The sequence below is a fragment of the Sebastes umbrosus genome, chromosome 10, assembly GCF_015220745.1.
Source record: "Sebastes umbrosus isolate fSebUmb1 chromosome 10, fSebUmb1.pri, whole genome shotgun sequence".
NCBI classification, from domain to species: domain Eukaryota; kingdom Metazoa; phylum Chordata; class Actinopteri; order Perciformes; family Sebastidae; genus Sebastes; species Sebastes umbrosus.
In genome coordinates this window covers 21,608,637-21,732,618 of record NC_051278.1, presented here as the reverse complement: position 1 = coordinate 21,732,618, position 123,982 = coordinate 21,608,637, and the positions used below count along the sequence as shown (strand labels likewise).

The 123,982-nt window shown below is 39.7% G+C and overlaps 3 protein-coding genes across 8 annotated transcripts; 2 read left to right on the top strand and 1 right to left on the bottom strand.

Annotated features, from left to right (window-relative positions):
- Positions 1-3,235: 3,235 nt before the first annotated feature.
- On the top strand, positions 3,236-25,223 carry nkx1.2la (NK1 transcription factor related 2-like,a). The gene is made up of 3 exons (XM_037781878.1): positions 3,236-3,630; positions 21,679-21,884; positions 24,020-25,223. Exons 1-3 carry the CDS (start codon positions 3,608-3,610, stop codon positions 24,637-24,639), a joined length of 849 nt encoding a protein of 282 aa, XP_037637806.1. The 5' UTR covers positions 3,236-3,607; the 3' UTR covers positions 24,640-25,223.
- Positions 25,224-42,020: 16,797 nt separating this feature from the next.
- Positions 42,021-66,869, top strand: LOC119495944 (carbohydrate sulfotransferase 15-like). Of its 5 annotated transcripts, none has more exons than XM_037782886.1 (9): positions 42,021-42,555; positions 57,768-57,794; positions 57,917-58,406; positions 60,744-61,062; positions 62,372-62,512; positions 63,498-63,654; positions 63,812-63,968; positions 66,170-66,313; positions 66,428-66,607. In XM_037782886.1, exons 3-9 carry the CDS (start codon positions 57,918-57,920, stop codon positions 66,458-66,460), a joined length of 1,440 nt encoding a protein of 479 aa, XP_037638814.1. In that variant the 5' UTR covers positions 42,021-42,555; positions 57,768-57,794; position 57,917; the 3' UTR covers positions 66,461-66,607. The 5 variants fall into 5 exon arrangements, with proteins under 5 accessions (XP_037638814.1, XP_037638811.1, XP_037638810.1 ...); XM_037782882.1 differs by having other exon boundaries at positions 42,030-42,555; positions 66,170-66,317; positions 66,428-66,869; XM_037782884.1 differs by lacking the exon at positions 42,021-42,555 and adding an exon at positions 46,420-47,203 and having other exon boundaries at positions 66,170-66,317; positions 66,428-66,869.
- Positions 66,870-85,708: 18,839 nt separating this feature from the next.
- On the bottom strand, positions 85,709-96,467 carry LOC119496053 (G-protein coupled receptor 26-like). 2 transcript variants are annotated; one of them, XR_005208624.1, is made up of 4 exons: positions 95,102-96,467; positions 93,736-93,849; positions 91,941-92,538; positions 85,709-85,728 (listed from the first exon to the last, which is right to left on the bottom strand). XR_005208624.1 is itself a non-coding variant. In XM_037783095.1 (3 exons), exons 1-3 carry the CDS (start codon positions 95,815-95,817, stop codon positions 92,271-92,273), a joined length of 1,098 nt encoding a protein of 365 aa, XP_037639023.1. In that variant the 5' UTR covers positions 95,818-96,467; the 3' UTR covers positions 91,924-92,270. The 2 variants fall into 2 exon arrangements, 1 of the variants encoding a protein (XP_037639023.1); XM_037783095.1 differs by lacking the exon at positions 85,709-85,728 and having other exon boundaries at positions 91,924-92,538.
- Positions 96,468-123,982: the final 27,515 nt, after the last annotated feature.

The window sequence follows — 123,982 nt, the reverse complement described above, 5'->3', positions numbered from 1 at the left end:
TTTCTCTGTGTGTTTACTGTTGCCGTGGATGGGTTTACACTATAGTTAATTGAATGCCCGGTGCCGTGTGCGGCGGTAGCGGACGGCATCATTCATACAAGGGAGAGAGAGTCAGCAGGGCCCCCATGTTCCTTCGTGTCTGTTTACATCATGTACACGAACAATACTGGAACAATAAGGCCCCAAACTGAGCCGTTTCCCCCCCAAATTCCCATTTGGACAATGGCCTCAATTCACAATGACAAAGAGATTGATGTCAGTCCATCCCAAATCCCCCCTGAGCATCAGGTAATCTAACACAGAGATGGAACGGCAGATTTCTCTACTTCAAGAACTCCCCAATAATCCACCAAGATTCCCTTTCACTGAGCGAAGTGGTTCCACCATTTACTTGAAAGGGGCTGTGTAATGGTACTAATAATAGTTTCTCTATGTTGGGAGAATAAAACTGAACAAGCAGGTTGCTTTTAAACTCCTGACTTTGTAAAATGATCTCAGCCGATCAGCTGCTCTGCCCCTGCAGGGTTTGTACACACACTGGAGGTAATTGAGAGAGCAGAGCAGTGCTGGGAAGACACAGCAAGGCGTAAACAGGTTTGGGTAAGGCAGCGCATAACTATTTACGCAGCGAACCGAAGCTTTTGCATCTGGCCTTGAGCAAATAAAAAAATCACAAATTGCATTCAAGTGCAATGCACATGCAGAAACACAATAAATTTGCAGCTAGGGGTATTACATCCCCTTCCTGAAATGTCATTCTGTTGCACGGTGCTCCAGTAAAAAGCCGTCTAGATGGCTATCTGGCAGAAGGACAGGAAATTTGAGGAGCCATAACCAAACCAATAAGCTCAGCGCTGATTATTCAACACCCTGGCCTAGAGGCAGCTGTCAGGGTAGTCGAACACTCCCCATGGCTTTGAACCTGAGCAGAGCCTTCGTGGGAGAAGATAGATGAAGCCGGGTGGAGAGCTGCATGGCTCTGACTTCAGCATGGCAGCTGTGTGTGTGTGTGTGTGTGTGTGTGTGTGTGTGTGTGTGTGTGTGTGTGTGTGTGTGCGTGTGTGTGTGCGTGTGTGTGTGTGTCCCTGTGTGCACAGATCTTAGACAACAATATGGCAGTTAACCTTCCTTCATCTACCAGCGGAAATGACCACAATGCTAATGTTTAACAAAGACAGGTGACAGGGAGTGTGTTTATATCCTTTGATAACCTCTTCCTGACCTTTCTATCACAGGCTCATCTTCTAATAGTCCTTGTCGGGGGGGGGGGGGGCGGTCACTAATCATTTCACAGACTGTTGCACAACACCTTTAACCAGCTCCAAAGGAACAAACTGTGCTGCCAATAACGCTTGTACTTAATAAAGGCATCCAGTGACACACTTACACAGTGATAAACACAAACACAAGTGCACAAGCCACAACATGTTTTAGCAATATTTGAGCTTGGACGATTTTATGACCGTGATTAACACTGAGCATGTAAAGGCTAAATCCAGTGACCAAAACAATAAAGCCCATTGTAAAAATATCATGTAATTTGTGGGTAAACAAACTCCAGCCAGGCCAACACACTCTGTAGCACCTCATTACAGCGCAGAGCCAGCAGATGGCACCATTCCTCTGTTATTATGTGCAGAGGTGGTGATAAGTTCAATGTTCAGTCCAGAAGTCTCATTTAAATACTCATTTACCCCCACGAACTGCACAGCCAGATTTTCATTATATCACAGTGACCACCCTCAGTAGTGTTAGTGCGAGTGAGAGTTTTTGTGTGTTAAAATAAAAGGTTATTATGTGGTATTTTGATGTGTTGCATTGCTGCACTAAGATGTCACAAGCATGGAAATATAATTGAATTAACCTCATACTGTTTATGAGATAATTACTTCTATTATTTATTAATCACACATGGAGACCGACCAGAAAACCTCCTCTGATGAATGTTCAGGGTGAGATCTCTGAGCTCACTGCTCCCTCTTCTGACACAGTGAAGTAGTAGCTCACTCCTCTGTGTAAATAATGTGACAGATGTGATGTAAAAGAAATGTGTTAAAATAATGGGATGAATATTTAGGTGTTTAGAGTATTTATTTAGGCCTGTTAAAGTCTGAAATTGCTAATATGACATTAAGCTATGGAGTCAGATCAGTCTCAATATTAATGAATGCACACAGGAGGATTCACAAATGTATTTTGTTATTTATATATAAATTAATCTCCACAAAAATATTTTTGACAAGCAGTTTGTAAATGCAGGTTCAACAGTTTGAATATAAATGTAACAATATCCAAATATGTTTTTGATTAAAATTGCAAATACTTTTAAATAATTTGTGGATTTCTATTACCTGTATTTAAAACAAGAAATATTTGTGTGTGCATCATACAATATTTGTGAACTTTTGATTATTATTATTATTATTATTATTATTATTATTATTATTATTATAATTATATTTTTGTATGTGGATTTATATTTACATTTATATACAATGATAACTATTTTTGTGTGCATTGAAAAATATTTTTGTGGGGCATTTATATTTATATATAAATCACAAAATACATTTGTGAATCTTTCTGTGTGCATTCATTAATATTGAGACTAATCTGACTCCATATTAAACAGCACACAATATGTGATGAAACTGAATAGTAAATGATGATTTCTACAATGAAACAAAAGCAAGAACCAAAATAGAGGTTCAGAGTTTAACCAAATTATATGCCACCATATATACAAATACCATAGCAAACAGCAGCCAATTTAACCATTAGCATATCTAATTAGGCTACTTTACATACTGTCATTTTCTGCAGTAGATGTGTTGATAAAATATTCAGGGTTTCTGCTCACTTAAAGCCAGGGGTGGAAATAAGGAATTGCATTTAGCCTATTGTCATTACTGTAACAAAGTTATTGTTTGTGCACTTATACTTATTTTGAGTGGGCACATTTTTTAAATCAGTAATTTTACTTGTACTATTTTTTTATGTCGAGTATAGTGCTTTACTACATTTCCAATCATATCCGTTACAAAGTAAAAACAAAAGTAAAGTCCTGATGAACTGCATTATAATGAAAAAATGCATAATTCATTAGCCTATAGTTTAAGTTTAGCAGCATTATTGTAGCTCGGCATAGTTAAATAAAAAGGTTGCATCTATCCTAATGAATCACTGATTTAATGCTCCACCCCACAAACAAGTCAAGTGACTTAAATCAAACACACCCAAGGCATTGAGTGACAGGTACCAGGTGCATGCTGGATCTGGCTAACATAAGCTACATGCAAAATGCAAACATGTAGTTCCTCCAGGTGACTTCTGAGTCACTGAGGAACTTTGACCTTCAGTGAGGTGTGTGAGGCCTTTCTGCTGGCACCTAAAAGTATCTTTTTAGCACCGATATCTGAAAAAATCCAAATGATACCCAACCCTAGTGACTGCAGAGCCTCCTTTCAGCTCAAAATGTGGAGTGCATTGGTACAGAGTTGAGCCAAGTGGACAGAGACACTGAGTGAACCGGTTACATGAATGAAGGAGGAGAGAAGTTGAACCTGGAGCAGATTGAGGAAGACTTTGCGGTGCTCAAGACTCAAGGATGATGTTCAGACTCACCAACTGGTGAGTTGACCTGCAATAACACACTCACCGAGATGGTTGTAACTCTCCAGAGGAGAAGCAGTGTGTCTGTGTGCATGTGTGTGGCCTACAAGTTGTGTAAAAACTGTGCAGCTCTCTTGCTTTAATGTGAGTGTTTGTGGCTGCAGCAGCTGTGGAGTTTATATTGTTATACATGTCTCTGTTGTCTGCTTTGGTGATGATTTGTTCTGCTGTTTTCTATAAGAAGTGTCATCTTATTTAATGCATGTGGCTTAATAATAATGCTTGTTGCACCCACCGTGGTTATGGAAAGCCAGGGTTGAAACACTGAGGAGTTGAAGAGTGGATTGATGATAGGTGTGTGCAGAGCAGGAAGCCAGGAGAGGTGACGAGCTGATTGGCTAGCAGGTGAGCAGGTAGACTGGGACCAGGTTGACTGTAGGACAGGATAAGAGGGAGAGACACACAGAGAGAAGCTGGGGACATGGAAGACAAGAGGAGTGGGGAACACAAAGGAGGAGAAGACACAAGAGACACTATAAGCTGGAGCACGACCACAACACATTTGTGTGCACTGGCTGCAAAGTGTAAAGGAATTTATCATTTGTTTGGGCTCTGTGCAGTGACGCGTATACGTTGACATGTGAATGCGCTATATTTTGTAGCCTAAATGTGTTCTTTACTTTAATAGGTTTATCATATATCATCATCATCATATAGACCTCAACTCCATTTCCATTTTTGAAAATATAACAGTAACATTTACTCAGAGTGCATTTTAACTGACCTACTTTTTTACTTTTATCCAAGTACATTTTTTACCAAAGTAATTTCACTTGTATTTGAGTATGAATTATTTAAAGTAACAGTACTTTTACTTGAGTATAATATTCTAGTACACTTTCTCTCACTCTCATTCTAGTACTCTTAAAAATATATTTTTGATTTACACCAAGGTTATGCCAGGTGCTTGCTGCCTTCTTTTTTTTCAGTAGTGATATATTATAGCTAAAAAAGTGAAATATATGTATGCTTATTTTTATTTTATTAGTTTTTAATGAGGAAATATAGTTTTAGTTTCTCTTAAATTATATAGTTTTGATTTAGTCTCAGTTTACTAACAATATTTTTCACTGCTTATTTTAGTTTCAGTTTTAGTTTACTATAATAACCCTGATTTACACAACAAGAGATATTGAGATAAACATCTTGGACATTTCCTCCAGCCCAATTTATTGAATTTTTAAAATAAAATGATTTTCAATGCGGTGAGCAGTACTGACTGAATTAAACACTCACACCTACTTTGCATTGAGGCAGAAATCTCAGTGATAGACCAAACAAAACCAAAACCACGTTGCACCGCCATGTTTCCACAGTAGCCCAGAACGGCTTGGACTGGAGTCAATGACGTTACTCACTCCCGTCGCCGCCGCTCTCTCTCTCTTGCTTCACCACTCACTTCCCTCATACACACACACACACTCTACACACTGACTCTGCTTCAATTGATCTACGCTACTCTTACAACAACTGGCTCTAGAGAGGGCCATTTGCGTTCTCGCGTCGGCCACCATAGGTTGCAATCTCAACCTCGCCGCCAGATACCGCCAGATCCTATACACACTGTTCCTTTTAAAGTATCTGGACTGAATTGTCCTTTGTGGTCCTCATGCGTATGTTTATAAATGTTTTAAACTGATGCTGATGGTTTTAATGAAACCAACAAAACATCTGTGCTGGAAAGTATGATTCAACATTCTGTAATGTTGCATTAACTGAGACAAACGGGACCAAGCAGGGAATCAATTTTGCTTTGTTTTTTTTTCTACACAAACCAAAATAAAATGATTCCCTCTAGACATTAAACAGGAAACTACTGGTGGAAACTGGTTACAGCCAATTTAGCCCTACCAACCCATCCTTTTAATTAAGGGCATGGCCTGTAATTGATGAATAACTTAATGTTTGCCATAAATGCATTAATAATGGAACGGGGATGGGAGGAAAATGGAGCGAACCCCCCTGAGAGTGCTCTCTGCGTCCCAGAGGTCTTATCAGTTGCCCTCCTTGTCCCTTATACGGCCCTATTTGCTGCTGACTGTCAGCCAGCCAGATAGATAGAGGTCTAATAGAGAGGCCTGTGCTCTGTTAAGTGATTGAGCTGTAAATACAGATTGACCTGAACTAAGGCTCTCATCATCTGTAAACTCATTCAACACTCTGCGTCCTCTCTCCCTCGATGTCTGGTGAATCATTTCCATCACGGAGAGGAGGGGGGGAGTCTCTGATCATGAGATAGAGAGAGGGAAGAGAGTGAGCCACACAGCTCATATAGTGTATATAGATGAATGTGTGTGTATAAATGTGTATGCGAGAGGGTGCTGGAGCGTCAAACGACAGCCCCCCGAGATGATCTCTCCATCAGCCCCACAGAGAGCGGAGATTGTCCCAGAGAGAATTTATGGAAATAGTCATAAAACGTGAAGACTTCAGTAATGGGATATGTCGATAAAACCCACGGCGGCACAATCTACGGCAGTTTACTGAGGAGATGAGTGGCCCGGCTGTTAGACAACTCAAATCTAATTTTCTCAATAAAGGCCTGTAAGTCAACAACCCTAAAGCTTCCATAAATCATAATACAGGACAGATTCATCAAAGACCCTATTTATTGCTATGGCAGAGTGCCACTGCAGCATTAATCCTATCACTACGTGTGTGCTCTAATGGCAAAATTAGCCGTTTTCCTCGTGCGTATACCGTCTCGTACAGAGTTGTTCTAGCTCTGCAGTTATTCAAGACTTCAGGTTTTGATTTGGAAATAATATCAATTTTTAACTTGAATTATGGTGATTTAAAAGAAAGGCGTGTGTCATTGTAATTATTGTTTTTTAGGGAGAATATAGGATAACACAAGTCAGGAAAATTATTTTATATTGGATGTCGGGCCGATACTGACTGAAATAACTGGATTGGGTATCGGTAACAATGGGGCCGATCTATTCAATTCTATGTTTATATCCTATATACAATATATACTGAGATTTTAATTCCTGTTGAAGTTTTGACAAATTTTTTGCTGCATTGAAAAAGTTTATACTTGAATTATAATTCCTGTTAATTTTGAAGAAGTCATTGGTGTACGTTTTATTATTTTAATAATAAATTACAATTCTTCAGTAAAGATATACCTTTGTATTTATTTGTCACATTTAGTTTTCCAAAGTTGGGAAAGCGATGTTTACCCAAAGCCCAGGTATGGCTATTGGTATCAGGACTGAAATAGTCGGATTGATGCATCCATATCATAAATAGTGATGGGCACTGGTGTTTTGGTTGTATCTTTAATTGAGATTCTGTAATTAGGGAATGGATAGTCTTGTTACATTTTCAGACAATTAAGAATCACAATTAAACCACAATTATAATAACAAATGGCCTCATTCCTCAGAGGTTGGCTCTTGCGTATTTAGTAAGTCATCTTGTCCCTATTTTTTGTCTTCAGAAACGAGCATTAAGAATTATTAACTGCACATCAAACTCGCTCATTAATTAACAATCCCACAATAATTTAACTTGAAATAACTACAAACTCCTCCAATGTGACAACCATCTCAATAACAGTTTGGTTTAATTTACCAAGGTTCAGTGATATGGAACGCTCTGCCATCTCATATTTTATATATATAATTTATATTTTATACATTCATATTTTAAAGTTTGCACCAGAACAATTTAAGAAAGCCGTTAAAGGTTTGTTTTTATCTCCCCAATGTTTTCCTTATGGGTTATCTCTGTAAATTACTTACTAATAATGAGTTTTTGTTGATAATATAATAATGAGATTCTATTTCATCACTTTGTCTACTTGCATATATGGATGTCTGCTAGTGTGTGTATAATTTTATCTTTTTTTCTTCTTCTTTACCGTCCTTTTAAATATTTTATTCTCTTTTTATAATTGATAAACACTGGAAAGTGCCCTGATCAAGACCCTCTGAGGGTTTTTTTTGCACCTCTCCATCACATTTGTTGTTGTTTATATAATATCGACTTGTACCTTTTTATCTGTGTAAATAAATCAAATCTAAGTAATCTAAAATATAAGTATAATGTAGGGAAAAATGTGTTGCTGATGATACAGAATCTGAGCTGCGTCAGTCAAACACAGTGAAATCAAAAGTATTTGGGCAGTGACTTTTTCTTGGCTTTATTCCCTGTTCTGTACTGCGAGTGTGAAATCAATGAGGTTAAAGTGATGGCAATTCGTTTTAATTTCAGGGTAGTCGTATGTTATTAAGAGCACTTAATGACCACAGCCTCCCACCGGCAGATGATCCCCTAGTTGGTTCAATGTGCCAGAATTATAATAAAAGTAATTTTGAGTATTTAGTGAAGAATTCTTAATGTGCATTGACGTCTAAAAATCTGTAAACTCTTTAACCTTTCTTGATGGCTATAGACAGAATGTATTATCTCTATTTCTGGATTTAATGTTGTATTAATCATAACTGAATGAACAGTGACTCTATAGGTCATTATAAAAGGTACAGATGTGGATAAAAACAAAAAAACAAACTGAAAATGAGTGTCACAGCTGTAAGAATGTGCCATTTGGTGTCACTGTTATGATCTGTATTTACCTGATAGACGCAAAATATCCCCCCATCAGAGTCGGTCCTTTGACTGCTGGATGCCCCACATGGGCAGTGAAGCCTGCAGAGCCAGACAGCCAGGACGGACGCCTTATGAAAGCCAGCGACTCCTCCTCCCCCCAGGGGAAGGAGAGGACCCACGCCGTTTTACTAGCACAGAAGGGCAATAAGTGCTAAAGGAAAACAATTACACCCCAATCATTTCCGATTCTTTGGCAGTCATGGGCCAAAACAGTCTTGAGGATGAAGGTTACAGAGCAGCAGAGGGCAACTATAAACACGGACCAATGTGTTCAAGAGGCAAATAGAAATATCAGGCACTAATGAACAAAAGTCATGCTTAAAATCTTTGTTAGGGAACAAAAATGGCTCAAAATGATAAAAAAAAATAGCTGATGTGATTTTGCTTTTAGAAAGGTGAATGTATGCATGTATATGACATGGGAGTCTGTTTCCTCCCTAAGTTGTTGTCTGCAGGTTTGGGTTTAAAACTGATTCCTTGAAGGATTAGTTGATCAAAATAACCAGCCAAATAAAACTATCCGCAGAGCTAAATACAAATACAGATGAGCGAAAAAAAATATTTTTCTTCCCATATTAGGCTGAACTGACCCTTTAAACAACTCAAAACCGAGTATGTCTGGACCGTGTATGGTCAATCTGTGAATTCGTGGCTAAAATATTATACAAATAGTCAGTGGTCATGTCTATAATGTTAAATCCAGCATTACGTGTCCACCAGGTCGGCAAGGACACTTGGGGACGCGAATGCATCTGATTGGTCGCTGGTTTTTCTGCTTGCTGTTTCAAACAGGAAACAACTTGGCGGCCTGCTCGTAAACTTTCTGTTATTCTGTCCAAAAGTCCACTAAAATCTACTTCTGAAAACATTTTAATATGTGAAATAGGCGATGCCACTGCTGAATCTCGTTTCATTTTAGAACTAGATCGCCTAGTTTGACAGCTTGGTCCAAGTTTCGTGAGCTGGAAGCGTTGTGCTGGACGGGCTTATTTGCATAGAGGACTGTTCCCGCCTTTTTATTTTGAAAGAGCAACAGCCAATGAGGAAACTCCAACACCCGGCCGACAGATTGTGTAACTTTATCACTCACTCAGTCACTCTGTGACAGACTTTTGTGTTTGTAGGGCTGGCTCTCTATTGTCCAGCCAAAAATATTAGGAGGTTAAAGGGGACATATCATGGTCATTTCCTGGTTCATGTTTGTATTTTGGGTTTCTACTAGAACATGTTTACATGCTTTAATGTTCAAAAAACATTATTTTTCTCACACTGTCTGTCTGACTATACCTGTAGTCACCCTCTGGCTGAAACGCTCCGTTTAACGCCTGTCTCTTTAAGACCCCCTCCCGAAAAAGTCCAGTCTGCTGTGATTGGCTTGCGAGATAAATATGGTGCACCTTTGCAAAGGTATAGTTCTCAAGCTGTGGGTGATATATTCTAAAGAGCCATGCATGTGACATATAGGAAGGGGAGCCATGTCTGAATGGCTTGTTGAATCACATGTTTTCTGATTTAGCCCACAAAAAAACTGACTGGGTCGTCTTATTTCACAGTTTGTGGGCTGGTGGGCACTCCAGATACCCAAATGTATGTGCACAAGTACTGTAAAAGTGAGTTTTTCATGATATATCCAATTTAATATAGGAATCAGCTTCACTGCTATCAACATGTGCCGGTAACATTTATAAAATATACTGTATAGTTGTAGCTAATTACAAAAAACACAAGGTTTATAAAGAGCATGTTGGGTATCAGTCGCTGCATCCTCTGTCCAAGGCTGAAACTACATCCCCGTTTATTGCGCAGGGTTAAAGTACAACACAGCTGAGCTGTCGCCTCAACATATTTAGGTCTTTATTTGAGTCCGTGGTCGCGCTCGGTGTCAGAAGTGAAGCGGCTCTGGGGAGGCCTGAGCCTGGATCAACAGTAATCCTCCTCCCATGGAGGTCACCGTCTAGTTATAGGAGGCAAAGGTTCCCCTCCGCTGTTTTCAGCCCAGCCTTCCATTAGCAATCTGTTAGCCACAGTCCATTGAGAGGGAGGACCGGAGCACGAGCTCCTGGGAGCACACAAACATACACACACATGCTCACGGCACAGACCTTGTTTGATGAAAAAGAACAATTAAGGGAGAAATGAGGGAGAATCATCAGGGGAAATGGCCGATGAAGACTTTATTGATTAGAGCAGCTCCACTGATCCAGCTCTCACTGTAGCAATTATCAGCTAGCTAGTGGGGTGTGTGTGGGGGGGGGCTCATGGTGCAGGGCCCCATCTGAAGACCACGACGTGAGGAAGCATTTTGGGACTATATTTGACAACAACAACACCGAAACTTAAACAGAAGAATGCCCCTAACTTTTCCATAAAATTATTTTTTTTAGTTTAATTTAGTAATCTTTTTAATACCATTTCTTTAATCATACAAAACAGGTGCAGAATGCTAATGAGTAGAGGCAAGAGGCAAGTAATAGGGACAAAATAGTAATGAATGCGCCTCTGGGCTCAGGAGAAAGGAGTTTTAAAACTGCTTCCTTGAAGGGTTAGTTCACCCAAATAAAACCCAAACTATCTGCACAGCTAAATACCAATACAGATGAGCAAGAAATTGTCCTTTGACCCTTAAAAAAATGCATTTTAGGAGGTTAATAAGTATCAGGATTTAGGTTGAGTCTGCTGGATGGAGACCCAGCTCATTATCATAAATAATTCCCGGTCCCTTTGTTTAACCACAATTACCAAAACCCTTGACTTGCATATTGTGCACATGCAGCAGGGGACCTGCATGTCATCCTCTTTTTGTCTCTCTCTTACAAACCAACAAACTTAACACCAATGATTAATTCAAATCCCTTGTGAATAAAGCAATAAAGTCTTATGGGGGCACATCTGAGTCTACATACCTACCAGGGAGGCCAGTCTGATCATTTCCATTTGTTTGTTTGCTCAGCTAAGACAGCTTTGTATTTGTATTTAAATCAGACTGTCGTCTCTCCTTAGACCAAAGACGTTGTCAGGCAATTGATGTGTTTGTTAACTTATCAGTGCAGTTGTTTAGATTGCAGACACTCACATGCATTGGTGGCTTGAAACGCCGTCCTCTCTTAGCATAAATGCAGCATGTAGTTTAATTTGAACTCCAACAAGACAAGACGTCAGAATCTCTTCATGAGGGGGGAATAGGTTACATGTTATTGTGTCGTCATCGTGCACTGAAAAGCAAGCGAATGTGCCAGATTAGATTATGGATCTTAAGATGGATCTTCATCCCCGTGGCCCGAGATACCAAGTTCAAAGGTCAGATGAGGTGACCTTGGGAGAGCCATCATCTAATTAGCGGTGAAGGGCCAAAGATTTAATCAAAAATGTGACCCGGTGCCCTGCGAGCGGCATGAAGGTATTCACACACACATTAAACTGACCCCAAAACAAGGTAGTAAAATAAAATTAAAATAATGGGGATTTTATTGTTATAAACAGAAATATATAAAAACACCAATTATGATAAAAGTAGAAGTGTTTGTAAAATCTAAATAAAGTCAGGAAAAAAAATAGATGTTAAGTAGTTCTGATGTCACACGGTCTGACGCTGTGCCCAGAGCCCGTTGGACTTTTTGTTAAGACTTCGTTTTGGTTTCTAGGGTTTTGGGGTTTTCTGTTATAGTCTTCATTTCATTTGTTTAGTGTTTCCTGTTTTATTTTGATATACTCGCCGTGTTTGTCACGTTTGGTTTTACTTCCTGCCTTTCTGTTTTCCTGCCTTAGTGATTGTCTGCCCCGCCCTGATTTGTTCCACCTGTGTCCGATCATCCTGCTCTCCTTGTGTATTTAGTCAGTGCATGTTAGTTAGCATGTGTTTCCCCTGTTTCATTGTCACTTTGTCATTGCTCCTCGTGTGTTGTGTTTCACTCCTGAGAGAGTTTTTGTAGTTCAAGTTTTCTCCTTGAGACTTTACTTTGTAGCTTGGCATTTTGTAACCTGTTTGCCAAACCAGCTGCATTTTTGCGCCCGTACTTTTTTTTTTCATTATTAAATCATTGAACTCCTCATCCTTACCTGCGTTTGGGTCATCTACTGTATGTTCATGTTAAAAAGAGAGTTTCTGGCTCTACTCAATGCTAACTCTGCCTTCACATGAGCACCTCTTCCGTTCCTCAAAAGGGAAAGCCATATGTTAATATAGTTTAATTAGGACTGTCACAGTTAACGCAACAACGCGTATAAAAGAACAGCCTCAGTTAAGGATGTGTCCTACAAAAATATATATTGCAACTGTGTAGAAACACCTAACTTAAATAAATATATCTCCAAAAATGCTTTCTCTACTGAACTAGAAACAAATAGCATAATTAAACCTAAAACTACCAACTCTATGCTAATAATTGAGCAAACCTGCAAAAAGAAATGTTGCTCAGTAGTAAAAGGAGCACCTCTGTTGGGCTTTCATGTCATCATTTCAGGCTGGTGAGGAATGAAAAGAAACCAGTCCTCCCAGTATATAACATCTACCACCACAGAGCCACTGTGCTCTCACTCTGCAGCTCACTAACTACAGCCTCACAGTTTCACAACCTAGTGGGACCATTTGGCAAGGGCACAGAAACAAAAAAGAGATAATGGTCAATGGAGAAATATAAAGGGACAAACACAATCTGTTTCTGCACTAGATGGAGATGAATGGGGCATAATCCATTGCCTTCCATCACACCTACCCAGCCTGCACCGGGGCTGCTCCCCGCTTAACCGCAATGATGATTAATCCTACACCCACTATTTATACTTCCTAATTGTAATTAGCACGAATTATCAATTACAGTTAGTGCCTAATTGCCCTTCATAAAGACAGCTCCCCAGGTTTAAACGGGTCCATTTAAATAATGTAACTAATAGCTCTTGCCTTTGCGTCGCGGATACATCTTCATTGTTCCACGCGTGAACCGTGATGGTTGCTCGTAATTTAACAGGGCAATCGAGGGAAGGAGTGCAGGTGGCACTGCGGGACTAATTATTGTTAATGAATTATGACGTGACCTTCTCAGAACAATGGCTAATCAATGCTCACGTTGAGTGACAGTGCGCTCTGTGCAGATGCCGTTGCTAGCAGGCCTCAGCCCACAGCTTTCTGTCTGTTTTCTCTTGGTCTCTCACAGTATCTACACTTTCCTTTACATTCACCTCCCTGTGGTCACCCTTTTTTTGTGTGTGTACAGAAGACAAGCCGGTAAAAAATATCTGTGTAATTTACAGACGGAACAATCTGAAGGTCTAGCCAGGTCATTAGGCCAAGACAGCTTAGCTTTGCACCCAGTCCTTGTGCCCTGGGAACGCAAAATGCTGCCGTGTCACCGGATTTGTATTTCACAAAGATTAATCCGTACTATTAGTATTAATGGTCTTCATCACATCAGTGCTCTGCTCTCTGTTCTACAATCAAAAGTGAGCCCAAGCTTAAGGAATGGAAATGAGATCAAATGCCCCGGTGCTTGGTCCATCACCCACAGCTATCTCACAACTGAGGATCATGATTTTCATTGATTTCTGAATCCGTGTATACCTGCAGAGCCGCATGAATGCCTGAGGAAACTAATGCTTATTGTGTGTGTGTCATTAATGAGACACTATTCAGCACAAATCGCTGTTTTTCTTTTGCACAGAGTCTACACAACAATGATATGGAAACAGATAATGACTTGCTTTGGCCCCTGTTTTTTTTAGTTGCATTAACACAAGACTGAATTTTAAGTTTTTATGGGGCACAATTGTGGTTTTCTGAGCATAAAAAAAACAGATTCTACGTAGTTCCATGTGTTAAAGAGGACATATCAAGCTAATTTTCAGGTTCATACTTGTATTTTGGGTTTCTACTAGAACATGTTTTCACGCTTTAATATTCAAAAAGCACATTATTTTAATCATACTGTCTGTCTGAATATACCTGTACTCACTCTCTGTCTGAAACGCTCCGTTTTATCGCCTGTCTCTTTAAGACCCCCTCCTGAAAAGTCCAGTCTGCTCTGATTTGCTTGAGAGAAAAAATATGGTGCACTTTTGCAAATGTAGTTTTGAAGCCATGGGTGGTATATCGAAGAGTATAGAAACAAAGAGATGAAACTCCAGTGTTTTTTTTTTTTTACAACAACTGCTGCTGCAATTTTGACTGAAACTGAAAATGCTTGAAAACCAATATTTTATTGTTCAACACAGGCCATTTCGGTAGAATATGACCATAGAATAAAAATAATTTTATTTTACTTTTGTATGGCACTTTGTAGGCAGACGTTTTCCGGTAGTCGCCTTCAGTCCAAAATATGGAAGCATAGCTCTGCTGCTGGGCGCTGATGTTTCAGTGGAACAAACAATTGACTTTCACTTCTTGGAAATATTGGGTATATTCTCATGACATATCATGAAAAACTAACTTTCTTAGTGCTTGTGAACATACATTTGGGTATCTAAAGTGCCTACCAACCCACAAGGAGGTAATGTAGTATATCAAGTGACCGTGAATGAAAATGCGTTGAATGAAAAGATTATTGAATAATAACGGGTATAATAAGCGAGAAAGTACACTACTGGCGGGCTGTCTGGCAGTGGAGGTGGGTGGCTCCAACAAACACCAGACTTTCCCCCAGGAGACCGTCATTTGTGTACCGTGTGAAACGTTGTCATTTATTGCCAAACATTTAAGCCAAACCATGATGTTTTTTCCACTAAACCTAACCCAGTAGTTTTGTTGCGTTTTAAAATATGTTTACCTCATAACGTATTTTGGTTCTGCAATTTAGTTGTATGGGAACGTAATTTTGTGGGAGACAGGGTTGGCTTAAAGAGACAGCCGCTAAAACGGAGCTTTTCAGACAGAGAGTGAATACAGGTATATTCAGACGGACAGTATGAGAAAAATAATGTGTTTTTTTTATCATTAAAGCATGTAAACAAGTTCTGGTAGAAACCCCAAATACAAGTATGAACCTTGAAATGAGCACAATATGTCCCCTTTAAAGAACATCAGAACAATCACATACAAATTAAGATCTTTTTTTGTACATGTAAATCCAGCTATAAGGAGGGTTTTCACATGAAAACAAATTGGAACAAGTCTTAAAGAAATGCAATAAACTATGAGCTACACATCTCCGGTCAGTATGTGTTGGAAAGTTTGCACACTTTGCCGACATGACCACACTGTGCCGGTTGTTAGTTGACAAACATCAACGTGTGAACTGACCTTTACCTTGTTGTGACTGACAGTGTCCCTCAGCATAATTTACCCCCACCCCACATCGCCCTCCATCTCCTCTGTGATGCAGTTGACCCCTTTACAAATCACCCCCAACTTTACACATCTGCTGCCTGTCAGCATCTGCCAGGCGCACTCACCCGTCCCGCCCATAATGAAAAACTCTCATTACTCGCCTCCACCCAACAGGTATACAGGCCGTTAGGACAATTACTGGGCAATGCCACTGACCTTGTTGTTAGAGAGAGTCAAACAAACACAGAGGTCTAACTGAAAGGAGGCCTGGCAGCAAAAACCCCCGTAGGTCGTGCAGTGCAGAAGAGGAGACTTCGAGCTTCATGCCCGTTGAGGAAGATTATACTGTATTGATCTACAGTGGCACACAGCAGTGCCAACTCGGTGCAGATAAAGTAGAAACATGGGTAGTAGCTCAAAGGTAGTGTTGCATGTTCAGTCAAATGGCCAAATCTTGCTTACAATTTTCCAAATAATGCCATAGGTTATGAGCTTTATTTCATGTCAGCATAGTATGAAATTAAACGCAAAGACTAAAGCTGTGTATGATTTGTATTGCATCAGTTATCATTTAGTACACTTTGTTTTTTGTCAAAGGCACATAGAGTGGTGCAGGAATGAGTCCTAAAACCTGGAAATGAGTTAGCATTTTAGCACTTCCTGTTCTCTCGCCTGGAAGTCGATGTTTTTTTTTAATGGGTTTTTAGTTAGATAACACAATCTTAAGATATTTTAACGTTTTGTTCTACAACATAAAATACATCAATAAATTAATTTTTGAAGCTTTTACATGTTTTCAAAAATGCGGTTGGCTAAATGAAACTACTAAACGTCATCACGACGACTCGTCCGCCTTTAGCTGAGTGGTGGTGACGTGACGTCATGCGACCGTGGTGTAGTTTGTTTATAGCCTAACGTTAGCTTTTTACTTCTGGCAATTGTATATACGCTTCAAAAATCATATAAGTGATGCTCATTTGTGGAGATTATTTTGCTGAACAAAATGTGTAAGTATCATAAACGTTTGTTTGCCGCCGATCTTATTTTCTGCAATAATCCAAAACCCAATGGTGAAATCCCATTGGCTATTTGTCGAGGGAACCAGGGTGATGCTAACTTCCTGGTTGGCCTACAAAAATACGTCATCCCTGCACAACTCAGTCTTGATCAGTTGCATCCAAGTTTTGCAAATCAGCTGCCAAAAACCAGCTACTGTATGTTGTTACCAACCGCAGATAGTACTATAAATAGTAAGCAAATGTGGATACTGTGAAAAGGATGATGTTGATTTGATAGATTAAGAATAATAATCAAAGATGTTTCTTCAAGTTGATACTCATATCATACTGAAATGAATGGAGACAGACAGGAAGGTAGAAAATCTAGCTAGTTTGGTACGCTGTTGGAGCTGAACAGTAATGGAAAGTGTACAGTTACGGGCCAAAACAGGCAAAAGCATTAATACATTGTTCAGTGATTTTACTATATCTTTTGTTTGTATTGTTTTTTTTTTCAAAAGGATAAACATACATACATACATAGCCAGTAAATGTTGTCACACACTAAAATATCAAAATATAACAGCAAACTACACCTAAGACATTACAAGGATAGGAAACAAGGATAAAGGAAATATAGCCTTTAGAGGTAGAGTGTTACATATAGTATATAGTCTACGTGACATACTGTATGTACCGAATAGTACATCATATTATATAAACTAAATAATACCGCAAATTATACATGTCATATAGAACATCACATTCATTTTTGTAATGTTTTAAATAGGGCTGTCAATCGATCAAGACTCGTGGGTACCCATAGAACCCATTTTCATTCACATATCTTGAGGTCAGAGGTCAGGGGACCCCTTTGAAAATGGCCATGCAAGTTTTTCCTCTACAAAATTTAGTGTAAGTTTGGAGTGTTATTTAGCCTCCTTCACGACAAGCTAGTATGACATGGTTGATACCAATGGATTCCTCGGATTTTCTAGTTTCATATGATGCCAGTATCTTCACTCTAGCATTAAAACTGAGCACACTACAACCTAAAATGCACAACTTGTGTTAATGCGTTAAAGAAATTAGTGGCGTAAATCGTATTTGCGTTAGCGCGTTATTATTGTGTTGACTTTGACAGCCCTAGTTTTAATTTAATTGGAAATGTTGGAACAGTTCAACACATCAGGTTACCGTGACAAAAGGGCCCCATATTTTCAGGTAAATATCTTGCTTATCCATCAGCTTATAACATAATTTTTCTGGTGGGCATTCAGACCACTTCCCACTGGCAACACGGCTAATAAGCAAAGCACTGGTCCTTGTACCAGTAAAGAAGTCATCACTGTATTGATGAAGGTGATAATCTTCGACCATAGAAGATCTATCATGGGGCATGAATACAACTGAGAGTGCCACAATAGTATCACATCTCCACACAAGTCTTCTGACTTCCAGCCTTGCCATTCTACTTGGGGTCCAATACATTTTATTGATAATTTTATAATTAATCAGATGTGGCTGCATTTCCCTAGACACAAACCATGATCCAATAATGTCACCATTTATCTCTTCCCCTGTGTCCCTCTCCTAGCATCTCTTAAAAGGCAACTTTGGTATTTTTTAACCTAGACCCTATTTTCTCATGTTTTTGTGTCTAAGTGACTCTGAATCTGTAAATCTGAGCCTGTCAGTGTCAAAAACAAACACTTTTACTGGACGTAAACTGACGGTACCAGGTTGCCCCAAATGATTACATTACAACTCGTTTAGCGGCTGGTGGCTGCAGCGTTCTCCCTCAATACTGGACCAATTTCGAAAAGTGTTGTCCCCATTAGTCACTTTGACACAAATACATGGGAAAATAGGGTCCAGGTTGAAAAATACCGAAGTTATCCTTTAAGGCTTTCAAATTTGGGCGGTTGGGACTCCCTCAAAAGGTCATAAAAGCATGATGTTTTCCTTTTTAAAGTGCCCATCTTGTTCTTGTCTTGTATCCCGGATGTTTCTGTATCTTAGAAACCACAACTACAAACTACAAAGTTCAGGAATCTGGCACGGAAGATCAAACAGATCAAACCATGTAATGATTCACCAAACACTTGCTGACCCTTTGTTTGAGTCCCACTTTACAGGAGAGTTGGGGAGACAGTGGAGGACTTTAGAGAAAACAATAGACACTATTCAGTCTGCGAGTAGAGCCTCAGCTCATAACGCTGCTCCTGCCATTAGACAAATTATCTGACGTTTAGCAGACTGGGGGCAGCCTCCCTGTGAAGTGATGACTTTATTGACCCTCGAGGGGGGTCTTGGATGGAAGTGTGTCTCTTTGGCTCCCTGCGGTGGAGCGCTCCTCTCTGAAGTCTCGCTCACGGCCCGTACAGACTCGGAGCGGAGACAGCTGCTTGTTCCCGCTCTCTGCGGTCTACCTGAGGGCCTCTTTGTCCCCGGGGCTTGTCCCTTTTGTCCCGCCGACCCACACAAACAGATGCCCAGCCACCGGGCTTTCTCGTAGGAAGTTGTAAACCTCCAGTGCGCAGTGGGCCCCATTCATATGGAGGGACTACAGTAATGGCCGTGCAAGTGGCATACACATGCAAATGCGGACACGCAGACACCCTGTAGGGGCGGCTTTAACAAATGTTTGACTATGTAACTACTGCAGACCGTGCCAGTGCACCAGACTATGACTGGGTAGCAATGAAACCTCCATGTAGCAGAGTAATCACCCCGAAACTGTATAAGTAACACAGGAAATTGTGTAGGGGAGGAATTTGAGCGAGTGTGTAAACATGATCCCCCATGTCACTAACACCAGACAGAGCAACAGAAAGAGAAATGGCATCTGTCTCAACCACACACACTGTAGACCTCACAGGCTTAGATGGTAAAATATGTAAAATCACAGCTATCCTTAGAAAAAAGTACATTTTTACCACCAATTTGAACCTAATCCTACAAAAACACAAATCACTATAATTAAATTAAAGGAAAAACATTCACTGTAAATGCAAGTAGGTCGTTTAGTGGAATCAAAGGAAGCTCCTGTGCTGTTGCAGCTACTGGTTTGGCCTTCCAGTATCCAAAATGACTGTCTGTAGCCATCAGCTTTTATCTGTATTGGACACCTGCTGGGAATATTGATCCTGCGCTGGTTTCACCATTTTAGCCATCACCAGGCATCAAGCTTTAAACAACCCTATGTCACTTGATATTGAATACTAATAGCAGAGACCAGGGAGCCGACTGATAGTGAGTATAAAATCTATCACCTCAGGTGAGAAGACAATCCGCCGTATTCATTGTATGCCTGCAATTTAGCTCTGAATGCTTATAAGAAGCATCTAAAATCTAGTGATTCATCATGGATCCTTTTAGTCTGTCCAAAACACACATCTTATTTAGATTTCTCTAATAAGTAAGTTACTGTCATTTGGTATGGATTGTCACAAATAATGCAAGCAGGAAAATAAACCGTTTTCTGTTATTAAAGCTGCAGTAGGCAGAATGTTTTTGGCATCATTGGGCAAAAAATCCATAATAACCTTTCAGCATATTGTAATTCAAGTGTTCTGAGAGAAAACTAGATTTCTGCAGCTCCTCATGGCTCTGTTTTCAGGGTTTAAAAATCTAGAGAGACTTTGTTCCAATCCCACGTCATTTCAGAGAGAGAGCGTTCCTATTGGCTGTTCATTCAACAGAGGTAGCTGTGAACTCCAAATCAAATAGTCAAACTAGCCAGTGCCGATCAAATATGAATTAATATTCTGTTACTGTAATGTCTATTTCTCGGCTCAAATGTTTTCAGAAACATCTTGTAGTGCACTGTTTAGCTGTAAAATGAGAAAGTTTGCTCCGGCTGGTGGGCGATGCTTGGTATTTCCTCAACTGATCTCAACATGGCTGCCGGATCAGAAACTTTAATTTTACAGCTAAACCGTACACTACAAGATGTTTCTGAAAACATTTTACGTGAGAAATAGGCATTAGAGTAACAGATATTGATTCATATTTGATCAGCGCTGCCTAGTTTGACTGTTTGATCGGAGTTCGCGAGTGATTGACAGCTGCTCAGAGACAGCAAGGCTCCAGCACAGCTCTGATTTGATGTTTTCCTCCGGTCTGTGAAATCTTGCAGATGCCATTAGGAGCACTGGAGGACACAGAGACACATGATTTGTGTTGTTTCATGCACTACTGTCAGGATATAGTGACAGTTTTATAAAAATAACTTTTTTTTAAATACTATTTGCTCCTTCTCTACCCACTACAGGATATGCTATAACCATTAGTTACCTTCATCCATTTATTTTAAATTTAAGCCAATTTAAAATGTTAATGAAACACAATGGCTTCATAATACCTGGAAATGATCATAATGTGTGTGTTCCTGAATAGTAAATCAACACCTACAGTATATATCACCTGGATACATTATAAATAGCCCAGATAGACATCAAGGTGTTTGATTTTCTTTCCACATTTACTAATTGATGCCTCCTGTATTGACACCTTAATTGGAGAGAGCAAAATTTCAATCCATTTTTTAATATAAAAAGTTATCATTTTTACTGATAGGAGTCGTTGCTCTCTGAGTTTATAAGCAGAAGCAGTTTTGATTAAGAGAATGTTTTTTTCTGTAGCTCAAGGGCTCAAGGGACAATCTCCTTCCTGACGCCTCTAAAAGAGTCCAATTTGTGGAGACAGTGTCCTCTCTGATGTGGATCAGGCGCCATCTGTGCACGATTTACTTTCAGGTCGTGGATTATTGAATTTAATGATATGGGTGATTATCGACGAATGCTTTGAGCCCATTAGGCGGTCGTGTGAAACACTAATAGTGTTTGTGTCACGTGGTGGTGGTAGTGGGTGGAACAGACGCTTTAAAGAGCGCGCTCCGGTCATCTCATTCAGAGACTGACAGACAGACAGACAGACAGACAGAAGCAGAGGAGCTGGAAGTCCACACACGGAAGGATCATCACCACCACTAACACTGAACCCGGTTTGATGAAGCTTGAAGAGGAGAAGTCTCACGCTAAACTATGAGAAGTTCCTCTCCGCACGCGTAATTACGCACGACAGAGTCCTTTTTTCCTTTCTGTAAAAGGTTTTTCTCTCTATTATATAAAGGATGCTGGACCCAAAGGACTGTGACGTGACATCCAGTCATAAGATTTCCTTTTCTATAATTGACATATTGGATCCGAACAAATTCAACAGCAGAAGGGGAAACGAACTTTCCAAGGAGAAGTTGCCACATGAAGAAGAGGATGGAACAAGTTTGGAGTCGGACAGCACTGCAGGAGGAGACTTCAGAGATGAGCGCACGAAAGCAGGTAGAGAAAACAGAGAATATTAATCCTATAAAATGAAGGTGTAATATGTTGTTTTTTTTATTGCATATACCAGTTATTTTAAAAACATCCAAACTTATCGGCTTCCATACCCCTGTCATAACATTTTACACACAAAACATATGATGGGTTTATTTAATATGCTGCATTGTCATCAATTAAACTACCCCCCCCCCCCCACCCCCCCAAAAAAAAAATAATAAAATAAAAGTAAATAATTCTAAATAAATAAATCCATAAATCAAAATAAATGCCAATAATCCAATAATATAATATATGGGTACCGGTATAAGGCATACTTTTAAAGGGGTTATAAGCTGTAACTAATGGCTTTATTAATGGATAATAAGTCAATTGATAATGCTTTATAGATCAGCCATTAATTAGAATAACTTTTTGGTTGTGGAAATTCCTCCTCCTCGTTGTCTTTTTTTTTTTTTAGCTTTTTAACTCTTAAACCAGCAATAAGTTAAAAAAAATAAAAAAATAAGAGTGCATGAATAAAATAGATCTTTATTATGATATCTTACAATAAAAACTTTTTTTTTTTAGCTCTCAGTCTGGACTAAAAAACACCAGCAAAGTGAGACGCTATTTTCTATCAGATTTATTGTCATCTCTGTGTGACCTTCCCTTAATTTCCAAGGCTGCGTTTCCTTTCAAGGAAGCCTACAAAAGGCTTGCTCCCAGAGCCCCAGTGTGTGTGATTGGCACTGGGACAGGCAGGCCAGATAATTGTTTAAATCGTCCCATTGAGGATGCTTTGATCGATATCCCATTACTGCATCCCTGCATATCTCCCTCCAGCACCTTGCAGGTACAAACTTCACACCCCATCCATGTCTGATCCTAAATATCGCTCGATTAAAACTTCCCTTTAAATAGATGACATTTATCGATCCGCCCGCAAATATGAAACTCCATTAGCACGTCACGGCTGAGGCGGCGGGGCTGGATTTAGACGGGATTTCTTTCCGCAACATGACATTTGAGGCGCCGTGTGGTTTATAAATTATTTAAGGATTAGGGACCAAGTCTCTCTCTCTCTCTCTCTCTGAATCTGTGCTCCGTTCTGCTCCATCAAGCAGATGTTTACAGATGTAAACTTGAGGCCCTCTGTGTGTTTTGGTATTTTAAACTGAGGTTCAAACAGGACAAAGAGGAGATGCTGCACTTCTTAAGCAGGTGTTGGCCTGCAGTTTGGACATTTGACACTGTGACTTCTGTCTGGTCAGGAGCTGTCCTTTCAGCACCACGGCCACAATATATAACCCATTTAACCAACTTGTAAGTCTCAAAACAACTCAATATTTATTTTTGAAAATACAGTCAATTAATCATTTATATTTTAAGAATATAAAAACACAACAGATAACACTGGGCAAGCACATGGATGCTATTATTACTACAAAGGCACTTCTAACCAGAGGGTTGTTTTCAATAGGAACAATGCAATGAGAACACTGAGCCAAAGGATAAAGATGAGCTGCCAGGTCAATCCAACAAATCAAAACTGTCAGGTAGCAATTAAGAGAAAAAAACACAGAAAAAGAAAAAAACTGAACTTGAACCAGTTGTAACTTAAAGCATTTTGACGTCAGGTCTTGACGTCCAATTGTCACCTTTTATAGGCTTTTTCCACCCCAAAAATATGTTGTACCTTCAACACAAATCGAACATTGGATAGGGCCTATACAGTTTCACCTTAAAATAGTTCAGAAGTGCTCTAACGACTGGAAAATGAATTAATACTAATATGACTCAAATCTAGCAATTCCTCACAACAGTGGTTCTCAACCAGTGGGTCTGGGGACCCCCAGGGGTCCTTGAGGGAGTTCCAGGAGAGTTCCCCCAGAAAAATGGGGAATAGTTTATTTTCTCTATGTAATTCACTATAGAAGTGACCAATGTGAGTGAGAGTCATAAGAGTTACTATTCTGATCATATAGGTTTCACTCCCTGTAGGGAAATCTTATCAAATGGGGGTCCGTGTCCTAATTTGTATCAATTTAGGGGTCCCTGACACGAAAAAGGTGTAGAACCACGGCCCTCCACTGTCCGATAGGTGCTAAATTAGCTGCAGAGGATGTGGGCTAAATCCTTTTTTTTATTTCCAGGTGAAGAGACAGGAGATGAACACTTTCCATCCTCCATGCATCACGCACACATTGCCGACCCCCTCCTGCTCTCCCCACTGGCTGAAACAGAGCCCGGTCTCACCGGGGAGCAGGACTACGGAGAGTCAGCCGCCGCCGCCGCCACCCAGCAGCAGGACCCCTCAACGCACAAGCGGCGGCGCACGGACCAGGCATGCGCCAAACCACGTCGAGCCAGAACGGCATTCACGTACGAGCAACTGGTGGCTCTGGAGAACAAGTTCCGCTCTACTCGGTACCTGTCCGTGTGCGAGAGACTAAACCTGGCCCTGTCCTTGAGTCTGACGGAAACCCAGGTGAAAATCTGGTTCCAGAACAGGAGGACCAAGTGGAAAAAGCAGAACCCCGGTGCGGACAGCACCTTGCAGCCCGGCTCCAACTCCCTGGTCAACGTCAGTCCAAACCCGACCACCTGCGGGGCTAGTTCCGCCGGCTTCCACCAAACTTTCCCCAACTTCAGCTCCGGGAATGTGATCTTCCACACGGCCGGAGGTGTTCCGCTTTCATCCACTGGAGGGCTCTTGCATCCCTTCATGTCCAGTGGTTTCGTCCAGCCGACTTATTTTAATCCACATCTATGAGAGAGAAGCCTGACATGGTGCAGCTGGTGATGCTGGAACAAAATGACTTATTCACAGCTGAACTTTTACCACCCCAGAAACATTGTGATTGTTGCATTAATGCCATATCATTGTCTACTAACTGAGGAGAAAACAGCTTTTATCATGTCCCATTACCATGTTCCTCATCTGGGTCACCTTTAAAGGAAATTAAGCCTTCCTTATATGAAGGTCCCAGTAGGATGTTGACTGTCTTTAATCGTTTGTCATGGACCTTTTTCCAACATCACAACAAAAGGCCAAATGTGTCACTGAGCCCAACAGTTATTCAAACGTTCATGTTCCTGTGACAAAGACTGCACCACTGATTGTCTGTCATTGTATTTGCTGCAACACCTGCTCACGCTGTAAATCTGACAGCTCATATTATACAGTATCATTTTCTGCATCAGTGTACTGTCTTAACGTACGTCTCAAACTGTGCCATATTGCAACCGTCCAACACCCAGCTGTGTGTCTGCCTCTCAAAAGGCTTGAACAGCTCGCGTTGCTGTTGCCATTTATACAACATTATCAGTGTAAGTTAATTAAAAAAACACATAAAACATCTGTGTGTGGCTCGTGTATTACAAAGTGCAAAACATTTCAAGTGAGAATGAATTGCAGGACATATTTGCATCCCTCTTAACATCAATTTGGCGAAATGTGACATCAGTAATAGGTTTGTAGCCTAAGAGTGGTAGATCATGTCCTTGTTAAAGGGCCCAGAGGAAATTACTCACATGCTGCCATCTCCTGGGCAACAAGGTGCAAGAAGAGGGATCTTAATTACTTTATAACCAGAGACTGAAGCAGATAATATTTATATCATAGAGACACAAGACATTATTTAACCTTTATAACATTACCACATTTGTTCTTTACACCGCTGGAAAGTAAAGTGAGTACATTTTTTCAAGTAAAACATTAGAGCTATAGGCTAAGTATTTCCATTTTAAGTTACTTAACGTTTCTACTCCACTACATTTCAGAGGTAAATATTGTACTTTTGTTCTTTATTGTAGCTGAAATTGCTTTGCAGATAAAGATTTTATGCACAAAACATATGTGTTTATTTAATATGCTGCATTGTCATCAATTAAACTACCCAACAAAAATTAAATAAAATCAAAGTAAATAAATCAGATAAATAATTCAAAAATAAATAAATCCACAAATCAAAATAAATGCCAATAATATAATATATGGGTACCACCTTATGAGGCATACTTTTAAAGGGGGTTATAAGCTGTAACTAATGACTTTATTAATGAATAATAAGTCAATTGCTAATGCTTTATAGATCAGCCATTAATTAGAATAACGTTTTGGTTGCCAGATTGTGGAAATTCCTCCTTTTTAGATTCTTTGGCCACCTGGGGGCAGCAGAAACAATATTCACCTTATGAGTTGATGAACTTGTAAGTAAATAATTGCCTATTTACTCATCCAGCAGACATGGTCAGCTTTATGGCACAACATCTGGACCAAACTCTATAGATTTATCAAAAAAATGTTTTAAACATTACAGACCTGATGGATTATCAAAAGAAAACTTTTATCAATGATTCATTAATTCATTTTTATTCTATAATTGCAGGTGACTGACAAAGACTACCCACCCACAAACTGTGAAATAAAACAACCCGGTCAGTTTTTTGTGGGCTGCCACATTCAGATTTGGCTCCCCTTCCTATGTCACATGCAGGCTCATTAGAATATATCACGCACAGCTTGAGAAATACCTATACCACACATATATTCGGACAGACAGTATGAGAAAAATAAAGTGTTTTTTTAACATTAAAGCATGTAAGAGTTCTAGTAGAAACCCCAAATAAAATCATGAACCTGGAAATGAGCATGATGCGTCCCCTTTAAGTGACAAATCAAAGATTGATGAATTAAAGAGCTAAGTGTCATGCTTTTCCACAACCTGGAAAGCCAAAACGTCTTTTTATTAAGGGTTTAGAACGGATCTATGAAGCATTACTAAACTATTTATTAGCCATTAATAAAGCCATTAGATATGTTTTACAAACCCTTTATATATAGTGCTGGATTAGTGGTACCAATATATGTATGTTTAAAAGGGCAGAGTAATGAGCTGAGTAAAGTGCTACCTTTTTTTTCCTGCTAATTCATCTGTACTTTAACAACATTTTTGAATATAGAGCTTTTACTCCCACTGGTTATACTGAGTCTACAACCTTCACTTTCATAATACAACCACACAGTGTCACTATTTCCTTTACTTCTCTCTATAATCTCAGTTTAAATGCAGACACTATTCATCCACATTACATATTTTTATGGTATATACTTTTGATTGTATATGTTGCTGTTATTTCGGCACTCTTATTTCATCACATTGAACTTATGCATTTGTGAACCTTGATTATTCTCTTCATATCCTAATTTACTGTAAGACAGTGAGGATTTCCTGGTGAAATACAGTTATAGATGAGGCATTCACCCACTCCTCCTTTGGTAAGAATGAAACAGCATATGAAGGAGACGTGGCAGTATTTCCAGGAGGGCATGTATGCACATATTTACACAGAGATAAATGAAAGAAATAGAGCCATGCAGCCACAATTAATTGCAGACCTCTGTGCACTATTGGTGTAATTGGTGTACGATTCTAGGGTAATTAATACACTCTTCTATTACACTTCATTTGCCTCCATTTCCATGTGTAGCAGCAGATGTGCGTGACTGATAAAAAAAAAAGTGCACTGAAGTTCCCTTAACTTAAGTATACTTAGTATACTTTCCCCCTGCACATGTGGTAGTATACTAAAGTGAGCTATTTTCGAGTATACTAAAAATGTACTTAGTACTATTTTGACACACCATTAAGATGCACTTAATAGACTTAAGTACATATTTTTTTCTCATGATGTAATTTTTTAAAATGGATTATTTTTACACTCAAAGTATATTTTTATCCACTTTTCAACTGTTAACACATATTATAGTATAATTCAATCAAAATGTGTGGATAATACATTTTAAATATAATTTATTACCATTTGGAATGACTTTCAAGTTCACTTAAAATATAATTGAAATCCAATAAAGTGGATTTATAAAAAAGTACCGATTAGTTAAAAAAATTGTACTTAAGTATATTAAAGTGAATCTTAATGGTGTGTCAAAATAGTACACTTGAGTATACTTAAATTAATTTCAGTTCATCTTTAGTAGCACTAATGATATATCATTAAAATACTAAGTATATTGTTGGCACACATGAAAATAGCACACTTTAATACATTAATGATGAGTATACTAACCGTACTTAAATTAAGTCCACTTCGATGTTCGATTATACTTCAAGAATAATGGTATTATACTGTGATGTAGAGCAGAAGTGTATTTGACGTGTATTTTATCACTGCTTATACTACACCATACAAGTGTAAGTAATAATTAAAGCTGCAAGCAGCGTTGAAAGTGCCTTCACGCTTTTGCGCATGTCGGGGGTACCTGCTGCCGGACACTGCACGCAACAGTTAGAGGGTATTTTCTGCCTGGAGCTTGTGGCACTAAAGACTCTTATAAAACATGTCAAGTTTGGGGCTGATTGGACAATGTATAGTCAATTTACAACAACTTCCTGTTTCCTTTAGATAGCGCTATGACTATCACTCATAATGGCACGTATATTTCTTCAGGCCTGGACTCTTATCGAGCTTGTGAAATTTGGGGCTGATTTGGAATATGTAGAGTCAAGTTACAACAGCCTCCTGTGTCATGTCATATGCCTCGAATTGTTGAGGTTAGGATAGGTCATCTGGCAGCGAGTCTCACCAGAGTTTTTGCAGATCTCAGATCAAATTTTGCAATTTAACAGGCTCCTTTCTAGTCGGGAAGCGGAAAATCAGGGCTAAAGTTGAGTAGAGTGAACTTGCTATAACCAAACTGCCAATCACTGGGCATTTTCATAATGTAGTAATCACATTTAGTACCAACTCGAAGTGTGCTACTCTGTTCTACGACAAATTGTACTTCGATTATAAGAACAAGTCAGCCAGCAGAACAGGACAGACAACAAAAATAATCTGGTACAGCATCTATAGCTATAGGTGGATCTAAGATGGGAGAGCTTCCAACCCACTGTCAAGCCATTGTCATTAGTTGATATATTTCAAGGGTGTGTTTTGCTTTCACAACTTTGATGTATAATACACTGGTTGAATAAGAGGCTTTTGTCTGTACCTGCAGACAGTCAGGCTGCTGTTGGTAAAAGACAGGAGGAGAGCAGGTTGGCTGGTTGGAAATTTTCCTCCTGACATCAGTCTGCAGTCAGACGGCTGACAAGCACCCTTCAATTAGATGGAACTTCCTCACTGCTGTCAAAACCTGGCCAATGTCAACCTGTCGCTGAGGTGGTGCTGGTGTGAGCTGCAATTTTTCCCCTCTTACACATACCTTTGCACATGCTTACAAAGATGCACAACACACATTGATAAAAAAAAATGGCATATTTTCATGTGTTTGCTACCTGACTGGTGCATATGAATGTCCTCCGCTTTGGTTCAGTGATATTTTTCACTCCAACAAGGCCTGGCGTGCAGCCGACAGATTTGACAGTTTTGATCAATACTCTGGGAAAACGCGGCAGAAGGAACCCATCCCGTAGTTTGGCTCGAGGCAACCGTTGTATGACAATGTGATGAATAATTTTGCAAGTTATCTGAGGGGGGTCATTTAGGTCCGGGCGAAGAGAGCGCGTGTTTAAAATTCATGTTGGAGAATGCTCTGGGACAAGGTCAGATGTTAACAGTGCTTTAATGTCTGTATGTGCGTGAGTGTGTGTGTGTGTGTATGTGTGTGTGGAGGGGGGGGGGGGGTATGGGGAGAAAATTCCATCCACAGCCCCCGTTGCCGTACTTATCTTTTGCAGAGAAACGAGTGGGAGGCTTGAATAAATAAAACAGGGCTGAGGATTTCCTGGTATGTGTGAGTGCTATCTTCAGCCGCGGTGGTCCGCAGGGACCGCCATCGTTTCCACTGAGGTTCACAGGTCAGATAGGAAGAGGAGGGCGTTGACAGATATAGGAAGAGAAGAGAGAAAGACAGAGGTTTCTAGGTAGAACATTGTGGGAGTGTTTTATAAGGATACAACCATATACGTACAGTATATATATATATATGTACACTGACAATTTCTGATTCCATCTAATAAAAAACATTTTTGGGTAATTCCTGATGCAGCAGCATTTCTGAATCCATGAATTACTTCCTCATATTTTCTTTAAAATGTGCCAAATATTTATAGCTATGGGCTTCAATTATAGATTACGGTCTTCTTCATAACATAAACAAATAATGATGCACATTGCAAATACCTTTACTGAGCTTTTTTTGACTCGATTTTACCATGTCCCCAGTGCAAAGTAATCAACTTCTACAAGAACTATAAGCCATAAAATGCTATTAAAAACATTAAATATTATTTAATTAATGTATAGGCCATGTTAAACTCTCTCTGATCATAATACATATTAATAATACAATTTTCATCATTTACTGTGTGTCCCTGAAGTGATTTTCCACCCTGTTGGTAGTTTGGGGCAGATTGGAATATGTAGAGTCAAGTTACAACAGCCTCCTGTGTCATGTCATATGCCTCGAATTGTTGAGGTTAGGATAGGTCATCTGGCAGCGAGTCTCACCAGAGTTTTTGCAGATCTCAGATCAAATTTTGCAATTTAACAGGCTCCTTTCTAGTCGGGAAGCGGAAAATCAGGGCTAAAGTTGAGTAGAGTGAACTTGCTATAACCAAACTGCCAATCACTGGGCATTTTCATAATGTAGTAATCACATTTAGTACCAACTCGAAGGGACTGGAAGATGTTTACTCATTTGTTGTTTTTTTGTTGTACACCCATAAAGGTGTTTCAAGTTATCCTGGTCTAATCAGAGTTTAAACTACAGGACAGACAACAAAAATAATCTGGTACAGCACCTATAGCTATTGGGGGATCTAGGATGGGTGAGCTTCAAACTCACTGTCAAGCCAGTTTCGTTAGTTGAAATATGTCAAGTGTGTGTCAAGACTACAATTTCATTGAGACCATTTTCAGGAAGTGACACACTTTTTTTGGAGGGAACTCAAAGGAGTAAAGTAGGGTGAGCTTAAACTTTCACTTATGACTTTTTTCCCCATGTTTCATGATATTAATCTGTTTGTCACAATCTTAAATTTCCAGCTAAATTATGAAGAAAGTTGGTCCAATTGAAAAAATCTTTAAAACATGTTGCTGCATAACAGGATTGACCCTTTTATTCTTCTTGATATTTCATTTATAACTCACTCGCATTAATTAACAACTGAGTGCTTGACTCAGCTACATGAAAACAGGCTTTTGTGCTGAATTAATCTTAGAAAGGTCAAGTACTTGATTGTTTGCTTGTTTGAATTTTATATCTAAAACCTATTAAACCTGCATTGACACATTATCTCCTTATAAAGTTGATATTTTGAACTTGGGAGCAAACAGTTGCCAATGTATACATACAATAGCAGGTACGGAGTGTTTATTTTTAGTCGTATACTATATGTTTCTACCTGATGAACGTCCAGTATTCACTCTCCTTTTAGCTCTGTTTTTGGTCTTCTGAGAAAAATATCTGGCTCTTTAGCTGCTAAATGCTCTATTTAAAAAAAAAAAAAAAAAAAATCAGGGTTGAGTGAATAAAAGTTGTACTGTACAGTGGGTTCATTAGAGTTTTTTCTGGTGGAAATTAAGCTAATGAGAGTGGTGAATCAAAATTTGAAATTTGCGGGCCGTAAAAACCAAAACAATGAGCTGAAAAATGCTAAAATGCTCCACAGAGCTGAGTCCAGTTACAGTTCTCTGTATCTTTGTCACTACCAGCTTCCTCTTTCACATATAAGTGGTCATGTGATCCATTGTTAATGAAGACATTTTTAATTATAGCCGCTTTCACTGTAATGATCCACACTGAACTTGTTACATAATATTACATAATTACATAATATGTTTTTAATCAGTGAACACTGCAAATTTCCCCACTAATAAAGGAATATCTTATCTTATCTTATCTTAACAACAGGTACCACTACATTCTAATTCTTGACCCCAAGAAAAATTTGAATTGAATTGAAGAATTTCCCATTACTTAGGTATAACTATTATTTTATTTTATTTTATTTTAATTTATTTTATTTTATTTTATTTTATTTTATTTTATTTTATTTTATTTTATTTTATTTTATTAAAAACATATTTGTTTATATCCCTTTTACTTAATTTTTAACATCCAAAGTAAGTTTTTTTTTGTCCAATCAAATCAAATTAAAACACAAAAATCTATAGCAACACAACATTTTAACCATGCATCCAGAGCAGCTTTTAAAGTTGGAGTTGGTTTATTTATAAGCCAGTGGCAACAGTTCAGATATTTGCACCTACACAACTGTGCTTTTTTCTTTGTACAGCACATCATACAGTTTCACTACAATGTGTTGTGACCATGTGGGCTGTATAGTCCGGATTCGTGAACTTTCTTTTTATTCTTCTATATAATGCAGAATACAGTGGGCGAGCCAGTTTAACAGACACTAGTTTAAAGATTCAAATATCACTCGGAGGTCATTATCTGTAATATCTGAACAGTGTGTGATTGGAGAATAGACGTGCACTCCTGAAGACGGCCCCAGGTTTTTACTATCAATGTTTAATTGCAGCCAATTCTCTATGAGCTCTGGCTCTTGTAAATTTTATTACATCTCACCACCTCCACCAACTTTATAAATCATGAGTGTAATATAATAGGAGCAAGAACTTTTTGAAGCATATCATGTATGTATATCTGTTCACCTTACTGCCTCGCTGTGAGTAGTACGCGGGCCAAGAAAAACAGAATGAAAAGGAAAGCTGCCTGGTCCTGGAGAGTTTGCAGACGTCCTGCTTTTGCTTGAATCGCTGGAGTTTTGCTTGACATCTCTCTTAGATGCTTTGTATTTCAGCTGCATCTTCCAGCGCAGCAGGGACCCCAGCCAAGCCAGGAGGAGATAAAACTGATTTCTTCAGTACCAAGCGGCAGTCAGCCTGCAGAAGGAGCCAACTTGTAATGGTGTTTTAATCAGTTGTAGAAAGTGAAAGTCAGGTTAAGGTTTAAAGGAGGGGGGGGTGCGAGTCCTCGGAGGTTTAAGGCCTGCCTATTTGGGAATTCAGATGTGAGCTGTAATGTCCGGCTTCATCTCTGGGTCTGTATGGAAGTCATAAAAACTTAAACAGTACCATAACCAAGGACAAGATTTGTTGAAAACCACATTTACATTCTGATTGTAACACCAGCTGTTTCCCTCAGTTAAATTTTGACTAAATCCTTGAAGCTAAAAACAAATTACCCAGACGTCAGACAGCTACTGTGCCTGAGAAGGAAGAGTTGCCAAGTGCTTGACAGTCCCAACGCTCCCTTCTGTTTGCCTGCAGTCTGCCATCAGTTTAGCTGTCTTCTCCAGCTGTTAGGAAACAATGAAATCTCCAAGTGTTAAAAGTAAGTCATCGTCTTTTCCATATCCATAATTAAATGCTTTTGGTGTAACCAAATATGTTTTGTCTTTGGATTTGCCTGAGGGAGTACAGTGAGTTCAGATTTTCAGAGAGAGTCAATATTTCTGTCTCTGGCTCATTGATTTGTTCCTCCTATGATGAACAATGTGGTTTTGATAAAGCAATCTCTATATAGAAGTGGAGTGAAAAAGTTCTCTGTGACAGGCAGAAAATTCAAAGTGGCAAAACAATTAAAGCAGCTCAACTGAGCTACAGCAAGACCAATTATGATTTAGAGTGAGACTTCAGACCTGATCTGACTCGTGGGGAAATATTTGGAGAACTTCCCGGTTTGGGTTTTGCTAAAGACTGCGGAAATGGCATGGCAGCGTGTGAGCGATGTCTTGGATAAATCTCTGGCAGGCAACCTCGATTAAACTTTGCCCGGTCCATCTTTTCCTCCTCCTCCTCTCACAAATCTTTTGACTACGTGTTCTAATCTCTGCACACAGGCCAGCACAGACACGCTGATGTGATTACAAGACTACTGGCACAGTGGATAAAAACAGATTTTCCAAGGAAAAGGCTTCGTGGTTTGGGATATGAGTGTAATGTGATTTCATCGCGAGCAAAATGAGGGGGGATTCCAGACCCTTTAATCAACCCGAGCTCTGGGCTGAACTCAAGCAGAGCTGACGGGAGAGTGTTTCCCATCGTCACTCGCAGAAGAAGCTGTTTTTGACTCTCATAACATTGGGCCCTTTAACCCTCTGAGACCCACAATAGACACATTTTTGTCTTTTTTAGGGTTTTTAGGGGAAGATAGAAGGTCAACATTAGATGTCACATAGAAGTGGTGTACATCATCTGAAAGCTGGGAACCTTAAGATTAATTTGAGATGCAGCTCGGCACTGTGTATCAAGTTGTTTGAGTCATGAATCAGAAATAAACTGAATTAATTAATTGAAATACATTTTGAAATAAATTTTGAAAGTGTATGAGGGCTTAGAACATTATGATAGAAGTATATGATGGCCATTACCATGCTCTATTGTGTCTCATAATTTGTTGCTGCAATGTTTGGGTGATATCATTTGTTACACAGATTTGGTGCTAAATTTAACCATTTTTCCCACTCAATAATTGATTAAAATGATCAATAATCTCCCCAAAATACCACATTGAGACACCAAGACGTTGAGGAACACCATAGAAAAAGCCATGCTGTGATTTGGTATCAAAAACTTTTGACATTTGGAGATTTCTGCAAGAATTGCATTTTTTGGCGATTGGAGGCGAGCACTTCTGTTCTGGAAACTGCTCAGAAACCCCCTTATTGCCAATGTACCTACACAAGCCATATATCCTCTGAATGCTCTAGGGCTCTTGTTTGTGGCTGAAAAGTTTCAGGAGTCTGTGATTATCCTAGGGGTCACCACAGGTCATTTTTACAGTAAGGCCAAATTTCAAATAAATGGTCTCAATATATGAAATAAATAAATACACCATTTAAGAATAGGTGAAAATAACACATTTATACTGCATGCAGAAAAACTGCATGGTTATTGCCCCAATCTGCATGTGATTATCATAAAGTGGGCATGTCTGTAAAGGGGAGTCTCGTGAGTACCCATAGAATCCATTTTCATTCACATATCTTGAGGTCAGAGGTCAAGGGACCCCTTTGAAAACGGCCATGCCCGTTTTTTCTCCCTAAAATGTAGCCTAACTTTGGAGTGTTATTTAGCCTCTTTCTCAACAAGCTAGCATATTACCAATGGATTCCTTAGGTTTTGTAGTTACATATGATATCTGTACCTTCACTCTAGCTCTGAACCTGCCACAGCCTCTGAAAGACAGTAAAGTCGGCCTGATCAGCTTGGGCAAGTGACAGACCCATCATTAGTTAAATCCTCTCGTGAAAATAAGTTGTACTTCTGTGACACATTTTTTATGGAGTCTTATATAACAGTTATCAGAGAGAATAAATGTTGATATATCAAGCAGAATCTGGGTATTGGTGCACCCTCTGGTCAAAACAATGCATCAATAGTTAAAAGTCCTGCGATAATGTGTGAAGCTTCCCACTAACTGACGATCTCTGTTTAATATTCTCTTCACCTCTCCTCTCCCCAAACACTGCAGCTTTACCAGATGTGTTGTTTCACTCATCTGATGCATTCAAAGGTCAGCTGTGCTAATAACACAGGAGAGGAGAGAGCGCTGTTAATTACAGTCTGTCTCAAAGTCAAAGACCACAGCGCTGGAAGAGAGCTCGTCCTCTCTCGCACACACGCTCATTAGAGGGCATTATCTCGCAACGGCTGCTGACTGAACTAATGGCAGTGTAATGAACTCGGTTGCTGGTGTTACATTGGGGAAAGAGATGCAACAGTCTGTCTTCCTTTCACCTCTCACGCACAGATTCTGCAAAGCACTATTTCTCAATCAGGAGCTGAGAGAGCTAAGCCTCTGTTTGCTGTTGAAATCCTGATGTGCCGGATGGTAAACATTACAAGGTGAGCTGACATCCATATATTTGACTCATTTGGAAAGGTAGAGATGGAGGCAGCGTGCAGAGAAGAAATTTCAGCGTTTTTAATGAGCCTCATGCTTTCCTTCAAGGATATCCAATAACGGTATGAGAACATACTTTTTACCTCTTGGAATACTTTTGCACGCCTTTAAAGAAAGCATCAACTTTCCAGAGTTGACAGAGGAAACGTGCAGGCCTGTGTTGTGTGTTTGTTTGTGCCGTAATTTGGTAGATTCCATAATGTATGAGGATGCATAGCTTGCATATTGAAGAAAAAGGACTAAAAGTAAGTAAAAGCAAAAAGAGGGCAATGTAATAATGATTCCTAATTTAAAAATTGAGTTTTGAACCTGCAATAACAAGTTGGGAACACAACACTGACATATCATCACCTTTTGAGTTAAAGGTGCTAAATGCGAGATATGGAGTATTTCTATTGCCTCTATTGCCTCTCAACATGGCGACGGCTGAGCCTTGCTTCCACGACGACTGCGTTGCTCAGGACGCCGTTATCAGCTGCAACCGCTGTATGAACCCAGTGCACAGCGACGGCCGTGAGCTAGCCATTGGGGCACGCTCACATGCACTAAAAGGCATGCATGGCCGGCCCGGCAATGTCAACAAAGCAAGGAGAAGCTCGAATTACAACACAAACAGAGGGAGAGAGACTTCATTCTCTGCTCAGGTAGACATTACTCCTTGATATCTTTACATAGCAAATAGTTGTTTTCTCCAATATTAACACTCTGGATATCATATAATCATCTTTAATATTGTGGCAGCTGCCAATTCTCTGGTGCTTGCTGTTGTTTCCCTTTTCCCTGGTGTTTTTTTGGTTGAGTTGCTGAGTGATTAGAGGGTTATTCAGTTCACCTGTTGCGCAGGGTGTGGGGACTGGCTCTTAAATGATAGTTGAGAGCAGCTTGGTGCATTTCCCTCTTGGCCAATCAGGGTGTAACGACGCCCTTTCTGTAGGGCTTAAAAGAGGAGGGAAACTGCACACCCAGTGTCATTCTGATCTCTCCTTCACTAAATGCAACATGTGTTATCAGCTTTATCAGAAACTCTGGTCTGTTTTGGGCCCTTTTGGGATTCTGTGATCTTTGTGTTTTGTTTGTTGAGAGTGTTGACTCCTAGTTGGGGAAACAAGTTAAGTGCCAACCAATTAGGTTACCTGCACTGGGACGATTAGGTGCTATTTGTGCAACAGCTGGCTCGCCTTACAATAGCCTAATGCCTGCAGGCTGTATTTTTGTATTCTATTCATTTGTTGATTTTCAATGAAACCCTTTATACCCATTTCTTTTAGTGTATTTTATTTGGGAAAACTTTAAAGGAGGGTAAAAGGAAAAGCCAAACCAATATTTCAGTTTCCTTAATTGTTTGTTAATATAGAGGCATTTGTTCATTATTGAAGAGGCATTTGTTCATTATTATTATTAAGAAGGCATTTTATTTTATATTATTATGTGGATGGGAACTGTTTTTCAGTCTTCTGACTGAACAACTAAAGTCTGGGGAACTCAGTACCGCCACAATATGGCAAAGTTGTTGCTAATTTATAAATCCAGCATTTACAGAGCAACATTGGGATTTATTTGGAGTCACCTGGCGAATGTAATCCCAATATTCGTTCTCTTTTAGCTCTGTTTTTGGTCTCTACCAACTCCTGAGGGTAATATCTGGCTTTTAAACGTGGTACTTCAGCCATTCTAGCAGGTCTATGATGCTGCTCTTAGGCTCAGCAGTGCTTCGAGCAAAATGTGTCACGCTCACAATGAAAATGCTAATATACTGATGTTTAGCAGATCATGTTTACCATGTTCACCCTCTTGATTTAGCGTGTACAGCTGAGGAATTGGGAATGTCATTAGTTTTGCAGGTATTTGGTCATAAACCAAAGTATTTGACAAATCGGACATTTGACCTGATGATGGTGCTAAATGAAAAGTTAAAGGGGAACACCACCTAAATGAAGAATTCCAATATGTTATGTCCATGGCCTAGGAAAGTTCAATCAATATTTGTGAAGTCTCAAACATGTGATGTCATAGGGTATAAAGTCTGGAGCTGCTCCATAGAGAATGAATAGGAGACTGATTTAATGGACCCAAAAATGTTTGTTTTCTTTTTCATACCCAAATGAGCTTTATTCTATTGTAGTGTTGTGCGTTGTAAAACAGAAAATGTTCCCATATATTCAGATCATTCCCCTGAGTGCTCTCAGTATCATCTAGAACATCTCTCCCCATTCATAGTCCATAGAGCAGTTCCACACTCCAAGTTTATGTTTTAGCACTCTAGTTTTTGGATTTGGGAGAGAGTTTGCTTATATTTTTTGGACTGTCTTAGAGCATATGAATAACATGTATGAATACTGAAAATGGGCGTAGTTCCCCTTTAAAGTCACCAATGCTGTTACAGTTCATCCTTAGGGGGACATGTGTGTACCAATGGAATCCATTCAACAGTTGTTGGGTATCTCAATCTGAACCAAAGTGGTGAACTGACAGATGGACCAAGTTGTGTATGTGCATCATAAACCACATCTGATCAGAACTGATTCAGGCGACTGTAGGGAAATCTATCTGTTGGACTCCATTCACACACACACACACACACAGCTTGTGCATCTCTGTGAGATGCGAATAAATCACAATCAATTCAACGGGAATTAACAGCAATTAGACTCGGAGTCTCATGCATATGGATGTGCTCTGAAGCGGAGGCAGTTTATTCAAATGAGACTTTATCTTCATAGAGCAGTGTCAGTTTCCCAGGGCACACTCTTTCACTTGTCAGAAATGAACCATCTCACCTCTTTAAAGTTGCAACCGGTCGCAGCTCCAAAGATGAACATCGTGGCAGCCCTCGACATGTCATTTCATTTTTTCTTCTTCTGTTTATTCCCTTCAAGAAACAGATGTCATGACGAATGGCGAGGGAGTCGGCTCTTGACAACAGAATTAATTTCCTTCCTGTAAAGAGGAGGAAACGTGTCAATGGCAGGGCTTATAGAGAATGCTCTATCTTGTGTGATGTAGAGTGAACTGAAAGGATTTCAATTCATCATGATGGGTTCTTTACACAAACCCTTCCATGCTGATGAAAACTGTTGTGTGGTGGGGTGTTTTTTTTAATTTAATGACAATGTGATAACACTTAAAATGCACGGTGCTGTTGCAATGGAGTTTAATAATATCAATACATTCTCAGGTATTTAAAGATAAGAGAAGATAAATGTCAACCTTACAGAATCAAAGAAAGATTTACTTGACATCAATGTCGATGAAACAGATTCCTCCGCCAACAGGCTCAGTAGATCAGAATGCATAAGTCATGTTGTGTTTTTAGTAAAAGACGCAGCAGTGATCATAGATGCACACACCAAAATGTGGCTGGCCGCCGTCTGACTTCCGTTGCTCCTAAAAGCTAAGTTCACACTTCAAGACTTTCAAAGTCGTCAAATCGCTGTATTGTTCACACGAAACAAATTGCTGTCTTGTAATCGGGAGTCTTGAAGTCTTTGTGGTTTCCACACTACATGACTGACCGGTGGCGATGACAGGGGGTCACACACTACAAGATCTTTCACCGGGAGGAATCCCCGATGAGGTCTCTAAAATATACGTTTCGTCACGAAAACACACGCGAGAAATACACAGTAAATGACATGATACCATGCGCGAGACACATTGCTGATGCAAATGGAATACATACATTAAGTTCCTATTGTTACAGGCGACCACTCCTCCCCAAGGTTTCCCCTCAACCTGTGTCTTGCGCTCTCATCGGCTGTAGCTCGTGGCCGGAGGCCCCGACAGGTCCAGATGTTTAGCATGCTAGATATCTGGAATGTGTCTGCGAGGCATAGGCGAAGCATAGGCGAGGCATCGGCGAGGCATCGGCGAGGCGTCTGTGAGCCTCTTTGCTTGCGTCTTTGACCAGTTTATACATGACGCTTGAGCACCGATGTGTGAGCAGCGAGCCAACGCCAATTTGCCTCTGATCTGGGGCTTTTGTCGGGAAGCTCCAAAAAAGGTCGGGAACGAAAAATCAGGGCTAAAATCGTGTAGCGTGAACTAGTCATAAACTAGTGTTATTATGGTAGTGAGGCACACCGCGTTACCAACGTTTTTTCACTTGCCGGCCTACGCCACCGCAGTCTTGGAAAGGGAGAAGTGAGCGGAGGGGTACTCAGTTGGTTGCAATCTGCAACCACACCAGTAGATGACGCCAAATCCTACACACTGTACCTTTAAGAGTCTTGAGAGGGCAAATGGTAAACAGCAAAACATGCCTACATATTTTCGAAAAGGATTAATTTGATAAATGTGGTCTGTACTTTATAAACAAAGTAATGACTACCATTGCCACACATTTGTGTGGTCCTGCAGTTCAGTTGGGTTTCAGCAGAACTTGTGGTTTTGTCATTAGTTCACGTTGTGAAACATCCACACACTGACTCCCACTCACACAGACTGAGTCATGGCAGCTAAGACTAGTGTAGGCTAAACACCTGTGTGGACACGACAGCTCTTCTTGGTAATAGTAAGACATACCGAAAGCAGAAAAAGTCCCTGATTGCACAATATTGCTTACAAAAACATGTGTCAGTACACTATAAGAACAGATTGTCTTTCAGAATAAAAGTCCAATTTAGAAATTGTAGAAAAAAAGTTAGAAAAACATACAATGAAAGCTGATGAACGATAAGCTTCAAAGACTCCAAATTGCTCGAGGCCATACCTACAGTGCCTTACTTCAATAAGCCTTCTCATTTTTGTTTGAGTGAACATCCAAGCAGCATTAAATAATAATATGGGGCTTTATTTCAAGGCTGCAGTGCTGCTATGTATTCAAAGAGTCTGGTTTGTCCATGAACATCAAACCACTGTAATGCAGCCAAATGAAATAAAACGGACCATTTACATCAAATGGTGTGAATGTTATGGCATGTTACTGATTTATCTGGAGCTTCATGAAGACACTGGGGCATTGTACTTCAGAATTTGGTCTTAAACACTATACAGTAGCTTTAATAAGGGGATTTCTAACGGTGAATCAATACGTGAAATGACCAACACGTTCTCATCCCAACTCGTCATATAGTGACGCTTTGTCAGACCCCTCGGCGTCACTTCGGTCACAGTAAACACGTGCTTAATGATGTGAATTAAACAAAAACATTAGGTTCAGACAATAAAACCACTATAATTAGGTTTAGGAAAAAACAACATGGTTGGGCTTAAAACTACTATGTTTGTACAGTGAAAATTACACTGAATGTTGTGAACACAGGACACAAACAAACAGTTGATGGTAACATGATGCCCTCCCGGCCGCCCGTTGTGTTTGTTTCACTCTTTAAACTATATCACCACAGCACTTTCCCTGAGTGTTTAATATTGACATGGATGGGTTTACATTGTAGTTAATGGAAAGTGTTGCCTACTGGTGCTAAAGGGTGTCTTGTAAATTGGTATCAAACGCCAACGGCTGTGAAAAAGCGGTGGTATTTGACGCCCTGGGAATGAGAACGGGCTGCATAACACATGAATGCATTTCATGTGATGCATTTTAAAGCAGCAGCAGCAGGCAGAATTGGAGCAAATATGATTAAAAAAAAGGTATTTTTATGAAACGGTCACTATATCCTGACAGCATAGTGCATGAGACAGGTAATCTGAAAAGATTCATGTGCCTCCTTGTCCTCCGGTGCGCCTAATGGCATCTGCAAGATTTCAGGAAAACAACCAATCAGAGCCGAGCTGGAGCCTTGCTGTCTCTGAGCAGCTGTCAATCACTCGCGAACTCCGGTCAAACTAGGCAACGCTGATCAAATATGAATCAATATTATGTTACTGTAATGCCTATTTCTCTCCTCAAATGTTTTCAGAAACATCTTGTAGTTTACTGTTTAGCTGCAAAATGAGAAAGTTTGTGACCCGGCAGCCATGTTAAGATCAGTTGAGGAAATACCAAGCACCGCCCACCAGCTGGAGCACACTTTCTCATTTTACAGCTAAACAGTACACTACAAGATGAAAACATTTTACGTGAGAAATAGGCATTACAGTAACAGAATATTAATTCATATTTGATCAGCGCTGCCTAGTTTGACCTTTGATCGGAGTTCACTAATGATTGACAGCTGCCTCCGGTGAATGAACAGCCAATAGGAACTCTCTCTCTCTCTCTCTCTCTCTGAAATGACCAAAGTCTCCCCATCACCTGGGATGGGTCAGCCTGTAAACAGAGCCATGAGGAGGAGCATAAGTCTTCTCTCAGAACACTTGAATTACAATATGCTGAAAGGTTACTGTGGAATGTTTTGCCCCAAAGATGCATAAAAACATTCTGCCTACTGCAGCTTTAATCCAGGATCGATGCTTTTGTTGGTTCTTGAATTTCATCAATTGAGCATTTCCCTAATTAGGATAACTTTTAATAAAGTAAGGTATAGGTGAACTACTAACAATTCACACAGTGCACCAATAGGAGACTCGGAAGCAGCCTGCATCCACTGATCTGCTTTTAAATTTACGCGCACCTCCTCCCATCTCTCCTCTCTCCTCTCTCCTCTTCTCTACTCCGTGCATCGCGCAGTGGAGAGCTCGGTCAGATGGACACTCCGGAGAGGCTCGCATTTACGCGTCGAAACGCAGCCGATAGTCGACATGAACACCGTTCACCCTGAGGATACATCTATTCCACTGATCGTCTCACTCGGTGGTTTTCATCATCGCTTTGATTGGTGGTCATCATATGGCTCGCTCGAGCGGCTCCACAAGAGGCGCGTGGGTTAAAAGCGACTCAACTCCAGTGTGAGTATCTATTGTTCAACAAGATTGGAAAAAGGGTGTAATTACAGAGTATTCTTCAGCTGAATGACGTTTTTTGTTCAATAATTTAAAAGTTCATTATGCTGAAAATAAAAAAAAGGTTGTGTTTTTACACCTTCTTATCGGTTTTTGTCATAAACCTCAAAGGAAACGTTGTGATCACGTGCTATCAGATAATTTGACAGCAGAGTAGAATGAATAGACAGCCTTTATATGCAACAACACCCCTTACTAGCCTTAACTTAACTGACACATTAGGAAAGACAAATACAAAACACTGCATACACCTTCTTTAATAAGTTATCCTGAAAATAAAAATTGTGTTTTTACACCTTCTTATCAGTTTTTATCATTAATCTCAAAGGTTAATTTGATAATTTGACAGCAGAGTAGTATGAATAGACAGCCTGTATATGCAACAACACCCCATAGTAGCCTTAACTTAACTGACACATTAGGAAAGACAAATACAAATCACTACTTCTTTAATAAGTGTCCATTAATTAGCAATACTATGTGTTTTTAAACTTTGTAACGCTTGTGAAACTAATATCCTCCTGGTTCCATGCTCTCACCCTCACTGAACAGCTGCAGAACATCTCAGTGTCATCATGTCTCTGGGGGGGGGGGGTAAAAAAGACTTCTACTCTACCAGACTGAAAGCAGCCCTGTGTTATGAGACAAAAGATAAACCGCTGTAAACATTTGCACACACGCTCCCACACGTCTTATCTTGTAATTATTATTATTCTGTTTATTGTAACATAACATAAACTGGAGCATTTTCTGACTATTTGACAGATTTCCCCCCTGGATAATTCCTTTCCATAAATGTTTTCTCTCGTGCATCCCAGCAAACAAGCCATGAAGTGACGAGTGTGTGTGTGTGTGTGTTCCAGCTCGTTGCCGGGGGTTTGAAGTCAGGGGTGCGATGTGCTGATGTGTGAGATGTTTGCACGCTCCCAGTTTCTGCTTGACATTTAGTTCATTTTCCTCCCCTTGCTTTCTCCATTCTAGTCTATTAAAGGGGCTGCGGGTCGACCTTTGGACAAACCGGCCTTTGTGGACTCTCAGTGCAGCTTCTAAATCACTAAAGTTGTATGTCATTGTTAATTGGAGGTGGGGGAGAAAGAGTGGGAGTGTGAGAGAAGGAGGACATATAGATGTGGTGACAGTTTGTAGCACCCTCCATAACTCTGCACACACACCCAAACCTCGCTCCTGCTGCTGCTGCACCCAGCCCTGCAGTCCGTCAGCTCTACCAGGCAGGAAGGTTTTAGGTTGCCCCCCGAGTTTGCGGAACAAATGTACTGGCTGGAGCTGCCGAGATGTCAAAGCCATGCTTCTTTTGGCAAAGGACTGACGCTCGAAGGCTTAGGTAATGCTAAAAGTATGAGGGGAGAGGGAGGGCGAGAGGGTTGAACCATATCAGATTGTTTAGACTGGACTCTGGGGGTCCACCACAAATGGAAGAAAAGGACTCTCTAACAGAGCGCATTAGGAATGTGGGAGGTTTGCATGACACTAAATTGTTTTGGCAAGAGCTCCGAGTTTCTATTTCAAGAGTTGGTAGTTTTTTTACTTGAGATGACAACAATCCTCAGTAATGCAAGATGTGCTCTGCATTATTACCATTTTAGAAGCGATGAGTCAATGTAGTCAAACTTTTATCCACTTCTGTCGCTCCCTTGTTGTTCTGCTTTAGCGGTCCTGACTGTTGAGTAATTTTCCTGATGGATGATGTTTTTCACGGGGATTTTTCTTAGTTTCTTTTTATTTTCCATCCGATGATGTCTTATTGAACATAATTATATTTTCTACAGTTGTGCAGGAAAGCTTTCTCCATCGCTGCAGTTGATTTTAATGTTTTCTATAATTTTTTTGTGGTTAGATTTGCATGTATCGAAACAAAAGAAACGTTATAGTTAGGGCTGTCAATCGATTAGAATATTTAATCGCAAAATTAATCACGCACTTTTTATCAGTTCAAAATGTACCTTAAAGGGAGATTTGTCAAGTAATACTCTTATCAACATGGGAATGGGCAAATAATGCTTGCTTTATGCAAATTTATGTATATATTTATTATTGGAAATCAATTAACAACGCATAAACAATGACAGATATTGTCCAGAAACCCTCACAGGTACTTAATTTTACATAAAAATATGCTCAAATCATAACATGGCAAACTCAAGCAAAACAGGCAACAACAGCTGTCAGTGTGCTGACTTGAATATGACTTGCTCAAAACTGCATATGATTATCATAAAGGTGGCATGTCTATAAAGGGGGAAATGTGGGTACCCATAAAACCTATTTACATTCACATATCTTGAGGTCAGAGGTCAAGGGACCCCTTTGAAAATGGCCATACCATTTTTTCCTTGCAAAAATTAAGCGTAAGTTTGGAGCATTATTTAGCTTGCTTCGCAACAAGCTAGTATGACATGGTTGGTACCAATGGTTTCCTTAGGTTTTATAGTTTCATATGATAGTATGAGTAGTATCTTCACTCTAGCTTTAAAACTGAGCCCGCTACAACCTGAAAAATTGCAAGTTGCGTTAATGCGTTAAAGAAATTAGTGGCTTTAAAACAAATTTGCATTAACGCGTTAACTTTGAGTGCCCTAGTTACAATGTGTGGCAAAATTACTCAATTAAATGTATCCGTTCTGATGAACTTAATGGGTAACTTTAGTATTTTTCAACCTGGACCCTATTTTCCCATGTTTTTGTGTCTAAGTGACTAATGGGGACAACAATTTCTGAAATTGGTCCAGTATTGAGGGATAACATTATAACCGGCAGTCGTGAAATGAGCTGTGAAGGCAAATAAGCAACGTCAGTGTGAAGTTACGTTCAATAAAAGTGCTTGTTTTTGCTACTGACAGGCTCAGATTGTAATTATAAGTGTCTGACAACATTATGGAAAGGACCCTTCTTAGAAATAAAACATTTTTCTTACCTTGCGCTTGATCCAGTCTGTTTGCTATTGTGTCCATGACCCGCTAAAGGAGAAGTCTCGTTGTGAAATCTGAATATAAACTCTGGCTAAAATAAATGCGGGCGGCCGTCGAATTCAAAGACCTCATCCACTTTGTCGAAATCATCTAAATATTCAGCCATGACATTGAGAATCTTTTAGATAACGCTAAACTACGCTTTCTGTACTCCAACACAACAAACTCTGCCAATCACGTTTCCACCATGGATGTATTCCACTATCCCACCTTCTTGAGCGAGACTCTTTCCATAATCTCACTTATTAAAACAATCAGAGCCTGTCATGGCAAAAACAAGCACTTTTAGAGGACGTAAAAGACGTTGCCAGGTTGCCCCAATAGCACCATATTGCAGCCCGCGAGCGGCTGCCGTCTACAGCGCTCTACCTCAAATTTGTTTTAATACCACTAATTTCTTTAACACTAGAATACAACTTGTGTCGTGTGAAGCTAAAAAAACCTAAGGAATCCATTGGTACCGACCATGTCATACTAGCTTGTCGTGAAGCAGGCTAAATAATGCTCCAAACTTGCGCTAAGCCTCAAGATATGTGAATGAAAATGGGTTCTATGGGTACCCACGAATCTCCCCTTGACAGATATGCCCACTTTATGATAATCACATGCAGTTTGGGGCAAGTCATAGTCAAGTCAGCACACTGACACACTGACAGCTGTTGTTGCCTGTTGGGCTGCAGTTTGCCATGTTATGATATGAGCATATTTTTTTATGCTAAATGCAGTACCTGTGAGACAATATTTGTCATTGTTTTGTGTTGGTAATTGATTTCCAATAATAAATATATACATACATTTGCATAAAGCAAACATATTTGTCCACTCCAATGTTGATAAGAGTAATAAATACTTGACAAAGCTCCCTTTAAGGTACATTTTGAACAAATACAAATTGTGTGATTAATTTGCGATTAATCGTGATTAACTATGGACAATCATGCGATTAAACACGATTAAATAGTTTAATCGATTCACAGCCATTTAAACACTCACTACCTCCAGGCAGCTTAAAGTCAACAGTATACAGTTCACAAAATTCAACAAATCAAAATGTCTTTAATTAGCTGCATAATGTATGTCCTGTAGCCTGAATGAGTCACCACCCAAGACAAATATTTTCCCTAATGTAAAAAAGCATTATAATGTGGGATCAGGCAGTGCTAAAAGTGAAACAAAAGTCATGAGAGATTCATAAGATATAATTTTATGTTAATGACGCATAATAATTACGGTAAAGGTTTAAAAATTAGAATTACTCATTAGTTTCACTTCTCACACCCTTTAGATGCACATTGAGGGTGTGAACAGATTTTGGCTCACATGAGTCCATAAAGAAATCAAAAAAGTGTGATCAAGCTGCCACATGTCTTGTGGGCACACAAGACTTACGGTAGTAGATCGTCACACACAATGAAAACCAGTTAAGCAGCACTGACAGCAGGTTTTATTTCAATGCGTTGTTCAGCGTAATCAGGCAGCTCAAACGCACTCCTGTTTGCAACTCGAGAAAGAACGGGTGTCTGGTATGAGGAGAGCATTAAGCTGTTTGCTGGAGTGACCCTGCTCAGATGTAACTGTCTGGCATCATCTTTTGGAGACAATAAAGAGTAAGTACATGCTGTTTTGTTGCCATTTAAGACTGGAGTCTCGTGTTATCAACAAAAAAACAATAAGCTAAATCAAGTGTACAATAATCTATATTCAAAACAATTTTATTTGATCTTGTGTTTTGAGCATTTGGCTCTTGGCAGATGTAAGAATTCATAAGCCTCATCATCGTTTTGTAAGCAGAAGAAAGTGGCTAAATGAAATGAAATATTTTTTTGTAATATTTAGAATCATGTCATTTGAGGGCACATTAAAGGTTCTTTTCTTTTTTTTACAACTTTAATTTGGGACGAGATCTGGGAACACAGATGAAGCTAGAAACATGAGCAGTCAGATGATCTCACAGATTTTTAACACACCTAAGATTAGCCTAAACTTTCTTGGAAGAGAAAACGATAATAATACCATAATACTTTATTGTCAGACAGGTCTGAAATTTGTTTTGCATCACAGCAGCTCTGTTTGCAACATCACAGAAAGGAAAAAGACAATAAACCAGGAAACAAACATTTAAACATTACAATCACAGAAGACGATATTCAGGGCCCTTTAACGCACATTTGATCTGGGATTAGGCTCCATATTTAGTTTAAGGATTGACTGATGTACAAAAGAGTGCTTCAGTCTAACCTTATTAAATCGTGGAACCCTGTATCTCCGATTTGATGGTAACAATTGATATTCACTGTTCAAAACATGGTTGGGGTCAGAGACGATGTTGTTAGCCAGCCTTAAGATGTTATTATGATAGGCTGATTCATAGAGTTTCTCAAGGGGTTGACCTACAATCTTTGAGCAGATTTTCATTTGGTGGAGCAGTTTTGACTTTAAAGTAGTTGACAAATTATTGTACCATGTAGTATAACAATACTGTAGAACACTCATAATCACAGAAGTAAAAAACAAAAGAAGAAGACCTGAGGCGGCGGAGAAAGTAAATTCTTTGTTTTGTCTTTTTACAGACAAATTCAATGTGGTCTTTCCAAGATAACAGATGATCAATCATTACTCCTAAATATTTATATGAAAATACCTGCAGGATTTTTTCGTTATGAATAACAATAGGAACTTTATGAGAATCAGATGGTGAACCAAATACAATTTATTCCGTTTTCTTTGTGTTAATCTTAAGAGCATTACTGTCACTCCACTCTACCATTTTGTTCACACCATGTTGGTGCAGCTCAGGGTTGTCCGAGTGACTTAACAGATATATTACAGCCGTATCATCAGAATACTTTAGAATATATTGATTTGGTGTATTTGTACGACAGTCATCGGTGTAAAAGGTGAAAAGCATAGCTGAACTCACGCAACCCTGGGGGGCCCCGACATTGGTCGTGATGGCAGTGGAAAGGGTTTTATTCACTTTAACAATTTGAACTCTGTTAGTGAGAAAAGAGGCATACCAGTGAATTAAATAGGGATTCAGTTCCCGCTGGACCATTTTTGACACCTCTGTCTGTATTGTATTGAAGGCTGATGAAAAGTCTAGAAAAAGGGCTCTTGCATAGGTTTTTGGTTTGTCTAAATGTTTCGTAATAATATGAACCAGAGTGGCAACAGCGTCTTCTGTACCACAACCCTGCTTATATGCAAATTGATATGGATCGAGTTTGTCTTTTTTTGTACTGACAAGATATTGGAGCAGAATTCTTTCTAGAGATTTCATAATCACTGAGGTAAGGGCTATTGGTCTAAAATCCTTGTGTTCTTTAGGACATGGTATTTTGGGTAATGGTTTTATGTGCACAGTTTTCCATGACAGAGGTACAGTGTGCGTGTCTACAGAAGCCTGAAAGACTGGTTGCCACACTGGTGCCAGCTCGGTTGCAAAGTTCTTCAGAAGGAAAGCGCTGCATTCATCCGGTGCAGCAGCTTTCTTGGAATTTGTACACCGAAAACTTTTCCTAACATCTTCGACAGTGATGACAATTCTGTCTGAGGTAGTTGGTATAATAGTATTTCAGTGCACTTATCAGAATTGTCTAGTGATTCAAATCTGGTAAAGAAAGTGTTATTCATTATCTGTCACAATAGGTTTAGTTGGAGATGACATTCCTTTCATAGATTTCATGGTATCCCACACCTTTTTAGAGTTATTAGCTTTAAAGGCATCTTCCAGAAGCTCTCTGTGTGCCAGTTTTGCTTTCCTCAATTTGATTTTGAGCTCTTTTCCTGTCTGTTTAAGTGCTCCATAATCTTTGTTTTTGAAAGCCACTTTCCTAGTATTTATTACCTGTATTATGTCCTTGGTCACATATGATTTATTATTTGGATAGATTTTAATCTCCTTTGTGGGGACAACCAGCTGTACACAAAAATGTATATAATCATTTGTAACTGTAGTCCTTTCTTCTAGTGATCCCTCCTGAAAGATTTACCAATTTGTCCAATCAAAACAGGCTTTCAGTTGCTCCCTATTGTCCATGTCCTTATCACTTTCTTTTCTGGTTTACTTTGCTTGAGTTTGGTCTTGTACACTGGGATCATGTGCACAACGTTATGATCGGAATTTAATATGGGTGGCCTACACTTGGAAACATAAGCACCTTTAATGTTTACAAAACACTTGTCCAGGATATTGTCTTTTCTTGTCTGGTCCTTAACATACTGGTCGAACCCAGGTAACACAGTCTCCAAGTGGCACTGGTTCAAGTCCCCCACCACTATAGCCGGTGCATCAGGGTGGCTGAGTTGTAGCTCATGAACACAGTTAGCTATGGTGCTGGCCGTCTGTGATGCTTTGCCGCTGGGAGGCGCGTACACAACAAACAGCAGTATACATCCAAACTCTCTAGGTAAATAAAAAGGTCGTAACGTCATGCCGAGAATTTCTACATTGGGATCACATATCTTATATTTTACTGAGTGCGATCTGCACCATAGATCATTTATGTACGCGCAAATACCGCCTCCCCGAGTTTTTCCAGAGTCCGCATCCCTGTCTGCCCGTACAAGGGTGAATCCCGGGACTTCAAAGAGAGAGTCAGGCATTGTAGCTTGTAGCCAGCTTTCCGTGAAGCATAACAATGATGCCTCACGAAATTCGTTACAGTACCTTGTGTATGTCCGTATCGCATCCACTTTATTGCTCAGTGAGCGCAGGTTTGTAAGAACAATAGACGGAAGAGGTGGCCGATTGAATCTCCGCCGTAGTCGGTTCCGAATACCCCCTCTTTTTCCTTGTTTCTTTTTCCTATTCGTTCTGATCAGCTCCTGAGGGATGTTATCCAGCATCGAATGGTAGACGTGGCTTGATGTCATCTCCTGTGTCAGTACAAGCGTTCGAGGCACGGCTCCTCGCCACACCTGTCCATGTTGCCACTCAGGTGTGCGGTTGAAAATTGCACCGACAAACATTGTTCTCTCTCCCTCTCGGTCTTCGGCCTTGTCTTCATGCAGAGCAAATACCTCCTCATTTCCTCATATCGTGCAGGCCTAGCGCTGATAAAAAACAAAACATCTTGTAGTGTACTGTTAAGCTGTAAAATGAGAAAGTTTGTGACCCGGACGCCTTGTTGAGGTCAGTTGAGAAAATACCAAGCACCACCCACCAGCCGGAGCACAGCCAATAGGAACACTCTCTCTGAAATGATTTTTTAAAGCCTTAAAACAGAGCCATGAGGAGGAGCAGAAGTCTAGTTTTCTCTCAGAACACTTGAATTACAATAAGCTGAAAGGTTATTATGGACTTTTTTCCCAATGATGCCAAAAATGTACTGCATACTGCAGGTTTAATGGGAAGTGAAAAGAAAAGGGAGGCCTGTTTCATCATTATGAGACGGATGAAGCCCACTTCCTGAGATGTTTGTGCTCTTAGGGAGCTTTTAGATTTCCTGCCAAAATGTTATCCATAATCTGATTGTGAGATACGGCCAGAGAAAGGGATTAATCGATATCTTCTGTTGACTTTTGATATCTCTGTCATCCACATAGAGGAAGTTCTATTACTGCAGTTCTGGTATCCCATCCGTCTTTGTTTGACTCCCCCATCAACGGGGAGGCTGTCTTATTTCCTTTTGTGGCATTAGTTTCTCTTTTGCCTCCCATTTCCCAGCGCTGGGATTCAGCCAAGTCCCTGTCTCAGAGTGTACTGTACAAGGTCAGGATGTGTTTACACAGTTATAAACATGAAGACATGATTAAAACATGTTTCAGGAGAGGCACAGATATGTTGAGTGCTGCCTCTTGGAACTGATTGTCTCTCCTCTTTAACTGATTTTGTGGATCCTCTCAACAAGGCGTTCGTCACATTTGTAGAAGAAGCTAATATTTCATCGATGCTAAACTGAGCTGAACATCTGCATACGGCATGCAGCATTTTGTCTCTGGAAGAGCTCTGCAGGGATGCTGATTTTCATTTGCTGCTCAGTTGGTATCTTTGCAGTGCAGACTGGGTTGAGGCTGATTGGCATCATTTTGTCACAAAGGGTAAACAGAGAGGGATAAATGAGAGGGTGCCAGACACTCCCATGTAATGGCATAACCTGCACCCAATTTAACACCCAAGACAGAGCTTCAGTGAACAAATTAAATGTCATAGTAAATGCAATTGCGTTTTAATATACTGTCACCGTGTCCTCTGTCTGAAGGAGGTAGGACTAGAAGGAAGCACCTGTACTTTGTTAATATTTATCAGCAGCGCAAAAGGTTGAATTCCAAATTTGACACACAGCTGTGGAATCTGTACAGCTGGGGCTAATTAAAAATAATGAGCCTCATGGTTTATCCATGTAACTGCCACAATCTACTGATATGATGGACCTTCATCACAGCTCAACATCACAAATCAGTAAGAAAGTTATTTCACTATTCCCTGTGTGAGGTTCAAGACAGAAGATGTATCAACTCAAAAGTAAAGAAACTAATTACAGTTCTTGAAAGTGGCCTACTTTACAAATTACATTTACGTGTGCTAAAGACGTGATAATTGAACAGGCGGCAACCTCCGGTTCTCAAACGTGAAGCCATTGCGGAAGTGCCTTAAACTTGCATTCTTTCTAATAGCCTAATAGTTGCAAAAAGAAGTTTGATTGTATAGACGTCTATCAGAAAATGACCCTACTTCTCACTTGATTTATTACCTCAGTAAACATTGTTAACATGAGTTTATGGTCTCACTCGCTACTTTTAAGTCTTCTTCAATACAGCATGATGAGTAAATTATGGTCCCATTTAGAGTCAGATAGACCATAAAGCAGGGTATGTTTTAGGGCATGGCTACCTTGTGATTGACATGTCACTACCACGGCGTTGTCCAGTATGGAAGTTGTCCGTGTTTTTGTCTGCATTGCGTAACCCTTTCACAGTGTGTTTTCAGTTCATGAAAGTTAATTACAACCTTTTTGGTCACCTAAAAATGTGTTATTCAGGGTTCCGTTGTACTTAGCTCCACCTCTTGTGTCACTTCTGGTTGCAAAAAACTAACCAACATTGCGACGGCCAAAAACCAAGATGGCAACGGCCAAAATGGGTCATGTCTAGAAGGTGACCCTTGAGATAGGAAACGCGTTTTTGCAGATTTCACATAAGATTTCGCAATTTGCAGCTTACCATCTAGAAAAAATGCCGAACTCGAGGCTTCAAAACCATAGTCCACAAACCAAATGGTGACGTTACAGTAACTAGTACGTCCACTTCTTATATAAAGTCTATGTAACTGAAGCCACTATGTGTAGAATTTGAAAACGTGCATCTTTGACGTACCCAGTGGTCGTATCAGTAAAGACACTGTGGCAGAATGCAAAACAACAGCCCTCTTCGTAGACTACTTCAGTTTCCACAAGGATTGTCTTGATTGATGATAAGAACAGGTTGTATATAAACAACAGAAGGCGTAATTCCCAGTTGGATTTTGTTGATTGTGTTGGAAAAAAACGAATCGTCATGATTTGACAGTATATGCAAACAGAAGAACAGAATTATCTGTAAAAGGCTCCTGTCTTTATTTAATTGTAAGAAATGGGAGCTCTTGCATCCTCATGGGTGGCGTTAGAAATAAAAAGCCATGGGTTAGTACAATCAAAGGGTTTTACCCACTCTGCCTGAATAGATTGAACAAAAGTCATGGCAGTCTGCACATTATTTCCTGGGATATCTTGTGCAAAGTTGATATTTTGACGTGAGAATTGAAGAAGAGGGAAACTCAGTGTCCAAAATGGAAATAGTTTGTCCTGTGGAAGCGTAGTAGTGCTCTTCAAATTCCATGGCAATCTGCCCATTTAGTAAACAGAATGTTTTAGCAGGAAGGTCAGGGGTTTACCAAACAGATTAGGATTAATTCTCTGGGGACCATCGACATGCAGGCCATCAATAAATCTAGGTTGTTGTGAAATGTTGATCTGGACAGACAGAACAACATCACCGTCATTGGGCCCCACGGTCCACTACTTTGGTCCAGACTGAAATATCTCAACAACTGATTGCCATGAAATTTTGTACAAATATTCAAGTTGTCCTGAGGATGAAGCTTTATAACTTTGGAGATCCCTTGACCTTTTTCTCCAGTGCTACAATGAGGTTGGTATTTGTGTTTTTTTGTGAAATATATCAACAACTGTTGCATGGATTACCATGGAATGTGGTCCACATGCTGAAATTTATGCTAAATTTTGGCGAGGAAAAACTGGCATGGCCATCTTCAAAGGGGTCTCTTGACCTCTGACCTCAAGATATGTGAATGAAAATGGGTTCTATGGGTACCCACGAGTTTCCCCTTTAAAGTCATGCATACTTTATGATGACCACATACAGTTTTGGACATGTCATAGTCAAGACAGCACACTGACACTGAGTTGTTGTTGCCTGTTTGGCATGAGTTTGCCATGTTATGATTTGAGCATATTTTTATGCTAAATGCAGTATCTGTGAGGGTTTCTGGACACTATTTTTCATTGTTTTGTGTTGTTAATTGATTTCCTGTAATAAATGTATACATACATCATATTTCTCCACTCCCATGTTGAAAAGAGTATGACATACTTAATAAATCTCCCTTTAAGGTACATTTTGAACAGATGTGCGATTAATTTGTGATTAATTGCAATCAATTCTGGACTATCGTGCGATTAATCACGAAAAAATAATTTTATTGATTGACAGCCCTAAACAAAATATGTCACTAACATAGCAAAACAAAGCACCGGACTCCTGGTTGAAAGTCCTGTGTTTGCAGGACCCATCTACCTCCCCACCCACCTGCCATCAACCGTCTTTCTCCCTTTTTATTCTACATCACTGCATTTACATTGCAGTCAGTACAGACTACATGGTGTGAAAATGACACGCCTAAGGCAAGAACGGCTTTCTTATTGCACGCTTTTGCACATTATCGTGTCATTCACACGCCTTTTCGTGTGACCGGGCTGCCCCCTCAGGATGAATTGTAATAACTTTGGAGATCGTCTGGCTTTTCATCTGGTGTTATCATCAGTTCAGCTCAGATCTGAACAATTCAGCAAAAGCCTTGAGTCAAGTTTTCGGATAATTTGACAAATTTACAGCGTAAACAACACGTTGCACCAACAACATGAGCAACATCTCATTCCTTCTTTGATGCCAGATGAGTCTTGACATTTTGTGCACTTAGAGCAACAAAGGCATCTAATGCAATGATAAATGCAGGCTTTTATTTTGAGTCAGCAGGATTTCGATGATGGAGTTTCACCTCAGTCAAACCCACCTGCTGTTTTCTTCCCGCCACGGATCGATTTTTAGACCAGAGAGGTCTAAAGGCTGTCTTTCCTGCTCTTTCTCACACTATTTTTTTCTCATCTCTGCTGCTTCATTTCTCCACGCTGTGCTTTATACCCTCGACTCTCACTGTCCTCTTTATGCTCTATCGCATTTCCAAATCTCTCTCTTCTCTTTCTCACTTTGAATTTTTGCTCTAACTGGACATTAATCTTTAATGGGAATACAAGATTGATAGTTACAGAGAACAGAGGCGATAGCAATTACCTGGATGTGTAGAAATAAAGATATGCAGAGGCAGGAACAAAATTAAACTAGAGAACAGTAGCTTTCATGAATATGATACTTTTCAAAAAGCGGCTAGAAAGCGCTTAACACATCATTAAAAAGCATAAAAACAACATCAAAATATGGAAATAAAGATGCATAAAGGATACGGCACTAATGACTTAAACTATTAACTACTATAGATGTCAGAGTTGTATTTAGCAAGTGGTGCCATTAGCATTTTAGAGAGCCCACCTCTGTCTACTGATATTTCATTAAATAAGGCCCATAACACCTCTAGAACAGGGATTAAAAATAAGTTATTTGCCCAGTCCCACGCAGGCCTGCAGATATTGCCATGCATTCCCAATCACTCTGCAACGGCTCAGAGTTGTCACATTATGAAATCTGCAAGTGTGTGAGGGCTTTCTTGTGGACTTTTAAAGCCCTTTGTGCACACATTCAGCAAGTCCGCATTCATGCAGACTTTGCTCAAGCAACCCCACAATTTATAGGAGTTTTGCAACATTAAAACAGGGATGAGGTGAAGGCTGTAAGCATAATGAAACAACACATGGAAAACGCTGGCGAGAACACGAGCAAAGCACTGTGTGTTTAGTATCCTACTATGTCATGATTATGCAACCCAATATCACACCAAAATGTGTAATATAACCGCCTGTCCAGGTGTGAATATTACACCCGTGTATGAAGGTGCATTACCAGCAGGGGGCAACAAAACCACTCACTTAAGTCTCAGACACACCAACCGGGTGCGGTGTGTTCGAGTGCAACTTTTTGGCCACAACAAAGGCTGACCGTTGAGTCGCCTCACGTCGCCTTTGTCTCAGCCAAAAAGTTGCACTCGAACAAACCGCAAAGACTACAGCCGACGGCCGCACCAGCAGGTGGCAGAAGTCTGTATTCATCATTCAAAAAGGGAAAACGGGAAAGCCGAGGAAGGCTGATATACAAGCCGTTGTTATGATACGTACATGAAACAAAGCAGCGTTTGCCGACCATTTTCACACCACTCTCACTCACTAGGTGTGTCAGGGCCCATTAGGTTTAGGCAACAAAACCATTAGGTTTCAGAAAACCCTCATGGTTGGCCTTAAAATAAGTATGTAAACTAAGTACAATATGTACGGAAACAACGTAACATAAGTACGGAAAACACGTCACAAACATCACTCTTACAAAACAACTTACAAAAGCAACCGGTCTCCTTGTTGAAAGATCTGTGCTTGTTGGACCCATCCACCTCTCCTCCCGTCCACCATAGACTGTCTTTCTCCCTTTATATTCTACGTTACTACCTCTGAGCGTAGCATATTTATGCGGATACATTTACATTGCGGTCAGTACAGACTGCATGGCGTGAAAATGACACGCCTAAAGCAATAACAGCATTCTTAAAACACGCTTTTGCCTTGCGCATTATTGTGTCATTCACATGTGTTTTCATGTGACCGAGCTGGATTATGATTTTTGAATTTTTTTTCTTAAAGGGGTACTCCAGAAATATAGTATTGCACTTCTATAAAGCTGGGCGAATCACAAGAGAAGGAGTACAAAAACAATGGTCCAAATAGAAGCAGCAGAGGCCGAGATACCCCGACTTTTAGCCCTTAGTATGTTTCAAGCTCCAAAAATACTGCATCCTACACTTCCCACAATGCAACTTGATAGAGTCTTTCACTGGACTGAATCCAGTGATGTCGCCAAAGATGACTGAAGTGGAGTGGCCTTTCATTATACTCTGAATTTGCACCTTTAATGATGTAAGTGTGAACATGTTGAGTCACATAATGGTGGCGGCACTTTAACAGGCCCCTGTTGTGCAGTAAGAAGAAAAACACTGTAACATTAGAGATTTCTCCGTGTAGTTTGCTAGAACTGGTGCAGGATTTCATTCCCCAGTCCCCAGTGGCACACGCAGCGAAAGAAAAAGAAACACGTTACTGCCTGAGGAAGTGTCAGAGAAGTGTTTTAAAAGCATTTTACACTTCGACGTCTGGAATTCATTAGCACTGGGCCCTTAATAATCCTTTCTTATTATTCATGTGGCGGCAAAAGAAAACAAAATGCATGCACTTACCACACTGCTTGTCCACCTGTATCAATACCTAACTGGGTTTTTTCTGTGAAAAACCTTGATCTTGAAAACGCTATTTCCAGGTTAACAAAATAAAGCTCTCAGCGGGCTTTTAGCTCACAAAGAATAATCGTGTGTTTTTAGTTTTGAATTACAGAGCAACTATTATTCTGACCTTGAAAGTCTCTAAGTAGAGCTTGTCTTTGCATGTGCTATACAGCCCTCGTCATAAAGCGAGGGATCTCCGAGCAGCAGACCACACACACTCTGCAGCCGACCTCAAACATTTTTAGAGGTGATTTATGCTATAGGAGGGAGTTTGAGATTCACACACTGATGCCTCAGAGGGGGATAAAGCTCCCTAAAATACCCTGATATTAAAAATGTTCATACCACCTTTCTTGGTATTATGGGAGATGACTGAAATACTTCAAAGGAAACTACACTGCTCGTCATATATGTATATAAAAAGGTGTGTTTTAACAAGTGTTTCTGATTTACAGGAGGCCCTTCTGAAGACTGGGGAGCATATAAGTAATGAAGACCTGCAGATTAAAAACTATGATGAATGGACACATCAGGACACAAAACCTCCGGTACTAAGTGAAGCTTTTTTTTTCTTCTCCTCTTTCTACATCTGCTTCTATGCCAGTATGTCACTATCAGACTGCAAACATGGGAGCGACACCCAAACGGAGCACGCTCGCAGCCTCCACAGCTTGCCCATGGCTGAGAACTATGGGAAAAGGCTCGTCAGGACATTGTTTGACTTCAGGCACACAAACGTGACTGAAAACCTGGCTGTCAAGTGGACGTTGACACTGGCCAACATGTGGAGCTTCTCAAAAGTCAAAGTGGTTAGTTTCCTGATGGCCTTTACGCTGGTGTTCCTCATCATGGTTTCCTACAACCTGATGTCGGACAGGATAGGACTTTTGCTCACGCCAGCGCCCTATCAGCCCAGGCCTGCATTCGTCCCAACCAGCACAGCAGCAGCAGCAGCAGCAGCAGCAGCAGCTGAAGTTCCCTCCGAAAAGAATTTATTAGACATGAAGCTGCTGGTGAAGATCATCGGCTCCAAACTGGAATACAAACCCAGGAAGGTGCCTGACGAGAAGGATGTCATTGGAACGGACTCTAATGTAAGTCTGTGGAAAATTGGTCTGACTCATTTTTGCTGTACATGAGTTGGGGCCAACTAAAATAAAGGATGTTTTTGTTATAGTTCCAAGCTGCAATTATGCAATGTTTTCACTCAAAAATATGCTGGCAAATGATCATTCAGGCCACACTGGAAAATGTTAATAAGTGACCGCTATGATTGCTTTATTTCTTGTTGACAAAATTGGAGACCGACAAATAACAAACACCTTACAATCAACCCTGCAGTAAACAGCTGTTTGGTGGAGCTCATAATGACCAGTGTTTGTTGAGACTGACAGAGGCGTTCTTTCAACTTGAAGCCAAAGTCCGTAGGGCTGTAATGTAAATACCAGGTTACGTGTCCCGCTAAGTGTTGCTAAGGACCCGCTGACTGCTGTTACTATGTACTGTAATTCTCCCGTGTTTGGTGCGTGTTCTCATCGTGCTTCGCCGCGTTACCCTACATCACGTTGTGGTGTTTATGGTTGAGGTCTCTACAACTCTGACAGTTACACTGAAAATCACAATTACAGAGATAGCAACACAAGCAAAGTCAGTAAGTTGAATACCAATTAGTGGTATGTGTCAGTGTTCGAACTGAGTTTTCAAAGCCACCTGCTGCACCCGATTCAACACATTCTCGCTCCCAACTCGTCAAATACCGCCGCTTGGTTAATGCCCTTCGGCATCGGAGACCGTCGCACGGGCTACCCCTCTTGTGTTACTTTTGGATGGATCGGGGACGGCGTGTCAATATACGCTCGTTACATGTGTAGTGTCCTTTCAAAATAAATTTCTGTTTTCACTGGAGGTTAGGTTTAGGCAACACAACCACTCTGTTAGGGTTAGGAAACGGTCGTGGTTGACGTTAACTTCACTGACTAGCGACTCGTGTGATTCACGTCACTCATGGGACTGACAATACTGTCGAGTCACGTGAACCAAAAGACTGACGTGACAAAATAAGTCAACGTTACTTTTAGTTTCACACGGGATGCGAACACCGGTCTCCGAGTTGAAAGTCTTGTGTTTGTTTGACCCATCCACCACCACCCCACCCCTTAACAGACTCTCACGCTATTAATACTACGTCTCTTGCTCCGACCGTTGAATAACACCTCAGGTGGATTTACTTTGGAGTTAATTGAAAGCCCTGTTCGTCACATACTGTTGCTAAAAGGAAGTGTCTTCTATTAGTTTTGGTTTTTCCACCTCCGATGAAGAGCAGCGGAAAGCCGCTTCTCAAGCCTACGGGGCATTTTTAATGATTATATGCTATTTCAGCATATAATTATTAAATAATGTTTATAATAAAGTAATTTTCGATACATTTTGAAGTAACAATTTGGCAGTAATTCCAAAGACATTTCAAATAGGTTACTTGCTAGTTATCACCTAATAACCATGCAATTTGCAGACCTGTAAAATGAAGTGTTACCCATAAAACTTTACATTTTGAACACAAACAAAACAGCTTCTTTAGGTTTGGGCAACAAAAACACTTAAAGTTTAGGGAAAGAACATTTGTTTTGGCTTAAAATAACTATGTTGTAAAAGTTAAAGTGAAGCAACCCATTCTAACATGTTTTAAAACTGAATGGAACGTTACATTTTTACCACAAAACAGCTTCTTTAGGTTTAGACAATAAACTTCAACTTCTTGAGGTTTAGGCAACAAAACCACTCAGTTGATTTTAGGGAAAAACTTTGTGTTTTGGTTTAAAATAACTACGTTTTAAAAGTGAAACTTGACGCTTGTGAACACAAAGACAACTACACATTGTTGTTATCACATGGGATGCAAACGCGGTCTCCACCTCATTTGGAGTTTACGTTGTCTATACTACAGTACCTGACTTCCCCTTCTGCTCCTGTCATAATTACTACATTTGCTAGAGGTTGCTGTCATCTTCTTTTATACCTTCTTTTGGTGGTCGACCATGTGAATAGATGACAAAACCTACTATTGGGTGGCTGACCCAAATCTATGGGGCTTATAACCTCATGCCATGCGGCATAAATTATGGATGTGTTGTTACTTTTTATGTCCCGAGAACTTTTGATTGCTGGCGTACGGTGTAAATGGCATGAATTCAAAGTAGCTGCTGTTTTCCATAGAAAGTAGAATCTACCACCTTTTACCAGCCACCATCTGTAACAACACCACAGGCTGCAGCCTTCACAAGATAACGAATGATACCTCTGACAGTTTCACCAGAAACATGATATCCTTGTCCATCTCATGATTCACCGAAGGGCTACAGTATATTATAGTGTTTCTGTTATTTTTTGTCAAACCTTTGTATTCCCTGGTTTTGTTTTGTTCCTCTCTGCAGTTGTTCTCCATAATTCCTCGCCATTTTATGCCCGGCATCAAGAGCCCTTGCTGGTATGAGGAGTTCTCCAATAAGCTCGGCACTGATCCGTACAGGAAGAACCTCTTCGGTTCGAGCTTGTATGACCGCCTGAAGACCGACTTCCATCGGCACTTATTACACAGTGACGGCAAACTGTTTCGTCTACGCTGCCTGCCGTTCTTCTACATCATCGGCCAGCCGAAGTGTGGCACAACTGACTTGTACCACAGGCTGCGGCTGCATCCAGATGTCAGGTCCACCACAAAGGAGCCACACTGGTGGACCAGGAAACGCTTTGGTAAGTCTTCAGGAGATGGATGATGTTTCTAATATTCTGATGATGGTTTAAGCGAGCTGATGAATTGAAAGATAGTTATAACTGAGGATTGAATTCATCCAAAAGATAGAAACAGATGGCAGAAAATACACTGATTTAAAATAGAGCTGCAGCGAACAGCTGATTAGTCGATTTGAAGCAACTATTTTGCTAATCAATTAGCTGCTTTTCCCACACTTACATTCTAGTACATTTTATATTTTTGAGTTTTGGACCATAGGCCGGACAAAACAAGACATTTATTGATGTCACCTTGCGCTCTAGGATATAGTTCAGGGCATTTTTCACATTTTTCTGATGATTTATGGACCAAATGATTAATCAATTAATCCAGAAAATAAAGCAGATTAATGGATCATGAAAATAATTTAATAATTTAAATTTAACAATTTAGAGTAACTGTGATGTAAAGTCTGTGTTTTATGAGCGAAACTTTTATGTGAACTTTTGGCTCCGTCTTGAGTAGGACTCCTCTGGAAAATAATGTTTCTTCAAGGACCTAATTAAACAGGATTAATTTGTAGTGTTGTGCATAGTAAACAAAAAGCAATACTGGTGTCCTCAGTGGATGAACCCATTACCTCTAAGACGACTGCTAAGCTCATTGAGTTAGCATTGCTGGGCACGCTGGAGGGAAGGAAGGCACCCAGGAACCAGAACTGCGCTGGGCAGACTGTCAGACCCTGCTGCAGCAAAATGAGAGGTTTTCTAAAGGGACTCTGGTGCTTAGAAACAACACCGCTTTTGTCCACGAGGATTGCAAAATCAACACAAAATGAAAGTTCCTCATAATAGCTTTAAGGAAAATTATGTTATTTTTTACAATTGACAATTTAAATTGAATCCATTAAATTCTGATTCAGAATCAACAATCTAAATAAAATCAAAAGAGCTTATCGTTTTCTAAAAAAAATAATTCTAATTCAGCCGTATGAAAATGTCCAGATGAACTACTAGTCTGCAAGATAGAAAACCAACCTTTCACCACTGACTATAACTGAAGACCCTCTGCAGCTGCTTCAAAAATAAAATACTTTTACTGCGAGACGCTTGCAGGAAGTGCTTTATTATAACAGCATATGTAATTTGCAAAAAAAGGAAAAGTAATATAAATTTGACAGAACTATTGTTCTGTGTCTGTTGTCGGCCTGTTTGTCTCTATTCTAATATTTCCCTGTATGGAAAGGACTTCAATAAATGCATTTTATGGTGAAGAAGTCTATAAAAGTGTACATGATGAGTGATATTTTGGTGTTACTTGGGCTGGGAGGTTATATCCGTTTCAAAGATGGTTTCCAGAAAAAGTATCCTGTGGAAGATTACCTGGATCTGTTTGACTGGGCAGCCCAAAACATCCAAGAAGGAATCAGTGGAAATTCATCTGGAGACCACCGCCGTGCACTCATAACAGGTGAACACATGTCTAAGTGTTTGGTTTGGTATTGTTACTGGACATAGTGCATCAGATGGAATAATCTGTCACCCTTGTAGTTTTCATTTGGTGTTTTCTGAGGACAGCCGAACAATTGGATCCTGACCATGAAGTCTCTCTTGTTTTTCCTTTCCTTTATTGTCAGGTCTCGCTCTTTCTTTGTGGATTTCCCACCAGTGGCTCTGACCTCAGGAGCACTACAGTGGTGGCGCTCACATATTCTAGATATTCTGTGGTCTAAGAGAACAATACGTTGTCTTTAGAAGTGTACACTGAATCTCAAAGGCCTCTGGGTGCTTTCACAACTACCTTTATTCACTCTCTATGCATCTGTGATTATATAGTAAATGAGGTCAACATATTCTCATGCAGTGTGTAGGATCTGGTGGCATCTAGCGGTGAGGTTGCAGATTGCAAAAATGTGAAAACGCGAATGGCCCTATCCAGAGCAAATGCCCGTTCTGGGCCACTGTAGAAACATGGCAGTCCGCTCCGTGAAGAGGACCCACTCCGTATTTAGATATAAACGGTTCATTCTAAGCTAACGAAAACAACAATTCTTATTTACAGGTGATTATACACTAAAGAAAACATACTTATTAATTAATTAATTATTCCATTTCTGCCAATAGATCGCCCTAAAAAGTTACACACTTTTCCTTTAATATTAACTTGGCTTTCTTCTATGAAAATGTGCTACATGGCTTTGGTTGCAAAAGTGAAATAAATATAATAAATGACTATTCACTTTTAAAATCTAAAAAGTTGAAACTGCACTGTCACAAATCTCTTTAGATTTGGAGAACATGATGTTACCAGAAAAGTGTGTGCAACATCTCATATTTTGGTCTATAAAGTTCAGCTCAACTTTGCTACATTATGCCAGAGTATCCGCACTACTCGCTGCAATTTAAATGACCTGTTGTTACCCAAGGCGATGCTCAAACTATCAGTGTCTTGACAGTTGACGCCAGTGCATCCACTATGTGGGACAACCAAGCCTGGAGCTATCTTCACAGCGACAGGGAGGAGACAGAGCCCCCATTCCTGGTCCAGGACTTCATCCACACAATCCAACCCGATGCCAAAATCGTCATCATGCTAAGAGATCCAGTAGAGAGGTACTGTAGAGAAATCCATCCACACATCTGCCTGTATAGATGCAGATGTGATTTTCAGTTTTGATTTTCCTGCACAGCACATTTACTCCTGTTTGTCCAGCAAAATGTCCTTTCGTGGTTCCAACTGGCTTACAACTCTGTTTCTTTCTGTTCCCAGACTTTATTCAGACTACCTGTACTTCAAGATGGCCAACAAGTCCGCAGAGGACTTCCATCAGAAGGTCGTAGAGTCTTTACAGTTGTTTCAGTCCTGCCTGTCTGAGAGGTCACTTCGTTCCTGCGTATACGGCACCAGCCTCTCCAACGCCATGCCGGTTAGTTGAATTGTTGTTCTCACTTTCTGAATATCAGTTTTCTTAAGAATTACTACAGATTTTATAACTATATTTACTTAAGCTTAACAACAAACATCTAATTTCTTCTTTGAGAATTTCTACCTGTCCTCCGAGTGGTTGTAAATGGGATTTACTGCACTCTCGTTCTGTGCAGGGAAAAATACAGCCAACTATAGCTGACCAGAGTCATTTCAGACCCTTCAGCATATATCCTATAAGGCGACGCTCCCTCAGGAGTGAGCTGAGTTAGGAGCTCTGTCGGTCGTCACCCCTAATCACAACATGTCAGTGACAGCACTGTTATCCAGGGAGATTTACTACAGTGAAAGCAGCAATCAGCTTGACCTGAAGCCATTGGAACAGCAACAGAATCTATCTCAAACCTAACAAAAACATTCAGAAAAAAAACACTGTTACGTTTTTTTTTGTTTACATGACTGAGATGAGATGATGAGATGAAGATCAAAATCTGTCTGTGTCTCTCTGATTGTGAATCTCAGCACAGTCCCTTAGTTTGGCGTTGCACTGTGGTGCCCTCTTGAGGACTCTGGGTGTCTGTGCATCTGGATTAAATGGAAAAAAACATGTCTGGCTCCTAATTTAACAGGAATTAAACAATGACTTTACGAGTGACTCAGACTTTAAATGCACAAAATGATAAATACAGTTACTGCTACAAATGTGGGTCACAATTACAGGGTAACAAGTATTTGGAGTTCCTATACGGAATATGTTCATCGTATATCCAATTGGTTTGTTTCATATTCTCTTTACATTGTCAACATTTTTTTTTTTTGGTCTGATCTTAAGCTCGCATAAACACCCACCAGATCAGAATTATATACTGTATTTCAATTTTTTTTAAAGGTTATATAATTTCCTTAATAAGCTGGCCACTGTAGTTTTAAGCAAACGTTACTCAAACAGGAGTAAGTATTGCATTTGTTGGCAACTATTTGTGAGTATTAATGGCCGCAGGACAGTGCATACGTCAACTCAAAATAAACTACAGTATCCATGTTCATCATAATGAAAGAACATGTGACCCAGTGCAACAGAGTGACTCACTGATGCATTTTTAATAGTTGTTTGACAATGATGAGCTCTTTGACATAGAGGTTACATCAGGCTTTGGATACACAGACAATACTTGTTAGTATGACCAGTTTACTTTTCAATGAATTTGTGGACAATTGCAAAACAAATTACGTCTGTCAATTGATTAAAATATTTAATCCCGATTAATTGCAAGCTGATCGCACATTTTTTTATCTGTTCAAAATGTACCTTAAAGGGAGATTTGTCAAGTATTTAATGCTCTTATCAATATGGGAGTGGTCAAATATGCTTGCTTTATGCAAATGTATGTATATATTTATTATTGGAAATCAATTAACAACACAAAACAATGACAAATATTGTCCAGAAACCCTCACAGGTACTGCATTTAGCATAAAAAAATATGCTCAAATCATAACATGGCAAACTGCAGCCCAACAGGCAACAACAGCTGTCAGTGTGTCAGTGTGCTGACTTGACTATAACTTGCCCCAAACTGCATGTGATTATCATAAAGTGGGCATGTCTGTAAAGGGGAGACTTGTGGGTACCCATAGAACTAATTTTCATTCACATATCTTGAGGTCAGAGGTCAAGGGACTCCTTTGAAAATGGCCATGCCAGTTTTTCCTCGCCGAAATTTAGCGCAAGTTTTGAGCGTTATTTAGCCTCCTTCAATAACAAGCGACGCGGGAGTGTGGCATGATTGGTACCAATGGATTCCTTAGGTCCAGTATCTTCACTCTAGCTTTAAAACTGAACCCGCTACAACCTAAAAATCGCAAGTTGCGTTAATGCGTTAAAGAAATTAGTGCCGTTATGACAAATTTGCGTTAAAGCGTTATTATAGCGTTAACTTTGACAGCACAAAAAAAAATATATATAAATTATAAAAAAAACTAATTCACCAGCTTCATCCTTTGAAATTGATTTCCATGTAGTGTTGAAATGATTTTGTCTACCACCTGCATGTCTGCTGTTGACCTTTTCTCACCCAAGGACACTTTAAGAACTTCTTGCTCATGTATAATTAACAGTTAACCTTGGAAACAGCAGTTGACAGAACAATCTCACCACAGGAGACTTATGATTTTAACTTATTTTGAATTTTCCCCCCACAGGTGAGGCTAACTTTGGGGATATACTTTGTCTACTTGCTGGACTGGCTGACAGTTTTCCAAAGGGAGCAGATCCTAGTTTTTCAACTCAAGGACTACTCGGCCAACCTCAAGGTGTCAATCAAGAAAGTCTTTGATTTTCTGACTGTAGGTACGTATCCAGAAAGCACCTTTATCCACCTGATTATGTATCTATGTGGTTGTCTCTGCCTCTAGCCATCACTTCTGTATTGTTAAGGGACTCTGCCATCCTCCCTGCAGGTCCTATGTCGCAGCAACTGGAGAAAGCAGTGACCAGACAGTCCGAGTCTAACACCCGGCGGATAGCGGATAAGAACGTGGGTCCTATGCTTCCAGCCACCAGAGACCTCCTCACGAAATTTCATCAGCCCTTCAACCATAAACTGGCCAGTGTGTTGGACAATGAGGCCTTCCTCTGGAATAACACCTGAAGGGGCATGAGCCATGTGGATGGATGTGAATGAACAACCAGAGTAAGAAGCTAAAGCAGGAATGCCTATTGACAGGAATGAACATACAGTGGGAGAATTCATACACAGGTGAATAGTTGTATATGGGGTTATATGAAGGTCTGAATAGGTGTATGCGGTTTAGTTTGTGATATTTATTTGCTCTTGAAAGAATGTGAGTGACACGTCGAGTCAAGATGATAATAATAAAATAAGCTGAATTTGTGTTTTAATTTGATGTTTTTACAGTTGTAGAAAAGCTATCGTAAAACTGCTGAGTAAAAGTCCACAAAATGCACCACAAATTTATTAATCTACACCTGTTAACCCTCTGAGACACACAATAGACCCATTTTTTGTCTTTTTTAGGGGAGTGCAGGGGGTCTTTAGGGGGAGATAGCAGGTATAGGTCACATAGAAGTGGTGTACATCATCTTAAAACTGGGAACCTGAAGAGTAATTTGAGATGCAGCTCAGCACTGTTTGTCAAATTGTCATTATCAGAAATAAACATGAATTATTTAATTAATTAAAATAAATTGTGAAAGTGTGTAAGAGCTGAGAACATTTTGATAGAAGTATATGATGGCCATTCCCATGCTCTATTATGTCAGCAACTTTTGAGTTGATACCATTTATTACACACATTTGGTGCTAACTTTAACCATTTTTTACAACTCGAGAATTGATGAAAATGATCAATAATCCCTCCAAAATACCACATTAAGTCACCAAGACCTTGAGGAACACCATAGAAAAAGCCATGCTGTGATTTGGTATCAAAGTCTTTTGAGATTTGGAGATTTCTGCAAGAATTGCATTTTTCAGCGATTGGATGGCGAACACTTCTGTTCTGGAAACTGCTCAGAAACCCCCTTATTATCAATCTACCTAGGAAAGCCACCCATCCTCTGAATGCCCTAGGTCTCTAGTTTGTGGTTGTAAAGATTCATGAGGTTGTGATTATCCTAGAGTTCACCACAGGTAATTTTTTACAATGAGGTCAAGTTTAAAAAAAATGGTCTCACTACAATGAAATGGCTACTACGGGGACTAACATCATCACACATGAATACAATTGAGCTCATTGGATCCACAAGAATCTCAGCTTTACAGTGATACCCATTTTTTTGCAATTCCAAGACTGTTTAGGGACCCCAGTATGCAGAATTATCCAAACACACCATTTTTAGAATAGGCGAAAATAACACATTTATACTGCATGAATAAAACGTAATGGATTTTTGCCCCAAACTGCATGTGATTATCATAAACTGGGCATGTCTGTAAAGGGGAGACCCGTGGGTACCCATAGAACCCATTTTCATTCGCATATTTTGAGGTCAGAGGTCAAGGGACCCCTTTGAGAATGACTATGCCAGTTTTTTCTCACCAAAATTTTGCCTAACATGGTTGTTACTAACGGATTCCTTAGGTTTTTTTAGTTTCATATGATGTATGTTCCTTCATTCTAGCTGTAAACCAGCTGTATCCTCTGAAAGACAGTAAAATCTATCGGGATTGCCTGTGATACCACGGATCTAAGGGGGTTAGAAAAATCTTTTACTTCATTTATGGCTCAAAGGCTGAACTTTGATGTAAAAAAAATAAATAAATAGCATCCCCTGTCCTATTTTTATTCTCCATTTCCCCTGAATATTAGCTAGAAAGATACACAAGAAGTAATTAAACTTGTAATATTACATTTCAGAGCATCCAAAAGAAAATCAACAGTCATCACAATGAAAAGGATACATAATATTATAATGATTTCACAGCACTGGTTTTTGCACAATGTGTGTCGTCAGGGAAAGCCAGGATAATTCAATACCAGCAGTTGAAGTGTTCAAACCTCTTAACTCACTGACCCGATAATGTAATCATCATGTTCATGCTCTGGGATTAAACACAAGAGGGCACTAACGCACAAAAGTCCAGTAGCTCGACATCCAAACACTCTGATCCACAGTGATATATGAAAGATACACTACGGGTCAATGCAGGTTGTTTAAGCCTCCCCATACAGAATTATAAATGATCTTTTCCTTTCTTAGTTATTAGGATTTCATATACAGCACAGTTTAATAGTGTAGCAGGCAATCAGACCTGATGACCCGACTCCACCCTCCAGGCACCAGACTGAACCCTGCAATACAATTCCTCCAGGTGATCATAATAATTATACATATATATACAGAAAACCACATTGACAAAAATAGGAAAAACTGCATAGGGACCCACAGTAATTTACTTGTTTACGGTATGTAGGTATAGGGGAGACCAGGGACGGTAGTAACACCTTTTGTGTAAACATCGGTAACTCAGTGGTTGTTCGTGGTAGATCTCTCAAACTTTGATAAACGGTAAACATATTTGTCTACTACAAATAAAACCACACAATTACACATTATGTGAGTTAATATTAAATGAAAAGAGTTCTATTGTTACAACCAACCCCACTACTGGGTGAGCTGTAACACTTGCTGTGTGGATAGATGTAACAATAAGAGATAATTTGCTGAAATAAGATCCTCGCTATCGAATTTTTGCAAGAACTCTATTGAAGGAATAAAGAAAACATTTAAAAAACAATTGCTTTGTGTGTTTGTGTGATTGTGGACTGTATTCCTGAATGTGCTTGTGTCACATAGGCCTATAAGGTTTCGATCACTGTCACAGTTGTGGCAAATGTAGATGGATTCCAGCTCAGTCAAGCATAAGAAACTTTTTAGCAATATTAAAATATTTTTTTTTCGAATTTTCGGCATTTCCCCTCGTTTTTTTTGCGCACATTGAAAATGCGCATGAAAAGAGGTGGATGGAAATGCACATTGTGATCAGGCAGTTGCAAAGCAGTAGATTACTGTGATAAAGGTGGAGTCATTTTAGCTTCATATTGCCTGTGATCCAGAGAACACAACATTTTGTCTTATTTAGCCTAATGACCTGTTTCCACATTTCTTGTTTCATGGACTAATTTACTTGTGTAAAGTGTATGAAATACCACCAGAGCTTTGCTTCTGACACTTTACATGTAAACCCTTTTTCTACTGTTGTGTCATTATTCATCCCTTAATCACCTGTGCCTCGCTTGATGGGTTGACTACATTTTACATTTAACGTCAGTCAGATTAAAGGTGACATTCATTATCAACATGCACTTATTGAGGCAAAGAAATCAAAGATAAGAGCTTGAGGAGAGCTCTGCACCAGAGAATCACCTTGTTTAGCTCTTTGATTATGTGCATTTACAATGTGATTGGTTTCACGGATGACGTCAGAGTTCAGGGAGGCTGAAGAGAGAGAGAGGTAGTCAGGCCTGGCTGATTGCCCTCTTCATGCGATATCGATGGTAATCCTCTCCAGGATTTTCAAAGGGCAGAAGAAACCGATAAGGTGTCTTTTGACATTCCTTCATTTTGTCAAGGACGGGCTGCGCACATGTGTGGACGCGTGTGTGGATGTATGTCAGGAGCTAGAATGGTGTGAGGGTCAACTGAGCACCCAACATTCCTTTTCACACCCAGTTTCACAGTTTAAAGTCGGTCACTCAGAGTGAGGTTTGTATTTCTCATCACTTCAAAATGGAAAACTGTTGCTGCACACCGACAGCTGAGATTCAACACATTTTGGTGTCCACAGGCAGTTGAAGCTTTGGAGCATCCCTAACTCATCGATTAGTAAATCAATGGAGAACACAATGAATACAAATCATTCGCCTGGACATAGCAGCAGAAGCTCAAAGCTACTGAAGGAGACAGAAGTGTACTGGAATAATCTGATCCAAATCACTTTTTTTAAATGTTCTTTTTTTAATTACATGTTTGTCCGTTAAAATATAAGGCTACAGCTGCTGGTTATCTTAGCTTAGCATAAAGACTGGGAGCAGGAGGAAACATCTAGCTCTTGTCGTCACTGTGAGGTTGCTAGGCAACCCCTGAATCAGCGCAAGTCCCGGCAAAGAAATAGGTCTATCACATTACCCCTATAAAACCACAACCTGATGATTTTACCAGAAAGTGTCCTTATACGTCTACGAAACTCTGGTACTGTTGATCAACCTTTCAATTCAGAAGAAAATACTATATAATATGGAAAATATTTATATTGGAGGTACTAATATAGTGAAAGAGAAGTGCTCTAACGAACATATCAGGAACACACTCAGTTATGTTTCTGTGTTTTCATCTAGATGTTTTTGGTCTTCCTTATTTGAGGATATACAGTAGGGAGAAAGCTTGGAAACTTTGTGATAAATACTGTATCAATAACAAACTTAAGGAAGTGTCCTTCAAGGTATTACATATAATTTACTTTATAAGTTAATACAACTTGTGTTAGACAGATCCAAGCTGGATATTGATTACAAGGGTGACTTCTGTGGACTTGAAAAAGAGAGTATTTCCCATCTATTCTTTTACTGTATACATCCAATAATGTTCTGGATCGATGTAGCCAACTTTCTATAAATGAGATTAAAATTAGTGTTGAAATAAATATGTTTGATGTAATGATATATTTTAATCAAGATAAGATTGGAAATAACATGCTGTATATAATACAATGTCATATTCATAAGACAAAATGGTCAGAGACCAAGCCAACTTTCCTGCACTTTATTTATGAATTCAAACACTATATAGCACCGTCATACCCAATATTAAAAACAAACTTTAAATGATTCTAATATGATGTATATAACATAAACGCAAACTCTGGCATTATGAAATGTATATGTCATTATTTTTGTTTTGTCTTTTTTTTGTCTTGTTTTTTTTTTTTCAACTGTCTATGTATCTGTACCTCTGTTAATGAGCATTAGTTCAATAAAAAAGCATAAAAAATTGCCATTTTCTTTTCTTCTTTGCCCTATTACCTGAGTGCCACATCTACACACCTGCTTCCAATTCCCTCACCTGCATCTCATTGTCTAATCACTCACTCACTGTATACCAGGTCACTTCCTTTGTACGTTCATTGTTGCTGTTTATGGAGTTTGTGTTGTCTGTCCTGTTGACCTGTTACCTGCCTGCTGACTCTATACTGCCTGTTTGGACTCCTGTCACGTGTTTGCTGGTAAGCGTCTCATTAAATCATTGTGTCCCTGTCTGCCTCGACTGTCTGCATTTCAGTCCTCCCTCCTCTGCTGCCTGTCCACTCCAGTCGTGACAGGGATGTCCAAAAGATCACAGTTGAAAATGTTAAATTTGCAGTTGCAAATAGCTGTGTATACTGTAAACGTTATTCAAGGGGGGAAGGGTTACACTGATGGGGGGATTAAAAAGGTTCAACTCGCAGAGAACGGAAGCAGTTTTGTTTTTATTTTGATGCCAATTTTTTATTTCAAAAGTTTCTCCCCCAGTACCTCACTGAGGAAATGCGATCAAAGTAAGAGCAAAGTTTTATAAAATTCTGGCTGGCCTTTTGGGTACAACAGAGCAAACTGTAAGAGAAATGACAAGGTTACAATCTTTGTGAAAAGCTTTATAATTGGCTGAAAGCGTCTGTGCTTTTACCAGTGGTGTGGTAAGTGGGTTAACTTAATACTTGAGGTCTACATCAGTGCTGAGTGAGAATCCACTCACTTATCAGCAGCAGACTTGTCCACTCCAACCATAAATGTCTGAACTTGACTGGAAAATATGCAGGACAGGTGGAACCGAATCATGCTGTGGTCCATTTAGATTTTGCACCTTCACTGTCCTCTGCTAAACTGTTTGTTCTTCAGTGAAAGTTCTAAGTAACAAAGTTTAACAAGTCCACTTTAGTTGCTGTTGGCTGGAATAAAATGAAAGCTCGTCTTTGGTCAGCAGGAGAAAAAATTACGTTGTTGCTGACGATGATATAAAAATAGAAAGTGATTAAAAATAACATATTCACAAAGGTAGTTGAGGCAAGCACATTAACGTCCAGCATCTGCGATTTGGTCGTCAGTTGTACTGAGAACAGCAAATTGCAGACATCTGGCACTATGATTCAGATAATACTCAGCCCAATTAATCCAATTACATGACGGTCCATCTCTACGCTAATCAGACAGAGAATCAGACCTGATCCTGAATCATTCTCATAATGGTATAACGCCGCAATCATTTTGAGATTCATATGGTAATTTTTTAATAAGGCCACGATTATGACTTATTGTTAAGTTTTTGGCAGAAGGCTATTCTAACATGTTAAGCCCTAACCCTAGGAAAAAAATGACTAAAATAACATACATCACTTTTTTTTTCATCACTTGTTCTTATTAAATGTCCTAACTGCAACATTACAATAATGTTTCATTTTATACATTTTGCTTTTTTAATTTCTAATATATTTTGAAGACATTTAATTAATTTTCATCAAGCTTTGTGCATCATTGTAAATATTTATATCATTTTTTTTTTTTTTTAAATAGAGGATTTCATGATTTTCTCTACACCCTGAAACCATTAGACAGTAACAAAAAATATAAAAAACGTTGTGTTTTATAACAGATATTGCATGTCTAATGTCTAAAATCTGTTGCAGTAATGACATTTTTGCTAATATTGCAGATAAATGGCCGCTAACAATGTCTACTACCTTAGCTTTGACTCTTAGCATCAAATATACATGAATTCAACAGTAATCCGTTTTTTATTTTTTTTTTCTAATGTAGATACACAATTACTAAGCTGTACGGTAATGCGCCACTATAACTACTTCCGGAGAAAAGGTGATCTTCACCTTGTTTTTCTTGATCTTGAGGGTCACCTAGTGGGTGGCCAAACCTGTCATCCATGTGCTAACTTCTGTTTCCATAGAAACTAGATTTGTAAACAAAAAAATATATTTTAATATGGTGTAAAGCAGTACGTGTACGAAGGAAATTCCATTTGAAATAATGTCATATAATGATTGAATTAGCTAATTTTATTTATCTCAACACTGAGACCACAGTTGTGGAACATTAAGAAAAGTTATGTTTGGACTCAGGAAATGCTTCATAAATTGTATTAAATCACATTATTTAGTAATTATTAAATATTTCATGATGGGTAATAACACTGTGTATATATTTATGAAGCATTGCACTGCAAATTTAAACATAAATCCAAAATTTCATTGCTGGAACTCAAAAATGCCCTTTGCAGAAATACCCATATACGAAAATATGAAAGTCTCCCTCAGGTGGAAATCAGAGCATCAAGACATGAATTGATGATGTTCTCGAGCGGCAATTTTTTCATGTCACAGTCCAATGACACTGTAATAAAAACTGACTCCAGAGGCTAAATTCAATCAATACAACTTTTGTTTAAAAGCAGCAGCTTACTAGTGGTCAGTCATTACAAATTCATGCTGTCCAGCCAAAAGTTTGTAAAGATACCAAATTTGAATATGTCAAGCTGAATTTTGGAGAGATAATGTATTATATAAAATGATGCACGACACATAGAGTATATTTCTTTGCATGGAATTGTGCCATAAAGAAATCTGTCCATGTAAACATTGCATAGCTTCAATAAAAAGCTGGGCCACGCTGATACACAATATACTGTAGAAATGTCAGGCAAACCAATGGGGGGGGGGGGGAGACTGCATGTTAAAAGAGCAAAATATTACACCCTATATAAATATTACATCCAAAGCAATCTAATTTGAATGCAGGGAATCAGTGAATGCAAAAATGTGTGCTGGCATCGTGTCCCAGGAGTTGTTCTATATATGGAACAACTCCAGGATCAGCTCCACAGTGGGTTGTTCATATAAAGACACTGGCTTAGTATAAATTGAAACTCAGAAATAGTATGTGAATTATATTATCAGTGGGATTTTTTTATCTTTGATTTATAACAGTACACAGAACAAACATCTAACCCCCCTGTTGAAGCAGCCATGTGTTGCAGATGCACATGGTCCCCGACCGTGTGTGCATGGCTGCGTTTCCTCACGGCTGCCCATCAGCACCAACAACAGTCAGCTAAAGGTTTCGTTCCACGCTCGCGGAGACAAACGGAGTAAAAGAACGATGGAGATAAATCTCTGTGTACTACTGGGCCTGAGCAGAGGCAATCAGTCATGGTTGAACTCTGCTATGACTTCAATTTCAGTGAGAGGAAACTCATCCTGCTATCTCATTTGATTGCACAATAGAGAGGCCCACTGCTGGGACTCTGTTTATTTCATCCTGGTAAAATGGAGAAAGTCCACATTTCTGTGATGATTTTTGTAACAAAGACATGCACACACTCTACTCTGTATGAATGAGCAAAAAGCCATGTAGTATCTGTGTTATACATTATATAATACAAATGCATACAATTAATACCAGGAACTGGATCTTTTTATATTTTAACACGTGTTTCACCATAAGATCTTGATTGTATAACTAAAAGGATTATTTTTCTGTCAAATTTAGTTGGACGTGTACAAGAGCACAGAGTTTCATTAAACATTCAGTCAACCTCTTGAATTCAAATCTTTTAAATTCCTCCCCCATAAAGTTAAGAAGAAAAACCTTTGCTCACTGTTTGATAGCATCATATTTATATTCTGTATCTACTTGTTCTAGTATTTATAACTACATTATATTTACCCTGAGTGAAATGTTAAAGTCCAATATAAAATCTTAATTAAAACCTTCAAATCCTCAGTTTCCCCCCAAATTCAATTTAACATTTCCTGGTATCTTGGGAAACTTTGCAATTGAGACGAGGATTCATAATCTCATCTCTAACATGGTGTTTGTAGTGTACTCATGATCATGAAGAGTTTCGTATTTGTCTTTATTTAAAACTAAATATGAATAGCCTATGTAAATGTTTTTGTGATCAACAAGATGAATAATCCAAGCCTATGTGCATTAAAGGACCAGTGTATAACATTTCGGGGAATCTAATAGTAGAAATGGAATATAATATTCATAGGAGGATTGAGCGGAGGGGTGTTCAGTTGGTTGTAATATGCAACCACACCACTAGATGTCACCTAATCCTACACACTGTACCTTTAAATGTTTGAATTCTCCATGCGATGTATGTTTTAATTCTGACCATTTTCATGAAAATGACTCAAAGTGAATACTGATGGAGATTTAATAGTCGATCAAAACATCTGCAATGTTTAGATTCACCTAAATAAATGTAAGCATTAATGTTGTTTAACATTCTTACGTGCTCTGTGTGATTCGGTGTCCTATTTGCTCACTCTCGTAACTTCTTCATTCTTCTTAAGTTTCCCCTCTCGATAAAACCGTCAAATTAACAGTCAGCTGAAGCAATAGGTTACAACTGAACTGAGAAATTCAACCTTTTTGTGAATTATGTCTCCATTGCAATTTTACAAAGAATTACACACGACTTCCATTATATGCATGCCAATGCATAGTGATGCGGTTGTGACGTTCACAAGAGCTCAGAAGCGCGGGACTCCGGAGGATTTAATTAAAGGTGGCTGTGGCATGTGTTATTGCGCTTTAACAAGATGTCACTAAAGGAGGACAGATAGAAGACATTTGACGTCTTCAAAGGGCTGAATAGTGACTGAAAATAGAGCCTTATTAGGATATAATTAGTCATGTGAGGACACCTAAAAAATAGTGTGTGTGTATGTATAGATATATATATCTCTATTTCTCGACAAAGCACTTCTCATTGGGATGGGACTGACAACACTATTGACATTGTAATTCAATCTGCAAACTGTATGATTCAGATAGACCATATATAAACCTGTTCATTTCAAGAGGTAACTCAGTTTATGTTTTATACCTTGGTGTTGTGCAGGACAACACTTTTCTGTCTGTCAATATCAATCCGCATCTGTCATCTGAGCTGCTATGTTGATTCATTTCTGACTCATTCTTCTCATTCGTCCCAAATAGTAATTATTTTCAAAATTAAAATGCAACGATAGTCTCTTTTTGTAATGAGATAATGTGACAAATTGTGACTCAGATTTGTATTTCATACAAAATCTATCTGGTTGTTTTTATTCGTCATTTCTGCATTTACATTTTGACATTTGATAATGACGCAGGTATCAAATCGGAATCACATTATGCTCAGGATAATAACTGAAGAATATTAAAATCTCCCTATTAGAAGATGTAATTGATTTATAAACAACTTCTAATATCCTGTGCCTTATTAAAAACAAAATCTTACATAGAAATACTTACAGTTACATGTTGTCTTTTCCTTGCCTCATGGTTAACAAGTACATCAGATCAGCTTGGATCTTAGCACAGGCTGTATATCTTCACTTCTCTCTCTCCTTATTAGTGAGTGATGTGGCCGGTGGACCAGTGGAAATGAATGTGGAGCCGTCGTAGTTCACAGCAGGTGATGATGTTTCCTCTCTGTCAGGTTTAATGTCATGCCAGTCCCGTTATTCCCCTTCCCGCTTAGTTTCTCTCTCAACACGTCTATGCAAACACGCACACACATTCACACATGCCTGCTAATGGATGTCCACTGTGGTCAGTGATGATGCTGCTTGTTTTGTAATTGAGTGAAGGCTTACTGGTGTGTGTGTCACACACACACACACACACCACTGACACTCCATCACCACAGCTTAGCGTACTAGCCGTAGACTGTATATAAAGATGGACGACATGACAGCTCCCCAAAAGTGAAGCCAAAACATCTCGATCGCCCCTTGGTGGCTGGCTGCGGTATAGGTCATAAATCCGACCCCCGCCATGTTAACGGATGGGTTATGGGTCGAACTAAAAAGTCAAAATACACGTCAAATAAACATCAATTACATTTTAGGTAGTTCTTATCACGCTGATGTATTTTCAAGTGTTCATTTTGCTGATAAGTTTGGATTTAATTAGTTATTTGATGCTATAAAAAGGGGGTGAGACGTCATGATTGACAGCTGTGATTAACAACTGCTCTGAGTGAAGTAGTTGCGGAGTCGGAGGCTCTGGAATTGTACGAGAGGAGATGTAATTTATCTTTCCATAACAAGTCTGTGTAATAGAACATGTCACTTTGATCATAAATGTAGTTATAGAGATATTATGGTTAGCCATGCTCGGCTCGTGATCCAATCACTACTGTGCAGTGTCTGGCTCCAAATGACGTAAACACAAAGTACAGCAGAGATCGATGGGAATGCCCATAGTTTTGTTGTAAGCCTATTTGGTCATAAACAAAGGACAAATTGAAATGTTGGCCTGGTGATGGTGCTAGATGAAAAGTCAAGGGGATCGCCAAAGTCATAAGAATTCATCAAGGAACCATGAATGCACCAAATTCTATTGCAATCCATCCAACATTTGTTGATACATTTCACTCACAACCACAAATGTCAACTTCGTGGTGGTGCTAGAACAACATGTTGTGGCATCGAATAATTGTTAAGATATTCCAGTCTTTGATGCCATTGCCATCTGCCGTGTCGCTATAGCATGACTTAACCTAAAAAAGATGTGATGCACCTAAAACTGCGCAGACAACAAATAGTATTAAACACTTTTTTTTGCTCTGGGTGATATTTTCAAACTTGAAATCGGTTCCATCTCTCCATTATCTGTGCCCACTTATCCTGGAGCCCATCCCGATTTCGCACTGGGCGAGAGGCAGCGTATACTCTAAACAGGTTGGCAGACTCACCAGGCTGACACATAGACAAAGCAATCCCACCTAGAGTTTCCAGTTCACCTGAGCTGCATGTGTTTGGATTGTGGGAGGGAAACTGAAGAACTCAGAGGAAACCCATGCAGACACTGGGGAACCTGAGAACACCAGGCCAGTGGATCTTCTTGCTGTGAAGCAACAGAGCAAAAACGTTTCACTTGAAGTCACATCTCAGCTGCTGCACATCAACCCATGTCTTGAATCATTTCTTGACAGCAGAAGGCAAAAAACAAACAAACATTAATTTCATGTATTTCCAAATCGTATCCCTTCTACATTAGAATAGAGTGGAACCTTTCCATTTCTCAGTAGATCATCTCCCTTTTTCGTTAGATGATTAATTTTTTTTTTTTTCTGTGCGTACTTTTTTTAATTACAAGCAGGGCCGACTCTAGTCCTTTTGGTGCCTTAGGCAAAATTTGTTTTCTTTTCTTTTTTTTTTTTTTAGAGGACGGCCAGCCTGCCCCAGAAGGTGGCGCCCTATGCAACTGCCTATATTGCCTATGCCTTAATCCGGCCATGGTTACAAGAACGGCATCTGCGATCCCAGAGCCCTGTTTCAGAAAGCAGGATTAGAGAAAACTCTGAGATGGTTAAACCTGAGGTGACGTAAACTCTGGATTTTCAGGTCCAGGTAGAGGGCTCATTTAAACTCTGGGTCAGTTACCATGGTAACTAACTCTGTGAACCTAACCTGCTGGTTGGCAGGTTTTCTTCAACAAACCCTGAGTTTCTCTCGGTCTCCTCCCTCTTACAGAGCCAGACACACTTCATTTCCACGTTCATTTAGGCTGTATCAAAGCGGGTATCGAAGCCCATTAATTTGCAGAGTTTTGCATCAGAATTTAAAGATATTAGCCTAGATTGTTACCAAAGAACATATATTGCCGAGAATTAAAAGTTCATTATATGTTCCATTGCAACGCCAGCGCCCAGCAGCAGACCTACGCCTCTGCCATTTTAGACTGTAATCAAGTCAACTACCACAATGATGCCAGTGAAACGTCCGCCTACAAAGAGCCGTCCAAAAGTTAAACAATATTATTTCTATTCTATTGTCATATATTTAATGTCTCTACCGAAATAGCCTGTGTTGAACAATAGAAATACTATAAATATGCATACTATTTACCTACTTATTTATCTATTAAACCTTTTGCCCGGCCGCTTCCCAGAGGAGCATTAAGTGAACGATGGATGTAAATGGAAAGTATCCAGCAGACAGATTTTGAGAGCAATCTCAAACTTTTTCATATCAAGGACCTCCAAAATGGATGTACAATAGACCACAGAACATGGATGTATAAGAGGATGTGCCCTGTGCATTTGCCCTACTTGTTAGTGAATAGCCTACAACTACATAGCCGGTTGTTTGGGAACAGAGATGTTAATACATCCACCACGGTACAGGTATACAGCATACAGCCCATGGTTTATTATTAGATAATAAAAGTGATGAATAACAGTCGGTATCCTTTATTACATCTAGCAGGAAGCCGGCAGAACCGGATGTCATATGAACGTTCAGGGTGGTGCAGTCCCGTGGGTCTGATGCACGTTCATTATGCCGAAAATAACTCTGCATTCAGCTATTAGTTCATTTCAAACTGACTCTGATCAGAAGTTCTGGAACCCAAAACTCTGAGTTTCCGACCTCAGGATTAGTCAACTCAGAGTTCAGGCTTAGGCTCAGAGTTTGTTAAACCTGCTTTCTGAAACGTGGCAAAGATCTCGCTTGGTTTTTGTTATCAAGTGTTTTCACTTGAAAGTATTTCTCCTTTTCGCAGGACATGAGCCTGCGTGTTCATTTGACCTCTGTGAGAGCAGCTTATTCATGTGTATCCACTGTTCTCCAGAAAGTGGCTCCATTGTCTCCAGATCTTTTCACTGCCGAGGTCTGTCCTAATGAAATGACTTGATGGATTTTCCTTAAGCCATGGGCTCTTAGCGGGGCTGAAACAATAATTGCGTGGATCAGTTTTGTTCTTCGTCCCTTTGATAGATTCCCAATCCCTTCCCACTGGGTTTTTCTCTCTCCCTTGTAATGGCTCCTCCTTACATTTCTTTCAGATTTGCTCTGTGGTCGAGGGTATTGACTGAGTGGAGCGGGGCTGGAAAGAGACATATATGGTCATTGAGCTGCAGTCGCATCCTGTTGCGTTTGAACATCACACTCTCCTCACCACATTGTGCCACTCAGCATTAGTGGATATTCTGTTGTTGTTTTTCTCGCAGGGCATGAAACTGCGAATGTGTTTTGAATATAACACAATCCTCTTCACTTGTGCTTTACCTTTAACCTTCTCTGAGCTGTAACGCACCTTAAAAAAAGGATACGTCCTCCTTGTGTCAGTTTAGATGTGCCCCTCTTTGGTCTCAATTATTGTCTGATGGGATTTCTAATGGTATGTCATGTCAGAGTGGATCTTTTTGGCACCTTTCTTTATCACACACAGCCTTCCCTGCAGCTGACAGCAGAGTAATGAAAAAGTGGAATCACTTGTCAGATGCATTTCATAACATCAGCTTGTAGCCTGAGGTTTATCAAAAGGGTTTTTTATAGCAAAATGTCACAAGGTAAAGGTACGAGGGTATGTTTATTTGATGTAAAGTGGCTGTGATGGATTATTGTAGTGTCACTGTAGCACTAATTACTCCAATTATTGCCATGTGACAAATAAAGCCATGTACTTTAAAATGCCTTATGGATGTTGGGTGAAAGAAATTGCATTTCAATTGACACACTGTCGAGGAAAGTTAATGGATTATCAGCCAGTTGGGAGTCTGCATGCAGCTCTCCATCAATGACGTAGGAGGCGGCTGTCTGAATATGTGCCTTGTATACTGGGCAGCACTGGTAAACATGGTCAGCATGCTAACTGGAGACATGAAGGTCAGAAAAGACGAAGCATTTGTGGCACTTGGAGCTTGGTGTCAGTTTGTTTAAACAAGATGCAGCTGATGTATCGTAGTACTTCCTCAGCACATGTCATACAACATGAAGCTGTGGCTTAGATCACAGGGAAAGATTTTTTAACCCATTTGTGCCCAAAGCCTATAATTAGTATGATAAAGAAAATGCCACAACATTTGTTCTGATTGGTCAAAAGTCTTGAAATTTGGTGCGGACATGGGCAAGTATCTATTTTTCTTCAATTAAGAACAAATTCTTATTTACAATGGCGGTCTGGCAAAAGGCGGAGTCTCTTGAGGGAAGGGAGTAGGTGGTAAAAAGAAATGTCAAAAGTTAAAAAGACAACACTGGCATACTTGACAAGCATTACATATGACAACAGGCATTACATAAAAGAAAAATGCAGACAGGCACACAATCAAAAGACAGTACCAGACAAACAGTATCAGGCAATACAACAACATAACAAGAGTAGCAAGTAGCAAAGACAAACAATCACAACAAGCTTTACATTTAACCGCAAGCACTACATAAAAGACATGCAGACTAGTACACAAGCATCGGGCAGTAGCAGACAAACAGCATCAGGAAATACAACAACAGATCAAGAGTAGCATATACAGAGCAGTGGACAGACTGCAAAAACATGCATGGGATAACATTAAGCAGCAGACAGACCAAGCTTAGGGAATATTACAGTATTTGGTTGGGAAACAGCTGCATGTCAGCCAGAATGTCCATAATAGAGTTTGGGCAAGTATCTAACAGTACACCTTTGCAATTTGTAGATGAAATGAAAAATCACACTTTTATTAATAGTCAAAACCAGGATTTTTGAAAAATGAAAATAAATAAATAATGCAAACATTGTTTATTAGATGTTTTCCATATGAAATATGATTTTACACTGTGTGCATATCTTTGATATTCAACTTATTATGAGTTAATGGATACCAAATACTTGACTGTGCTCCTTGTAGTTTCTGAGATACAGCCATTTTCTTATCATGGAGTATTTGGGCACATGGGACTACTGTTTTTTCCTAAAGTATAATGGAGTCTGGAGCAAAAACAGTATGCGTCCGAATACTAGATATAGTATGATAAGAAAAACTTATCATGGTTTGACCGATTTTGATATTTTTTTCCACATTTGTGCTAATAGGCAAGCCCAGGGAACACTTCCACCAAAAGAAATTAAACATTTCAGTTGTGGGCACAAATGTGTTAAAGACCTCATCTCCCAACAAAGAGATTTTTGTTTTATAGAGGTTAGTCCTCTTACATCTTACCTCAACACACTCTAATCTATAGTACATTTATTCACCCCTCTGTATTTGGCAAACCTACAACAGCATATTTATCTTTCTGCCACCCACTCAAGCCTTGCAAACACTGACTGAGATAAATGAAACAGTGAAGTTTTTTTTTCCAAACATGAGACCTATATTCCACCACGGAAAGTCGTACCATGTGAATAATAAAATAAAGGTCACATAGTCAATTATTTATCATCAGTTTTATTTATAATTAGGGCTGTCAAAGTTAACGCGTTAACGCAAATTTGTTTTATCGCCACCAATTTTTTTAACGCAACTTGTGATTTTTAGGTTGTAGCGGCCTCAGTTTTAGAGCTAGAGTGAAGAAATTGGCATCATATGAAACTAGAAAACCTAAAGCTGGGGACACACCAACCCGACATCAGAGAACTAGCGGGGACGAAGGCCGCCTGTTGCGTCGCCTCATTTGCCTTTGTCACGTTTTTAATCATGATTAACTATGGACAATAATGATTAGATATATAATCGATTGAAAGCCCTAATTTTAATTCCTTCAAGTTAATCTATATTGTCAAAAGAAAAATCACTTAAATAAATCAAACGTTCCTTCAAAATGTCCCAACTATGTATTACAGCTATGCTTTAATTACTTGATACCAATCAAAAGTTTCACCATCTGGAAACATCTGTTTTACGTCCACAACTTTCTCCAGTTACTGTGTCTTCTGATCATTAAATGAGTGGTTGGAGATGACTCACTCTGAAGACTGAAGCCACATACGTCAGACTCTCATTAACTGTCAGCAGTAGGCACAGTTAAAGTCAAAACATTACTAGGCCTATGGTAAATGTGGCCATGCATGTAAATCATTGAGTTGAGTATTCTTTAAAAACATCGCTTGGTATTCACATGTAAATAAACGCCTCGTGGGCTGCTGTCTTGTCTTGAATTTTGATTAGGAATGAAATCACAAAATCTGGAGCATTTTTTTACCCTCTGATCTATTTTTAAGCACAAAGTGAAGCCGAATTCCCTCCTCTGAGTCTTGCTTGTTGTTTGATGCGGAGCAGCATTACTCAGCAGTGGATGGGACTCGAGACATGAAGCTACACTTGTAGGAGCAGCCTCTGCATCAAATGAAAGCTATGATGCAGCTGCAAGAGAAGGGACTCTTGTGTATGTGTAGTTTTTTTATAAGTTAAGTGCCTCTGTGAGGAATAATCGTCTCTTTATTGTACATCTGTCTTCCTTTTTTCCTCTCTCTATCCCGTTCTGCATAAAAATCTGAAATTTACAGATAAAACGGTGACTAAATTTGAAGAAGACATACATCTCTAGTGCATATACACAACCTGAGATGGTGTCAACGCACATATCATTCCACTACATATATTTCGACCCATCTGCTGATTATTCTGTGCTGGAAAGGTGGATCTTATAGATCTTATAGCTGGACTCTGGTCTCATCTATTCACGTAAAGGCCAGATCGAATTAAGCCCTCAAGTGCCTTTATTGCTTTGAATCTGGAACATGGTGCTTATAGGATATGCAGAGTGCTGCCAGGCGATTATCTATTATTGCAGCAGAGAAGCCTAGTACATTTTGATTGGTACTTGTGTGGAGCACAGGGACAAGGGTCTGTGCTTATTTCTACATTTCTGACGCTGATTGGCAAATCTGCAGAACCAAGAAATGGTCACGACCAGGGTTCATTGCAATAAGCTGTAATATTACTGGTGTATAAATTGCATTACATTCATTTGGCAGATGCATTGGTCCAAAGCGACTTACAATGCAGAAGTAAAATATGGCATACTTTTTTGATGCTATTAATTTTTTTTTACCCACGTCATCAAAACCCCATATTTAATAATTTAGATTTTTAGCCTTGTTTGCGGTGTGGATCTAGGGATGGCAGTGTCGGACAGAAATCTCTCATTAACTATTTGATGGACTGCCATGACATTTTGTACAGACACTCATGATCCCCAGAGGATGAAGCCGGCTCACTTAAGTAATCCCCTGACTTTTCCTCTAGCGCCACCAGGTTGACACAGGTTGACACAGGTTGATATTTTTGTTGCCAGATTGCCAAAAAGATATAAATTGCCGTCAGAGGATGAATGCTGATGACTTTGGTGATCCACTGATCTCTAGTGTCATCAGCCAGCCCGGTCGCACAAAAAAGTATATGGATGACGCAATAATTCACAAGGCATTTAGTGTGTAATAAGAATACCATTCTTGCTTTTGGCGTGTCATTTGAACGCCATGTAGTCTGTACTGACTGCAATGTTAATGTATCCACATGAATATGCTACGCTCAGAGGTAGTGACGTAGAATAAAAAGTGAGAGAGACTGCTTATGATGGGTGGGAGGGGAGGTGAATGGTCCCAAACACAGGACTTTCAATCAGGAGACTGGTGTTCGAGACTGGTGTTTTGCTTTGTAAGTTATGTTAGTGACGTGTTTTGTAGTGATGTTTATGACACCTTTTCCATACTTATGTTACATTGTTTCTGTACGTAGTTTACTTAGTTTACATACTTATTTTAAACCTGCAGTAGGCAGAATATTTTTGGCATAATTGGGCAAAAAATCCACAATAACCGTTCAGCATATTGTAATTCAAGTGTTCTGAGACAAAACTAGACTTCACCTCCTCATGGCTATGCTTTCAGGCTTTAGAAAATCTAGCCCGTGACGGGAGACTTTGGCCAATCACAGGTCATTTCAGAGAGAGAGTGTTCCTACTGGCTATTCAGTCAACGGAGGCAGCTGTCAATCACTCGCGAATTCCGATCTAACGGCCAAACTAGGCAGCGCTGATCAAATATAAATCCATATTCTGTTATTGTAATGCCTATTTCTTGTGTAAAATGTTTTCAGAAACATCTTGTAGTGTACTGTTTAGCTGTAAAATTAGAAAGTTTGTACTGGTTGGTGGACGGTGCTTGGTATTTCTTCAACTGATCTCAACATGTTTCTGAAAACATTTGAGGCGAGAAATGGGCATTACAGTAACAGAATATTGATTCATATTTGATCAGCGCTGCCTAGTTTGATCGGACTTCACGAGTGACTGGCAGCTGCTCAGAGACGACAAGCTCCAGCTCAGGTCTGATTGGTTGTTTTCTTCCAGTCTGTAAAATCTTGCAGATGCCATTAGGAGCACTGGAGGACACAGAGGCACATGACTTTTTTTTAGATTACCTGTCTCATGCACTACTTTTCCCCAAGCCTAACCTAACTAAGTGGTTTTGTTGCCCAAACCTAACTGAAGACTTTACCATAGTTTTGTGTTGCGTGGTGTAAAAATGACACGTAGAAAATGGCATAGAAATGATGTACGAAAAGCCTGAAAAAACATGGAATATTCTTGCAATGTCGTGCTATCTATATGCCTTCCCATGGGTTACATCAGCTTGGGTTACATCAGCAGGATGACATTTGTAGTTCAGAGTGAAATGTCTCAGCAACTATTGGATGGATTACAATGTAATTTAATGCAGACAAGTTAAGCTGTAGACATGGCCCATGGAGCAGACTTTGCCCTTATGGTGGATTACCCTCTGAATCCAGTTTTGATGATCTTCATGACTCCAGTATCTCCTCTTTGAATTGAAACAATTGATGCTGATGAAACCTTTTCCAAAGGTGTTGGATAAAATCAAAAGACTAAAATCAAAGCTGTTTGTCTGAAGTCCTTAAATGTCCTCAAAACATAGCATATTAGAGGTTTGAGACTTTCACTTGAAGGCAATGATACTCTTTAAACACTGCTGCAACTTTTTTCAACTCACAGCAAAAACAAATACTGCATTCCTGGACAAAAATAGATGGTCTTAATTTATTGGTCCATGTGAGCAGGGCAGGCTGTTTGGTCGAGGGATGGGGAATACCGAGACTTCTGGGTCCAACATTCCCATCATTCACATTATATGCCTGTAGTCTGGCCGATAGCTCCACTGGCAGAGTTATGGACGGGCCAGTCAGAGGTTGAGGCCAAAGAAAACAAGAGACTGAGAGTAAAAGAGAAATTAAGGCAGAATGGAAACGCATATCTACAGTATTCATTAACATTTCATGTTTTGGTTGCTGTGAAGTGATTTGTGGTGTTTGAACACCGACTGATATGTAACACCTGTTATGGTATGATTAAAGAGCAAACCTGAGGGAGCTTACGATGATACGCCTTGTTTGCTCTTTAGTTGGCATAAAGACATTTTTAACAATCAGTTAAGTTTTCTCATTTAGTTGTGGATGATTCATTACTTTACTTACTTATGAAAATAAGTTGCTGTGCACGTGTGACTCCAGTTACTCTGGATGTTCCGACGGCCACTTTCTTTAACTACGCAGTCTGTTCAAAAATACAAATTCATCCATCTTTGCTCTTTGCTTCTTAAATTCTCATGACTTAATACAAGTTATTAGGCACACGTTTTTCCAAATTTATTTCAGCTGTGTGAAATTTCTTAGTGTTTGAGTTTACTTATTTAAAGGGGACGTATCATGTTCATTTTCTGACTCATTTTGGTTACTAGAACATGTTACATGCTTTAATGTAAAAGAAACCCATAATTTTTCTCATACTGTCTATCTGAATATACCTTTATTCCCTCTGTCTGAAACGCTCCATTTTAGCGCCTGTCTCTTTTAAAACATTTTTTTTTAAAAGTCCAGTTTGCTCTGATTGGCTAGCGAGAAAAATGGTGGTTCATTCCAATGAGCCTGCATGTAACATAGGAAGGGGAGCCAAATCTGAATGGATTGTTAAATCACGTTTTTTTTTATGCAGCCCACAAAAAACTGACTGGGTTGACTTAATTCCCAGCTTGTGGGTTGGTACCAGTGGGCAACTCTGGGGTCTGAAAAATGAAGCCAGTGCGGAAGTGTTTTAAACCTGAATTCTTTCTAATAGCCAGCAGGGGGCGACTCCTCCGGTTGCAAAAGTCTGATTGTATAGAAGTCTGAGAAAATGACTCTACTTGTCACTTGATTTATTACCTTGGTAAACATTGTAAACATGAGTTTATGGTCTCATTCGCTAGTTTCAAGTCTTCTTCAATACAGCATGATGTTCATTTAGTAAATTATTATTTCCATTTAGAGTCAAATAGACGATAAAGCAGGGTATGCTTTAGGGCGTGGCTACTTTGTGATTGACAGATCACTACCATTGTCCGGTCTGGGAGTTGTCTGTGTTTTCGTCTTACAGCTTTAAGCCTTTCATAGTGTGTTTTCAGTTCATGAAAGTTAATTGTAACATTTTGGTCGGCTAAGAATCTCTTATTCAGAAACCCTTTTGTGTCACTTCTGGTTAAAAAAATCCAGGAGGACGACGGCCAAAAACCAAGATGGCAAACATCAAAATACCCAACTCAAGGCTTCAAAACGGCAGTCCACAAACCAATGGGTGATTTCATGGTGACTATGTCCACTACTTACTGTATATACTGTCTATGGTATACACTCCAGATAACATGTCCACAAGCTCAATGCTGAAAAAGAGAGTTTTTCATGATATGTCCCCTTTAAATTCTCATGACTTAAGAAAGTTAGTATAGGCACAAGTTTTTCCAAAATCTATTTCAGCTTTGTGAAATTTCAGTATATTTATTTAATGTTTTAGCGAGGATATTTTGTGTTTTCTAGTGTGTTCTTAGCAAGTTTTGCATCGGAGTCATACCCAGCTGCTTGCATTTAGACAAACCCTTTGTATCTTTCTATTTGGCATATTTGACATAAGGAATTGTATTGGCTTGCACAATAAAGTCAGCCATAGAGACAGCGGCTGAACTGTGACTGTGTCAGATTGTAATTTAAGAGACATGATTGAAATGGTACGCTAGATGCATTTTCACATGCCAGTATTTCTGCATTTATAGCTCACAAAACACAACAAACACTTGGCATCTCAAATGTCCCCTGAGAAATGTTACTTCATACAGTCTGTGATGAGGGTCTCGAAGAACCACTCCTGCCCTGACATGATCGGGGTTGTGTGAAGTCAGACATTGCACTGGTCTTCCCTGCCTTCCTCCTACGTGCTGTGGCTTAATCACAACGTCTTTGCACAGCGTTTTGTGTACAGCAGGTTTGTGTCTGCCTCTCACCCACTCACTGAGTCTCCCCAGGAGATTAGATATGCGCACACCTCCAGACTGGGGATCCTTCCAATTCTGAAGACTGTCCACTAATTGCCCTTGATTGGCAAGTATACAGTGCTATGATAAATGCAGCGTTTTCCCTTCTTGGAGAATAATAAAAAACAGTGGAGGCAGCGGTGATGGGTGACAAGTCATGATTGTCTCATGTTTTTGATGGAGACAGAATAGACATTGTTACAGGCACTTGTGGGGTAAATGGAAAGAAGGAGGTAAACCAGAGACTTTGTGAAAGATACATGATAGAGATTTGGTTAATGCTAAAGATGAGGAGGATGGAGGATGCAGATTCCCAGGATCTTTTAGCATTGTCACAGCTGCACGAACTTGGTGAGGTAATGCCTACTGTCCTCTCTTTTTCTTGGCTCCTTTTCTTCTTCTCCCACTCCCTATAGCAGCTCTACAATTTAAAAAAAGTCTTTAACTCACAGCCCCGATGCTTTTGTAAAAAAAGTCTTTGTTCTGCTGCCACATCAACAGCAGCAGTCGGTGGGCGGAACACATCTTAAATGATTTTTCAAAATTAATTATTCCTTCTCCTTGACTTAATCAGCGTGGGAGAATAAAGGTGTTAAGATCTGGCAGACGTGTCTTTTGGTTAAGCATTGTTCAAGTATAGCTGAACTGTCTGTTCAGGTCATGTAGCAATGAATGCAGACATTAATAGATGTGCAGGAAGAAACTGCGAGGTTTTAAAATGTCAAAATGCACAGCATTTATTGCAATATATAATCACAAATGTTTTTAGCAAAAATCAGACACAAATAAATAGATTTCAAACCTTTTAAAGGCTTCATACTGTCACAGTCAAAGTAAAAACACAACATCCTGATTTGCCAGCGTTGTCAAAATGAATAATTTTTACAACACAGACGGAATGTTAATTACACATCACTGAATAGTTGCTACCACATTCGAAGAATACTTTACCCTGTTTTGCCCGATGAACAATACAATGTTGTGGTATTACAAATAAACCTGACTCGAAACTTTCTTAACAATGCGACCAGACTGCGTAACAGACTTTATCATCACAGCACAGAATACCAAGAAAATGACAGAATGTGAGGTTAATTAAATCAGAGAGCTCGTAGTCTAAAAGGCACTTTAGAAGTCAGGCCTTTCAGCTATAACATACAGTCATTTAAATTAAACCATGTGCATACAGCATGGCTGTACTGTCAAAATGATCTTCTCTTTTAAGGCCCTGACACACAAAGCCGACGGTCGGCCGTCGGACAGTTTGGGGCCGTTGGTAAGCGTCTGTGGGCCTAGGTTTTGTGGTGTGTCCCGCATCGTCGGCTCTAGTCTGCCCGTGTCGGAGGCTTTTCAGCAGATTCAGCATGTTGAATCAGCAGCGGCTGTTCAGCTTAAACGAATCAGTGCACGAGAAGAGTAACAGAAGTGAGGAAAGCAAGCCAACGAGTAAAGTCAAGAGGGCGCACATTGAAGGCTTTTCATCTTCTCCACTACTATTTTCACAACGACATGGCCAGTGACGTGAGGCGATGCAATTGTTGGCCTTCATCACTGCTAATTCTATGATGTCAGCTTGGTGTGTCTGGGCCAGTGGGTCATTGATTTTTTTTTTTTACACTATATAATGTAGAACTATAGGACTTGAGGTATGAAAATGCTCTTGGTTTTACACTTGTTACTGATTTGACCGAACCTTTAACAGCATCAGAGAATGTTAATACTTAATATCTAGATGTTGTCTAGTGTTAGTCCACACCTAACACCTGCTAATCCATGTGATAACAGGCTTCTGTGTCCTTAGGTCTGGAGGTGCGGGGCTACACTTCTGTTCACACTTGGATTGTAGTTTGTGCCTTTAAAGATCCAGTGTGTAGGATTTAGGAGGATTTACTGTATTAGCAGAAATTAATATAATATTCAAAACTATATTTTCATTAGTGTATAATCACCGGAAACTAAGAATTGTTTTGGTTTCGTTAGCTTGGAATGAGCCCTTCATATCTACATAGGGAGCAGGTCCTCTTCACCGAGTCCGCCATGTTGCTCCGCCATGTTTCTACAGTAGCCCAGAACTGACAAACCAAACACTGGCTCTAGAGAGAGCCTTTTGTGTTTTTAACGTTACCTGAAGGCCACCGTAGTTCCCCGACACGCTTGAAAAGGGAGGGGTGAGCGGAGGAGTATTGAGTTGGTCGCAATCTGCAACCTCACCACTAGATGCTAAATCCTACATACTGGACCTTTTAAAGACACAATTAACAAATAGTCACCTTAATGTTGCTTTCCATCTTACAAGGCGTATTTGACACACATTTACCAGTATGCTACAAAATTCTCATGATAAACTGTCACTCTTTGCAGAAAAAGATGATATTACACTTAATGCCATTACACTCTACACACACAACCTACAAAAGTGGTTGGTATATTCTTCTTTAAAGGATATTCCATATTTTTCAATGAATTGATCCTACTGACAATTATTTCCTGTATAGCCAAAGCCTTATATCTAGTCCTGAGACCTCCAAAACTATTAAAAAAAAAAAATACATCTATGAGCCATACTGTTGTAGTGATTGACGTGTTCCTTCATTACCATGAACATGGGCACTGTAGTTTATGTTGAGTTGATCTTGTAAGCAGTCCTGCTGCTGTTAATATTCACTAGTGTATTTTCCATTTTTTTTGTTTTACACTGAATCAAATGTTTTATGGTCACTATTCATCTTGTAGCTGGTTGGCTTGGTTCCACGCTTAAAACTCTTTATATAAGAATTTTCTGAAATGTCAATGGAGTAAATGAATGGGAAATTCACACCGTTCAAAAAGTGGGCGGTCACTGTTGAGCTCCATGAGAAGAATATAGACTATTGCCAGCCTTGTCCTTCAACAAATAATTAGGTGAAAAGCTCACTCTGATGTTATACCATCCACCCAATTAAACTGTTGTCAGGCTATTAAATAAGCGTTATCAGTCGCTATAAGCCCCATAGATGTGGGTTATTTGGAGCCTACTACGCCTACTAGTAGTTTTTATCGCCTATTCACATAATAATAAAAACCAATAGTAGGTTTTGTCATCTATTCACATGGTTGACCACCAAAAGAAGGTATAAAAGAACATGACAGCAACCTCTAGCGACCATAGTAATTATGTCAGGAGCAGAAGTGGAAGTCAGTTGCTGTAGTATAGACAGTGTGAAACTGGAGGTAGGGGATGAAAACACAGGGCTTTCACCCAGGAGGCTGAAGTTTGCATCCCGGTTGAAACCAACAATGTGTAGTTGTTTTTGTGTTAGTACATTTTAGCCCGAAACACAATGTTTTCCCTAAACTTAACAAAGTTTTTTTTTTTTGCCTAAACCTAAAGTAGTTGTAGTTTTGTTGCCTAAACCTAAAGAAGCCTTTTTGTTCGTGTTCAAAAGGTGACATTTCATTAAGTTTTACAACATGAACGTGTTGCTTTTAAGTTTCGCTTTCACTTTCACAACATAGTAGGCGTAGTAGGCCCCTTATGACACATCTATGGTGCTTATAGCGACTGATAATGCCTATTTAATGGCTTGATAACAGTCGAATCACACAGAGCTCAATCTACTGTCACGTTAACCTCAAAGAAACAGTAAAAGTAACGGTCAAGTACCCTAATTGTCTCTTAAAGTGATGACCTTCACTGTGGCTTGTTGGCAGCTGGTTGCACATTGTTGGTTGTGTTGGAGGTGCTGCTCCTCCCAGCACCGTTCTCCATCCTGAGGGATGAGGAGTTGAGTGGACTCCTCTTGAGGACTTTGTTCGCCAGGAGGTTGCAGGTCTTCCTGTACTGGTTGCGCAGCAGCGAGTAGACAAACGGGTCGCTGGCTGCCTTGCTGTAGGCCAAACATTTGGACAGCACACCCCAGTGAGGGCTTATGGGCCATGGGGAGAAGAGCTCTACAATTCTACATCAAATAAAGACAAAAGAGGGGGGAAAAAAATCACACACCATCCATGAACAAAGTGCATGCCAATTCTTAGATCAGTGGAAGTAGAGTGGAATACATCTAAAGCAAATGACCCCTCCCCCAGTGTTGTAATATGGTGGAAAATGTCATCATTTCACTTCACTGAAATGTCACCACCGTGTTTGGGAATGTGAACTGATGGGTGTCAGTTTTGCAGTTTAAAGACTGGTTAAAACAATTTCACAACAAATCCAGTGCCTCATGTCCTAATAAATCAAATTAACAAAAAAATTCAAAACCAGCCGGAGCATTGTTTTCTCTTTAATCTGTCTTTTTAATTAGCGTGATCTCCTTAGATCCTAACATGTCTCACCACTACATGGCTCCTAATGCGCTTTCTTTCTACAATTCTAACAGCTTCTGACAGGTTGCCACCTCTAATACTGGGGCTAATACTAATGAGAGCCAGCGATACCATCACTGGCTCATTTGCTATCCCCTAGTCTCTCTCCCTTTCATCTCCCCAGTTGTGGAAACTCAGTGACAAGGATTAAAAATGTGCGTAGAACCAACAAGCTATAAAAAGGAAGCAGTTGAACAAGGTAACAAGACAGCATTGGAAATAATTATCGCCATCTGTAATGAAACGATAAGGCAAGTATAAGCACATTAGCAGCAACGAGGTACGTGAAAACCCAGAATCACTTTGTCAAATCGAAAAAAAAAATGTCCTGGGAGAGTTCTACTTATGAACAGGGCCGGCTCTAGCCTTTTTGGCAGCCTAGGCGAAATTCGGATTTGGAGCCACCCCCCAGAACCCTAACCCTAGCCCCGTAAACCACAACACACATCAGACATCACAATGGTTTTAGGACTGTATTTATTGTAATATAAATAAACAATTGGTCCCTGATATTGTTGGCAACCGCCTATATGCCCTATATGCCTTAAACTGGCCCTGCTTATGAAGTAGAAGGATGAAGATAATTTTGATATTTTATTTTTTTTTGCTGAGCAAAGACAAAATGTGCAGAATTCATCTCTCCTTGATGCTGTATATTAACCATTTCTTTTCAATCTTGTGATTCAAAAGACAGGGAAAGGAAGGAAACCTGTCCATGTTTTGATGATACTCTACATGGTGTAAAATACCTCACACAAAACCCATATACAATATTATAAATCTCTGCTCACCTTGTAATGACATAAGGGCTGAAGCACACCACGAATGTGCCGATGAAAGTGCTGATCTTCTTGGTGGCCCTCTGCCTCCTCCGCTTCTGCTCATCCAAGCATTTCTGCCGCACACTGCCAAAGCACACAGGCACCATTATCTACCCGCAGGAGGCATGATCAGAGACATAATGAAGCAGTCCGCGGAGAAAACATGTGGGATGAACGTGAAGAAAGAAAAAGCAGTGGACTGTGCCATGTTATCTCCTGAGGATTACACTGGATTCATTTCACACAACTGTGCAGACATCAACTATGACAATGGAGAGCAATTCAAAGTTTAATTATTGGACTAAGATCTGATAATGTTAAAGGGGAACACCACCTAAATTAAGAATTCCAATATGTTATTTCCATGGACTAGGAAGGTTCAATCAATATTTGTGAACATGAACTCCTCTCTCTCAAAGCCAGAAACCAGAGAAGTCTCAAACTTGTGATATCACAGGGTATAAACAATGAATGGGAGACTGATTTTGTGGACCGATAGCATGTTTGTTTCCTTTTTTTATACCCAAATGAGCTTTATTCTATTGTAGTGTCGTCAGTTGTGAAACAGAAAATGTTCCCATATACTCAAAACATTCCCCTGGGTGCTCTCATCTAGAACATCTTTCCCCATTCATTGTCTATGGAGCAGCTCCACACTTTATACCCTATGACACCACAGGTTTGAGTTTTAGCACTCTAGTTTTTGGATTTGGGAGAGAGTTGCTCATGTTTACTAATATTTTCGGACTGTCATAGACCATAGGAATAACATGTATGCATTTTGAAAAAGGCTGTAGTTCCCCTTTAACATTTCAATCATCATCAATGGAGCATTTTATATTCATGTGTAGTCACATAGAGGAATGCCCCAGAAAGTTTTGTGTTTTAAATTAGTTAAAAGTATTTTTTGACAGTATAGGAAAACAAATAAGTACTTTGATTATAGATTAATTATGTTTTTGCATATAACTGATTAACTGGCTAATACAGTGTATAGTGAAGAATGTGTATCAGAGGTGCCAGAATCCAAGGTGACATTTTTAGTGACAGTAATTATTATTGATTATCAAAATGTATTCTTTTTTCTGTCCATCAACTAATCGATTCAGCACTGTTTGCAAGGCAGAGAAGAGAAAAACCCACCACCATCATCTCCTGTTGGTGTTCTATATATAAACACATGCAAGTTTGGTCACTATTTTGCCTTAACCTTCTTTGGAGCATGTTCAGATTTTGCCACATGATCAAAATGCTGGACAAAAATGAAAGGGAATACAAATGCATTGAAAAGGACACATGGATCAGACTAGAGTTCACATCTCTAATGTTTGTTTACCTGGGGTGAATATCCACGAGCAGCACCAGCGTCTGCATGGTGATCACGTCGATGCGCTTACAGTGAAACCTCGCAACTTTCAGCACTTTCAAGTACGTTACGCACAACACGACCAGCGTGAGGAGGAAAGTGAGAGAGTGCAGAGCCACGTTGAAGACCACGAACTGCATCCCAGCTCCCTTCGCCCTGCCATTACACAATGTGCACGATGCGTAAAGGTGATGGTAGCCGACCCAGGAGCGCCAGGTGGCCACCGTGGAGAAGCAGAGCGAGTGGATCCAGGTATACATCAGCGCCATCACCGCGTCCCGGTGCCGGATCCTCGAGTGGTAGCTCAGGGGGAACACCACAGCCACCCATCTGTCGATGCTGAGAGCTGCCATGCTGAGCATCGCGTTAGTGGTGAGAAAAGTGTCCAGGAAACCCACGATCTGGCACAATCCTCCTCCTGGGTGGCCCATGGTGGTGATGAGTCCGACCAGAGTTAGAGGCATGTTGGACACGCTCAGCAACAGGTTGCAAAGCGTCAAGTTGAGGATAAACAGACCGGGTACCTGTCTGCGGATCTCCGGGTTGTACAGAAAGCAGATCAGCACCACCACGTTGGACAGCAGCGACACAATGATGATGCCCAACACCAAAACGGATGCAACTACGTCCGATGCGTCCATGATCGCTTCCTCTAAAAATATCCAGACTTTTGATGATGAGTGCATCCACAGTCCTCCTGATGATGCGAGCTATCATCGTGAGTTGCAGTCACAACATATATGAGTCCAATGCATGCTTGTCATGCTTTCCTTTCACTCCACCGGACTCCAAATGTCAATACTAGCCCATCCAACAGCAGCTTCAGCTATTAAGTCGCAGGGAATTCCTAGAGAGAGGATGCTCGTCTGATTATAATGAAGACATTTGGAAGTCCTTTTCATGGGATCACAGCAGGAGGATTTTTTCTCTGCAGTAGTTCCCAAGCCCCCCTTTTTGCCTCTGGGCTCATGCAGCTCAGGGTTTCCTGGCTGCGCAATTGCGCATTGACGCGATGGGAGCAGCTCTGAAGGAGGAACATGAAAGTACTTCAAGCTTTCAGGTCTCTGTAGCTATACTTATAATGTCTTCCCTGTCAGCCAGAGTCTTAAAGCACGTCGATGCAACCCCCTGTTTCAAAAATAGCTTTTTTTTAAGGGCAAAAAATAGAAGCACGACGCACGATTGCGTGTCTGCTGGTATGCTGATGTCAGAAGCATCACGTTGAACACAGCAGGTTTCTTGGTAATGAGATGGTTTTGTGCTAATAATAGTCTCTAGATGAAGTTAAGATAAGATAAGATGAATCTTTATTAATCCCCGGAGGGAAATTCAGGTGTCAAAGCAGCAACATCACACTGTTAAGAATTTCCCAGTAAAATAACAGTAAAGAACTGGCAGCAGGGTTGCCTTTATGTTACTGTAAAATTAACATTATTATACTGTCGCTGAAATTTACAGCTTTTTTACTGTTTATGAAAAATACAGTTTGAACTGTTTTTTTATAAATTAATTTCACAGTATTTTACAGTTAATTTACTGTTTAAAGATACATCATATAGCTGTTTTTCACCTTTCTTTTACATTATCTTACTGATTTGTTTTAATGCACTATTTAGGTTGTATTTTTTACATACATTTTAATAAACATTATTTTTTGCCTAGATGAATAGACTTAGCAGGTTACAGACAGGAATAGTCACACTAAATACAATTAAAGGCACTTGTTAGGAAAAAGGCTATAATAGACTTGTTGACACTTTTCCCAAAATGTGTGTCTCTAGCTGGCTACAAGCACAGAATGCAAACCATAACAACATGTGAGTGAAGAACAGAGCTAATTCACTGATTTTACAATCATGTACAATGTACAAGCCTCACATGTGCAGATCAGGTCCCAAAATTAAAAAAATGCTGCATGAAACTGTTACTGATGATACTTTAGACAGTTGATCAGCAGTAAAGTGCTGTTTTTTAAGAATGCATTATAGTTCAGTTAAAAAACAGCCTATGAGCGTAATTTAACAGGTTTTCTTTTGTATTAACAGTAATGCACTGTTTTTTAGCAATAACAGGTTAATACTGTGGAAATCCTGCTATAAATTAACAGCAATTGTTTACAGTGTAGCAAACACAGGAGAGGTAAAGGTACAAAAATTATAAAAACAATAATAGAGATATAAAAGATACAGAGTGAATGGGTGAACATCGTGTGTGCAGTCCGTCAATAAATAAATGTATGTGCAATAAATAAATGTAATATGTACATATGTGCAGTCTATAAAGTCTATTGTATATAGGATGTATAGCGTAAAGTAAGTGTAAAGTGTGCCAGTGGTTTGAGTATTAAAATCATACATTGTAATTCATTATTTTATTTTTTTCTAAGTCAGTGTCTGGCCAAAATCTCCATTTTCACTTTATATAATAAAATGTCTCAGCACCATTTACAGTTTAATCCACAGCTCAGAAATCATTGGGACAGAACAGGGAGACCCAGAGCCTCATCAGTGCAGTGTTTATCAAAGCCTTATATGGCGTTTTGCACTTTACTACTTCTGCATCCAGATTATTAGTCCACATGTACAGCATACCTCTGGTTTACAGCAACACTGTGTGTGTACAGCCTCCAGCCTTGCTAGGGAAAGCATACTGTGGTTTCTGGCCCATGGCCTAAAACATGCTGATGCTAATGTGTGTGTGTGTGTGTGTTGTCAGCAGGATGTGTGCGCCAGTGGAATTGGCCATAATGACCAACTTTGCTGTCATTTCTGCAGGAGTGTACACAAGTGCAAAGGTCAGTAGGATAGGGGTCATAAGGTCAAAAACAATCTGTGGTGGGAAAGGTAGCCTATTCAGTAAAAGTCTGAAAATATCACATAAGATGATGAGTATTATGAGCAAAATGTGCATTATGCAGAAAATTGGCCCATGCAACAGGCAAAGCCCCACCTGCTGGTAGCAAAAGTGGTAGGTCTACTGAGTAACTTATTCATTAATTAAAATAATTCTGGATGAATGCATGGCATAAATCATGATGTTATTTATCATTATTATACAATCTAAGCTCAGTGGCTGGATATATAATATTTAAATAGTGTTTTAAATGAGCTTGGCTCCAGAGCTTGGTATGTGTGGGTAGACCGTACAGACACTCAATGTGACAAAGAACATTTATTTCCCTGAAGTGAAATCTATCTATCTACCTCCAATTTTAAATCTCTTTTAAAAACACATTTTTATAAAAAAGGCTTTTTTAACTCCGTAAGGCAACAGATTGGTGTACCTTTTCCCACACCTTATATTGTCCTCTTTTGGCATAGTAACTTATTGTTTTGATACCACTGGTTACGGGTTTTAGTTTTCTCATTATTGGTCTTTATGTTTTGTTCTTATATTGTTTTTATTTTTTCTTTATTTCATTGTATCTCTGCAATCACTTTGAAACTATGTTTGGAAAGGTGCTGTACAAATAAAGATTATTAGTTTTTTTCTTTCTTTTCTTGTTTTTTTTTTACATGTATATATTTTTTCTTTTTTTCTTTTATTTCTTCCCTTTCCTCATAACAAAATAAAATAAAATGAAACATGGATAAAACAAAATGGAGAGAAAACTAAATAAAAAAAATAAAAAAATAGATAAATAACAAACAAAGAAATAAAGAAAACTTTAAAAAAGCCAACATAACTGGTAATATCATGTGACTGTCTGTGATTGCCTTTGGCAATGCAAGTGGGAGGGGCTTATTTACCCCTGTTGCACCGCTGCTATTTGATTGGCTGTTTGCTGAGTGACGTAGTCCTCAGTGGCTCGTAGTTGACAGAAATTAGTACAAGTGGGAAAAGAAGACGGTAACCATGGTCCCCATGAACAGATTATCTTTTACAGCACACATTTAAAAATCTGCCTTTTGAAGAATAACTCGAGATACCTGGCCAACAACAGACTTTCAGGATCTCAAGCATCTTTCCCAGAGGATTACCAAACATGACAGCAGCAAGGACAACGTGGTGAAACTGGGCTAACTCGGCTAACAGCTACTCAAACACCAACAGCCAGACGAACCAAGGCCTATGGAAGGGAGGCTGGGTCACACGTCATCAACGCGTCATATCTCAGGGGATATAACACCTCAGCATGAGAACAGGTATGTGCCCAGTGGGATTATCACCAATCAAAAACATGTTAAATGGCGCATTATGTCAAATTATGTAATTGTTTGTTTTTAGCATCTGTCTAAAACTGTCATTTTTTACACCTTAAAACGCCACATATTATTATCTGTCTGCAGGACAGATAATAATGCAATATTATATTTTTTAACAGTCTCTTCTGCACTAAATTCACTTTTTAACATTCTCTTCTGCACTAAATTCACTTTTTAACATTCTCTTCTGCACTAAATTCACTTTTTAACAGTCTCTTCTGCACTATATTCACTTTTTAACAGTCTCTTCTGCACTAAATTCACTTTTTAACATTCTCTTCTGCACTATATTCACTTTTTAACAGTCTCTTCTGCACTAAATTCACTTTTTAACAGTCTCTTCTGCACTATATTCACTTTTTAACAGTCTCTTCTGCACTATATTCACTTTTTAACAGTCTCTTCTGCACTATATTCACTTTTAACAGTCTCTTATGCACTATATTCACTTTTTAACAGTCTCTTCTGCACTATATTCACTTTTAACAGTCTCTTCTGCACTATATTCACTTTTTAACAGTCTCTTCTGCACTATATTCACTTTTTAACAGTCTCTTCTGCACTATATTCACTTTTTAACAGTCTCTTCTGCACTATATTCACTTTTAACAGTCTCTTCTGCACTATATTCACTTTTTAACAGTCTCTTCTGCACTATATTCACTTTTTAACAGTCTCTTCTGCACTATATTCACTTTTTAACAGTCTCTTCTGCACTATATTCACTTTTTAACAGTCTCTTATGCACTATATTCACTTTTTAACAGTCTCTTCTGCACTATATTCACTTTTTAACAGTCTCTTCTGCACTATATTCACTTTTTAACAGTTACTTCTGCACTATATTCACTTTTTAATAGTTGTGTATCACAGCTGTTACCCTGCACTATATCCAGTTTTAACAGTTTTCCTCATCTCCTTGTATTTTTATATCTGGTATATTTTTTTGTACTTTGTACTACTAACTTTTTTACTGCCTTTTTCAATAAAGTTACTATCTATCTATATGAAATGCTTATTGTTGTTATGGTTGCATTAATGTCTGAGCAGCATTGTAATGTTGCAGCTGATGGAGGCAGTTTATTCTATAGCAGTGTGTCATATTTTCTAAAGTGATCATATATTTTGTTTGTAAAATCTTCATTTCCAAATGACGTGAAGTGGAGTAAAAAGTGCATTCCCTTCTGTAAAGTAGCCTAAAAGGGAACGTCTAAGCACCTCAAAATTGTAAATAAGTAGCCTCAAGTACTTGCAGGGAATGAAATTAGCCCCTGCCAAATACAGGGTAAATGTTGGTTGTGGCAGGTCAAAATTTAAAGTCACCTGCCACCGTGGCAGATATATTAAGAAATATTATTTTTAAAAAAGCAATTCCTAAATTAAAAATAGTCAGGGATTAAGGTTACATGATCCATATTTCTACTGTCTATTACCACTGACTGAAAATATCAAAATAGAGAGTTTTGCAATAAAATGTTTTGTGATACTGTATTGATTCTCAAAAACCGTGTATTGATTTCTAATTAATAGTTTAAAAGCAAAGATTAACTCAGTCAATACTTTATTTTATTTGCAAAGAGATGCGTCCTCTGTGATAAAAGCAGATCCTACTATTCTGATTGCATAAAAAAGTTTATAAAAATTACTCAGATTGTATTCATATGGCGGTGTGTTCTTTATACAGTTTTCCTAAAATTACATTTTTTAAAAGTCGCAATATATTGCCTTGTTTACAGTACCTCAATATATTGAATCGTAACCCCTGTATCATGATATGTAGGCTATCGTATCGCCAGATTCTTGCCAAAACACAGCCCTGTTTACAATTCTAAAGCGTTCTACATAGAGTTCAGAAGTGGCAGACAAAAAAATTGTGTGGCTAGTAGAAATGTTCAGTGACCTGCCACAGTGGCATGTGAGGATTTAACTTAATTTTAGACCCTGAGTACTTGGGTTAATGTACTTAGTTGTACACCACTGATAATAACAGATCATACAGTATGGCTCTGTTGCTGTGATTGCAGTTCACTGCACATATCTCCTTCACAGTAACCTTGCTGATGGCTAAATAACTGTTCTAAAGCGTGATGCTTCAAGCATACTTCCTGATATAACTCTGCTCTATAAAGATAACAGGATTTCCACTTTCCAATTACATGCCCTGTGTGCAATAGCATGTAGAGCTTCAGTGTTGCTATTCAGTTGAATTTTTCCACTATTGTCAGGCAGCAGTAGTATTGATTACTGTGTTGCTGAATAGAGAAGATCTGGAGAAAATACTTTTTTATGGAAGACAGGATGCATACTGAGATTTACAATTTTTGCCAGAAAGTTCATATATTGTCAAGCAGTGGATAGTGTAACAAGTATATTTTTCTGGCCCAATCTAATTTTTGTCAATGCAGTAAACTCCACTGATCTAGTGCTCCAGTAGATTAGAATAAACTATTATTTGATCCAGGTCTGGTGTCATGTCTGTCTGACGCAGAGAGTCTGCTGATCGTCCTGCTGATGGGAGAGGACGTAAATGATTCATTGTCTTCCTGTAGTCACTGTAATATAGTGGGTGGTGGGATCTGTACACTGTAAACACAACAGAAAATACAGAACGAGCCTTTTTTATGTGAAGACTGTGATATATGACCATTATCTTATATTAGTAATACTATTTTCACCTGTTCTTTGAATACCGAATAGACTCATTTACCACTGTCACAGAAAGACCATGCATCTCAGCTCTTTAAAAAATTTCAATTAACATGCTCAACGAGACCTCCCAGTAAGGATGAAAGTTAAAATTACTCAGCAATGATTAGTTCCAGGACCCAAAATCATGGATGTGATCTATAGTGTTTAATTGAAAGAGCTTTCTTCTCTGTCCGGCTACAAGGATAAGAGAAACCAGTCTATTTGTTATAACAGTGGTCACGTGTGCAGCTGTCTAGCCATCCTATGAATTATCAGTAATGACAAATTGCCAATAATGGCTGCACATATTTTCTAATTAATTGCGCAGAGAGAGAGGGAGAGAGGCTTTTCACTTCTGCCCTTTCCACATAGTGAAGAAACAGACGGTGAAACTACATTGAAATCTCTGCAGTGCTCTCTAAATAGGATAAAGCCCAACTTCATTTGCTTCCAGACTTTGAGTTAATGAGGTGAAAGGTTACAGCTGCACACGGCCACACATATAGGCCTAATCCTCCAATTGTCTCCTGTAAGTTTTTTTCATAATTCACATTTACAGCAAATTTATTTTTATCTCAATAAACCCAGAAATGATTGTAAATGACGCATTCCAACAGCATTCTTGTTTTATACCCTGTGGTGAACTACTGTTTGACATGACAGACCAAAAAAAAATATATCCCGAGACTGTTTGCATCTAAGTTTTATGCTGCTGTGCTGCGTGGGCGTTGATTCATTGATAGTGACATGGCATGTTTTGGTCCCAGTAGAGGTTTTGTTTTCTTGGCAATGCCAGTAAGCTAGCTTTGGCTGCATTGTTTTTTGGCTACTTCTCTGTTCAGCTTTGCTGCTGTTGCTGTTCAGATTCAATTGATGATGCGCATGAATTATTGGTGTTTATGGCTTCTGCATGCAGGGCGATGTTGTGCTGCTGAATCTCTATGATTTCATTTGAAATCTGATATGTATTCATTTGCAGTGTATGTGTGTTCTTTTCTGTTGGCATGAATCCAAAAAATGAAGTTCATGGTGCAGTTAAGCTAATTTATGGTGTTGTCTAGCAAGTGCTTACTTTGTTGGTAATGTCCAACGTGATACATTTGAAATCTCCTGTATGGGCTTGTTAGATTTTGGCATATTTTCCCCTGGCGGAGGTTTAGAGTTGCTGTGGGGGTTTTCTATTAGCTCATGCAATCTCTTACTGAATTAGATTTCTTTGGCTGCTTGGGGGGCCAGCAGAACAAGCTTGAAACACCAGACTGACTTATTATATCACCATAAAAATTTGTTGTGGCGAACATGTTAGCAAATTAGATTATTTATTTACCCCTCTCGCATACATGGAGAACATTATCATTCATTTGGAGTCGTGTTTCAGGCGAACTGGTGAATCTTAAGTCCAATATTTACTCTCCTTTCAACTCAGTTTCGGGCTCCATCAGATGATCAACCTGTATGAGCACGTTGTTTCACTTTCTCTGCCATGCTATGGTTAGAGAAAACATTGATACCATGCCTGTTACCACTGAAGCAAAGCTCGTGGCTATACTGTATCCCAAGCTAGGAATATCAGTGTGTCTTTAGGTCTGGTTATTCACTCACAAGATGATTATTACTCCAATTTGGCCATGACTAATGCATTTCCAAATCTTACAGTTTGTATCTTCATCCGTGTTTTTCTTCTTCTGACAGCATCAATCTTTTTCACCTGTAAAGCAGAGCTTACTGTGTACATAATGTGCTCCTCTCGTTAAATGCAGAACCACTTTCATCTTTAACTTACTGTAGATCCAAAGTGGTCTTTCCGTTGGCTAAACTGCAAATGGCTGGCTGCATCTTGGCTGTACATAAATTCTCGCAGCGATTCCAGGCTCAGTTAATCGCGCTCGCCCATCTGCTTTGATGTCCTTTCTCTGGTAATGAGTGTGACATCGCTGTACACAAGCATGACAGGAAGCAGCTCCCAGTAGTTTTTTAAAAGGAAGCACGGAGCTTTAATGAGAGATCACGATGGTGCATGTCAGGACCTTCATACACTTACTGGGCTTGTGTTGTTGGTCTTTAAAAAGTATATGATGCATGTTTATTCTATTATTATCCGGCTTCTGCTGGTAGCTTCAAATCTGTGTATGTGTGTGTGTGTGTGTCCCTAATCTTCAATTCTTGTGGGAATTAGTTTCTACAAGGACAGAAATCTTAAATATTTCCTCCATAGAAGATATCTGTCAGCTCTTGAATTTAAAAAAAGGAACAAGTTAGTTTTTGAAATGCCCTCATGAGCATAGTAAAGCAAATACCATATAGTATGCAGGATGCAGACAGCAGTGCTAGGCTAGAAGTAGACGACTCGTGCCTGTGGCTGAATAAACACACGCCTGGCTGCAGCCCCAACTGGCTCATGCACAATTTCAGAGGCTGTCTTTTCCTATTATTCTTTGTTTGTTTAGTGCTTGGACAGCCGTCTCACTTCTGCAGAGTAAGCTTCACATCCGCATCCACGGCCAAGCTGCTTGTCCTATGTCATGATTCATACTTTCATACGTCCTGTTTGGTGACTCAGAGGAGCGACGGCTAAATCATAAGCGTGCGAGTACGTTCGTGCATTGCAGTCTCTTGAGGGGATGTTTTGTTGTGAACACACAGTCCATGAAGGCCAAAGTAGTCGCACACAAACTACTTAAATTAATTTTATCTGACTAAGTACTTCTAAAAATAAATCAAGGGCTCTCTATGGGGCCCTTTTTATAGTAGTATATACTAGGGCTGTCAGTTTTAAAGCTAGAGGGAAGAACTGGCACCATATGAAACTAGAAGACCTAAGGAATCCATTTGTACCAACCATGTCATACAATCTTGTCGCAAAGGAGGCTAAATAACGCTCCAAACTTACGCTAAATTTATTGATTAATTTGATGATAATCACATGCAGTTCTGGGCAGATCATAGTCAAGTCAGCACACTGACACACTGACAGCTGTTGTTGCCTGTTGGGCTTGAGTTTGCCATGTTATGATTTGAGCACATTTTTTATGCTAAATGCAGTACCTGTGAGGGTTTCTGAAGAATATTGTCACTGTTTTGTGTTGTTAATTGATTTCTAATAATAAATATAAACATACATTTGCATAAAGCAAGCATATTTTCCCACTCCCATGTTGATACGAGTATTAAATACTTGACAAATCTCCCTTTTAAGGTACATTTTGAACAGATAAAAACAATGTGCGATTAATTTGTGTTAATTAATCGTGATTAACTATGGACAATCGTGCAATTAATTGCGATTAAATATTTTAATCGATTGACAGCCCTAGTATATACATACCTATATAATAGATACTCATACTTATTATGTCATTCTTGCTACTCTGAAGAAAAAGACAAGATGCAAAATATTCTTTTACTCTAATGTATAATTTAGCTCCTCCAAGCCTAGTTTGAGTATTTCATCTTCTCTCTCTTTTATGTTCCTTAGCTGTTATCAATGTTGCTGGTAGCATTGTTCATTTAACACTTGTTACATAAAATGAAACACCTGAAGTGCCGGACCGACAGGCTTAATTACCTGTCAACGCTGGCTTTTTCATTTGTCAAACAAAAGGGAGTTTTCCCCTCATCACAGCCAAGGCACAAAACATCTTTAGAGGCAAATCGTCTGCGTTGCATCTTGGTTTTGGCTCGGTTGTACAATTTTAGATAAATTGTTTATATTATATTGTATTATAATTGTTTACACTCTCCATTTGTGGATGTGAGATGATGGTTTCAAGTGTACACAACAGCAGTAGAAGTAATGGATTTAAGTGGGGAAAGCGGGGCCATTTATTTCAGAGACCTAATGCAACATGTCCATTCAGAGAGGTACAGCTGGTGCCTTGGACAGAAAGAAAACATGTCAAAAGGAATGAAAACTTGAAACCTTGATAATGTTTCAGTGCAGGCTGTTCAGTCAGTCACTGCAATACATCATAACTCTGTGTCCTCCTTACCTCTCTGACCACCTGATTGAATGTTTCTGGTTCACTGTCTAATCTCACCTCAGTGAAAAGCTCTGTTTAAGGCCTCAGCATGGCGTGTGCTGCGCCCCTTTGCGGGGAATGATGATAGTGGGATCTGTCTTGTTTCTTTGTCTACTCGCTTTAATAAAAAGCCACTGTTGTCACACAGCAGTGGCACCAATCATTACACCCACACCGTCTGGGGATGTGGGTGGATGGATGTGCTGATTTGTCTGTTCCCTGCTCCTCCCTGACAGTCAGGACTACTGCTGCTACAATGAATTACACTCACATACGGCTGTTTGAGCACACGCTGATGGTAGGGCGAAAAGAGCTTTAAACGATTTTGACATCTTTCCAAAGTTTCTTCAAGCAACGGTTCATAGAGTTCCTGATACTGTGAAAGCAATACAGACATAGGTCATTTATGTTATTAGAATATTAGACATTTACTATAACACATGAACTTGTCAAGTATTTTATAGCTTAACACTTTTTATACACTGCTTCCCTCTAGTGGATGGGAAATAATATGAAATAAATAACTGCTTTGACATAATTTTATGACACAATATATTATTATATAACTATATTATATATTACTATTTCAAATCAAATTATTAAGAATTTAAAAATATTATAATACAATATTATAAAATGATGAGTAGGTAAATATTTTATTCTCAGAATCACCTTTATTGGTCAAGTATATGTGCACATACAAGGAATTTTACTTTTTTTTTTGCATCTCTCTCGATGTATTTAGAAATATAAATAACAGCAAGGAACAAGGACAACAAAGCTGGAAAAAATAAATGTAACTAATAGACAGGACTGTTATGTACACAAGTAGTGAAAAAATAGGTGTATATATATATATATATATATGTATTATATAAATAAATACATATATAAAAAGCAGCAACGACCAACAATAAAATAAAAATAAAACGTCTATATACAAGTGTTCTGTAAGTTGTGAACAATACAAATAGTGCAAAGAAATGAAACACTGAATGGATATACATGGACTGGAAGGTTATGTACAGTATGTATATGTAAAGATGTCTGATACAGCGTGTAGGATTAATATTGTCAGTGAAAGATGATATGTACATTAAAAACTGTAAAATTCTAATCTATAATGGCAGCAGTGGACATTTTGGTGTTAGATGGTTATTGGCAGTGTATGGCTGATTTAAAGGTGCTAAATGCAAGATTGGGGAATTTCTATTGCCTCTGGTGACAGCATGGTGACAGCTGAGACGGTGGCTCATAGCTAACGTTGCTAACAGGGAAAACAAAGGCAACCGTGCTGACGGAGCTAACACCGGAGGATGGGTACTACATTTCCAGGATGCTGTAACTGCCGTATGAGTGCTGTGCAGAGAGGTGGCCATTAGCTAGCCAGTGGGGCACACTCACATGCACTAAATGAATGCGTGGCATGCTCGGATACGTCAACATAACACAGAAAAGCTTGGATTACAACACACACAGAGGGAGAGTGACTTCATTCTCTGCTCAGGTAGACATTACTGCACTATATCTTTACATAGCAAACAGTTGTTTGCTGCTATATTAATGCTCTGAATATCATAAAGAGTGGTCGTCAGAGTGATGGCCTGCGGGAAGAACTATTGTGTCTGGTTGATTTGGCGTACAGTGTCAGCGCCTAGAGTGGAGATAACATTAACGAAGTAATCTAGTCACCTATTGAGGTATAGCCATGCTTAATTAGTTGTCATAGTGATTAAACTGATTGATTTCCAAGTGTGATTAAACTCCTCATAACAGTTGATGGAGACAGGAAATAAAGGGGAATCTATTTGCTGGAGCACCTCTGGTCCCAGTGATGGGCATTTCCTGTTTTGACCAGAGGAGGGCACCCTCTACTCTCTGTACACTCCATGGCAGCCGGACCTGGTGGAGGTGAGCTGATGCAGCGGTGTGCTGTCTGAGCTGTCAGCACTCATTAGTGCCGTTTCATTAAAGTGATGTCAGTGGCACTCCATTAGCAGTCAAATGAACAGCTGCCCTGCCTCGGGGCCAAGTCAACGACTGAACTTCGTTGGTCTCGGAGGTCCGCAGGTTAACCGGCTATAAGCAGGAACAGAGAACAAACTCCTGTTTGTTTTGTTTTTCTCAAATGGTCTGCAAAACTGTTCAGTGACAACATTGAAACTGCTGTCTGTTTTTTTCCTGCTCTGAACTGTCCATGTAATGAGCACAGCAGCGAGTAAAACGCCTATTGTGTTAGTTTTTCAAGCAGGGTGACATAAGAGAGATAAATGACACGGCAAAATATAGGCAAAAAGTAAACATTATCAGCCTGAATCACAGTGTAATGCTGTAAGAGAAAATATCATCCCTCCTTTCTAATTACGATGCTGTAGATTTTATATGTTTGCTAAAATATAAGTGTATATATAATGTAAAATATTGGTGTGAGATTTTTTGAAAAATACTAGGGCTATCAATCAATTAAAATGTTTTATCGCGATTAATCACATGATTGTCCATAGTAAATACGATTACTCCAAAATTGATCGCACATTTTTTTATCTTTTCAAAATTAACCATAACGTGATTTTTTCAAGTTTTTAATACTCTTATCAACATGGGAGTGAACAAATATGCTTGCTTTATGCAAATGTATGTATATATTTATTATTGAAAATCAATTAACAACCCAAAACAATGACAAATATTGTCTAGAAACCCTCACAGGTACTGCATTTAGCATAAAAAAATATGCTGAAATCATAACATGGTAAACTGCAGCCCAACAGGCAACAACAGCTGTCAGTGTGCTGACTTGACTATGACTTCCCAAAACTGCATGCAATTATTATAAAGTGGGCATGTCTGTAAAGGAGAGACTTGTGGGTACCCAAAGAACACATTTTCATTCACATATCTTGAGGTCAGAGGTCAAGGGACGCCTTTCAAAATGCCGTAAGTTTGGAGCGTTATTTAGCCTCCTTCACGACAAGCTAGTATGACATGGTTGGTACCAATAGATTCCTTAGGTTTTTCTAGTTTCATATGATACCAGTATCTTCACTCTAGCTTTAAAACTGAGCCCGCTACAACCTAAAAATTGCAAGTTGTTTTTATGCATCAAAGAAATTAGTGGCGTTAAAATGACATTGCGTCAACGCGCCAGTATTTTACCCCCTCTGTCCCTTTTTATTTGCATAGATAACTCACGGATGAACGAAGAGTGCCAGTTTTTCAAACAGTTACCATTCTCTACCATGTGGGAGCACCAGTGTGTGAAGTTGACCCATTGTGCTTTGACATCTAGGATGTTAGTGTAAGTAATAATGTAATGTGAAATGGTTTTAAAAAGAATGTTGATATGGTACTAGTTTCTGATTTCCCGAGGTTGAAAACTGGCATTATATGTGCTTTTAACAAGCCCCTCGCAAATGACACAGAAAACATTTGATCTCTTGAAACGTCTCAAACACTGAAGGCCAACCAGTCTTTAGCTCTTTTACCATCATCCCCTTCATCTCCCTCAGCTCCTTGTGACCCGACACATGCTACACCTCCGACAGCCACTCAGCTAGACCAGGATCTGAGTGGTATTTGGGGTCAAAACCACGATATCCCCCATTTGCCTCCCTCCATTAATGGCCTATTTTAGCGTACCGCCGATGGCAGTAAAGAGATAGCTGGGCTTTTATACCTTCTGACTGGATATATTAGCAGGTAATGTCCTTAAAGAGGATTAGCGGATGGAAAGAGGGGAAAGGAGAAAGAGAAGGAGAGGCTGAAAGCGCCGTAGGGATGGCATGGCAGTAAATAGGGAGGTGATAGCAGGGAGGACAAGAGAGCTTATGCTGCCTTGTGCTGCCTCTGGCAACGGTCGGGGATTAGCAGCCATTGTGGATTCCCTGGTATCCTAAAGCATGTTGAGCCATAGCTGTTTAATTGTTTGCATATCAATATATGGAGAAAAATAATCATTCTACATATGAACAACGAAGAAGTTATTAGTCACATAACATTGTCCTCTCTTTTTAAACACACACAATTGGGCAAATCAGTTGTCAAGGTCAATAAATGGTTAATGGTTAACACTGGTTGTCTCGTGGTGAACTTGTCCCTCTGATCCCATGGAGTCAGTCAGTCAAGAATGTGCCGTGGGTCGAGGTCAAGAGTCCCAACAAACCCAAAACAAACATCTTGTTTACTGCGTTCAGCAATGAACCTGCTTTCTACTTAAATACATTTTTAAACAGGCATTGCGACCTTTAAGGGTGACCTTTAAGGAAGTGAATGCACCTGTGTACGTATAATGTAGTAATTATGAAGAAGGATGCCAAGAGATGAAGCAAGACACAAACACAACAAAAAGAAAAAGAGAATAGGCGAATGATTTAGTAATTAAAATAGACTCACTCAGCCCCTCGGTCAGAGCATAACACGTTATTTTTGAAGGCCTTAGGGATATTGGACTGTTGGTGATACTAATTTAAAACAATTGTATGAGTAGATTCCAAAATCTACCAGCCACTCCATAGATTACCATTGTTGTTTTGGCTGGTGAGTGAAGCAAATCTACCAGCCGCTTGGATATTTTACCAGCATTTGGCTGGTGACTGGTGCTAATTTCCAGCCCTGATCACCGGACTGACACATAGAGACAGACAACCATTCACACTCACATTCACAACTACAGGCAATTTAGAGTCAACAATTTTATTTAATTTAAATTGAACTTAACCTGCATGTCTTTGGGCTGTGGGAGGAAGCTGGAGAACCCGGAGAAAACCCACGCTAACACGGGGAGAACATGCAAACTCCATACAGAAGGGCCCCAAGCCAGATTTGAACCTGGGACCTTCTTGCTGTGAGGCACTAAATCCAAAGTAGTAAACACTACACATGCAGTTAAGTATAGAAACACTTTGGGTTTCAAACATTGCCAGGAAAAGCAGAGCCAGACATGATGGCTAAAGCTGCATGCTAACTCTGTCATGGACAGGAAAGTCAAGCCAGCCGTCACTTGCATCTCCGTGGTCAAATCGGCCGACGCTACAGTTAGCTGCAGCGCACCCATCTACTGACATTTATGTTAAATGCAGAGACTTTTGGTATTTCACTGGTATTGGTATCGACTACTGAATTTCTGGTTTTGTGACATTGTGATTGTATGATTACCAAACTTTATTCTGTATTTGGATAAAGTGGATTCAAGCGACCATCTCTGGTTCCTCCTCAAGACCTTGCAGATGACAAACATGACTTTTGAAAGAGCTTCTCACTATAATCTGCTCCTCCCTTCCTCCACCATTCTAACTGTCATATGACTAATGCCCTAGACCCGAGGCCTCGGCTCGGCCCGGCTAAGCTGTTTCGGGGGGATTTGATCGTGCATAGATGACATTGACTTAGAATGGGTCACTGCGGATTCTGCTTTAGCCACAGTCTGCTGGAAAGGAGTCAAGTGGAGGGCAAGCACCTGGGCTAGCTGACCTTTACCTGCACAGAGGAAAGGGAGAGGGATCAGGAGGGTAGGCTGCAGAGATCCAGCCTGACAAGAGTCGGTTTTAGAATTTCAGGGATGAGTAAGTGAAGCATTTAGCATCGCATGAAATCCTGTCAGCAAAAGCCGGAATGGTATCATCCCTAATCACTCCGTCCATTTCCTTATCCACTTAAACTCCTCTGTGTGTGTGCGTGTCACCCATTAATACTTCCTCGTACTCACTCAAGTTTCCAAATCTTGGAGAAAGTGTGAGACTGTTCTCTCTCCAGGGGAGGTATGTACAAAGTCTTGTCCGTGCCAAGACATCCCTGTGACCATCTCTGCTCTCAGCCGCACCGAGGATATGAAAGGAGCATTGTGTGCTGCTTCACGCTCCATGGCCAATTGACTTCTTTTCCCATTAATCAAATGCGCTGTTTACCTAATCTTTCATAGCATTTCAAAACCATTAAAACCAAGAGGATTATCCTAGTATTTCTGACGGTGTTTCTTTACCTCAGGTACAGGTGCCCCGATAACACTCCCCCTCTTTTGCTCCCTCTCTCTCTCTCTCTCTCTCCTTCTTCCTCATTTCCTCTCTTCAGTCTCTCAACCCTTTATCACTTTCTTTTTCCTATTTCCTTCCCTTTCTCAACTTTCCTTTCTCTCCAAGGATTACTTTCTGAAATGCTTAAAAGTGCAACCTCTCCATCTCCCCAATGGACAACTCTACCCCCCGCTCTGGATAAATAAAGTATTATTGTCCGATTAAAGCAGATTAAGCAGAAGGAGAGGGGGTCAATCTGAAATTGGGTTTAATTCTGCACTTATCTGAATTCTTGACTGCTTCCATAGTGTACACTTTTGTGTCTTTGAGCAGGAAGTTGGTGTGGGTTAGAGGGGCTACATTTCGGAGAGTGTATCTCACTGTTGAGCTAAAAGAGGAAATTGTGAATTGAATTGCACTTAAAACCCCTCTTTGTAAAACTAGACGAAGCGCAAAGCAAACTGGCATGCCAGAGCTGTTGGCCAGGATCTACAGGTAGGTGTATAGGTTATAGCCGTGCTGCACTGCGGCTTGTTTTGCCCTGAAGCTGTGGGAGCATGCTTTCACTCGCTTCAACCAGCAGACGACCAACTGGGGTCAGATCTTTTGAGGTCTAAACGGCAAATTCTGCTTATGAGATTCGATCGAAAAAGTATGGAAATCTAGATTTTTTGCACAAATGAGATATCAACAGAAAACACACTGTGTGTGGGACTTTGTAAGTATGCAGCCATTTTATTGTCCTAGGAATTATGTTTATATTGAACAAATTTGCACCTTCTGAAGTACATCAAATGCCAATCTTCAGTGCCAATGCGGGAAATAGCAGAGGTGTGGACTCAAGTCACATGACTTGGACTCGAGTCAGGCTTGAGTCACAAATTTGATGATTTTAAAAAGACTTGCAACTCGACTGGGATTTAAACACCAGAGACTCGTGATTTCACTTGGACTTCACATGTACTTAATATATATTCATCTACATAAAAATGTTATCAATCAGACCTTTAATTCCCTAAATTAGGGCTAAATGATTTTGAAAAAAATATTTAATGGTGATTATTTTGACTGATATTGCAATTGCAATATGATTTGCCATAAGGGAACGATCATTTTTTTCATCATTATTCTCATTTTCATTGGAAAACTAATTAAAATGATTATGGTGTGATTTTTACGATGATCTGTACCAAACAAAGATGTTTTCTGAAGCCTGTAGAATATGATGTATAGGGCAAGACATCTCTGCAGCATGACAGTATTTAGTTTAAAATGGTATTTTGACACACATTTCGCTTTCAACAGATGTTGAGATTTTAACAAATACGGCGATTTGAAAATTGCAGTCGGCCATATTACGATTTCGATAAAATTGATTAATTATGCAGCCCTACTTCAGATCCACTTTGTTTGAACCAATCCGACAGCATCCAGTGAAGTTGTAGGAGGAAACCATGAAGAACTGACGTTACGTTACTGAGCACCAGTTGGCACCAGTTACTCTGTTGTTAAAATGGTATTACATTTGGTGAAGAGCACATTATGACTTGTTTAGGACTCAAAACTCAAAGTTTAGGACTTGGGACTTGAGTCCAAAGACTTGAGACTTACTTTTGACATGCAAAGCAATTACTACTTTGGGAAGTAGTGTGTCCTCTGTATAGCAAGGCGGAAAGTAACGGTGTGGAGGTTGGGGTGGTGAGATATATGTGTAGCACATCCGACTTTAAAGCAGGAGGCCGGAGTTTGCAACCTGTGATTAAGTAAGTTCTTAAACTAGGGTGTCCTGTGGTTACGTGAAAAGATTAAGAGCACTTGATTTCTTTTACTAAACCAAATATAACCCCCCACCCCCCTTTAACATATCAGTATTTATCACTACTGAAGACTATATAGTCTTATGAAGTTGTATGTATAAGTACGCTTACACACACACATGCATGAGTGAGTCAGTCATGTTGATTGAGTGGCTGCTGATGACGCCGAGGGTTAATCTGTATTTAGTTGGTCCATCCGGATGCCTTAGAGGCCATCTTATTAAAGGAAATGAGACGTTGTGAGGCCTTTTTCAACAGACAGTTACTGAGCTCCGCGTACATTCCTTCATGTCTCCTGCATAGTGGATAGGAACAGCGCTGTCCACAGTGGGTCCCGACAGGACAAAGCTAGACAAAAAGGCCCTTGTGCTGGTACACATGTTAGAGAGGACATGCCGGTGTGTCAATCCAGCGCAATTTTGAAAGTTTATCTCTAAACAGAACGTGACCACCGCAGACGGCTGAAGTTCTGAGCTATTTGGATCAAGATAGCAGAAGAATCTAGAACCGTAATGCTTTAAAAGATCGCCCAACCCCTCCGGTTACAGGGCGGAGGTTGAAAAAAATGGGGACCTGTTGAAATAGACTAATAACGTCTTATTCGGGTCATTTTTTGGCTTGCCAAGGAGTTGACTGTACGTTTAGATGAAAGGGTTTAATTGGAAATGATAACCTGCTGACAGAGGAGATCTGTCAGCCCACAAGCCCTGGCTGTCTGTCTGCCAGTACTGCAACAATATCCACAGGGAGATTGGCAGATAGAAGCTGCTGTCAACGCCCTCAAGCTCAGGGTTGTTTCAGTATAAGCCCCGCACTTGTGTTTGCTTCAGCTAGCGTACGTGGCACTATTGCTGCTGGCTGTTTGCAAGTCGCTTGCTAAAACTTTCTCACACACAACAAGCAAAGCGGCGCATGCACACACACACACACAAACAACTTCTCATCATTTACATGCAGAGGATAAAAGGATAAAGACACAAGGAGAGATGAGCATCAAGGAAACTCAAATGCTTTCAGACCATCAGAGCAGTTCAACAAGATCCAGGACATCAAAGCCACTTAAATATTTTTCATTCTTGGGGCCACAAAATGCAGGATGATATGACAGACACACAATAGGCCCACAGTTTCCTCTTGGCCCCTGCAGCAGTGTTGACATGAGTAGAAATTAAGTTATCACCCCTTTTTAAAGTCCAGACGGCTGTCAGACAAGACCCAGTGGCACGGGGGAAGATTTGATGGTTCCAGCAGCGGGCTGCTTTACATGGAAAGCTCAGTCTCACATCTCTTTTTCCACTAGTACTGCACTGCCTCTCATACCTGCTTCCTACATGAGTGTATCAGGAATGGTTTATTGTTGACTGATTTTTTCAATAAACCCGGCGGTGGGGCTTGCGTTTTCAATTTTTCGACCATCAGCTGGTAATACTGTATATGTGACCACCTTTTATGTATTGTTTTCTAATGAATTTCATACAACATATATTTGTAACTGCTGTTTATTGTCATGGTGATGCCATCAACATCCTCCTTTGCATCATCTGTCGTCCTCAATACGTTTTCCTCCTTTAGTGATTACATAATTTACTCACCAGCCTGTGTGTCTGCATTTGAGTCCTGCTTCTTGTTGCTGGTTACTACTAGTGATGTGCGGGTTGACCCACAACCCGCGGGCCGCATATTTATTAACGCATATTTTTACGGGTCGGTCGGTGCGGGTTGGCTCTCATAATGGGTTGCGTGGGTGCGGGTTATAAAAAAACCCTGACCTGTGCGTCACTACTGGTTACTGTTGTGGTTACAGTATAATCAGTCCAAAAATAGACCCAACAGAGCCTGCAATTTGCATCCAGAGCGTCCTAACAGCTGAGGGGTTCACCTCCTAGCTGTCTCCAGCACATGAGCCGCTCTGACCTCTTGTACCACTCTGCCTCGCCTCCTTGTCTCATTCTTAAGTGGTTCCCCCCTGGTCCCCAGTCCCTTGACAGCCCCCTGAAGCAGTTCATCCTGCTTTTTCAGTGTGTAGGACATTCACCGCACCCCTGCCTCACCTTACCTCCTCGGCCAATGGTTTTGGTTGTACCATCAGTTGGCTTCTTCAGGTTCAGTCACACAGACTGGCACATCTAATCGTGGGGCTCTTCATCATTGCCAATACCAGCAACCCAACCGCTGTGCACCTGTCTTTGTCCAGGCACACTGGTCTGACCCAGCAGATACTGGATTTCCACGGGGTTTTCTACCTTGTGGTTCCTGTTAAAAAGTAGTTTGATTACTCAAAACTCACCAACTTTCAATTTTTGAAAGGGCTGCACTCTGCCGACAAAGATGCAAGGCAGAGTGCTTTTTCAAAAGTAGCCACCTTTTGATGTGTCGCTCCCTGTATATTTCCATTTAGAAAAATATGCTGGCAAGTTGAAAATAATATTACAGGAGTGAACACAACCCAAATACATATTCCTATATCCTATATACCTCATGAGAAGGTCCATGAGGATATAAAAGCATATAAATGTAGCGACTGTAGCCAGCAGACTACATCACGACCATGATTGCCGTGCCTTTCTCAAAACACTCAAATTAAATTAAAGGTGGTAAATTGGTGCAATAGGCAGATAGCTACCCCCCTAAGTGTTCTCTGTGAGTTTCACACAGCTGCTCACACAATATCCTGTTTGTGTCAGAACTTTCTATTGCTTTAATACTGTTTTGTGTGTGTGTGTGTGGCGTTCCTGGTGAGGGTGTATTGTGAAACTTTCACTGAATATGAGAAAATGAAAAAATGCCTGTTAATGCCCAGCTATGTCCAAACTGGCAAGAAATATCAGTAACACTTTCGATGACGCCCATGACTAATGCATTATAAACATAATTATAATGCGTTATAATCAGCTTATAGCACTGTGTAATTATAGATATAAGCACTCATAAATATTCATAATGCTTTATAACAATAATCACAACACGTCATAAAGCATTTTATAATGACTTTTAATAGGGCTGTGTATTTGCAAGAATCTAGCGATACAATATGTATCATGATACAGGGGTAAGGATTGAATATATTGCGATACTGTAAGCAAGGGAATATATTTTCTTTCAAATCTAATTTTAGGAAAACTGACATTGAATTAAGATACACCAAATGTGAAAAATCTATGGGGACTAACATCATAACACATGAATACAATTGGATCCACAAGTCTCAGCTTTCCAGTCATACCCAATTTATGCAATTCTAAGACCCCAGGATGCAGACATATTCAAATACACCATTTTAGTATAGGGGGAAATAACACATTTGTAATACTTGCTGCATGTGATTAGCATAAAGTGGGCGTGTCTGTAAAGGGAAAACTCATGGGTACCCATAGAACCCATTTTCATTCACATATCTTGAGGTCAGAGGTCAAGGGACCCCTTTGAAAACGGCCATGTCAGTTTTTCCTCGCCAAAATTTAGCGCAAGTTTGGAGAGTTATTTAGCCTCCTTCCCGACAAGCTAGGATGACATACTGTAGTTGGTGCAACCTAACAATGATTCACTCTAGCTTTAAAACTGAGCCCGCTATAACCTAAAAATGTAAAGCGTAACTTTTGAGCATTATTTACCCTCCTTTGCGACATGCAAGTACAGTATGACATGGTCGGTACCAATGGATTCATTAGGTCTTATAGTTTCATATGCTATCCGCTCCAACCCCCGAAAGACAGAATAGCAGCCGCCGGATTTTTAAGAGGTTAATTAAAAATCGATACAGCGTTTTGGAGAATCGATACAGTATCACAAAACATAATATTGCGATTCTCGTGTTTATCAGTATGTTCTTACACTCCTAACTTAGGTCAAGCATCATAATAATCACCCTCTCATTTTTATTTTGCAAGGATCATAGTGTATTATAATTCCCATAGTTGTAATACGTTATAATCTTTTCATAATGAATCATAATCACTGTTATAATGCATTATAATGTGATTATAAGTCACTCTAAGTGGACATGGTTTGCTTTAAATAAAGTAAAAATTAATTTTACAACATCTTGTGTGTTCTTTTATAGATTTAATGATATTTTGTTTCCACTTTATTAAAGCACCCAATGACCACTTAGAGTTACATTATAATCACATTTATAATGCATTATAAAGAGATTATAATGTATTACAACAATGGGGAATTCTAATACACTATGATCCTTGCCAAAAAAACAAAACAAAAATATGTCAGTGAGTGACCAGCAACAGTATTCAGATCATATAAAATCATAATAGTATAGTAAATATAAAGTATAGTATGATGATACTTGACCTTATAAGTCATTATAAAATGCTTTATAATGCATTATCCTTATTGCTATAAAGCACTATGAACATTTATGGGTGCTTATAATTATACAGTGCTATGAGCTGATTAAAAGGCATTATAGATATGGGCATCATAGCAAGTGCTAAATATCTTATTCTTAAGAGAACTTCCAGAAATGAGACAGATTTGGTGAAATGAAATATGCCAACAGTACTAGAACAGTGTTAATATTATTCTGACACTAACCTATCTAAACCAATCCCAATGGCACAGAAATGACCAAAGACTCTTTCTCAAGCGTGTTTTAGGAGATTGGTCACACGTATTAAACTTTTATCATGTTGACCCCATTAAGGGTGTGCCCCACCTTAACTCATCCCCACAGAAACAAACGTTAAGAGGTTCCTGCTTTTAAAAATGGGAGTCGCTCGCCATCAGAGAGCCACCATTTAATTACGACACACAGGAAATTATCCCTAGAATGGGCCCAGTGCTGATAAGAAGTCCAAGCCCACTGGATGACAGCTCTAGAAACCTGAGAGAACTTATCACCAAAGTGGAAGGTGGGGGCCCACGACTGGGCGCCTGACAATCTGATTGGACTGTCATCCCCAGGTCATAATTAATATATTTATCAAATTAATAACTGAAAGGAAAATCTCAGCGTCATTGGCGCTATTGTAAAAAGAGGCTTGCCCTGGCCCCAGAGGTGAACAGTGGCCAAATTCATGTGGCGGCCGGTTTCCCTAGTGGCTAATAAGGCTGCTGTCAGTATAATGGGGGCGGAGGGGGGCAAAGTGAGCTGCCTCTTTTAGAAGCCATGACAGATAAATTGCCTCCCCCCCTGCACAGAATGAAACAGAATTTAGGGGGAGAAAAGAAATATGTTACCGTCTGCTGACAACCACAACCACAGTCTTTGCATATGAATACTTCTTATTGTATAGAAAGTAGCGCAAAGCATGTTCTAGACATCACAACAAACCAAGTGATTTGTTTTTTATGTTTCTAGCTTTGCGTAGAAAACTGTTAACATATGTAAAAGCATGTGTGTTTTATTCTTTTCAAAATGATGTATGATTTAATTTGAAAGTATACTCTCTTAGTTCATAGGCATTAGCATATATGAGAGCAGATTTCTTATTTTAATTTAATTTAATCAGCTTGCCGGGCCACCATGGATTCTCCCGATACTCCTGATAGCCAGTCTGGGTCTGTATTTACATATTTACACCCAGGTACAAACAGCCTATAGTTATATTTGACAGCATCATGTCGAAACATTATCAAAACTACTATGTGAATTATTTTCATTGGGACTGTTTTCTACTGAAGCAGACCCGTGCACAGAAATGGCTGGGCCAACTGAAAAGGTCCCCAAATCTGCTTTACAAATTAGCTAATAGTTTTGCTTGTATTTGCTTGTATTTAGGATGAGCATGATTATTGCTGGCCCCAGAAAGCTTTCCTCTTTTTAACCCCCTTATGAATGAAGAAATAGTCCCAGAAATCGAAACAATCTGTGAACACAACATTGACCTATTATCATTACTAGGTTGATCTGGTGAGCTTGTTAGCAAGCAGATGCCCAGTTACAAATCTAGCTGATATTGCGCAACATTAGCATCCACTTGGAGACATATTTCTGCCAGCTGGTTGTACATACTTTCAATATTCACTCTACCTTTAGCTCTGTTTTTGGTCTCCACCAACTCCTGATGGAGATATCTGGCTCTTTAGCTGCTAAATGCTCCACTCTGTTCACCAAATAAACTACATGATAAGTTTTAACTAATAGATACCACTATGAAACTTTTGATGTTTAAATGTGCAAAGATGCACTATCTGATTAAATATGCACAAATTTGCATACATTTCCAGAACAGAAATCTGAACATAGGATAAAGCCAGGTTCAAAATTCTTGTTTCATTTTGTTGACATGTTAGAATCAATGGTTTTTACCCAGTGAATTTTGGATATTTATATTATTATCCATTGGTAAAAGAGAGTGAGAAAAACATCATTTTGAGATAATGGCCTTTAAAGACATGTATTATAAAATTCCATACATTTTGCAACACACTACAGGTGAATAGGGTAAAACAAATAAACTAATAGATATCACCATGAAACTTCCCCAGTTGATTACTACTTACATTAAGACAATTATTATTGCATTACAAGTTTTCTGAAATTATATGTCTAAATATGCAAATGAGGCATTATCTAATGCCAACTTTTGGTGAATTTAGGAGAAATCTACAAACACAAAAAAACAAAGTAGTAAAATAAACAACTAAATGTGTATTTTGGATGTTTTCTTTCCACTAGTCTGAAAAAAAGACATGTTATGGATGCAAAATACCCCAAAACTCAAAATTGACCAGTGCATGGCGATGTTTTTGCCTGGGGTGTCTCGCCTTAAGTTGTGTTGGTACTTTCTAAAATAATCTTTTAATTTCATTCATATCACCTCCTAACCTGCGTTAGAGGCTAATATTGTGTAGATTCCCCATGGGGCCGCATATTAATTCTGACCCCAGACCACGGCCATATCCTCTCCAGCGCAGGTGGAAAGCCACAGTGGGGATACTTTTATCGGGCATTCCAAGGGTACAAAACAGGAAGGAGGGGAAGCCGAATTGTAAAGGTAACACAATCAGCCGCTAAAGTAGTCACAGGAGTATCAGTTTCTTTAAGCTGCGCCGAGCGCGGCACAAGATTAAGATGTGGATTACTGAACATTTACTTCATGTCACACAGACAGAGGCATGCGGTTTGTTCTATAAAGTGATACGGCACCCTAACCTTCTTGCAATCCTGTCACGTGATATAATTATCCAAAAGGGATGTGCTCGTAATTTCTGTGCATTTGATTGCTACTGGGTTTGGATATTGTTAGTAGATGCAGTTCGGATGGTGCAGCTTCTCTAAGACTGACTAAACGGATCAATACCAAATATATTTAACCATGAATGTGTGTATATATGACTTACTGCATTAAAACATTTAGTTCAATAGCTATTTTTTCAGTATTTCCCCACAGACTGGAATCTAAACCTGTGGGGCAGACTTGACCTTTGACTCTTGTACTTGACCCCGTACCTTTGGAATGAGTTTGTGGAAGTCAGACATGCTCAGACACTGTTTTGCATCTCTGCTTGACCAATCTCTGGTTGACCTTGGAGACCTTGGCTGGTGAGAGAAACAGAAGTGTGTGTGACGTCGGAGAGACGGAGATTTTAATAACCGACTGGTGACACACCCTTACAGTATACATGATTCGATATGCCCAAACGTCAACAGTAGATTTGATGCTGCTCATGAACGTCAAACAATAATCTCCAACGGGCTCTGTCTAAACACAGCTGTGGAATGGAAAGGAATCAAACTGCCAATCAATAACTGGCGTGTAAGTTAAACCTGCTATGTGTCAGATGTCAATCACCTTTTGTTCTACGTCCTTTGGGGGTTCAACCCACTCTCCTCCGGACCCTGAGTCCACTGCCGCTCTGTAAACCTGAATGGGTAGCCCAGGTGCACATTGGCGCACAGTTGCAAAGACCCCTCCCTCATGTCCTGTGTGCATTGTGTCCATTTTCTTTAGGACCGTGTTCCATAGGGGCAACAGTATGTGTGTTTTCAGCTTTCAAAAAAAGGCCTTTGAGATCCTACCCACTACCCACCTGTGCTACCTCTTGTTGCAGACAAATGTACAGCTTTCCAAATGTGGATGAAGATATAGAGTGAGCAAAGGAGTGAGGGTGAGTAGGGGTTGCCCCCCCCCACACCGCACACACACCCCTACTCACCAACCCACCCTACAGACTTTCTTTCAGGTTCTCGGTGTAGAGAGAGGCCGGCCGGCTGTCCCAAAGCGTTTCGCCTCTGTGAGCACGCACAAGATGTCCATTCATGCCCCATCGTCCTACAACTGCGCCGCTCCCCCCCCCCCTCCTCTCTCTCTTCAACTCCAGCTGAGGCAATTCAACTCGGGCCAGAAGCAGGGACCTTTAATCTAACAGAATGTAGCAGGCACCTGAACTACTTAACCGCTGTGCTTGTTCAAGGGGGTGGGCACGGAGGCTAAGGTAACTGGCGTGTAACAAAAAGCCCCGAACTTTATCCCCGGCCAGGATGAGTACATTTCCTTTCTGTTGTTCCCAACAAAGGCCAGCAGGCACAAATGGTCTGCTATCTGTGTCACCGGGAAGTGGAGAGCAATTTGTTTCTATTAAACAGGACGGTCCTCATCTTCCCCAATCGACCCCCAACCCCCCACCTCTCCCTCCCTTCCCATATTGATTCGGGTGGCTTTTGTGCTGCAGGTAAAACCCTGCCTGTCAGTGGGTTTCATTTGAGCTCACCTTGACCAGGTGGGGACCTTGAAGTCTTTACTAGGGCCCCCCTGAAAGAGCAGAAGAGGACCCCCTCATTCCCCCCTCATTTTGTCGTTCAGGTTGCAGCAGTGGGTAGAATTGGAGCAAATATGATTTAAAAAAAGTAATTTTTATAAAACGGACACTATATCCTGACAGTAGTGCATGAGACAGATAATCTGAATAAATCATGTGTCTCTGTGTCCTCCGGTGCTCCTAATTGGCACCTGCAAGATTCCACAGACCGGAGGAAAACAACCAATCAGAGCCGAGCTGGAGGCTTTATCGTCTCTGAGCAGCTGTCAATCACTCGCAAACTCCGATCAAACGGTCAAACTAGGCAGCGCTGATCAAATATGAATCAATATTCTGTTACTGTAATGCCTACTTCTCGCATAGAATGTTTTCTGAAACATCTTGTAGTGTACTGTTTAGCTGTGAAATGAGAAAGTTTGCTCCGGCTGGTGGGCGGTGCTTGGTATTTCCTCAACTGATCTCAACATAGCTGCCGGGTCACAAACTACAGTACACTGCAAGATGTTTCTGAAAACATTTGAGGCAAGAAATCGACATTACAGTAATAGAATATTGATTAATATTTGATCAGCGCTGCCTAGTTTGACCGTTTGATCGTAGTTCGCGAGTGATTGACAGCTGCCTCTGTTGAATGAACAGCCAATAGGAACGCTCTCTCTCTGAAATGACCTGTGATTGGCCAAAGTCTCCAGTCACAGGCTCTATTTTTCTAAAGCCTGAAAACAGAGCCATGAGGAGGAGCAGAAGTCTAGTTTTCTCTCAGAACACTTGAATTACAATATTTTGAAAGGTTGTTATGGAACTTTTGCCCAATGATGCCAAAAACATTCTGCCTACTGCTGCTTTAATGTGAGTATTTATGGGGGGCACATGCTGCTTCAGGTAAAACAAATGCTAAAGGTTGTCGGAGAACGGAAACTTGACTGCGGCGTTCAGGGAAATGTGCTGTTGATCCGTCCTTTCCAGGTCTCAGTGACGCATGGCTACTCAACCCTCGTGCACACACACACTCCACAGCATAACCCATCCCTGTGCATCCTTACTACATCACACCAGTGGCAGCTTGACCTCTTTGATTTATCCGGATTCCTGTAGAGGGCAGAAATACAACAGCGAGCCGCTGTATTTCACCTGCATCGGCTCCAACACCACACAGACCCATTCCCCACTTTGACAGAGGCAAGACGGCTGCTTTCATAAGAGGGTGTTTCTCTTTTTTATTTAAACCCCAGTCCCAGCCCATTCGTTTTAGTCCCTGCTACGGATATGAAACATTTTGAGTATGATTGTATATCAGTCATGATGCCACAAATCAAGCAACAGGAAACCTTGGTATTGTTTTTGTGCTGTGTAAATGTGTATACTGCTTATGAAACAAAGCGACACGGTTATA

Bases quoted from the DNA above. Each gene is read 5' to 3' on its own strand.
- LOC119495944 (XM_037782883.1), top strand. From the start codon at position 57,918: ATGTCACTATCAGACTGCAAACATGGGAGCGACACCCAAACGGAGCAC. The intron at 63,969-66,169 runs GTTAGTTGAATT...TTCCCCCCACAG, and splicing joins GCCTCTCCAACGCCATGCCG to GTGAGGCTAACTTTGGGGAT. The intron at 66,318-66,427 runs GTACGTATCCAG...TCCTCCCTGCAG, and splicing joins CTTTGATTTTCTGACTGTAG to GTCCTATGTCGCAGCAACTG.
- LOC119496053 (XM_037783095.1), bottom strand. From the start codon at position 95,817: ATGCACTCATCATCAAAAGTCTGGATATTTTTAGAGGAAGCGATCATG. The intron at 93,850-95,101 runs GTAAACAAACAT...GTGCTTTGGCAG, and splicing joins CTCGTGGATATTCACCCCAG to TGTGCGGCAGAAATGCTTGG. The intron at 92,539-93,735 runs GTGAGCAGAGAT...TATTTGATGTAG, and splicing joins AGCCCTTATGTCATTACAAG to AATTGTAGAGCTCTTCTCCC.
- nkx1.2la (XM_037781878.1), top strand. From the start codon at position 3,608: ATGATGTTCAGACTCACCAACTG. The intron at 3,631-21,678 runs GTGAGTTGACCT...TATTATATAAAG, and splicing joins ATGTTCAGACTCACCAACTG to GATGCTGGACCCAAAGGACT. The intron at 21,885-24,019 runs GTAGAGAAAACA...TTTTATTTCCAG, and splicing joins AGATGAGCGCACGAAAGCAG to GTGAAGAGACAGGAGATGAA.